Raw genomic sequence first — 106,736 nt, 5'->3', positions numbered from 1 at the left:
TATCACTAGATATTTTAAATTCCTGGGCTGTTGCTCTAACATAACCCTACAATGCTAGTGGCAGCTGCTTTTAGGTCCCTGCTGTTGATTTCATGTATGGGACATTTCATAACCCCATTCATATTAACTGCTTTTCCTCTTTAACATGGGTCTCATTCTCCTGTTCTTCTGATTCTTGCTACTTGCTTTATCTAGGCCACAAAGAACAGCATGGTGCACAGTCCCTTGGTTCTGCGAACATCTGCTGGAGTATTGACTTTTGTTCTACTGGACAATCAGATCGGCAGGAATCAAACTATAATGTTGTGGTGGGCCCCAGCTGAAGGCTGCTCAGCAAGGGCTGTCTTTCCGGTGCTTGCTTTCTAAGGCTGCAGGCCGTCTGCCTTATAGGTTCATCATTCAGGGATCGTCTGTTCACTCTAACACTTAAAGCAGATTGTGACATGTGTCCTCCTGTGCTGGCTCCCTCTGGTCTGGTTTCTCTAGAGGCTCTTATATTCAAGGACTGTGTCTTTCAGTTTGAGTTCCAACCAGCTTCTACATGAATAAACACAGAACACTAGGTTTCCCACTGTAAAGTACACAATGATGCATGGCAGCTGGGTTTCCAGCAAAGCTTTAAGCAACAGAAGACACTGCTGTAAGTGTCAACAGCGACAGGGAAACCATGGGAAAGTAAGGGGCCAACAGCAAGACAGAGATGTCTCCTTGTCTAACAGCATAGCTTCAAGGACCCCTATGGAGGCAAGGAAAATCTCGGATCACAAACAAAATAACAACTTTTGGGAATACAATTAAAGGGAGACAAACCCAGATTCGGTAAGTATCTACAAATAGCAGATGGGATATGTTCCTCGATGTAGACTACAAGGTCCTTGGTGTGTCATACAAGTCCTGAAGTAAAGGTCACTCAAAGAGCCAGGGAACAAACATGGAAGCGGCACATATTCGTCTGTTACCAACGTTAAATACCGTCACAGACCACGTCCTAAGAGCAAACTACCCAACAGCTAGAGTCTCATGTTTTAACTCTGTAAAATTACTCTAAAGTCACATTAACTCTAGGATTCTTGCTTCCAAAGACATGCTTGTATTTTTCACTGTATCCTAGAGACACCGTTGAACCTCAGAAGGGAAAGTCCTCATCTCTAGTCACAGAGCATTTCCCTTCTAAGCATTTTTGCCTCGTGCAGAAAGTCCTGGAAAAAGCAACAAAAGGAGGCTTGGAGGAGAGGCACAAGTAGGGTGAGCTTAACTGCCGAGTTTTCTAAACGAGGTTCCTGATTTAGCAGGCGGATGAAGAACTTGTTTCTCATACTGCTTCACAATCACTTCTGCTGCTCAGTCTGAAGTTTCATTCCAACGAGAGCTGCACACTGTCAGCCTGGCTTTGTGGCGGCTGATACTCGTATTTTCTTGCTATGAAAAATAATGACAAGAAAGATGAAGCATAAAGTAATTACACAATAATGTCTTTAAGTCACATTAAATCACAATGCTTGGTAACAAATTAGAATTAAATATCTGTTTTTCTCTACAGGAAGTTAATAATATTCTAAGATCTTCTATTTTTAACACTATGTATATATAATATACATATATATAATTATTTAAATATTAGAATCATTCTGAAATTTAAAATATAAGAACTGAATAAGCTATCAAAAATTTTAATTTTCTTCTTTCTTCCTACGTTTTAAAACTATATTTATTTATACTTTGAGACTTACATATATACATACGTACATATATACATATGCATGCAATGCATTCTGATCACAGCTTCTGTTTTTCCACAGCATCTTCTCCCAGAATCCTGTCATTGCCCATTTTCCGTTTTCTTTTCTTTTTTTAAACTCACAAGGCCCAACTAGTGCTTTCAGTATGAGCATGGTCGTGGGGCCACCCACTGAACCATAGGTAACCTACCAGGGGCCATTTTCCTGAAAGACACTAACTCTACCTCAGCAACCAGGAACTGTCATCGTCCCCTCTGCCAGAGCTTCGTGCATCCTTTACCCATCCAGCCTGGGGTTCTGACTGGCTTGATCTTGTTCAAGCAGCCACAGTCACTGTGAGCTCATGTGTTTAGCATCCTGTACAGCTGGAAAACACTAGTTTGCAGTTCTTCTTTAACCCCTGGCTCTAATCTTCCTCGATGACCGCTGAGCCTTGTGGGAGGAGGTGGGCAGGGATGACTCCCAAAGGACTGAGTTCTTAATAATAACTAAATTTCGGCACTTTCATATTAACACTTTTTTTTTTTTTTTTTTTTTTTTTTTTTTTTTTTACTGTATTTAACTTAGAAGCCTACAGACTTAAGGAACATAAAAGTCACCACTAGTAACTAGAAGCCAAAACAAATACACAATTCTTCTTACTAAAAACTATTTAGTAAAGAAAACTGTCTTACGGCGACCCTGGAGATGATGAGCTAAAAAGATTTGTGATGTCATTCAACTATTTAGCTTTAAAACTTGCAACGTCTTCCTTTAAGTTTTTTCTAGGCAAGAGAAACATTATTCTTGTTTATGCTACTTAGGTTAAATACAGAGTCTTATGCCCTACATGTTAGGAGTACAAAAAAGAATACCATAGAGTATATTACCATATCTAGTTTCAAATTAAACTAAGGTCATAGTAGTAAAAACAGCATGCTATACTGGCAAAAACAAAAACAAACAAAATAAAACAAAAAAACCCAGATGCATAGACGTAGGGAATAGAACTGAGTCCACACACCTACAACCACTGAATTTTTGGCAATAATGCAAAAAACATACAAAAGCTTTGGTGATTTGAATATGCTTGGCCCAGGGAGTGGCACTATTAGAAGGTGTGGCCTTGTTGGAATGGGTGTGGCCTTGTTGGTTAGCTTTGAGACCCTCCTCCTAGATGCCAGGAAGCCTGTCTTCTGTTTGTCTTTGGAACAAGCTGTAGAGCTCTCAGCTCCTGCAGTACCATGTCTGACAGGACAATGCCATGCTTCCCACCATGATGATAATGAACTAAACCTTGGAACTAGTAAGCCAGCCCCAGGTAAATGTTGTTCCTTACAAGAATTGCTTCGGTTATGGTGTCTCTTCAAAGCAATGGCAACCCTACCTAAGATAGCAGGGTTAAAAAAAAAAAAAAACATTTTAATCAAACAGTGCTGAGAAAACTAGCTTTCAACATGTAGACTAGTAAAACTAGTTCCTTAATTCCCATCCTGCACAAAACTGAACTTCAAGGCCCTTGACATAAAGCATGATGCCCTGAAACTGCTAGAGGAAAGGGGGGTGTGTTTCAGCTCACAGACACAGATGACAGTTCCAAATCAGACTCCTACAGCACAGGAAAGATCAACAGTGGACAAATGTGGCCTCGTAAGACTTTTATACAGCAAAGGAAACTGCCAATCAGGTGCAGAGGCAGCCCACAGATCCTGAGTAAACATTTGCTATTTATTCATCTGACAGGATTAGTGGCTAAAACACGAGAAGAACATAGAAAAGAAAACATGAAGAAAATCAATAATCCAATGTAAAAACAAGGTACGGCACTGAGCAGAATTCATAAAAAGAATTACAGGTAGCTAGTAAAGGCTTTAAAATGTGCACATCTAAATTACTTTAAGATTCTGTGTTGCCCAAGTCAGAGTGGCCACCATCAGGGTTACAAATGACAAGTGGATGTGGTCCAATGACTCTTCCACAGTTGGTGGGAGTGTCAACTGTTGCCAGCACTCCCAAAGAAGCTAGAAATAGAATTGTCATGCGACCCAGCTTCAGCTCTTCTGGGCACGCACCCAAAGGACATCGCAGCCTGCTACAGACACACTAGCCCATGCATGCTCACTGAGAATAGCTATGAAACAGCATCTACCCACATGTCCATCAACATGTGGGACACTTACAAGACTGCGTGTTCATAGTGAGGAGAAATAAAACCATGAAATCTCCAGGGAAACGGACAAATACGGGAAAAAATTATTATATTTAGTGAGGGGACTCAGGCGCAGTAAGAGAAATGTCACATGTTCACTGTCATATGTGGAGTCCAGTTTCAGGTGTTGTCCCTTGTGTGTTTAGCTTTGAACACAGGCAGAGGCAGCAAACCACAAAGTCTCTTCTGGGGACGATGCATTAGGAGCAGCATTAAGAGGGGCTGAGAGGAGGGAGAGACGGGACGGAAGGCCTAACATAAAGGAAGAGAATATGAAAAGCTGCGCGGAAACCTCGTATCTCACAATCTAACCGCAAATATGACTGGAGCAGAACACGGATGGACAGAGGCAGAGAAGTAGGGAGCAGAACAATGGGGGTCAGAAGGGGTAGTGGTGGCTGACCAACACTAGGGATTGTCTTAGTCAGGGTTTACTGCTGTGAACAGACACCATGACCAAGGCAACTCCTATAAGGACAACATTTAGCAGGGCCTGGCTCACAGGTTCAGTCCATTATCTTCATGGTGGGAAGCATGACAGTGTCCAGACAGACATGGTGCAGGAGGAGCTGAGAACTCTACATCTTGTTCCAGAGGCAAACAGGAGAAGACTGGCTTTCATGCAACTAGGATGAGGATCTAAAGCTGATCCACCAGTGACACACTTTTTCAAACAAGGCCACACCTCCTCATAGTGCCACTTCCTGAGCCAAGCATATTCAAACTACCACAGGAAATGTAAAATAGTCTTAGAAAAACACATTAGTTAATAAGATAATTTTAAAATACAATTGTAAAAAAGAAAATGAAAAGTTTGAACAGAGGGACCCTGCACAGGAGGACACTGATGTCCCCAGAACACACGAATTATTAAACAAAACCTGCAGTGTAGGGCATTGGATATCCTGCTCTGGGTAATTGGCCCCAGATGTGTCCAAAGCACAGGCTGTTGCTGATGCCCTTGGCAAGACTCAATTGCTAAAAGACTACTCTCAGGCTGTAAGATACAGAGATAAATCTCAAACTGACTAGAAAAAAATTTCCTGACTAGCTAGCTTTCACAGTGCTTGAAAATACTATTCATGTTGCGGGGGCAGAAAAGACATAAATGGCTTTATCCCGTGTTGAACCCTGCATACTAAAATACTGACATGCCAGGCAAGATGTACTCACTGCTGCAATAGTGGCCTGACTAGTATGAGGTAGCCAACCACTTTCTGGTTGGATTTGAGGTCTACTTGACAGGTGTCTATTTCATGCTTGGCACTGTAAACCTGGTCAAAAGCCCATAGCTGAGGAGACCAAAGGCCCTAAGATAGGACCTGATTTTGGTTTTGCTAACTGGTCAGAGTGTCATGTTGCCTTCTAACAATTTATGTTGATAGTCTGCCTTGGTTACAGAATCTTCACGTGGCAGTAGGCCGCAGTATGTGAAGGAACTCATAACTGCTCAAAGAACTGAGAATAAGTAACTAGTGCTTAAATGGGACATCTTGAGTATTTATTTATTTAATATGCACAGGTATTCTCTCTCTCTCTCTCTCTCTCTCTCTCTCTCTCTCTCTCTCTCTCTCTCTCCCCCCTCCATCCCTCCCTCCCTCCCTCTCTCCCTCTCCCTCTCTCTCTCTCTCTCTCTCTGTGTGTGTGTGTGTGTGTGTGTGTGTGTGTGTGTGTGTGAAAACTATGTGTGCCTGAGTCCAAAAGAAGAAAGTGGATCCCCTGAAACTGGAGGTAAAGATGGCTATGAAACACCACGGTCCTGGGAATCAAGCCTGAGTCTTCCAGAGAGAGAGAGAGCAGACAGTGCTCATAGCCACTGAGCTGTCTCTTTGGCCCCTAAATAAGACATCTTTATCAAACAACACACTTTCCATCGCTTCCAAGGCTCAGAGAACATCACAGAAGAGAAGACAGAAAGAGCCAAAGACACAGAGGGTGGGCAGAAGCGCTACTACACGATACTGACTTCTGGAAATAACACGGCTGTTGAACTCATGAACTCATAGTGGCAGGGCTTATCTGCCCGGAAGGTACACAAGATCAAGTCAACTAAAATTCAAGCACACATGGGGCAGGCGCTCTCAAGGTCTTTCCATTCACCGAAGAGTTGCCGCAGCTAATAGCCGGTTGGCTGAGGAGAAGCATTCTTTGAGAGTCTGGCCACTGGAAGGCTACCTATGTTCTAATGGACAGCCATAACCAAGGGTGCACATACTGTTAGCGGTAACTGAACTCAGCAGGGTTTGTTGGGTTGTGCATTTCAGAGGAGAACTTGAGGCTGTAGGAGGAGGTATTAAGGGAGAGTTATGGGAGTCGGAGAGGAATGGGAGATACATAGTAAGAGAAACTAGTCACGGTACATTTTCAGTCTCAGGGGTGTGCAGATATCACCAGAGAATCAGGATAAGCAGGAGGCACAGACATCTACCTTTCCTAGCTGGTGCCTTGCACCTTGGAGGGTAGCGTTGACAGTTACAAGGAGACTGCTACTTGACTAAGCCCGTATCCAAAAAGAGGAGATATTCATTAGATAAGGCTGTGCCTGGAACCAATCTGGTAGGGAAGTGAGGTAAAGCGTAATACTACGGCACTAGGAACATTGTGCTTCTCTAAAGAGCTCAGCCAATGAGAATTAAAAGGGCAAAGAGCAGCAACAAAGGACACACAAGCCACCGTTTTGTGCCAAATAGGAACCACACGACTTTTGCCTTCTGTACAGGCTGGCTCCCAGTTTCTGCAAACTGAAAACAGGTATGTCTGGCTTTTGCTACTCTGAAGACTCCACTGTTCTTACTCTGAAGTACAGGAGACTGTTTCTCACAGTCTGGGAGATGCTCCATCGCCCAGGATTGCTCTATTTGGAAAGAGAAGCCCTTGGTTTCTGAGAGTAGAAGATTCATCTTGCCCTACCTTTGGGTGGGTTCTGCCATTCCTCAGCCTCTCCTCAACACTTCAAGTAAGACCCAAGAGGACTTTTAAAAGACGTGAAGCTAAGTTAACTCCTATGTTCCCTACAAAAAGTGACAAGGAGGATGTGGTTTAAAAGTCCAGGACACTCTGTCTTTTTGACCAGTGAAGATGTGGGGCAGCAGTGTGCAGGGTTCTGGGATTGTCTTGCTATGCCTTCCTATTGCTGTGACAAGCACTAGGAACAAAATGACTCAGTAAGAAGGGTCTACTTAGTCTACATCTATCACAGAGGGAAGTCGAGGCACGCCGATTAACAAAAAGCTCAGAAGTTGAAGGTCGCTTACAGACTATAGAGACAGAAAGGGTTGATGGCTTCATTTCCAAGTTCCCTTTGTAACTGTAACCATAACCATAATTAGCAATTATAGTTAATATGAATGAAGATATATTAACTATAGTACAGTGATACACTCCATGTGTATGGGTGCTAACAAAAAAAAAAACATTAAAACAAAACAATAACAAACAGATGCCCCGTGCACAGCAACACAATCTAATGGTTCACATGCCAGACCAGACCACCAATACTATGATAAGGTCAAAATGTCAGAGCAATTTAGAAAGTTAAAATAAATCTAAAAATAAAACCAATGATTTATTTTTTAAAAAGGAGGATGAAATTTAAGAAATGAATCATTATGGTCCATTTTCAGCAGAAGGTACATTTATTTAGTCAGAGAACAGATAGGCAAAAGGCACAAGGCCGATCTTTCCTCCCTAGCAGCTGGGGCCTGCTTGTCTAGGAGCTCCATCTGAGAGCTGAAATGTCTGGTGGCCTGCTACACAAAAGAGCCCATGGATCAAAGAGAGGGAACCCTGAGCCTCAGACATTAGATATGGCTCTATGTCCGGAGCCAATAGGATGTAGACTTTGGTGAGGGGTAATATCTCTACCAAGAAGATTGTACCTCTCTAAAGAATTCATCCAATAAAACTAAAGTAAAAACTAAAAGCACAGTTGGAGACATGGAAATCTCTGTTCTGTGACGAGTCAGTGTGCCAGCCATTTTCCCTGTCTGCTCAGCCGACTGCCTTGCCTCTGTAATATCAATTATCCATATAATAGTAAAGCTAAGCCTGTCTCACTTTCAGTACTTACTCTGCCATCCCAATATTCTAATTATGAAGTGAGGATTACTGTGCCTCATGATAGTAACACAGGATGTATTAGTATTGTTTAAATATAACTTCTGGCCATTTCATTGTTATACATAAATAAAATTCTCAAGAAAGAATTTTTAAAAATGAAAAGAAAAAAGAATAAAATATAAACCATAATATACCATGTCAAAGAAAAACAAAAAAGCAACTGTCCAGTCTTTCTACATGAAATTCCAAACGGCAATCAACAGGTATGTGAGCCAGTTCAATAAGTTGGCACACATCTTTGTGCCTATATCATCATTTGGAGCGCTTACATTGTACATATATTATACATATATGTACATATATGTATATACTCAGGTTATATATAGACAATGAAAGAAGTGCTGTTTGCTTGACCTCACAACAATGTATCACTTTGATGCTACAGCAAATACCTGGCAAAAGCCATGTAAGGAAAGCAGAGTTTCTTGTAGCTGGCTGTTCTAGGATACAGTCCACAAGGCAGGGAACATGGCAGCGCTGACGAGCAGCGAGGCACACTGCGTCCTCAGTCAGAAATAGACGGACGCTCCTACCGGGCCAGCTTTCTCCTTTCTCACTCTGTCCTTGACTTCAGCCCATGCCATGATGCCAAGCTACCTTTAGACTAAACCTTCCCAGCTAACCTAATCCAGAAACTCCCTGGGGACCCACCCAGAGCTGTCTCCCTTGTGACTCTAAACTGGCAGGTGGACAGTTGGAATGAATGCAGCATTCTAACAGAAGCACCATCTTACTTCTCCTCCTTAATGTACCACGGAAGCCACGCCTTCCTTCGTCTCTTAAATATCACAAAGGTTTCAATGCACACAGTTGATTCTGGACCTATGTGGCTTTTAAGTTTGTTTCTTCTGGTGTACATGTGACATTAGGGAGATTTTCTGTTTGTCCCAACAGTGATTAGTGACACAGGGTGTATTAGTGTTGTTCAACTAGAACTTCTGGCCGTGCGCCTTGATCTCATGGTTCCTGAAAGCCACCCGTATGCTACTTTGTGTTCCGTTGCGTGATCCTTCCAATGTCATCCCAAGTGAGTACAAAGGAGGAAAGATTAGAAGAGGAAGCAATGGGGGTAACGATTGGTAATTACAGTCTCCATCACTGCAAAGCTTAGAACAGTATGATCATCTCTCGAGTCAACAGAGAGGCCTCGGGCAGCAGGAAGGCAAGGGGTCTAACAGCCATAATGCTGGGATAAATCTATGTCGGAAAAGATCTGAGTTCTTCTAAACAACCACATCTTATAACCTCTTCTTAACCAGGTGCGATAGAAAAGCTGTGTTCAGCGTATTTACAGACGCGGCGTGGCACAGAGCACACTTACAGACGGGATGCGTCTCCACCTGTTGTCTCAAGCGAATCCTGTTCATTGTGTCATAAAAACTGGGCTCTGACAACATTTCATCTGCAGGAGGCACACTGAATATCCTCATAATTTTCCTTTTGTTCCTAAAACACAAAACAAAGTAGGTTTGTTTTAATACATATATGATTATCTCGTAATCCACTAAAAGTATGAACCAAAACTTTCTTGTAAAGTACTCTAATTTTCACTAACATATATAAAGTTCTTTGTGTAAAGCTATAGCGCCATACAGGAAGTGGGGGGGTGCATAAAGGCTGGAGAGATGGCTCAGCGGTTAAGAGCACTGACTGCTTTTCCAGAAGTCCTGAGTTCAAATCCCAGCAACCACACAGTGGCTTACTACCACCTGTATGAGAGCCAATGCCCTCTTCTGGTGTGTCTGAAAACAGCTACAGTGTATTCATATAAATATAATAATAAATAAATCTTAAATAAGAAAGGAAGGGGCCACAAAATGAGATCATTTCCTTGTGATTCCCTTCAGCTCCTAGGGGTAAATGAAAACAGTATACAAAAAAGAGAGCAGAGAGCATGCATTTTTCTTCCTGTCATGATACCCAAATAGAGACAAATCACTGAAGCGGGGAATATCCTGATGTGAGCAGACCTTAGGTTGGAAAATTCATGAATAAAAAATGTTCTTTAATGACACCGTTTCAAGGGATATTGTTTTAGAAACAAGAGCATGCATCTCTGCTTTTAAAAGAGAAGTGGGAAGGAGGCGGTAGCTCTTTTGAGAGAAAAGTTGTCACATGCATGTGGATCCGTGATGACATGTGGCGCCTTCTTCCACCCACGCCACGCCCACAGGCCAGCCACTGAGAGTTACACAGCAACAAGGGCAAGGCACAAGTGAGTGACATCCAAGACCAAACAGAAACTATTTCTGGAATACTAATTATTATAAATTACTTAATGACCTTTTTTAACCTGTAGAGAATGTCCCGAAGTATATACCTACAAACAGAATATTGATTTTCCTCTTTCAAATACACCCTGGCCGTCACCATCATCTTCCTCCCAACCTCCCCCACGTTATCATTACCACCACCATCATCATAATTAATCCTATTACTGTTTTGCTGGACTGGGCAGAAAAGAAGCCAGGAAGAGTTAAAACAGTATTTAAATTAAGGTACACTAGAACTAAGGCACAAAAAATGTGTCTTAAGAATTTGGACCCAGTGGCGCATCAATGATACAAAAATAAAAGACCCATTTCTTATTCCCAAGGGACTGGTATTTTTTATAAACAAAGAACAGAGAAGTAGTGTGCTGGTTTCTTGTCAACTTATATATAGCTGGGGCCATCTGGGAAGACAGACAGTGGAGGAAGGTAAGTCTGTGGGGCATTTCCCCGATCCATGATGGATATGAGATAACCCTGGTCTCAGGTTGCATAAGACAGCAAACTAGACAAATCTTGGAGAACAAGCCGTAAGCAGTGTTCCTCCGTAGTCTCTGCTTCAGTTTCCACCTCGAGGTTCCTGTCTTGCGTTCCTGTCCCAACTGCCTCAGGGTCTGTAGGCTGTAAGCCGAAACACTTCTTTCCATCTTGGTCTTGATCAAAGCAATAGGATGCAAATTAATACAAGGGCCATGCACAAGAAACAAGGGAAAGGTCAAACGGGTGATGAGAGGTTTGCTAACTACATGGGCATCAAAGTCCTTGTGTATTTCAGACACTTGGGTGAAAAATACTTTAAAGTGTGCTCATTCCAAGGGACAGTGTACAAACACTGTTAGAGAGTCAGGTATTTTAGAGCAATGAGTCTGTTACCCAGAACAGAATATGGGATTTCCAAATCAAACCTCAGTCACCAGCACCAACATGGACAGCGCCTCTTAGTCCGGGAACAAGATTCTGAATATTTTTATGCATTTAATTCAGCTAAAACAAAACAACAACAAAACCGCTTCAATGAGCAGTATCTTAGATACCCCTATTTACCTCTTGGCGTACATGAAGAGACCAAAGCTAACAAGGATAACTATCAAGTAAACATTGGTAGCTTCGTTCCAGGCTTCATGGACTGTGTAATCAATAGACCCGTCATCTGCCATCACACCATAACTTCCGGCCATGGGATCTGTAAGAAAGAAGGTGGGGTTGGCTAAGCCATGGTCACTAACTGTTGTATGGCCTAGAGCTAAGAATAATTTTATATTTTAAGATAGATGCATGCCATTCATTCTTTGCATGAATCTATGGGTGCTGGGTGGGGGTTTCAAACTCAGGTCATACATACACGAAGCATGCTGTTTACCCTAGGCTAGCCTACAGTTCCTAAATCACTACACTATGACCCCCAAAACCATGCGCTTCAATTTTCCTTGGTATTTATAGAGTCTAAAAAAATATTGTCAGTTTAGCTCTTTTAGGAAAAGGTATACTGACTCTAGCTTTAGGTCATAAAGGTACAAAACACAATTATTTTCCCCGTTTTTTATTTTAAAATATTATAGTTCTTACACAAATGTTAAAATGTAAGAAAAAAATTTGCTAAAAGAACTGAATTTTCAAAAAGAAGGAAGGCCAAAATGTGGAAGCCTCAGTCCTTCTTAAAAGAAAAAAGAAAAAAAAATGTGTATTCATCATATATTACTATGTAACAAATTTTGTGAGCTATAATAATATTTTATAAAAAATAAACTAATTGATTAAAAGAAAAGAACTGAATTTGAAAGGCTGCTGCAGTTTCCAAACTATAGCTGTCATTCAGATGAAAACAACAGGACCCTTCAAAACATAGACCCAACAACCGCCGGGATCCTGAGAGTGGTCTCCCTCATGACATCAACCGAGAAAATAACATGAGAACACTAGCTGCTCTTCACGTGCCTCCCAACATGCCTGCACATCTGCAGCTGGACCAAGCTGTTTACTGAATTTGGCTTAAAAAAAAAAAAAAGTGATGAGATTAAAAAGTTACTTTGTTATGTATTCATAATCATGCATCCTTTGGTCATTCCCACAGAAAGCAGGGGTGATAATCACAGGTGTTATCAAACAGAACTGAATTTTCCCCGAAGGACAAAGTTCTTCCCTGTGTTGACATAAGGAGGTTGTCTGAGAGCAATTCAGAAGTGTTTTAGGCAGTCTACACGTATTGGTGTCTGGCATTGGTCTTGTAAAAATATTTTGGTCAAGAAACAATAAACAGAATTTAACTATAGAAGACTTAAAACTTTAGGGTAGACCTAACTCCTACCAGAGCCATGGGCGTTTTGTTGAGTGGGAAGAACAGGTGACAGAGTCACACGCTCAAATCTTACTTTTAAAAGTTCAATTCCAGGGATTCTCTGAATATTTTGACTTATACTAGTCAGTCTATTTTAGACAGAAACTTCTGGAAAACCAAACACTAAAATTGCTTTTAATTTGTGGCATTTTAGACCATTATAAATGCCAAGATCCTAAAATGGTAATCATCCCAATCATGTTTGGGAAAACATATGTCTGCCTGGGTATGTTATAGAGGACAGCAACTATGAAGCATTAACAGTCACAGTCCTCAGAACTTCCAGTTAGCCAATTAGGAAAGAATCAGTGATCGATAAGGCAGGGGCCACTAGGATGAGGAGTGAATGTCACTTATTTACCTGAGAAATTAACACAATGTTTCCTAATGCCAAGTGGATCTGCACCCAGTTCATTTCCTGCCACCACTTTTGACAAAACGCTGCCCATGTGTTATGAATAATGTACTTTTACTCAGAGCTGATCGCTTCCTACTGTGTTACTCTTTAATCATATTTACAAAAAGCTTTTTTAACCACTGCTGACCCAGGGTGGCAAAATGTTAACAGGTATACAACAGATATTATAAAGCCATCCACAGTATGCACTAACATTGATACTCCACAGGTCCTGGGATGTGTGAGTTATCTTAGACTCACTGTTGTAAAGGATTTGCACTGAAGCTAGGGCTCTCCTGCTAGTCGATGCCATGCTTTGTAAGTTAAGAGTCACAGTGCAGACATGGTACTTTAACCCCTCCTCCCACGCACTTTGTGTACTCTAACCAAGTATGTGGATACGTGCCCTTCCTGTTCAGTCTAAAGCAAAACGTCCAGGGGTTCATTTCAGGCAAGTTAATGCTCCCAGATAGATGTTTCGAGTGACATTCCAGGCTCTTTTGGGAAAACTGACTCTTTCCCTCAACTGTCCTGTGATGTAATGTTTAAACTATTATTGCATTAGGAAGATGCTAGCTTACAATGAGCTGATTTAAGCTGCAGGTAAACATGAGTATTAAGAGGTAATGCCATCAAAAACGCATCCATCCGGATTTAGTTTAAGGCTGACCTACTTTTAGGTGACAAAAGCCTTTTCAGGTAATCGTGAGACATCATCAAGTTTTAAAGTTGGTCCATCCACTCCGTTCTAGAACTGAGCATTACCTGCCACCTCGCTTGGAATGTTATTTCTGCCTCTCATGTGGAACTTTGTTATTTTCTCACGGAAATTCAGCCTAAATATAATTTGTAACAACAAAACCCCAAACACCGGGAGGAGAAGATTCTTCCTCCTGACTTTCTGAAGCACTGCGAAGTTTGAGGTCCCAAAACAGAAGGGAAGAAGCTCGCAGGCTTTCACCCTTTCCTAGAAGAAAGGAGCACAGCTGAGGCCTGTGGACTGTGCAGTCCACATTCGAGTAATTTTTTTTTTTTTCTTTTTGCACCTATCCTGCCTTGGGGTGCACTGCAACTCTGTAACAGGTGACAATGGTGGCTGTATGATCCCAAGGCCACGAGGGCCCCGGGAACGGAGGGGCAGAGGCGGCACACAGATCCGAAGCCCAAACCTGGCCTCCTCCAGCCGCGTCCCCGAGCCTGTGCAATCTGCTCCAGGTGGCATGCAGGACAGTCCTCCCGCGACGGGCGGTTGCACGTTCCCGCCGGCGATTCCGCGGCCTCCCGCACCCCGGCGACCCTCGGCTCGCTGCAGCCGCCCCGCTCGCTCCGCCCGCGGAGCTCAGGCCGGGATCAGCTCCGCAGCCCGCGGCTGGGCCAGGCCGGGGCGGGGCGGGGCCGGGGGCGGGGCGGTGACGCGGCCGCGCGCGGGCGGGCGCTCGGCGGCTGCTGAGGTGCGGAGGCCGCCGCGCCGCGCCGCTCCGCTCGGGCTGTTCCGGGAGTCGGGCGGGGAGCTCCGGCCGAGACCCAGCGGACCGGACGACCTCTCCTTCGTCACTTCCTGCCGGCCCGCGGTTTCCGGAGGGAACGAGAAGCCAGGTTTTGTTATTGGTTTTTCTTCCTTCCCTCTTTCGGAGTCGGAGCCCCGGCGGGCCGCGGGCCGCGTCTGGCGGGAGCGGAGCGCAGCGCAGCGCGGCGGTGCGTCTCTCCGCGCGCCGCGGCCCGGGTCGGCGCGGGCGGGAAGCGGCGGGCTCAGGCCGGGGGCTCCGAGGCTCCTCTGCGGTTGGGGCGGTCTCGGGGTGTCTGCGCGTGCTCCCGAGACGAAGCCGGCTGGCTGGGTTCTCGGTCTCCTCTTCTTTCCGGCTGCGAGGCCGAGGCGATTGCTCTCGCATCTTTGCTTGAACGGCTAGGGTATTTTTTTTTTTCTTCTAATAGAAAAAGGCAAAAAAAAAAAAAAAGAGAGAGAGAAACTTTGCGTAGTGACTTGAATGGTTACGTTTTTCAGCGTATGTTTTCCAGGTGATGATTGTTAGTGGGAATGCGATTTCGCCTTTAAACCGGTCAGTCCCCAGGTTACTGCGGCCATGCAAATAAAGCGGCCCATTGTCCACGTGCTTAAGTGTTTAGCTATTCCTGCAGGGCAAGTTCTCCCGGGATCATCTGACTTCTTGTTACAATTCTCGCTCGCAGTGTAGCGGTTCTGTTGAATTGGTATGCAGAGATAAGAGCAAATAAGTAGTAATACTGTAACTTTTAGCAAGTTGTCTTGCCTATTACAAAGTCACCTTCCCCTGGGTACAGTAACATACCAGCCTATTTTGTACTCTCAGTATATGTGCATTTACATATAGAATACACACAATCATTTATATAGCTTTTTAACCATTGAGTTTGAGTTTAAACTTAGAAAATCAGAAACTAGTTAAATGTGCCGCTTGCTGGGTGTTTGCTAGGACAATGCCAGATGTTCATACATGTTTTATATCAGTTCATTTTCAAGGGTAACTTCTTGCATAAGCGTAGATTGTTCAGTTTTTTTTTTTTTTTTTTTTTTTTTTTTAGCACACGCGTTTGATTTGCATGCACCACTGTGTAGAATGTTTGCTTTAAATTGTTGTTTCTTTTATGAAAATAAGGGTGTTGGTCACAAAGTTGGTCAGCAAATGAGTGTGGCCTTAAAAGTTCATAGGATTGCAGCTAATCCCTTTGGGTGTTTAATAGTTTAAAAAGCCTAGTGACTCTTACTCATAAGTGCCTGTTATATAACATGATTCAGAAGTTGATCCAGCTAGGATGGGCACTAAGGTACTGGATGCTGTTACTCAAAGGCTCCCTCTCTGTATTTAAGTACCGTTCCTCACTAAAGGCAAACATGTGAAATGATTTTTCCCCCAACACCAAACTAAGAAAATTAAACAAAACAAACAGCAGGCTGTTAAGATTTTGCTAGAGTGTGTCTCCCCCGATCCCTTTTAGATAGGGTCTCACTATGTTTCACTGACTGGATTTATGTAGATCAGGATATCTCTGAACTCTAGAGACCTACCTACTTCTGCTTCCTGAGTGCTGGGATCAAAAGTGTCCCCTCCTACACCCAGCTAGGAGGGTTGGGGTTTCACAGAGCATTTCACAGGAATGGTAGATTTTCTGTACTGTGGCTAGTTGTGCATAACTTTTAAATTAGGGATTAAGTATTCTAAACACATTCACTATTATATCCAGCATAAGATTAGACTATAAAGATACCATTTAATGATTTAGGTAGCCATAACAATTCAAAAACTGATTTTCGAGGGTGATAAGAGTCTTGCTTGTATAGTGAGAGAGTAGAAGGATTTGGCAGATGGAGGGACATTGGAAGCGTGTGCCTGTGGGTAAATTAGCATATGGGAACTTACCGATCAGATAATTCTAATTTTATGTCTTTGGAAGAAAGAAAGGTTGGCTGAGTTTTGTTAGTTGGTATTTACCAAAGGGTCTCTTTCTTTGCCTGAGGACATTGCCGTTGGGGGGGGGGGGAGGCAAATGCAGAAGAGAAAGTTGCAAATTGTTTTCCAGAGTGAATACTTCTGTGCGAATAACTCTTGCTACCACTTATGTTCTTATTCAAGCACTTCAAGGCTTTGAGATTTGTGGGTAGTTGATGGTAGATGAAAGGAAAAAGGAAAGAGAGAATCTCCTTACTGGCCTTTGGGAAGAATTTTGGAACTATGAACAAAATCTATCCCAATAATAGTGACAACAAATTTATAAATCATACCATTTGTATCAAGAAATATAGAAACAATTTCCTTAATATAATCTACACCCAACTGAGTAGATTTTAAATAACCTCCGTCACATGAAAAGTTACTGAGTTATTCGTATGCACCATTATTTCTCTGTTTGACAGCTGCGGTGACCAAGTGGTGAATGGAAGGCAAACCTGTCTCATTCTTCATTTCAGAACTGGGCTCCTGGGCTGGGGCGCTCAGTGTGAGAATTTGCCTACAATGCTTGGAGCCCTGGGTCCCATTCCCATATTGCAAAACCTGAGATGGAAGAACTTGTCTGTGGTGTAAGTGCCCTTTAGCCCACAGACTACAAGTCAGTTTGTGGTACAAGTGAGTTGTTGCTTATCCCCAGGGCCTAACACAGAGCCTGGCCAGGAAAAGTATTTATGGAATGAACAATGTAGCCTGCTTCCCTTCCTGTAGGTCCGGCTTGCCCTTAGGGCTGTTCCAGGCTCATCTCTATCACTAAATGCTACAGTTTCTCATGGAGTTTGTCTTCTCACTTAATGATGGGTAAGGCTGTCGCTATTTATACAGCACTATTGAGGACCTGCTGTGTCTGTACACAGTTGGCTTATATGTACCTGTTGGATAAATACTGGTTATCATAGGAAAACCTCAAATGTATTTTAAACCATAGGTAATATATTAGTTGTATACATTTATAAAACAATGTAAAAACTGAGTGCCAAAAAAAAAGTAGGTAATACTTAAATGTACCACTTAAAATATGCCAGCCTCTGTGCCCTTTACATGGTCATTTGTGTCTCAACAGTTTTTGCTGGAGGTACTTATTATCCTATTTTTTAAAAAGATTTATTTATTTTACGTATGTGAGTACATTGTCACTGTCTTCAGACACACCAGAAGAGGGCATCTGATCCCATTACAGATGATTGTGAGCCACCACGTGGGTGCTGGGAATTGAACTCGGGACCTCTGGAAGAGCAGCCAGTGCTCTTAACCTCTGAGCCATCTCTCCAGCCCTATTATCCTATTTTTCAAGGAGGAGATGGATACACAGCAAATTTTCCAGCCAAAATTATGATGTGCAAACTAAATAGAATCAGCAGCCTGGCTCCCGGGCCAGCCAAGCTTCTCTGCGGATTATTCGTGTGAGGACTGGGGTGGGGGTTGTGGGGATGGAAGGGGTTGGGGTGGGTACAAGGCCCTGTCACTACCTGCCTTATTTCCAGGGGACAGGGTCTTTTCACTGAGCCTGGAGCTGTATTGGTGACTAGCAAGCTCCAGTGATCCCACTGAACGGGCACGTTTATGTTGGTACTGAGGATGAGAACTCACGTTTGTGTAGCAATTGCTTGTGCTTTTGCTTGTATAACACTGAGCCATCTCTCTGGCCTAGGAATATTATTTTATAATTTGAAATAGCTAAAAATTTGTACTACATTATTATTATGAAAGGTGCTCTTGGCTAGGGTAGAGGGGAATATTATTTTATAATTTGAAATAGCTAAAAATTTGTACTACATTATTATTATGAATGGCTAGGGTAGGTAGGAGAGATGACTCAGTGGTTAAAGCACTTGCTGCTCTGGCAGAAAACCTGAGTTTGGTTCTCAGCACCTGCTTAGCAGCTTATAACCATCCACAGACTCTCCAGTTCCAGGAGATCTGACGTTCTCTTCTGTGGCACCAGGCATGCATGGGTGCACATTCACACATGCATCTCAACAACCATGTACATGAAAGAAAAAAAAACCAGATGCTCATTTATTACTCGTGGTGCTAGTGGTGGGAGCCTCATGCATGCTGAATGAGTGGTTTGCCGTGTCTCCATCTGAATCCTGAAGTAGGACTAGCAAGATGGCCTAGCAGGGAAACGGTTCCTGCTATCAAGCCCGTCAACCCATCCGAGTTCCCAAAAGTTATCTACTGACCTATACATGAACACAAAAGTGTATATAGTTTTAAATCCTTAAAACGTTCAGGATAGCAAGAACCAAGTACAGTGGCTATGCTACACTTTCGAGTTTTCCAGGTAGAAGCGGGAGGTACTGAATTGGTCAAAGACCATTGCAGGAGCAGAAGATGAGGGAGAAGAAACAATTTTGACTCATAGCTGAGTAAAGTGTTGATGTTGGCTGTTGGATTCTTGGATAATGATTTACCAGGACAATGACTTGTTAGTTCTTGCTTTGGTGTTAGAACACTTTTGCCAGATGAGACAATGCTGAGTGACATGTGACAGCTCGCTGGCTACTTTTCCTAAGCACTGACTAGAGTCGAATCTCTGTGGGAAGTACCGACATTGCCCTTGGTTATCTGCCCTCTGGTGGAATTCTGATCCCACTTTGTCAGCCTGTGTTGAGCAATAGATAACACTCTGCTAGAAAAGGTCAGGCATCCTCTTCTGACCAGAGACTGTTTTTTTTCCTTTCTTTTTTTAAATGGTGGACCAAGGTGTAAAGTTTTATGTTGACTTTGGTATAAAGCTGAAATAGAGTTAGCCGTGTGGGATTAAAGGAGGACCTAACTTACCCAGCAAGGTAAAGAAGAATCATATTCTTCCAAAACCTAGACTCATCCCCTTTCTGTCAGCACTTGATGGTGTTGTCTTGGGGGCACTGGACATCAGCAGTCGTTGAATGTTGGTGACTACACAGATAGGGGGCTGTACATCACCCGACCACTCCCCGGGAACCACGAAGACGTCCCTTTAAATGAAGCCCGGGCCACCAGCTGGTTAGCCAGACTGCACACGCCCTGCGAAGGTACAGTATACAGTGTTATTAGAGATCATTTCCACGGGACAGTGTCCTTGTCATTTATCTGAGGGTGGCCTTGTGAGGCAGTGAAGACACGCCATGAGCTGCTACTATTTTAACACCATTTACTTTGAGACATCCCATGTAGTGAATCACACATTTGCCTCCCAGCTCACGTTCTATTTAAATATTTAAGAAACTAACTTGGAAAGTTTGAGTTGAAATAGTCTGTGCTTGTCAAGGGGCTGGAGAAATGGCTCGGAAGCTAAGAGAACCGGGGCTGGATTCCCAGCACCCACACGGCAGCTCACAACTGTCTGGTAACTCCACTGCGGGGCACCTAAGGCACACCTGCTCTGACCTCCATGGTGCTGGCACACTCATGGTGCACAGGCACACTCACGGTGCACAGGCAGACACCATACAAGACAAAAATGTTTGTCCAACTGGCCTGTTAGACTTAACTTCAGGCTCTTCCCGAATGGTTTCTAGTGTAAGAAGTTCTGATGCACAGACTATTCAGTGAACCTAGGATGCAAGGAGATTAAAAAGTCCTTGCAAAAGATTTTTATTCATTTCAAGAAATTATTTTTACAGTATTGTTATTATATGCCCTATGATACTTGTTTAAAAACTTGTATCTTAAAGTTAAGGCGAAAACGAAAATTTCTTACTGAGATTACTTAATTTTACTTTTAGCTAAAATATAATTTTGTATGGGAGTTCGCACTATGTTAAGAACTTGAGGTTTTTAACCTGGTTGATTTTAACTTCTGTTTTTAAGGAACCTTACCTTGAAAGCGGCATGGTTGGCTCCATATCATCTCTGAATATGAGTGACATTCCTAGTTTAACATGTCCTCATACAGACCAACAGACCAGGTTTATTATTCAGGAAGTCTCTCAACGCCGGAAGTAGTGTGTTTTCTGCATATGGAATGGATTGCTCGCTGACTCATAAAAACACCGGAAAAATGGTAAAGGACTGAAGAAAGGCGGGTTCCAGGAAGCAACTCCAGCCCACTTACAGCTTTTGAGCAGCTTGAAAGAAGATCATTCTAGAAATGAGTGATGAGTTTCTAGTCATTTCTACATTTGTCTGTAGACTTTCATCGTCTTTATTACCCATCCACTTGGGGAATGATGTTTGAGTTATTGTCCATCACAGTAGCAGCTAGGAACCTACTTGTGATCAGAGTTTTATCTGTGGGTTCAGAAATCCCATCAGTAATAGATGGAATAGAAATCGTTCATTGGGACAATGAGCACCCTACACACAGAAATCAACTCTGATCAACGATCACCGAAGAGCGGTGCATACCAACAGGTGTTAATTGTTTCTAATCCACACGGTTTCAAGGGGAGTTCTGGTTTTCTTTGTTTACTCCAGGCATTCTTGAACAAGTTATAGCGCTGAAGATCTGATGATCATATTTGGGGGTGTTAAAAATTAGAATTGAGCTTGGCTTGGTGGGGGTACACCTTTAATCCCAACATTCAGGAGGCAGAGACAGGTGGCTCTCTGAGTTCAAGGCCTTCCTGGTCTACAGAGTGAGTTCCAGGACAGCCAGGGCTACACAGAGAAACCCTGTCTGGGGTGGAGGGGGGAGGAGTTCCATCTTTGTGAATAGACTTTAATATACTTGCTGTTCTACCTTGTTTTCCAGAATCAGCAACAATTTCTAATGACACTGACACATGCCATTAAGCCTAGTGCTCAGGAGGAGGGGGAGGCAGGAGAATCAAGAATTGAAAGTCAGCTTCAGCTTTGCAGGAGTGATCATCATTGTCATTCACTCTTTAGTGTGTAGTTGTCACTTGCATTCATTGGTGACATCTTTGTTCTCCTTTGGGTGACCTGAGCATCCCAGAAGTAGCGGACAGTAGGTCCCAATCTTTTAAACTTCATGTTACATTTCAGACTAGTTTTTAGTCTGTTGCTATGACATCATCTTCTTACCCTTCCCACATAGTATCTTGGGAAAGGTGTTCAAAAGAAAGAGAAAACACATTTGTGTAGGCACCCTAAGGAAAAATCAGTCTAAGGTCGTTAATGCCCGATGCATTCAGATAGGAATTAGTTTGTTTAGAATTAGGACACTTGGCACTGTAAACTCTATTTTCAGCTCTTTCTATTGTGGCCCTATCCTAACAGAAGATGACTTGATTTCTTCAATACATTTCTGTAACTTGGACAAATACAATAAAAAGAACACGTTTTTCATTTAGTGAAGCAAAATTCTATAAAGCGTTTGGTTAACTTTAATATTTCCCCTGGAGGAGGCCTGTTTTTTTCTCCTTTCTTCCCCTTCTGCCTGTTGTACATCAACCATTTGCTCTCAGTCATACATTCATTTTACCGTTGTCAGGAATTTAATTTCTAAGTATTTTGCCTCTCCCATGGGTCAACTTTCTGTTTTAAATCTTTGTGATTTTTTTTAATTAAAAAAATGATTTTCAATTATGTGTGTAGATGTATCTGTGTGTATGCGCACATGTGTACAGTACTCTTGGAGGCCAGAAGAGGGCAGCAGATCCTCTGGAGCTGGACTCATGGGCAATTGTGGGCTGTTAGGAACCAGGCAGGGTTCTCTGCAAAAGCGTCTATGCAATTAACTGTACAGGATCTCCAGCCCCTGTCTCTCGTTCCTCTTAGTCTGCCACTAACTGACTTGCTTTATTTCTTGTCCATCTTGCCAGTCTTTTGGTCCAGTCTAGTACTTTTAGCTACAAATCAATGCTGTTTCTGTGATACCTACTGTCTGCTCACAGGGCCCTTGCTTCCTTTGTCCTTAGGAGACAGGCATTACTAGATGCATTTGTTACCAGGTTTTGCCCAAAACTCAGCTCCTTTTCATGTGTTTTCTGAGTTTTTTAAGGTAAATTAGTTACTGGGAACGTTGAGGTTTCTATGTTCTCCGAGTCCAAGAATTAAGATTGGTGCTTTAGACAACATTACTTCAAAATTAGTCAAGATAGACATATGGCACTGTGACTCTAGTTGAGGTATTGACATTTATTACTCCTTTGCCTTAAAGATTTTGTCCTAAACACACTATGTCAGAATCACAGCCAGAATGCTTGTGTTGTTCCACGATGACTGAGTTAATTTCCAAGGCACTGCCATTTTTCTGGCAGCAGTTTTCCAGATGATCCCATTTTCCTTGGTAATCTGGCAGAGGTGAACAAGGATTCTTTTTTTTTTTTTTAAAGATTGATTATTTTATAGATAAATAAAAATGAAATTTGTGCATAAAATTCCTTAAACTTTTGTACAGATAAAGGAAACTAGCCAAAATGCCTGAAATTCTTATACAGGCAGGTGTAAGCCTCCAATGTTGGTGCTGGGAACCAAACCCACGCCTCTGCAAATCAGTGTTTCTAAGCTCTGAGCCACCTCTCCCATCTTAATCTAATCTTTACTAATGCGAACTCTCATCATTCCAGATGCTAGAACAAAAAATGCAGGGTTGGGAAAGCTGACATGAAATTCTTCAGGATGGGTTTTTCTAGGAGAGAAGGACACAAAGGAGCAAGTGCTTCACAACCGTGACTGCACATCAGGCCTTGAAGTGAAACAGCAATTAGGATACTCACAATGGGCCCTCGGAGAGGACAAGGGGGGAGGGAAAGCTGAGGGGAAAGAGCATGCCTTCAGGTCTAGAACAGTTCCAGAAGGAGCGACAGCTGCCATATATAGTAAGAAGGAAAGCCTTCACTCCCTCAGTCGTCTCAAAACAAAGTTTGCCAGTTACAGCTTTTCAAGTGGGGAGGGTGTGGGAAGTTCCCCACCATCTTACTCTTTAGCCTCTTGACAGAGAGCCAAGCACGAGAGAGGACCATAATCTTAACCGTGGTGGGGTGGTGGGGAGCTCTAGTCGTAGCAGGAGCTTGTCAGCTTTATTAGCCCTATGTCCGTCGGGCAAGAGGCCTGATGGACTGGAAGACAGGCCAGCCGAGGGGGTCACACAGTGAATCTATCTACAGATGACAACAGATACAAAAGGCTGATGCAGAGGTCCTGGATATCAGAAGGAAGCTGATAGTATAAGGAGGGCCGTACAGATGCTAATGGACCCAAACCAGCTGCAGAGAGGAAGCTGCTGCTGTGGAATACGGCCTCTGCCTATGGATGGGGGGGGGGGGTGCTGCAGAGTTGAGTCCAGTCATAGCAGAGAAAGGAAGAGTAGTCCAAGCACAGGAGAGGTCAGAAGGGTAGAAGCACACAGTTGGTAGGCTGAGTGAACTGGAGGTGCTGAGCTAAATGGAAGCCCCAGAGACAGCCACTCTTGTCAGTCTTGATTTGTACACAAGGTGCCAGGAAATGGATAGAGGTCATGGTCATTGCGTGCTGACCTCCGGGTACAGATGAAGGAGTTAGACCCTTTTCTCAGTCGGATTATGTACAATAAGTTGTTGAGTCAGGGTTTCTCTGTATATAGCCTTGCTGCCCTAGAACTCTGATGTAATAGACCAGGCTGGCCTTGAACTCACAGAGATCCATCTGCCTTCTTTTGTCTCCTGAGTGCTGGGATTAAAGGAGTGCACCGGGCTTCCTGGTAGGGTTTTTAAAGAGTCCATTTGCCCATATAGCCACAATTCACACAGATAGGGTGGCACCCGTTTTCTGTTCAGTAATAAGTCATTTTGTCAGTCTGGGCAACTTGGGTGGTACTGGACTGACTGGTGTTTGTGAAGCCAGCCAGGAGTTGCCAAGGAAACTGGATTTTCCTCCTGGGGCTCTTAGTCTCATTAATAAAACCAATTAGAAATGGAAGGTAGTTTGAGAACAGTTTTACTGAAGTTTAAAAGAGAAGGAAAGCTCCCAGTCACAGTGCATTTTGTAGCCCTCTGTCCACCTCTTGTTGGTGTCTCATGGGTTGTGCCTTGTGTACTCTGTTCAGGGGATCCTCTGAGAGAGAGGGCTTTCCTGGCTTGCTCTTGATGTACCTTTTTCTAGCTGTTATTTCCCTGTCACACAGGTGAAACAGTCTCTCAGGGTCAGGCCCGGTCTAAAGATTTGCCATTCTGCACACCATGAAGTAAGAAGTTAGAGCAAAACACAACATGAGCTCAACAATTTTACAGCAAAAGCATTGAGTGCAGTCAACACGGAGTCAGAACTACTGAAAAGGACTTGCATGGGCAGTCAGTCTCTAGAAATGGAGAGAGTGAACTCAACAGAATTTAATATCTATTAAATAGAAGCCTGGCCCCCAAATAAAAGTATTGGTAATTATAGTAACTAGATTTACTAGTGCATTATGGGTATTTTTTATTTCCTTTTTAAAGCTCTAAAACTCTGATTTTAACTTACTGGTTCTTTGTGAATTTCACATCATGCACCCCAATGCCAGTCATCTCCCCCTCCTCTCATTCCCTCCCAAGAAGAAAAAAATGCCTTGTGGAAGCTATAGTGTGCCCCAGAGTGCACCCTTTTGTCCACACTTCTTTGCTTACAAGTGTTCATTGCAGTGACTCCTTATGTGGTATGAGGGAGGCCTCTGGCTTCTGCTGCTCTGTCAGTACCAGATCCTCAGTAGGAATCCTCTGGGATGTCCTGTTGTTACCTTGTGTCACAGAGATTCTGTAGCTTTGGATCTGTAGGACTGGCCCCTTCATGCACTTCAGTAGTTCATCCATTGATGGGGTAGATGTCGGGGTAAGCCAACTCAAAAGCCCTGGGATCTGGACCTGAGAGGTATCTACAGTTATTTTACTTTGAAAGACTACTTGTCTCCTTAAAATTAATGTATGTTTGTAACTACATTGTAACATTCTACAAATGCTTTGAACAATTGACCCATTATTTTCTTACATAAGAAAGTTTATAAATTGTGTGGTCTGCAACTCTAGTTGCATTATAGCAGAACCATGGCTTATAGCTAGCTAGACTTTTGTCTTAAATGCCAAGCACACCCCTTTAATCCCAGCACTGAGGAGGCAGAGGCAAGCAGCTGTCTGGGACATCCAGACCAGCCTGGTTTACATACTGAATTTCAGGTCAGCCAGGAACAAGACAAGACCCTATTTCGAAAAGAAAGGCGTGAAGAAGGAAGGGAGGGAGGGAGGGAAAGAAAAGAGTTTGTTGATATTAATTACAAAAAAAAATGCGCTTCATTATGATGTTTTTATACAGACATAGAATATGCAGGAATAGCCCATGTATCACATATGGTGGTGTTGAGGAACAACGAACAACCCTATAATGTGGGATTTACCTTCCTGAATATTTTTCTGCCTGAGCACTTCCTAATCACAATGGTGGTTATTGGGTATTTTAGAGCTGAAGAAACTTTAATAGCCACTAGTAAAAAGTGGTCTCAAAACTATAATTGGGCTGCTAACAAGGGCTTTACATAAATATGCTGTCATAATTGAGTAAAGAATATTAGTAAATAATAGATTATAATTATTGTGGCAAAGGGCAAAATATAATAAGCATGAGGCAGAGAGAGCATGGGCTGTTGAAACCTCAAAGCCACACCTAGCAACATACTTGCTTCAACAAGGCCATACCTCCTAATCCTTCTCAAACAGTTCTGTCAACTGAGGATCAAGCATTCAAATATGATAAAAACCTTTGGAGACCATTCTGATTAAAACTACCACATAGTTCTTTACACTAAGGGAGATTTAGAAACATTATAAGGTTAGAACTTTTATATGTGTATGTACGTGTGTTATTTTATATATATATATATATATATATATATATATATATATATACACATATATACATATATAATATACACCTAAAAAAATATATATAATAGATTAATGTATATATTCAGATGCCTTGTATGTAAATTCTAACTATGGTAATTTGTCTCTTTTCTACCTATATGAACTAGGCAAGTTATAAGACATTCAGCAGCCTTCATTTCTGAATCTATAAAATGTTAATATCTAGCGTTTATATAAATTAAATTTATTACTCTATGAGATTCCTGTATGTCCTTGTTTTTTATTGTTTTTTTTGTTTTTGTTTTTTGAGACAGATTGGCCTTGAACTCATTAGAGATCTGCCCCATCTCCCAAGTGCAGGATTAAAGTCACAGACCATCATAACTAGCACAGCTTCTTACTCGGGAGGAGAAATGAGAGTTTATTTGGATTACAGCTTCAGGCTACAGTCAGTCTCTTACTGTGGGACTGACATTTTCCATTTTGAAAGATAACTTTGATAAGTATAATATTCTTGCTTCAGGCTTATTTATCTTCAGGGTTTAAAATATTTTATTCTGTGTTTTTCTGGCTTTGTATGTGCGTTGACATTTTCTCATGCCCCTTCCAGTGCTGGGCAAAAGTCTTTACTGTGTATTTTTAACATCCTGACTGTGATGTGTGGAACGTTTCTGCAGTCATATCTGTTTGGAGTCCTGTATGCCTCTGGTGTTTGGGGTATCCAAATTAAACCTAGATCCTCTGGAAAAGCAGCGGTGATCATTAATTAAAAGAGAGAGAGAGAGACAGAGAGAGAGAGAGAGAGAGAGAGAGAGACCCTGAATTCTTTTCAGACACTTCACTCTCTGATTTTGGATTCCATTGTAGGGGAGTTTGGGTCATAGCTGATAGTTACGTCATATTCTTTGACTTACTTTGTCATGTTTTGCTCTTCTGTTGAAATGAACTTGCTTTCAGCTTTGACTTCCCCTTCCAGATCCACATGGCTGCCTTGCTCTGAGTCTTCCAGGTGGGTTATCTGCATGAAGTTCAACCTCGGGGACTTGTGAAAATTAGAGTTGATCGTAAAGTAAAATCCCTGAGGTGGTTCGTACTAGGCAGGAACAGAACTTAAAGAATGAAAAGACGTTTCATTAGGATGGATGAAAGGCTAGTTCATCAGTGGCTGTCTACCAACAGAAGGTCTAGGAATCCAGTACTGTGCATCAGAATCCTGGTGAAGTGGGCTCTACTGCCAGTGAGAACCAGCCAGCACACCAAGAGCAAGCTTCCTACTTGCATGCCCTTTATGTAGGCCACCAGCAGAAAGTGTGGCCTAGTTTAGAGGTGGCTCTTCCCATTTCAAATGATTAAATTAAGAAAGAAATCTGCTGGGTGGTGGTGTCATACACCTTTAACCCCAGCACTGGGGAGGTAGAGACAAGTAAACCTGAGTGTGAGACCAGTAAAGTAAAATCACTGGGTTCCAGGACAGTGCTACACAGAGAAAATCCTGTCTCACTCTCCCACCACACCCGAGAAAAAAGATAAGAGAGAAATCCGTCACAGGCATATCCACTTGATGGGGTTTTAGTTAACTCCAGATATAGTAAGCTGACAACCAAAAAATACCCATCACATGTCGACTCCTTGTCACCTCGACACACAATCATATCTCCTTAGGGCATCCCTCATTTCCAAATGAAAACAATAACCAGGCCATAATTACACCTAACATAATATAGCTATCCCATGTACAATCACAAGCATTATATATTTAACCAGGTCATAATTATGCCTAGCATGATAGAACCCTCATACAACCACAAATGCATTATAAATTTTAAATTAGGCAGCTATATCCCTTGAGGGACATTCTTTTAGTATCTCAAACTTAAGTATGATAACCACTTATACTCTCTTAGTTGATGTCACATTGCATAAAAAGGAAAGAAAACACAAATATCTGTGCCAGTGTGTCCTTAGCAAAATATGACAGGTACTTATGTCAACTGTAACCCTTGTTTCTGTAACGGTCGTGTAGCTTTAGCTGGTATTTATAACTGTCTTCCTCTACTACCCATTCTGTATTTGATCCACCCTCAGCAAGCACTTACGTAGGTCTAGGGTTCTTTTCCTGGAGAAGTGACTCATACCTTCATTCCTGAAGGGTCTGTACCCTTTGTCATCCTGCCCGGATTAGGATGTGGTAGTTTCCTGTTGACTAATCACAGGAGTGGTAACACCAAAAGACTGCACTAAAGGATCTCCTGCACTCCAGATGTAATCTTTCTTAACCTCCATTGTAAGCAGCAATCTAATCTCCCTGGCAGTCTGGATCAGCCACTCCTCCTAACTCTGTTATTCCTTTCTTAACCTATGATCTTAAGGGCATCAGAAGCCCACAGTGGCCCGGCTGGGATGGGGGGGGGGGGGGGGCGTCTGAGCTTCCAGCTCAGTGGAATGTGTGTTGTGTGACTCCAGGCAGGAACATTCCCCTTTTTGGAACCAAATCTTCTAGGCCAGCAGAATTTAAGGTCATGGAAACAGGAAGCAAACTGTGCTTAATGGATCACTAGAGGTGACAGTCCCTGTATCTATGGACCATGGCTATGGGAGAAACCTTACCATATATTAGAACCATGCTCCCAGCCCTCCAGGCTGCTGCCAACTGGAGCTGTGACTGTGTCCTTAAACAGCCATTACATCTTTCTGTTAGGCCACCTGCTTCTGGATAGGATACAAGCACATGTTAAGACCAGTGGATTCCATGATCATGGGCCCACTGTCACACTTCTCTGGCTGTGAACTGAGTTACTTGGTTGTGGATACAGCATTTTGTAAGTCCACGGTAGTCTTGGAGAAACATATGTTCAGGAAAGGCAAAACCACAACCAGAATAACTGTCTAGTAAGGTCTAAGCCTGCCACTAGGTCACTGGCAGGTCACCCCCCAGGAGTGATGGGGCTCAATGTTGGTCTCTGCTGTTAGCAGATCTGGCACTCACCAACAACTATAGCCAAGTGGCAATCCATGTTGTCCAGCCCTACCATCATGGCCCACTGGGCAATGACAGAAATGGCCAAGAAAGAGACACACGGTCCACAGAACAGTTCATCCTGTCTACTTAATTATTGAACTTTCCTCTGCTGGTCACTCTTCGAAGATCATTTACTTGGGACACAGGTATTCACACCCTTTGCCGTTTGCAGAAATCCACCACACTCTTCTTCCCCAGATGTCTTTCTCATTCCACACCCAACCTCTTCTTCAGAACAAAATGCATGCTCATGTGTACTGCATACCTACTGTGAAGGTTTCCCTTCACTCGTGTTTTTCAGGGTTGTCCCAGAAACAGGTTGTAATGCTGGAGCTGCCCACTTCTGGGTGGTGTCTGTATAACATGCAGAACCATTGGTAAAGCGAGCCCAAGTCTTCTCTTCCAGTCATAAGATACACCCCCACGAGGCTGTAGTTTCATGCTTAGCAGCAGATGACATTGTAAGAGGAATAGAAGCATATACATTTAAACAACTTTTAAAAAAAGATTTTATTTATCAGACATACCACAAAAGGGCATTAGATCCTACTACAGATGGTTGTGAGCCATCATGTGGTTGCTGAGAATTGAACTCAGATCCTCTAGAAGAGCAGTCAGTGAGTGCTCTTAACCTCTGAGCCACCTCTCCAGCCCAGACAACTTCTTCATGTAACTTGATTGTGCCTTCAGGACCTGCTTGGGCCCAACTATGTATATACCATTTCCATTTGATAATGGACTGCTACTGTGTACACAGAACTTGATTTGGTGGGTCAGAGAACACTTAGCTCATAATGGGCAGCTCAGGTCACATGATAACCTGGTGGCCTATTGTCAAACATTTAGTTTCCTCTGAAGCCCAAGAGCAGTCTCTCAAGGAGAATAATTGTCTGCAGACAATGGCAGAGCCTTGCTGCAAAATCCCTTGCTGTGATTTGCCTATGGGGCCTGCCAGAGGCTCCAAACAGTATTGCTCTCTGCTGCTGACACCTCAGGATCATTGAGTTTGCTGGGTCATATGGTCCAAGTGTTAGAGCAGCTTGCACAGCACCTGGAACTTGTTGAAGAGCCATCTCCTGTTCCTGGATCCACTTAAACCTAACAGCTTTCCAAGTCACTTGGTATATAGGCTGGAGTAACACCCAAGTAAAAAATGTGCTGTCTCCACAATCTAGATGGGCCCACTAAACATTGAGCTTCTTTCTTGGTTGTGGGAGGGGTCAACTGCAATAACTTATCTTTCACATTAAAAGGAGTATCTTTGCATAGTTCACACCAACTAAGAATTTTATGAGGATAGCTTGAATTTTGATTGTATTTATTTCCCAACCTCTGGCTTACAAGTTACCTGCTAACATATGTGTTACCAACAAGTCCAGAGGGGATGCTGTCTCCTGCAACTTGGTCCAATCAGTAAAATATCATCAATATGGTGAACCAATGTGTTATTTTGTGGAAGAGACAGATGATCAAGATCCCTTCGAACTAAATTAGGACAGAGTGCTAGAGACCTGATATATCCTTATATGTTTCTCTAGGAGTGCCATTGATATCAAAAAGTATATGAGTCAGGGTTCTCTAGAGGAGTAACCTAGAGAGAGAGAGAGAGAGAGAGAGAGAGAGAGAGAGAGAGAGAGAGAGAATAACTCCCATGTATTTTATGTCTATCTACCTACCTATCTATCTATCTATCTATCTATCTATCTATCTATCAGAATAGCTTGTAGGTTAAAAAGATCTGGATTAAAGGTGTATCTTACCACTTCAAAATATCCAGATTAAACGTTGTTCTCCCCACTTCAAATGATTTAATTACGAAAACCCTCATAGGTGTACCTAGCAGCTTGGATTTTAGTTAATTCTAGGTGTAGTCTAGTTGACCACTAAGAACAGCCATCGTATGGTTCCATCATGACTAGACTCAGTGCCAACAGCACCAAGGGTGAGTGGCACACTGAGTACAAGGGTAACCAGATGGAGCAAAAACCTGCTCACACTTTGAATTGTATGAATCTGCTGGGGACTTAGACTGTCAAGGGCTGTGGTCAGAATTTCTGGTCTCAGTTGACCCATGGGGACACTGGAGTATAACATGTTGGCCCTGCAGGAGCCAGAGTCAGAGCCTGGTACCAAGATACTCTCTGGATCCGCTGGAGACTGCCACTGATTTGTGTGTTGACTGTGTATCCGGGCCTTTGGTGAGGGTATTTCCAGACTTCAGAGCTCTCTGGTCAGTCTTCATGGTCTTTTGTTTGTACAGTCATAACGCCTGCAAATAAGGACATGTGGACTTTTTTTCCTTGTGTCTTACTGCGTCAGCTAAGACTAGACGGAATAGAACTGAAGAAAGTGGCCACCATTTGTGTCTCTCACGTTAGTGGAAATTCTTTGAGTTGTGTCTTCTGTCGTGTGGTATTGATGTGGAGCCTTACTCTGCTGAGATGAGTTCTTCCTATTTCTTGTGTCCTCAAGGGTTTTTGTCAAAAAGTAGCCTTGTCACATCTATTAAGATGACCATGTGATTTCTGTTCTTGAGTCCACTTATCAGATGTATTATTTACTGAGTCGCTTATATTAAACCATCCCTGTACCTCTAGAATAAAGCCAGTTTGATGGTGGTGAAGTTGGCAAGCATTTTATTGATTTGGGGGGGGGGTAATGATGGTGGTAGTGGTTTCTCTCTCTCTCTCTCTCTCTCTCTCTTTCTCTCTCTCTCTCTCTCTCTCTCTCTCTCTCTCTCTGTGTGTGTGTGTGTGTAATGATGGTGGTAGTGGTTTCTCTCTCTCTCTCTCTCTCTCTCTCTCTCTGTGTGTGTGTGTGTGTGTGGTAGGTATGTTCATCAGAAAGATTGTTCTATAATTTTATTATTGGTCTTTTATCTGGCTTTGATATCAGGGTAATAAATATTAGCTTCATAAGAGGAGTTTGGTATCATTCTTCCCTTTCTGTTTTATAGAACTGTTTTAAGTTCTATAGACATTTAGAGATACTCATGTTAATTCATCTCAAAAGGCATCACTTCAGACAAGGGACTAATAACCTAGAATTTACAGTGAATTACAGAAATTGAATACCTTGTGAATAAAACCACTAATCAACAAGTAGACAGTTGTATTGAAATAGGCAGTTTTCAAAAGCCCAAAGTGCAAATGGCTGATAACTGTTTTGAAGGTGTGTGTTATTTCTAGTCACCGGGGAAAGGCAAAATTATAACTACTTCAAGCCTACCTTACCCCACTCTAAGTGGCTGTCATCAAGAAATCTGCCATGGGTGTCAGAGAGGACAGGAAGAGAAAGGATCCTTATTCATGGTTGCAGGGGTGCAGCTTAATACAGCTACTGCGGACTTCAGTTTGGGGATTTCCTCAAAAATTTAAAATAGAACTACTGTGGCCCCAGCTATTTCCCTCCAGGGCATGAGCCCGGAGATCTCCATTTCCTGCCATAGAGATATTTGGACCTCTGTGGTGGTTGCTACAGTCACCGTCGCAAACCACTGGGATCAGCCTACTTGGAAATGAAGTGTTGGTGTGTGTATGTGTGATGCTCAGTTCTAAGGAAGGAGGTTTAAAAGTTTGTAGTAAAATGGATAGACTTACACTTTCTAACACTGAGGCCAAACTCTCTCAGTAGTAGGTTTCTCTGGCTTTTCAAAGGCTTTCAGTGTTAGCTGTCCCTTGCCATATTCCTTCCTTTCCCTTCCCCCATCCCTCCCTATGTTTCTACGTCCACTTTTCTGCTCCATGATATTATATTTTAGTTTCCTTTCTTGATAAATCCTCTGCCCCTCACCCCTGCATGCCTTGACTAGGCACCGCACCTCTGTGGCTGTTTGGATCGCAGCACAACTGGAAACAGAACCGCTAACATCCTCAGAGAAAGAAAAGTGTGTATTGTCCTACTGGGTCTGGATTACCTCTCTCAGGATGATTGTTTCCAATGCCATCTTATTTACTTGCAAACTTAATAATCTCACTTTCTTAGCAGCTGAATAATATTCTGTTGTGTAGATGTGCCACCTTTTCATTATCTGTTTATCTTTTGAACAAACATATCCAGTTTGGGGCAGTTATGATTAGAGTATGAGAGTATGTCTGCCTGAGGATGTTCCTTTGGGCATGCCCCTGACTTAGTCAGGGTTCTGTTGCTTCGGAAAGACACCGTGACATGGCAGCTCATTACAAAAGAAGCATTTAATGGGGTCTGGCTTACTGTTTGAGAGTCTTAGTCCATTGTCATCATGGTGGGAAGCATGCTGGCATGAAGGCAGGTGTTAGAGCAGCATCAGACACCTTTACACCCTGATCCACAGACTGGGAAGAGGGTGGGGGTGGGACAGGGTGAGAGAGACAAGGAGAGGAAGAGAGAGAGCTCAAGCCTAGGCCTGGGCTTTTAAAACCTCAAAGCCAATCCGAAATGACACTTTCCTCCAACAAAGCCCCACCTACCTCAACAAAGCCACACCTTGTAATCTGTAATCTTTTAAACCAGTTCCTCTCCCTGTGGAACTGTTCGAGCCTATGGGGGCTCCTCTTTTCAAACCACTACAAAGCCCAAGAGCTATAGCTGCATCTTGAGGCAGATCAAGTCTCAGTTTTGAATGGAAACTCCACACTGATTTTCCTAATGACCAGACCAGTTTACACTCCCACCAGCAAGTGTTCCCCTTTCAGTGTGTCCTCACCTGCGCCTCCTCTGTCCTTGGTTTTATTAATCTTGACCATTCTGACTGGGGTTAAATAAAATATCAGAGTAGTTTAATTTAATCCCCTGATGGCTTAGGATTTCTACCATTGTGTTTAAACTTTTGAAAACTCAGTTTAGTTCAGTACCCCCATTTTTAATTGGGTGTTTTCTTGATTTTTTTTTCTAGGTACAAATACTCGTATGAGATAGGTAATTGTTAAAGATATTTCCACATTCTGTAGCCTGCTGTGATCGTTGCCTGAATCTTGGTGTCCCTTGCTATTCAGAAGGCTTTGAGCTTTGTGAAGTCACATTATTAACTGGCAGCCTTAGTGTGCCAAATGAGTGCAGGCCTTTCCCCAACGTCTTCAGGGTTGTATGTTAAGGCCTTTGGGCCATTTGGAATTGAGTTTCATGCACAGTGATAGATACTGTGGGGCTCCATACGATGGAGTGGCAGTAAGGGAGAGGTACACAGGCTCACCGTGAGTGCTGCTGTGGCACACGCTTAACCGGATAACAAGCCCGTCCTTTCACGTGTGGCTCTGCAATGCTACACTCGGGGTGCCTGTTAACCCCCCCCCCCCACAACTGTTCCCAGAACACACTGTCTCTGCCTCAGCCTTTACCTGCACTAATAGCTCTTCAGAACAACCTTTTCCTCTATCTGGGCATTTCTCATACCTGCTCCACACTGTGGAGAGAGTTGCATCCCTTCCTTCGGCTCTGTATTAATACTCATTTCCCTGGTGGACATATGAGTGAGAAAATGTCTGAGTGTGTGTGTGAGTAAATGCAGCCCTGAGTTGATTAAGAAATGTAGCAGGCTTGTAGTCTTCTGTTGTTTTCCATACTTCTGCTAAAAGGGAAGACCAGGGCCCATAAGATGACTCAGTGGGCGAGAGTGCTAGCCCCTTGCCAGCCTCATGACCCCAGTTTGATCTCTAGAACCAGCTCTTTATTGTCCTCTGACCACACACACATGCACAGGCATATACATGCAAATTAATAATAATAATAATAATAATAATAATAATAATAATAATAATAAAGTTTCAAGTAGGAAGGATCAAAATATATAAAGTTTAGTATCTGTGACTAAAAGAACAAAGACAATGTCCTGAGGATTGTTTAGAAGCATAGTCACACTTCCTGAGGCTCTCCAGAGGGTTTTAAGTGTGATCAGCACTACCAGCTGTTTCCTTGGCTCAGCAGATTGTTCCAATTTAGTTACTGAGATAGCCAAATATAGAGTCTGTAGATGTGTGTTGGGAATTTTGATCTCATCCCTGGCCTTTGTGTTGTGGCTATTGTCTAACCCTTGGCTATTTCTAATACCTCTTTTCTATGTATTCTAAAGAATAGTAACTTACATGTGATTTTTTTTTCCCTTTCGTTCTTTTTTCAGAACCCATGATCAGTTAAATTTGATTCTGAGAGAAACTGCCTTCTTTTGTAGATCATTTCGGAGAGACTGTTGGATATTGATGTGGGTTGTCTGCAGCTGTTATGTTCCCATCATCTCAATTCTTTGCATTGAACGCTAACCACTACAGAACGCTTATGAGAGGCGATATCAGTTCAGAACTGACACAACAGTGACTTCTACTCTGATATGATCTTCACACCCACACTCTGAGGGGCTCTTCAACAAGTATCTCTACTTGTTGCCTTCTAAGTAGCTGCTTATTCTCTTAATAGTCATGAACAAGAAGAACGGAATTTTTCCTTTAAAAAATGATCTATTATTTTATGCATGAGTGCACTGTGGCTGTCTTCAGACACACCAGAAGAGGGCATCAGATCCCATTACAGATGGCTGTGAGCCACCATGTGGTAGTTGGGAACTGAACTCAGGACCTCTGGAAGAGCAATCAGTCGTGCTCTTAACCACTGAGCCATCTCTCCAGCGCCATGAATTTTTCTTTTCTAAATATCAAAATAATGGTTGGACTTTATGAGTGCTATTCTTATATTTCTGTCTATCTTTTGAACCCAGATGGTTTTTAGCTTTAAAGGAATCTGGCTTTTTAAAGTGCTGCTTTTTCTCAATACAATTTATATGAAAGGTTCTCAACTGAGGAGAGATCAGAAAGGATAATTTTCAGTCATTGTCAAAGAGCTTTTGTATGACAGAATCAAAGAACTGGGAAATATGTCCACTTCTGACAATTTGAAGAATGTGATGTCAAAGAGAAATAGAAACCAACTCTTGCAATGAAAACAGTAAGGTCTAAAATAGATAATTGTCTATTATTTTGTAGTGTACAGCAACCCAGTCTGTCCCTGGACTTTGTCTGCTCTCCTTGAGAGCCAGTGCTTGTTAGAGAACCCATTTCTGTGTTTATGAGAACAACCTTCTGGATTATTATAATCATTGAGTTATTATAGTTCTTAGAGCTAAGTTGCTTATCCTTCTGATTCTGGGTTTTTATTGCTTTGTTTTTTGTCTCTTGTTGCTTTAAGGAGTGAGTAGTCCTCAGGGTACTTTTGAAATGAAGTCCATTATTTCTAAGGAAACCCTCATGTACTTCCCCATGATTTCAAGTTAGTTCTACACTGCCTTCCCTAAACTTCTCAGGTCATCGGGTTGGAAACAGATCATATCTGATCACAATAAAAAGAAAGAGAAAATTAGAAATTAAATGCTTAGCCAGGCGTGGTGGTAACGCCCTTAATCCCAGCATTCAAGAGGCAGAGGAAGGTGGAGCTCTGTGGGTTCCAGGACAGCCAGAGCTACGTAGAGAGGACGGGAAAAAGGATGTTCCCAAAAACAAACAACTAAACCTTGGGAAATCAGGTGTTCGCCGCCTGGTTCTTAGGTTTTCCTGTAATGTGATGAGGTAAACTGAGAAATGGGCACATGATTCGCAATCTAGCACAACTCATTAATTCCATTGTTATCCAGCAGAAAATAGGCCGTGAGGTTTGATTGGTGAGCAGTAAAGTTTATTTTTCAGTGTTTCTGAAAAAGGAGTTTCTAAGCAAGTAAGTGGCACAGACATGATTACAAGAAAATAATATTTATTTGGTCACAGTGGGGCAGGGCGGGTCCAAGGGCTGTTAGCAGATTCTTAGAAAAACTTGGTAACCATATTTAGTTTATTCATCTTCTATACAGAGACTGGATCAAGTAATAAAAGTACATTTAAAATTATTTTCAAGGCAGGAGAATAAAAGTATTTTCAAGGCTGGGGTTGTAGTGCATTGCCAGGTACTTTACTAGCATGCATGATGTCGTGTGTTCAATTTCCTACACACACACACACACACACACACACAGTAATTTTAGTTAGAAGTTATAACTATTTAAAGTAAAATAAGCTTGAAACTATAAGCCTTTGTTAGTCTACTTTTTGAATCACTGTGATTTTTAAATCTAATCTGACTTTGCTTCTGATTCTCAATTTTTTGTTTTACATTTGCTTAAACAACAATAAATTTTAAAAATAAAGATTGCCCGCAACAAGCCTGTGTTGCTTTTCCATTCATTCATGCTCCTTCCTTTGAAGCCGGTGGTCATGCTGTGTGTGTGTAGCAGTGTTGGGCACAGCGACTTGGAATACCAGCTACAGAGCTGTTGCCTGAGAGAAAGGAGCCTTGTCTGAGACTAGAGCAGGCACAGCCTCCCTTCTCGGAACTGAAGGAGCTGGTGGTGAGAAACAGGACCACATGTTTGAGCCTTGAACTCCAGTTTAAGCAGTACCTATGAGTGCAAGGCAGAGGAGAAGAGGGAAATGGTAAAATGCATTCAACACCTTCGACTCTGTGGTCGTATTCTGGTAAAACTGTATCAGGATGAGGCTGGAGAGAAGGCTCAGTGGCTGAGAACACTTGCTTTATCAGGGGACCCAGGTTTCCTCCCCAGCACTGTTACCTGGAGGCTTACAACTGTATCTGATTCCAGTTCCAGGGGATTTAATGCACTACCTGACCTCTGTGGACTCCTGCACAGATGGGAGACACATACCAACAGTCACACATACATGCACACAGGTATACACACACATACACATAAAATAAATACTTAAAAATTTGTATCCATGTTTATCTCTGTCTGTGTATGACTGGGGACATGACTCCGTGGTAAGAACTTTGCCTATCATGTGTAAGAACCTGGATTCACACCCAGATTTTACACACACACACACACACACACACACACACACACTGAGAGAGAGAGAGAGAGAGAGAGAGAGAGAGAGAGAGAGAGAGAGAGAGAGAGAGAGAGAGAGGAGAGTAGAATGTATCCATCTGTCTATAGTCCTGCCTCATCTGTCTCCTCTCCATCTCATGGTGCATGTGCAAGCATGTATTTGAGAAAATGCTTAGACCAGGCACTCTTCTGCACACAGAGAGCTCATTCCACCTTCTTAATCACACTGTAGGCGTCTCTAATTATGACCGTCATTTAGAGATGACGAGACTGAGGCACTCATTGTCGACCCCATCCTCTCATTGGCTACTTCATGGCGTAGATTTGGAGAGCTCAGGTCAGATAATACTAGTCGGCGGAGCCATCATTACTGCCTCTTTGTTACCTCGTTGCTTCTAGCTTCTGTATGTTCCTACTTTGCTGCTGTAACGTTGAATCTGCTTGCAGAAGCCTCAGTTCAAATGCCATGCCCTCCAAAATGCCTTCTCTAGTTACCATACCTGGAAGCTTCTTTTCTTACATCCCTATAAGTGAACTCTTTCCCTTTTGGATGCTTACTTTTTCATAAGGTAAAAGTTTATGTACCTGCCCTGACTCAGACTGCACAGCTCTTAAAGGCAAAGCTGTCATAAGCATCTTGCTGTTCATACCCCTCTTGAATTTGCCTGGAAGTTTCAAAGTAGCAAGAGTCAATGGCTTAAAAATATTAAGTGTGTGACTATTAATAATATAAAGTTCTTAACTGAATCCTAGTATGCTTTCAAAAATTAATCTATATATGAGATATTTTATTGTTTACATATATGAAATTCTCAAGGAATAGGAAAAAATTTAAATATGAAAAATACAGGTACCATAATGAAAATATTTTCACAGCATATAGTTTTTGTAGGGAAAGTGGGGATCAAAATAAAACTTTACATCAATTGCTATGAAAGTTTTAATAACGAGATGAAATGTCTCTTCAGACCGAACGGCTGCCTTCGGTCCCAAAAACCTGGTGCAAGTTACATCCAGGAATGACGATGAAGTAGTTGTTCTTCAGAGGGGTTTTTGTTAAAGCTGGCTGTCTAGAGTTTGCTAGTTATTTACATCTTTGTTTTTAACTGATAGAAAGTGAATACAAAAGAGAGGCTATTATTTAATCTTTTAGAGTTCTGTGTGTGTATAAGTAATACTCTTAACTTATTACTAAAATTTTCTATGGATAACTCCTTTGGAAGTAAGATGGAGGCACATTTGTTGGCTAATGTTTGCTGTATGATGAGACACCTGGCACTGTTGCCGGTGGCACGTACTTGTGATTGCACCACTTGGGAGGCTGAGACGCCAGGATTATGAGTTCGAGGCCAGCCTGGACTACAGAACAAAATTCCATCTCAGCAACAAGGCTCTAGGTACTGTGTGCTACTGTCCTATGGCCAAGCCAGAGCCAGCTTGGGAAGGGACTGCACAGTGGTGGCTAGAGTGAATGGGGACACTATGGCAACAGTCTACAGCTTGGTGTCCCTATGAATTCCTAGCCAGTTCCCCCAAATTCTCATCCCACCCAGCACTAGGCATGTTAGGTGATATGACAGAGGAAATTTAAAAAAGATTATTGCAGTAACACAGCTTTAAGAGCATTTGCACATCCAGGTTTCTTTGGAATGCTTAGCAGTCGTTTGAAATTCCTTTCAACTTTTCACAGTTTGAAGCTGTGAGCTTTGAAAGAGGATCTTTTGAACCTCACTCATTAAATACACAATTGATCCTCAGGTGCTACATCTCCATGACACAGTCCCCACAGCACAGCCATTTATTGAAAGCACTTTGGACTAGGGTAGAAGCCATCTCATCAACTGTCCTTTGATGTCAGCATTAGTGTCTCCATTTAACACAAGGAAGCAGACACACAGAAGCCAGCAAAGCCCCTGATGTCACATAGTCCATAGGCGCTACCTTACATCTAAGCCTACAGCTTCCAGCCAATAAATTTCTTCCCGAATGGGTTGGTACTATTTTTTTCTTAAGCATTCACCTTGTTAGGCTTTGAATGTTTTGTATAATCCTCTAAAAAACTGGAAACCATTGTGAACCCTGAAATTTCCCTGGTTTTACTGCTTCTGATATTTGGATCAACTATAAAGAGCTTAGAATCGAAACCTCGTTGCTGTATCTAGGTGCAGTTTTTAGATATTTTGGACTATTTCATCTCTCTCTTCACTGTCCATGGTTCTTTGAGGATTCTAAGATAAAATATGGAACGTTTGTTTATTCTGGATCCTAAATATTAACGCCATCAGAAAATCATCTTCATATAAAAACCAAGCTTTGTGTGCTTTTGGCTGTCTGTAACATCATAGGATTCTAAGATGAACTCCTTCACTCCCTAGGTTTTGGCTCTCATCCCTGTTCATTTGCCTAGTGCTAGGGCTGGAGCTCACCAGTGCCGCTCACAATATTGTAACCGAGTACATGCCAGAGAGAGGCCTTCCTATGGCTTATTAATCAGGTTTTAATCCTGATGTCTTCCTCTGTCCTCTGACTGTCTAGTTCCTTGGTTTGGCTTAGTTTTCCGTTTCTCTCAGTACTACCAGGCTAGCTCAGTGTTTTTTACTCTTTGGGGTCATGGACCCTTTTTGATGAAATTTTTTTTTTAAAAAAGATAGTATTCCAGAAAAATATGTAGTGAACACAAGCCATTTTGCTTGTTTTAGAGATTGAGGATGCAAAACTCTGGTCTTTGAATCCTTGAGGACAAATGTACCCTAAGGATCTCTACGAATATGTCCCAATACAAAATTGTAAACTTATTAAAAATATGAGATTTTTTTTAATGGAAAAATACAACTCGATTGCACGTTGTCCAGCATGAACTTTGTGGTATCAGGGGTTCGACACACCTATTCTAGACCTAAAAGAAAATTGGCCTTTTCATTTAACAAAGAGGAAGTGGCCAAGTGTTTGAAGTATGTTAGGGGTGCACTATTTTCTCTGTAGGTTTTGGTTTCTCCATTTTCAAGCAGGTGTGGCTGCTGTTGAATTAGACTCACACTTCATGTGTTTGACCTAAGAGGAACTAGAGAATGCTCAGGGTTTCTGGCTTCCAAGTAAACCTTACAGTGCGGTCGGGATCATCTGCGGCGCAAACCTGATACATAGCTTAGTTCAGCTTCTCTTGCTAGCTTAGAACAGAGGAAATGTTTTGCTAGAAGACCTTCCTACTGAACACAAGCATCTTGGGATAATAATAATTCTGTCAAAATTAGCCTCACAGCGTTCTCTTTTGGCATTAAGGATTCCAGAGTAAGCTTGCTGAAAATAATTGTATTAGAGTTTAGCCCTCTGATTAGCGTAACGTCCACTCTTTCATCGCAGGATGACAGTGCCCACCTCCAGGAACTTTGGTTGAGGCGTGGAGCACGAGCCAGCTGCTGTTACAGAGGTGTATGTGTACTCTCTGCAGAACGGAGGCTGGACATAGGGCAGCATGTCGGGTGTGCACCTCGCAGTCTTTATAAACAAGGTCAGCAGTTACCAGTTTCTGCCAGTGAGGGCTCAGCATTGGCATGTTTAGCATGCTTAGCACGGATGGGCTGTGCTTTTTAAGAGTCTGGTTGAGTTTTAATGATGTATATAGTAGAGCAATGGTTCTTAACCTGTGGGTCGGACCCCTGTAAAATGGCCATATATCAGATACCCTGCGTGTCAGATATTACATCACGATTCATAACAGTAGCACAATTATAGTTACCAAGTAGCAACGAAGTCGTTTTATGGTTGGAGGTCACCATGACATGGGGAACTGTATTAAGGACTAGCAGCATTAGGAAGGTTGAGAAACAGTGCTCTAGAGGGAGATGCTGAAGATCCTCAACCCAGACCTGGGCTTGGGGTGTTGACTACAATAAATCCCCTGAGGTCTAAGCTAACGTGACATGTTCTAAGTTAGGAAACAAGTCGTTCTGAAAAGATGTGTGGGATTTCAGGTATGCTGCTAATATGGAGTCATGCCAAAGAGGGCTTTGGAGAAAAATGGTGTAATCCAGTTGCTTTCCAGCCATTGGAAGTGGGGGTGACTGGAGGTTTGATTGATGAAGTATCTGCTCAGGGCAAAGTTTCCATCAGAACTGAAATGCCTGAAGCAAACCAGTCTGAGTCATCCACGTTAGGCGCCACAGTCTGTGCCTTTGTCCAACTGTTATACTAAGTGAGAGCCTTTGTGTTTTCAAACAGTGCATTGTGTTCTAGTCTTTTAAATATTGGCCATGTTCTTGGAGTCTTGAACTGCTTGCTTGGATTTCAATATGCTTTGAGAATGATCATTTGTTCCAGTAGAGGGCTTTCCGGCTGTAGCCAGCCACACAGTGAGATGCACTATAAAGCACATTTGGTAAGTTGGAGATGTTTGTTTTCAGTTGTGGGTTTTGCTTTTTAAGGGAACGTGTGTCCTCGCAGCACCTCCTTGGGAAGTACAGAAGCAGAAGGCTAGTGGGTAATCTCAGCAGATGTGCTGCGAAGAGCAGGCAGCACTGCAACCTTGTTGCCAGAGTTGTCGGATATGAATGTGAACATCAAGTGCTTGCCTGTTCTGGAGAAGTCGGCATACCTCTTCCTCTGTTGGCACTTGCAGGACCGATTTAAAGGGAGTTAGTGCTCTTCGACTGAATTCAGTAATCAGCGTAATGACGATGCTGTGCATTGTTTGGCAGGGCACACCCCTTGGCCGGGTTCCCATTAAAGAGGACACCAATGTTGTCCCAGTGAATAAATCCCAGCCCACATGATGCAAACCAGCGTGTTCCTGCCTGCTGCTCGGCGGTAGTTAATTTTAGCCAGCGTTTGTTCTACGAGTTGTAAAACTGTTCACCCAAGTAGAAGTTAGTAAGCTGAAATGTGACTTCTGGGCCTGTGTGATAGCTATCTATTTCAGACCAGATTATGTTTATGATCCTGAGAGCAGACATCTGAAGAATTGTGGTTCAGATTGCTTTTCCAACTACTTGTGAGTACTCTGGGAATTTTTAAGACTTTTCTTTGTTCTTTGTACCTTAACTCTTCCTAAAGTGACTATCACAGTAATTTTATCTGCCTTGGGAAAGCTGGTGTTGCTGCTACCACCGGGCTGTGTCAGACGGTGGCTCAGTGTTTGCCCCACATGTGCATGTGAGCACTTCAGCGAACTCAGCTCTTCCTGGAGAAAGTACTTGATTCTTAATTCTTATTTAAAACTGTAGAATAGCTCTTACTTTGAATGTTAAAATGTTAGATTAGTAGAAATGGTTACAGTGTGTCTCTAAAGTTTATTTTCGGTGGTAGTAACTGTTGGGGGAAACATGTTACAAGTTAATACCCTGTCATGTGGCTACACTGCAGAAACAAGAGCATATCAAGGGTTACATTGGGAAATGTGTACATGCATGGAAGTCTTTTAAAGGAAAAGCTCAGACTTAGAAAACAGACCTTTATTCTCCTAACGAAGATAACTTTATAAGGAAGGTTTCAGGGGGTGATTTAAAGGGTGCTGGCTGACTTCATTATTCACCGTATCTAAAGCTCTTCACTGCTTTTCAGTTTAGTCAGTCCCAACTTCTGTCCAGACTGAAGCAAATGGAAGACTGCAGTATTTCTTTACATTAAATACAAGTCACCTTGCTTAGTTTGAACTGTCTTTCCACGTGAAGTAGAATGACTTTAAGTCAAGCAACTTGTTTATATCAGAGCAGAAAGAAATTTCTTTATAGGTTAACATAAATTACACCCATTTTAGGAACGTTAATCTTTAATGAGATGCTTGTGCTCCCATGTTTCTGTCTAAGACGCAGGATTAGTATCGTGAATGCCTTGGCACCATTTTGCCAAACTGTGTGTAAAGGCTTCTTTGAGGCTATGTGTTGCCTGATTTTAAATACAAATGACATAAGGTGTCAACAATGAGAGGAAATTTTCAGTGGTGCATTCAGTAGGAAAAATATGTAAGAATTGAAAATAGAACTGAATTCCTAGGCTATTTTTAGAGAGAAACATTTATGAAGCTTAGCTTTCTGAGCAGAAGAGAAATCTGTAAGTATGACAGAGAAGTCGCGCATGCCATGTTGAGAAGGGATTCTGTTACAGCCAATGCTTCGTGATGTACATGTCCTCACAGGAGCTGCAGTTCTCGCCCTTACAGCTGCCCTTCCTCGGAAGCCCCTGGCGCCCCTGGGAAGTGTTTGTAATGGTGTACTGTGGCTGTGCTGGTTTTCAAGCTAAAATTAATTTGGCCATTGTAGTTTTTAATCCTGTCCCAAAGAAAAGCTGATTAGTATTTATCCACTTTTAATGTAACAGAAAGAGGTTTATCTGTTAGTGGGAAGCATGTGTTCTAGGGCAAATTGTTAAAATGCTCACACTTCCAGAGTGTGCACTGGTGATTTCTGTGCCGTGAGAGTGATGTAGGAGAGTGGAAGAGGGGGTCTTTGGCGTGAAAGTCCGTCAGTGCAGTACTGGCTCTCAGGGGATGGCAGGTTCCATGATTCTCTTCAGTACTTCTCTGTGCTTCATGAAGGGACACTTGTCAAAGACCCCTCATTAGTGGAAGCTCTGTTGGCTTGTTGTGCCTTAGAATGTACCAGATCACAGGGAGCTCAGCTGTGTGGTCACAGATGCGAGGTCACATGCTAAGAAACAAGGCCACCTCCAGACTGCAGGAAGAGCCCAGCTTTCACCATGTGCATGACTCCAGTCAGCCCTCTGGTCCTGTAGGAGCTGCTCTCACTGGCTGCCTGTCCTGACTGTTCTCCTTGCTTCTTCAGATCTTGTGCTCCAGAGGCTTTGACCTGACAGCTGCTGAGACAGTAGGTATCCTTTGATGCCTTTAATTACAGAGCATAACCTTCTGCTTTGAGGAGCCTAGCAGGAAGCCTTTTGTCTGGCTCACCTTTATGCATTGCCTGTCTATTTAGCTGGTTGGGTGGTTGGTTGGTTGGTCTGTGTGGGGCTGTGAACAGAATCTAAGACCTCAAATACTCACAAGCACCCAGCCTCTGAGTTACTTCTGCAGAGCCCATATGAAGGTTTGTCAGTGTGGATGCAGGCAGCTGTGTTCTGGAGCAGGTTGTCTTTGTTCAGTGATCACTTCCCTGGAATTTTCTCTTTGGAAAGGCAGTCTGGCAGAAAAAGCCTGTGCTGTACCTCGTTTCAACTGTGTTGCGTGAGGTGCGAGGAAAATGGGCCGAGCGAAGCCTTCTGTTGTGCCTGTGTTGACTACAGTCAATAGCTGACTGCTGGGGAGAATGCTGATGTTTCTGGGAACTACTGGGACTACTGTTGCTATTCAGCATGTGCTAAGCACCTCCACAGCACTCACAACACACAAAGAGAGCATAGTTCCTACTCGCAAAGGGCTCACATGCCAGACAGCAGCAGTGCCAAAAAAGGGGGGACCCTGACATGCAGTAAACAAGTTGGCAAAAAGACAACATGGAGGGGAGATGTGGGAGGTGAGAGCATGGGGCGTGTGGAGGGCACAGTGGAGTTCAGTTTATCTGGGCATTTGTAGCACGGCATTGGGAATGGATTTTGTGTCCTGGCTGCGTTGTCCTAGGCAGCAGCTGTGGATACATGGGGCAGCCCAGAGCCCACTCCCAGGCCTTGTCACCTTCCTCCCACAGAGGAGCCACTGTTGCTGGGTGGTAGCGGCAGGACCTACCTGAGAAGTAGAAAGCAGCCTTCTCTACTAAACTGTGTAGATAGACCTTGAGTTCTAGGTTACATTTTTTTCTTCTGAATGTCATCCTGCTCTGTCTTAAAACGACGGCTCATCTAATTTTTTAAGGCAGCGTCTTGAGTTTCTCAGAAGATAGCATTATGAAGGTCTGTGAAACATTGCCGCAGCTCAGAGTCAGAAGCACCTGACGCAGGAAAGCCACCCGCACAGGCGTGGATACAAACAGCTGATGAGTGTGCACAGGAATTGCTCTGAATCATTTGGTTCTTGATACCAGCTGTGGCAGCTCTCCGACCCAGCTCCTGGGTCTTGTTTATGGCTCTACATCTGAAAGAAACTTGGAGAGATTCAACAAAGAATCTCAAGAAAGGGGGGGTGTCAAATGTTAGGAATTATAGCTACAATAATAGGTTAGGAGACTTCTGTTATTTAGCCTGGAAGCCACCCCTGCATCCATCCCAAGGATAACTGTGGACAGATGGTATGTGCTCCCCTTTGAAATGTAAAGGGACAGCGATGGCCAAGGTGCAGCTGTGACCAATCAGCACTGCCTGGAGCCCACCAAGACCTGCTGATTCCAAATGGGAAGGCTGGAGTGGAAGGCTGTTTTAACAATCCTCTAAGGCATTTCTGGTGTCCACTGCATAGGGTATTAGGAAGAAAATTATCACAAGGGGGGGGGGACACAGATGCTGTAAACTATTAACCTTTCTTCCTAGAGTCATATAAACCTGGGTTTATATTTATTTGCAATGTTTTTAGTATTCTCTCCGAAGTCAGGAGATAAATGACCTCTCAAAGTCCTTCTAACTCTGCCTTGGCTCTGGATTTCTTTTGGTCACTTAATATTTAACCTGGAAAATACTGCATTGATTTATCTGGATTTGGTAATTAAGACAGTGGGGCTTTGGTTTCCGTGTGAGGGGTGGAACCCAGAGTCTCACAGCATATTAAAAGTACATATTCTACCACTGAAGCACATCCCTGCCTTGATAGTACTTTTAAAAAATGATTTTATTTTTATTCTCGTGTGTGTGTGTGTGTGTGTGTGTGTGTGTGTGTGTGTGTGTGTGTGTGTGTGAGGGTACGCCATGTGGGTGCTAGGAACAGAATCCAGGCCCTCTAGGAAAGCAAGTGTAGCTGCTAAGCCAGTTCTCCAGCTCCAGCAGCAGCAGTCTACAGTGAAGCTACACAGACACGAGGCGAGAGTGGTAACACGGGCTACCACACATCAGTGTTGCTAAATAGGTTCCCCCTTCCCAGTTGACGTCACCACAGCCACCTGAATGCTAGCCCATGGCCAGTGTCACAGATTGTTGACTAGATCATTCGCTGAGAGGTTGCTGTAGGCTAACGAGAGTAGTTTCCCAGCTTCTCACCTCCGTGGAACAGAGACATCGGTGGGTAGCGCGCCGTCGTCAGAAGTAGATGGCTGCATAGAAGACCTAAAGAGGATGTGAGCAAAGTGTGATACACCACGCCTCCCTTGGAGACTCGAGATAGGGACTTGTTTCAGCTGACACTCCCGTGTGTAGCACATTTCCCAGTGGTACACATAGGCAGCACTTGGAGTTGGATCATTTGTCCAGCATGTCCAGAGCCATCTAGGCTCTGCCCTCTTGGATTTCATGAGTTCTGCTGACTTGAGCAAGTAACAATTCATGCCTTGCCTGAGCCAGTTATTGTGTCCTAGAAGTCCCCATGCTGACCCCGGCCTTTTTAATAGCTCATGTAAAGGCATCTTAATTTAGTGATTTCTTTGCCCTTTCTTACAACCTCCTTTGCAGTTTTTGCTTGAGAGAACTGTCTCTGATTGAAAGCATAAATACCCTGGGTAGCCTTTAGTACAAAGCTTTTGTGGCTATAATGAGGAAAGAGCTTTGTGAGGGCATGATTTTTCAGTGTTGTTTTAAAAGTATCAGATGAGCAACACCCCTGTAGCCAAAAGAACACCCCCCCCCCCACCAGCCTGGGACTGATGGCCTGAGAATTTTAGCTCTAGAAAAAGGATAGGTAGAATCTTTGGCTTTTATAGATAGAATTAATTACATATTTTCAGACCATTAAAATGTCCTTAAAGTAAAAAGGACAGATACAGACACTTTAACTCAAACTCTCCTTTTCCTTTTCCCCTGTGGTGGGACATGGGGAGGTGGTGTTGATAGAATGGCTCTGGTGTAGGCTCTCATTGTATTTGGGAAAGCCTCAGGCATCAAGCTGCAAACGTTGTTTTGTTTAGTTTCTTTTGCCTCTGTCAGTTTCAAAATATGTGAAACCCTTGGAACACCGTGGTCACACACTAAGTGTCTCACCAATCCAGAAGTCATAAAGAACTGATTTCTAGCATCCTGCGTGAGTCTTACCAGTCTCCTTTAAACACAAAAAGTCTCAACTGCATACCCAGTAGGTTAAAAAAAAATCCAACTATATCATTAACTTCTTAATGATAGAACTCAAAGGGCTGTTATTGGAACGAGGGGCTCAGAGTACAGCATATGATTATGAAGTTTGTCTCCAGGTCCGATCCTGCCTCCCTCAAAACAAGGCTATTTTCATTCTTGCACAAAGAGGAGCTACTGAATAGTCATTCTTCTTTGGCATTGCTTTCTCGGAAAAATGAAGTTGTTTGAAAAACCAGTTCAAATCCAGTTAATGTGCCATTAAAAGTGACAGTGGTTTGGAATAATACACCTTGACTCCATAGAGTGTTTCTAAAGGACTTAGACTTGAACACGGAGGCTTGGGGGAGAAGCTTCTTACTTATTATTAGAAAGTGTAAGAGTCACGTATTAATTCAGTAAAATACTGCAAAAAAATATAAAGGGTATGCTATAATAATGCCCGGGAGTGTAAAACTGTATAGCATTTGAGATGGTGATATTCTATGTATAGTGACTAAAGTAGCAGGTTATAAAATACTGTTTTTATGACCCTATTCTTGTACAAGTGACTCCTAACAGTACCTGCCCAGACCCCCTGACTTTATTTTGCAGGTCATGTAAATTTGTCTTAACTTAGAGATATCTTTGACCTTTCTTTCATCCATCTTTACAGTTTTTTGTTTGAAGAAATTGTCTTGGGTAGAAAACACAAACTTTTGAGATTATCTGTTACACTTGTTTAGCTTTTAGTACAATCAAAGCTTTTCATAATTATAAGGGAAAAGGGCTCTGTGAGGGCAAGCTGTGTGTGTGTGTGTGGGGGGGTCCTGTCTGACTTGAACCTGTGCAGGTGCTGTGCATGCTACCACAGTCTGTGAATTCACATGGGTGTCGGTCCTGTTACACCTAAAGAACATTTCTATGTGCTCTCTACCACTTGTAAACAGCCATCTCTAGTCAACATTTTTAACTGGAAATACTTTTTCATTCAGTATAATCTGATCCACAGTTTCTCTTCCCTATGTCCTCCCAGATCCCACCTCCCATCCATCTTTGTAGAAAGCAAAGATTGTTTTAAAAGAAAGAAAAAGCACAAAAAAGACACTCACACAACAGGAAACAATAACATACAAGCAAAACTAGTAATGTATTTTTTTTTTTAATGTTAAAACAAAGCACTGAGCCGAAGAGGTGGCTCAGTGGTTAAGAGGACTGACTGCTCTTCCAGAGGTCCTGAGTTCAATTCCCAGCAACCACATGGTGGCTCACAACCATCTGTAATGGGATCAGATGCCCTCTTCTGGTGTGTCTGAAGACAGCAACAGCGTACTCATCTACATAAAATAAATAAATCTTTAAAAATAAAAAAAAAATAAACAACAAAGCACTGAGACAAAAATATCTCTTACAGATACCGTTGAGCTCTTCTTTGTAGTGGTGTATCAGCCATTTTCTTTGGGGCGTGGGTTTATATACCCAGTGAGACTCTGGAGAAAACTAATTTTTTCTTTGCTAGTGGTTTTCAGTTGGTTAAGGTTGGAAGGTCATTTCCCTTGGCTTGACCCCTGAGAAGAGGCTTACCCCACACAAATGGGCGTGTGGTCGTGACTGATCAAGTGTAGCCCTGTTACGTGTGCAGCTCTTGAGGTGGTTAGCTGCTGTGGGTCTCATGTCAACTCCAGTCCCCCCTTACACGGTCTGGCATGTCACATTCAGTAGCATTTGGAAAGCAAGAGAAAGAAGGTGGGACCCAGCATATTTTTAAACCAGTCAAAATAGTAGTTTGCTATTAAATTATCCATTTAAATTTGGCAGACACCATAGTTCAGGGCAAGGATTAAAGCAAAGAGTGGTGAGCCGTGTGCCGGGGACCTCAGGAAATACGCCAAGCAGCAGGGCTAAAGGGGCCGAGTAGCCAAGAGCCGTGTAGACACTCTTGTCAAAGTGTCGATCCTCACCAGGGCTTACCAACAGCCTCAGCATCTTCAGTACCACTTCCCCAGTCATCCTGATGCCCCTAGAAGCACTACCCCGAGGGCAGTTCCAGAACCCACCTGCCTCTGTAAACACAGCTATATGCACTACCCTATGGCCAAGGAATGGGTGTTTAAAATGTGGTAAGAGAATAATTTGCAAGTTTAGTAGCCCAAAGCAAAATAAGTAAAAATGGAAAGAAAGGAAGGGGAGAGAGAAGAGAACAAACATTTTGCCTCTTCAAGATGGACGACAGAGCAGCCAAGCATGCTTGGGAGCATTTGGAGGAGTTTTGTTTGTTTTTGCCTCGTTCTGAAGACTGATAAGTATAAGTAAGATCTATGGATGCAGTAAACATATGTATATTTAGGACTTCCAGCTGAGCCGGTCTAGTGCAAAGGTTTTTACAAAGTGTTTACTGTAGACCTGACCTGAAACTGTAGTGGCAAGTGGAACAGGGACAGAGAAGTCATGTTGAGTTCTGCAGGCTGGGCAGAGCTCGGGCTGAGAAGGGAGAGCATCCAGCTAAATGCCTTTCGGCCAGGTCGGGCCTGTCTGAGCCACCTCCTCTGCTGATTGCATTTCTTTGGATTTTCCTTGATCCTTGTGTCATAGCAATCTGCTAGACTTGCAGATAACATATAAACCTAGAGTTTTGCTTAAAGAAAAATGCTCCAGAGCCTGAGCTACAACGAAGCATGAGAGTCCGACTGTACTGTACTCACTGCTAAGCATCAGAATAATCTTTACGTTAGCTGTTGTATTCTGAAGAGGTAGGTACTGGTATAATGAGACAGGGTCTGTCATCTACCTCCCTGGGAATATTAAATACTCTGCTTCTGGGAATTCAGTAATGAACTGAATCTAATTCTTCGGAGCAGCACAGCTTCAAGCCTCTAAATACAGATGCGGACCACTTTTTCATCTTCATACAGAAAAGTCCCCTTTCTGCTATATATCTGTGCACTTTTATACAAGCAGATTTTTAGGAGTATTATCACAGAGTACACAGTAGTTCCATCTCCCCAAAGGACACCATTGTGTGGTCCTTCAGATTTGGGGTTTTTGTTTTTAGATTTATTTATTTCTACTTTATGTGTATCAGTATTTTGCTTGCATGTGTTTTTATGCACCACGTGTATGCGTGGTACCCACAAAGGCCAGACCTGGAGTTACAGACCCTTGTTAGCCACCACAGCTACATGGCACTGGAAGTGAAACGTGGGTCTTTGGAAACAGCAGTGGTGCTGTTGACCACTGAGCCAGCTCCCCAGCCTGTGCCGCCCTTGCTGTCAGGCCTTTCCTGCAGCCTGGATTCCCTAAGCCAAGCTTTGAGAGCCATCTGTAAGTCACATGTGCCTTGGTAAAGGGTAGATTAAAAGGTAAAACCCTTGAAGAGGGTAATGTTGTGTGACAAGAGTTCTGGGGAGACATCACACAGATATCTACTTAGATTCTCCAGATAAGGAGTCCACAACAGACCAAGGTCCAATTCTAAGACAGCTACATCATCAAAGCATGGGTGACAGCTCACAAAGCTGGGAACCTGGAACATACAGTGCAACCCTGCAGACAGCCCAACAGCTTAGAGTTTGTCCTTTCCAAGTGATTCAGATGGGTTAAGCCCCTTCCAGGCAGCTCAGCTGTTTTCTGCTTCTTGCAGCTAGCTGATCTGGTATTAGAGTCTTCTTTACACCTTGGCTTGTCTAAGAGTTGCCCTCAGCTGTCTTTACTGTTTATTCTGGGAGGAAAGGGCCTGATTAATCTGTTCAGTTTCATGAACTTCCTGGAGCTATTTTGAGTTATTTACCTTCCTGATAAAGAAGCTTCCCGTATGGGTGGAATGTTTCAGTCTCAGGAAGCAGCTACACAATAGCGAACAATATATACCTGTATTAGTTGCTTTTCCATTACTGGGATAAAACACCATGACCAAAGCAGCTTATAGAAGAAAATTTCTATTTAGGCTTATAATTCCAGTGCAGTAGGAGTCCATGACGGCAGAGCCAGGCACGATGGCTGGAGCTGGGAACTAAGGGCTCTCATCTTAAGCCATAGTAGAAAGCACTGGTAAAGACTCATACAACCCCACCCCTGGAGGCACACTTTCTCCAACAGAGCTAAACCTTGTAAGCTTAGCCAAAGAGTGCCACCAACAGGGGACCAAATCTTTCTGTTGGAGGATGGGGTTGGGCATTCGCGTTTAATCCACAATTTCAAATATTTAAGTATCCAGTATATATACATGTGTGTGTGTGTGTGTGTGTGTGTGTGTGTGTGTGTGTGTGTGTGTGTAATGGAAATATGAAACTGAAACCACAGGCAACATTATTAGGCTACATAAAAGCTAAAAATTTCTATGCATCAAAGGACACAGTAAAGAGACACCCTATAGAATGGAAGCGAATATTGCCAATCATGTATCTGATAATGAGGTTAGTGTTTAGAATATTTTTTAATACAATTTAACCATTAAAAGTAATAAAACAGCAAGTCACTTGACATCGAAATAGGTAAGACTGCTAGAGAACAGAATAGCAGTTTCTCAGAAATATGAAAACAGAGCTGTTAAGTGACCCAGCATTCACCCCTCGGCATAAGGAAGCCAGGTATCAAACATGCGTTTGTACACCCATTTTATAGCAGTGATGCTCACAATAGCCCAGAGGCGAAGTGGGAAAGTGTCCCTTGGTAGGTGACTAGATCAGTAAAGTAGAAGCAGGCCCACTTATTAAAGCACTTGCCTTGCAAATGTGACTTTCCTAAGTCAGAGCTCACATAAGAAGCCAGGTGTGGTAGCATATGTGTGATATCCCAGTGGAAGCACAGTGGGGGAGGGGCAGGTCCCTGGAGTCCGATGGCTGGCCAGCATAGCCTGCCTGGGAAAGTTCTAGAGCAAACAGAGGGAGATACTGTCTCAAAGTCAAGGTGGGCCATACCTGGGGAACAACACTTGGCATTATCCTCTTACACCCCCCCCCACATAGGTTTCTACACACACACACACACATGTGCTCCCACCCCCCCACACACACACACGTACATGTGCTCCCACACACACAGTAAAGGGGCAGAAAACACTTTAAATTTTTCAAAAATAACTAATGATAACTTAGAATAGTTTATCCTTTCACATTTTATGAAAAATGCTGACCTATACATCCAAGAAGCTTAACAAACTCCAATTTAGGTAACACAAAGAGGTCTACATCCAGACATATGGCTTCAGTCAGAAGACTGAAAAACAAAAGAGAAAATCTTGAAAAGACCAGGAGGAAAGTAGCCATTGCATAGAGCAGAACTTCAGTCAGGACAAGTGGTCCTGTTTACAAAAACATCAAGTCCACAGGCAGGAGGCAAGATGACAGAAAGGATCTGCACCAACAGAACTGTCCTTTAAAGGTGATAACAGCAAAATAATAAAGTGCCCAAACCATACAGACTGCAAGAAGTCATTGCTGGCAGATTGGCCTTACAAGAAATGAGGAAGTATCTCAGGCTAGACAGTGACCTAGACAGTGATCTGAGTCTCCCTGCTCGGGTGTACAGATGGATGCTTGGGTGTACAGATGCTCAGGGGTACAGGTGCTCGGGGGTACAGGTGCTCGGGGTACAGATGTTCTGGTGTATAGATGCTCTGGTGTATAGATGCTTGGGGTACAGATGCTCTGGTGTATAGATGCTCTGGTGTATAGATGCTCGGGGGTACAGATGCTCTGGTGTACAGATGCTCGGGGGTACAGATGCTCAGGGGTACAGATGATGCTCTGGTGTATAGATGCTCTGGTGTATAGATGCTCTGGTGTATAGATGCTCGGGGGTACAGATGCTCTGGTGTATAGATGCTCGGGGGTACAGATGCTCGGGGGTACAGATGCTCAGGGGTACAGATGCTCGGGGGTACAGATGCTCGGGGGTACAGATGCTCAGGGGTACAGGTGCTCAGGGGTACAGATGCTCAGGGGTACAGATGCTCGGGGGTACAGGTGCTCGGGGGTACAGATGCTCAGGGGTACAGGTGCTCGGGGGTACAGATGCTTGGGGTACAGATGCTCTGGTGTATAGATGCTCTGGTGTATAGATGCTCGGGGGTACAGATGCTCGGGGGTGCAGATGCTCGGGGGTACAGATGCTCAGGGGTACAGGTGCTCGGGGGTACAGATGCTTGGGGTACAGATGCTCTGGTGTATAGATGCTCTGGTGTATAGATGCTCGGGGGTACAGATGCTCGGGGGTACAGATGCTCGGGGGTACAGATGCTCGGGGGTACAGATGCTCGGGGGTACAGATGCTCGGGGGTGCAGATGCTCGGGGGTACAGATGCTCTGGCATAAGCCATGATAAGACATACAATGATTATATATTACTTTTTCTTTTTTTTTTTTTTTGAACTTACATAAGATATTATGAAAACATTGCTTATATCTGGCTACTTCCTAGCTATATTTCATCAGAGCATCCTCCCCTGGTCCACATCAGTCAAAGGGAAGATGAAGCCAGGGAGCTGGTTCTTAATCATGTCTCAAGTGCTAGCATCCTCTCAAAGAAATGGTCCTCAAAGGCATCATTTGTGCAGTTCCTTTTGTGTTTTCAGCTGGTATGTCGGGTCTGTGTTTCTTTGAAGGCACTATCAAAAGGCTCTTAGGATCTCTTAATTTAGTAGAAATATTTCAAATTGGATACTCTCTGTGGAAGAAATGAAGAACTACTAAACTTCTACCTGATCCCTCAATCAAATGAGCAATGTCACAAAACTGTTGTGTTATTCGGCAGTTTGTAGCACTAGCTCGGCATGTTGTCGGTTACCTTTGATGAAAAGTCCACGCGCTAATGAAGTACTTCTGAAACCCGCCAGACTTCCCTGTGCTGCCGAGGAAGACCCAGCCTGAGTCCATGTCATCGCTGTTTGTCCTCTTTCTTGTTCTGCTGCCTAGCAACCTATGCTCAAGAATCTCAGGGATGGGCTGGAGACATGGCTCAGTGGAACATTGGCTCCTCTTGTAGAGAACCTGGGTTCAATTAAAGCACCTAAATGACAGCTCACAAGCATCTGTTACTCCAGGTCCATCTCCCTCGTCTGTAGGCATCGGACACACATGGTGCAGAAACATACATGCAGATGAAACACCCGTGCATGTAAAAAAAATTAATAAATCATTTATAAAGAGAAATAATCTCAGGAGTGAGAGCAACAAACAGGGAACTATACACTGAACATGAAATATAAAGAATCACTGTTGACTCTATTTACATTGTGTTGAATTAGTAGAAAAAGTGTACGGTGTCTCAGGACTCCCAAGTGTCAGTGTCTGTGAGGGTACCCACAGTGGCTAGAAGCAAAACTGGAAACTGCAGGCATCTGTGAGTCCCAGCATGGATGCTGGGGTCCAACACCAGTATTCTGAGACAGCAGCAAGAACTGCTAACCACTCATTCTTCTCCCCAGCAGCTCCAGGTCAGAGTTGGATAAGTCCCATCCGTATTTTTATTGAGCCCCTGAACCCATCAGAACAGAACTAGCAAATAAATATGTAAGAGCCAAGATATCTATTTATATACAAGGTTCCATTTTAAACACAGCTGAAGGACGGTACTTCCTTAATATAGTTCTTGGAAGCTGGCCAGTAGTCCACCACTTCAGGCTCAGAATTGGAGCAAGCCATCCCGGCCTACCAGTTGATAAGTTTTGTGTGATAAGTGATTTATTTCCTCACCAATATATTTTTGCATACACACACACACACACACACACACACACACACAAATACGTACACACATACATACAGTCCCCAGGTGCTGGGAGTTCCATCCCAGTACGTACAGAAAGCATGAAAGGAGGAAATGCTCAGACCTTTTTGTCTTAAATTGCACGAACGCATGAAGCTGCTTTAATTGTTCTTGCCCTTCACTTTCCGACAGCACCAGGCCTAAAATGCTCAACCAGAGTGGGAGTGGATTTATAGAGCTCTACCACAGATATTTCTGCATCTTCAGTAGGAGCCGGTCTCAGGGTGCACGCCATCCACTCAAGAGTTCTGACCGTTTCTTCAGATTCTAATTTATGATACATCTTGTAATAACTTTTTATCAGTTCACTGAGATACATTCAAGCTTATTTATAACAACCCACCATACAGTCCTTCCGATTCCATTCAGAGATCTGTAAAGGAGTAACTGCTACCCCTTCTTCTGACTTTTAAAGTCTCCATGAGACTCACATAGAAACTTCTGAATTCTTCAGCCGTCTTGCCTTAACTCTCTGAGTTTTATCCCATTTTAATTGTCTCTGCAATTTGCTTATTTATCCTTTTAAGAATTATTTGGCACATATGATGGCACATGCCAGCACCGAGGAAGAGCAGAGACAGGAGGATCTGAGTTCAGATCTGCCCTGGTGTGTGTGTGTGTGTGTGTGTGTGTGTGTGTGTGTGTGTGTGTGTGTGCGCGCGCGCGCGCGCGCGCGTGTGTCTGTGTGAGTGTCTGTGTGTGCATTCAGACAGATTAAGTTCGATTTATATAATGCTTTCTCGGAGAGAAAAGGTCATGTGGGAAACATCTAAACAGCCACAATGGGAGCCGGGAAGGACTTAAAATGTCAATGAAAATACTGTAAGAGAGATTGAGCGGGATGCAAGAGGGCGAGCCGGAGCCCAGGCCCTGAGGCGAAAACTTTAGGTGGAGCAAAAGTAAGTTGGTTGTGTTCTGTAAGATCCCAAGCCTTGTCCTGCTTGGGAACGGGTCTGAAAACTCCACCCACCTCATCCCACAAAGCACTCTCGTGGTTCTCCGTTCTAGGCAAGACTGCCTCTTTCCAATCCTGTGGTCTCTGGTTGATGCAGAATTACAGAGTTGAACAAGGCTTGAAGGGATCAAATGACCTTGACAACTTCCAAGGACAAAGCTTTGGCTGCATTCCCTGTAGTGGCTGTGCTCCCTTGTCCTCTCCTCACCCCAGCTCTACCCCTTCCACAACCACAGGGACCAAACGTGCCCCAGATACGGCCCCCAAGAAGGCCTGATAAGTGTGGCCCAGCAGCTCCACTCCATAGGTTCTTTGTACTGTCGCATCTGATTGTCTCCTGCTGTAATGCTGTCAACCCTCTCTTGTGCCAATCACATCTTCACAGTGGCCCAGGCTCATGAGGTGGCTTCTAAAGTCCCCTCAGACTCCGGTGTCCTGAGATTCCCTAGCTCTGGAATTCAGTGCAGGAATAAATGAGTAGTTATAAGCTGTTTTGTGTAAACATTCACCTCAAATCCTGTTGCTGTGAAAACATGCAGAGCACTTGGCACTTGGAGGACAGTGTTACTCAATGGATGGGCAAAGGAAGCACACGGAAAACGAAGGGAAGATGTGAGAGGATCCAGGGTGGTGAGTCTACACGGATCCCATAGAGTGACACCTAAGATTAGAGGCACCCCCTCCTAAGTCTCAGCCTCCAGAATGACAGATACCCTCAAAAGTAAACCACAAGCTCATGAAGGAATGTAAGAAGTATATTGTGCTGTAGGTAGTTAGCCTAAGTTAACTGTTTGAGAGTCCCCAGACAATTACTGCCATCGCGGTAAAATCATTTTGTCTGCTACAGAGAAACAACTGTATGCTGGTGATGCATTTAAAAAATTAATTGCCTTGTGATAGTTTGAAGTCTTCCAGTGATAAAAATGATAATTGCTTACAGTAGAAGGTTTCGGTGTCAGGAAGGGTGGGGCAGAGAAGAGCTGGACTTGTAGCTCCGTGACAGCACTTACCTGGTGCCCTATTTGCAGGGGTCTGGAATTGCTGGGCTGGAGGGATAAATGCCAACCAGAGAGCTCACTGTTGACGGCAGGCATGCTTCTCCAGTCTTACGACAGGTTGAATTCAGACGGTATAATAGTCGTGTACACTGGTCCACTTAGCTATGACTGTGCCAGCCAAGAAACTCTGTCATTTTAGTGACTACAGTAGCAGTTCACCTCCAGAAGTCACTGGTATTTTCTCACACAGCCACCTATCTAAGGACATGAAACACTTTCTTCTTTTCCATGTGTGTAATAAATAACCCTATGTCAATATTCTAATAATTAAGACTACTTAAACTCTCAAACATTTGAAGTTAGTGTCATAAATACCTGGGTAGTCCTCTTGCAGAATGAAGTACTGAGATCGCCTTGCTTCTGGTTCAGCCTGGCAAATTCTCGACACCCGTAGCCGACATGAGAAGTGTTGTGGGGTGGGGTCTGCAGGGGCAGACACGTGCATCGGACTGTAAATACGGCCAAGAGCTTATTGCTGGGGTTCCCATAGTTCCCAGCGGTGATGTCCCCATCGTATCTCTATACCGAGGCTAGTGTGGCTCTCACTTTTTATCAGAAAAATTCCTCTGTATGCCGGGTGACGGATAACACGAAAATTCACAACCAGTCAGAATGCGGTGAATTGGTGTCTATGGAATGCTCTGCCATGAGCAGAACACCCATACCACAATACTTCTCACCACCACCTACCCACCCAGGGAGTACGGAGGAAGAGGGGTCAGAAAGACTGTACGAGCCAGAGTCTGGGGTGGGCCAGAGCAAAACAGTATCTTCTGAACATGACAAGATCCTGCCCTCATGAGCTAACAAAGGCAGTGGCTACCAGTCAATCAAACCAGTCAACATTCTGTCACAGAGTGGGGGCAGCTTATGAGCTCCCCCTCCCTCCTGGCCGAAAACAATAGTCAGTGGTAGTTGGCTGCAGGGTACAGGTGTAGAGGAGTCATTTTCTTCCTTGGTGTGACCCTTGTTAGGCTTCGTGTGCTCCACTGGATGGGCACACATCTGTGCAGATATAGTCAGCACAAATATGACAGAGCAGATTCAGAAAACAAAAGGAGCAACTGTGAAGGGGTAGGTGATGGTGGTAAACCAGGGCAGACATAGGGAGGAATGGAGGGCGAATGTGACCAAAATACAGTATATAATGTGCAAGTGTCTCAAGATTAATAAAAATTAAACTCAGAAAGTCTGTTCTGACCAAAAATAAATAAGTGCTATCTCTTGAAACTTTCTGAACCATTTCCGATTGGAATTTGGGTGATCTTATAGAACACTGTGTTACACCACAGATACACACTGGAAATTCACATTTATGGTAAAAGATGTGACTTACCAGTTTGCTTCTGCCTCAGCACTGTCAGCGCCACCCCAGCAGCAAATTAGACTCTTTCCCTTTGGAATCATAAGCCAGAACAAACCCTTCTCTCCTAAATTCCATGTGGTCATGGTGTTCCATTACAGCAAAGCAGCCGACTAGGAGGAAGTTGAGGCCTGCCCCAGCACTGTCTCCACCCCTCCTGGGAAGGACATTTCATACTGAGTTGTTAATATATCCTCCAGGTCATGCTTTCTCTTGGATTCTTGATCCCATTGCTCAAACATGATCCTGTGGTTGAACTATCGACTTAAATTTTTTTCTTTTGTTGGGGTAGTACTGTGTGTGTGAGTGTGTGTGTGTGTGTGTTTACAAGTGCACTTGCACATTTAAATAGGATCCCACTGTGTGGGCCTGGCTACCCTAAAACTTGCTATCTAGACCAGGCTGACCTTGAACTCACAAAGATCCTCTTGCCTCTGCCTACTAAATGCTGGGGTTCAAGGCATATGCCACTACGTCATGTCCACCTTGGTTTTTGAAGCAGGGTCTGTCACTAGAACCTGAGCTCACCAATCAGGTTAGGCTGCGAAGCCTCTGGAAACCTCCTGTCAATGCCACCCCAGTCAACTGGGGTTATAAGCACGAGCCACTGTGCCCAGCTTTTTACACAGGTGTTGGGGATCAAAGTGCAGATCCTCAGGTACTATCTCCCCATCCTTAACTGGTCAGTTTATGGTGTCTCTATGGAAGTATCTCCTTTTAAATAAGAGGAAGAACTACCTTTTCTGTTTCGTGTAACATAGAGGGACTGGGAGTGGATAAATATCCCAAGTATGGGAAAGAAAACTTTCAGAAGTGAGTACCACTTGTATGACCTGGATTCTGTTGGATCAGCTTTAATGTGTATGCACTAATGCTCATCAGTTTTAAGTGTATGCTTTCATGAGTTCTAAAAAATGTTCAGTAATGTAACTGCTACCAGAGGTAAAATTTAAGCCAAATATTCCCTGTGTGCCCTTCAGCTAAATACCCCTTAGGACGAATTGACCGAGTCGTTTGATCAGCGCCTGCGTACCTCTCTCTGTAAGGAACTGCCAAGCTGTCTGTCTGTGTGGATTTCCTTTATTTTGTTTGTTTGTTAGGGTCTCCTTGTGTCTCCCTGACTGGCTGGCCTGGAGCCACAACCCAGCTATGGCTTAACCATTTGAGTCATTTTGTCCCTTAGGCCTTTCAGCTTTTCTGCATTTTTTTAATATCTCCCTTTACTTCTCTTCATCCCATTGCAACCCCAGGAAGTCCCTGTCCCTTACTTATATTGTGTGTCACTGTAACCAAAGAAGAGACATGGTTTGGAACTGCAAGAGGAGGGGCTTTCTGGGATTTGGAATTCTGGTATAACCACAGGACCCGCTAGGGGCAAGGAGTGGGGCAGGGAACAGCACCAAATGAGACGATCTTGCTAGAAGGGTTTGCCTGCATCCTGACACCACACTTCTTCCTTTGCCTTTAGCAAAGCCGAGTCCTTCAAGTTACTTGAAGCACACCACAATTACAAAATACTTTATGTTGTTAGATTTAGCTTCACACAACTTTTGTAAGAAATGAATATCGCCATCATTCAAATTTTGTAGAAGACCAAACTGATTTAGAACATACATGGGAGTCAGCCAAGGTCCACTGCCATTACTAATACAAGTAGGATTAGGCCCAAGTTTCCATGGCCCCAAGTGTGACCTGCTAATGATGCTACAAGTTGACGTATTGTGGCTTCTACATTACTGTAATCAGTGGCCATGTACCAACTTCCCTGCTTCCCAGCTGCCTCTGAGATAACTTACCAGAGGGTGTAACTAGTAGCTAACTGACAGGAACGGGATGGAGCCCTGCCAGCAGGTCATGTGCTCCTTTCCTTCTCCACAGAAGAGACAAATGTTCCCTTTTACAGCCCGGAGGGAAAAAGAAGTAGGGGGATGGCAGCAAACTGTCCCTGCCATCCTTGTCCAGAGTCACCTTCCTGCCAGTGACATCACTCCTCTTCATCTGCAGGCTGTTCTTGCTCTTGGCTGGCACTGGGGACACCTTCCTGCCTCTGTTCCCTGTGCCCAGTCTGCTCCTGCATTTGACTGTTGTCCCGCCCCTTCTCCCTTCTTTCTGTTCTCCCTGCCCCCAACTCACTTCCTTTTCAGTTCTACTGCCAGGATAGTCTATAGGCTCCTTTGTCCCCAGACCGTTTTGCACATTTGTAAATGCACTGTTTAAAGATGGCTAGAGGGGCTGAAGAGTGGAGACACACTCACAAGGAAAGATGGGCAGGGAACCTACATCTGTAACCTGAGCACTGGGTAGGTGTGGAGGCTGGGAAAAGGGGTTCCCAGGGGCTAGCTCACCAGTCAATCACTGAGCTCCAGATTCATACATAATATTATATATATATATATATATATATATATATATATATATATATATATATAATGTATATATTCGCACACACACTACACACACACCAAAACAATCTCAGAGATGTTCTAGCAACATCTCCATTCTTACCATGAACATGAACGTATAAAATTACTTTCACAAATATACCATTGCATTTTAAGGATGTATTGGGCTTTTCTTTAATATATTAGATTTATTTATTGTATGTGTATGAGTGTTTTGCCTGCATGTATGTATATGCATCATGTGTGTGCCTGTTGCCTGTGAAGTCAAAAAGGGCATCAAATCCCCTGACAGTAGAGTTATTATGGGTGGTTGTAAGACACCATGTGGGTCCTGGGGCTTGAACCACCATCCAAGTGCAACAAGTACGCTTAGCTACTAGACCATCTTTTAGTTTTAGCTTTTCAAGACCAGTTGGCTATGCAGCCCACAAAACCCTTGAACTCACCAAGTAGCTCAAGATGGCTCAAATTCATTACCCTCCTACATGAGCCTCCTGAGTGCTGGGTCCCATGTGCCAGTTTTCTCTGTTACTGCCAAGCATTGTAAAGTGTAATGGGAATGCTTAACGTGTCATTTGAGAATGGTATAAGTAGAAACTCCTCATGGCAAGATCTGTGTGTGAAATGTTAAAAGAGACACTTCCTTCTGCTGCGCTGTTCTACAACGAATAAGGAGCAAAACAGGAATGTTTCGTTTGGTTTTATTTATTAGGAAAAGCTAGTGACTTTTGAAGTTAGGATTGGGGTCTAAGTCACCATAATGGCAGTCATTAGACAATACATCACACCTTTGAGAAGGTAGAGCTCTCTTCATCCAAAGTGTCAAATGCAAGACTCACTTTCAGCTTTCAGAAAAAAAATGGGTCTTAACTTAGGGAGAGGATGCAATGCATCTGGGTCCTTACAGATAGAAACTGGAAGCTCAGTTAAGACTCTTCAGTTTATGCTTAAAGGAAAGCATTAACCAAGCATTGAACTTTCAGGTAAAAATAGTTGGGGACCACTGTGGAAAGTGGGTGGTAGTGGGCCAGTCCTTTACAACACAAATACCGCATTGTGGCACAGACATGTGACCTCAAGACTTGACTTGAGAGGTGGAAGCAAGAGAGACAGAAGTCCAAGGTCATCTTTGGAGATATAAGAAAGACCATAACACAAAACAAAACTGTCTAGATCAATATATTTAAAAAAATAAAAGCTGGGTATGGTAACTAAGCCCACAGTTCCTACGTTCAAGGCTATTCTGGTCTACATGGTAAATTCCAGGCCAACCAGGGCTACATAGTGAGATCCCGCCTCAAAGATAAAATTAAATAAATATATATGTGATGTGCGTGTACATATAACCTACAAAATAAATATATGTGAGACATAGGATACATAGAAACTACAAAAATTAAATTAAATATATGTGCGATGCTATGTATTATATGTATATATATGCTATAAATATATGAGGACTCTAGCAGCAGTCCTCAGCAGGGACCTTTTTCCGTAAATATGTTTGGTACCGCAATTCCTTCACATTCCCGGCTTAAAATAGTTATAAGCCTGTCCAAAAATAGTCTGAGAATGCTTGCTTTCACTTACATACATGCAGGCAAAACACGCGTGCATATAAAAACCATTTTCTAAAAAGATAGACGTCTTCATCTATCACTTTTATAAACTCCACTCTCATTATTGCTTCTTGTCATATCTAAGCCTCACCATCCCAGGACTAAATAAATATTTACTTGTGTCTTTGGTTTTTACTTTTAAAACTCATTTGTTTTGGTGTGGGTTAGGGAATCTAGCTTTAAAAAAAAAAGATATATTATTTTCCATGTGCAGGTATTTTGCCAGTGTGCACGTCTGTGCATGGCGTTTATGCAGTGCCCTTGAAGGCCAAAAAAAGGCACCAGATCCCCTGGGAATGGAGTGACAATCGTGGGGGTTGGGGATTGACCCTGAGTCTTCTGGAAGAGCGAGTGCTCGGTTACTGAGCTTCATCCCAGCCCCACGTCTAGCGGTTCTCCTGCATATAGCCGATGTTGAGTGAGCCCGTGTAAGCTCATCTTCAGGGTTCCGCTCCTATCACCACCTCATGTATAGTCTTATCAGAGCTCAGATCTTGGGCGTCTTCCGTTCTTGGAAAGTTAACATTTTGGTTTTCTACATGGCATCGCCCAGCTTGTCAAGGCCTCAGCTAAAGAAGTGTTTCCATCTTTTCCCGTGCTCCAGATTCTGTGGGTTTCTTTTTTTTTTTTTTTAAGGTTTATTTTTAAATATATATGTACCTATCTGTATGTAGGTTTGTGCACGTGAGTGTAGTGCCTGAGGGGGCCAGAAGAGGGAGTCCAGTCCTCCACAAAGGCAGCTGTGCGCCACCTGACAGGAGTGCTTGTAACCAATCTCACGCACTCTGCAAAAGCAATGCAGACTCTTAAGCACTGAGCGGTCTCTCCAGTATGGCGTGTCTTTATGTGTACACTTTGTTTTGTTTGGCCGGTGCTTAATGTAATGACAGATGGATGGGTGGGTGATGGGAAAGGGAGAAGGCCAAAGTGGGTTGTTGGTTTTGTTTTTTAAGTTCTTCTAGATAAAACATGCTTTGGAGCTAGAGAGAGAAATTGTTTAGATAACTAAAGAATAGCTGTTGTTTTTCCTCAGTCCAGTGTCATTGGACATGAGTTGAGTGTTTAGGGCCCCAAAAGGCACCATATCAAATCTCTGGGCTGGAATCGCTGCCAGAGGTAACATAAAAAAAAAAAAAATGACTAATTCTCACCCAAACAAAGCAAAAGACACAATAGTTTTATGTGTCACCAACTGTTCTCTGTGATGTTCTGCTGAATTTTACATGCAGCCTATCCAAGAGAGCTGGTCACCAACCCTCTCGTCACTAAAAGCAAACAACCCAACAACGAGAAGGGAAACCCACTTGGATATTTTTCTGTCCAGTCCCTCTTAACCCAGAGCTGTGAAATGAAGCCTCTCTCCCTCCAGCTGTTAACTGTTGACTGGACCAGGCTCCTCATGGTATGCCTCAGCACACAGTCTGCCTACATTCACACTTGTCTCCTGGGCAGTTTGTTCTCCACACCACAGCCAGAATGGTCTTTTAAATATACTGTATCTTGGCTGGCAAGATGGCTCAGCAAGTAAACTTACTTGTCTCTAAGCCTGGTGACCCGAGTGTGATCTCTGGGATCCACATAGTAGGGACTGTGACTAACTGTCCTCTGACTTCCTACTTCCACCCTGGCATGTGCATTTACACATCACCGGTGAGTAAATATGTAAGCACACACGCACATGTACATACATATGTACATGCATGTGTGCACACACGTGCCAGGTCTGATCATGTCAGCTCCCTGTGATACACATATGGCTTGTCTGTAAAGTGACCCAGTTCAGTTTTTATGTTTCCCCTCGACCTTGCCTTCCCCCAGTGTCCTGTCCTTTCCCCCATGAGAAGTGAGTGGTATAAATGCCTCCCATGGTCGTAGAGGTAATTTTCCCTCCTGAGATCTCCCTAAGCCCTTCCCTGCCCTAAGCTGAGGTCATACTCCATTTTCTGCTCCCATGTGGTACTAGTCGGCAGTGTAGAACATCTATTTATGTTGTTGTTTGATTGTAGTAGGTTTCCGACAGAACACTACTGTAAGCCTCAGTAGTGCCACGGTCAATCTGTTTCTCTCACTATATTGCCAACAAAGGAGATTTCCAATAAATACCCATGTTTTCGTTTCTAGCCTACCCTAGAGGAAAAACAATTTCATTAAAAAAAACAAACAAACAAACTGTAATTTAAGAGAAAGAACAGTGGTCCCAGTTTTTTTTCCTCTTCTGTGTGTGTGGGGGGGGTGTGTGTATGTGTTTGGGGGGGGTCGTGTGTATGACAGTGCGTGGGTGTGTGGGCGTGGGTGTGCATGCATGCACATGAATTGCAGATACCCACAGAGGACAGAGAGGGCATTAGTTACCTGAAGCTCAAGTTACAGGTGCCTCATAGCCACCTAGTGTAGGTGCTAAGAACTGAGGTCCTCTGGAAGAGCACTTCAGACCCCCCAAAATACTTTAGATTTTCATCTACATATTAATAGTAGCCATATTAATTAGTAAACCCTTCTGCAGCTGGGCAGTGGTGGTGCAGACCTTTAGTCCAGCACTCAGGAGGCAGATCTGTGAGTTCAAGGCTGCGTGATCTATAGATTGAGTTACAGGGCAGCCAGAGCTACACAGAGAAACCCTGACTTGAAAAACCAAAATAAAATAAGTAAAACCCTCCTTCAGTGAAATGTATTAGTTACTTTCCAGTTTGCTGTAACAAAACACCACAACCCAGGCAACTTATAAAAGAGAGCATTTAATTGTGCTGATAGTTTAAGAGGTTAGAGTCCATAATAGTGCACAAAGTCATGACAGCGGATACAGCAGAGAATTTACAGTCTGATCCAAAAGGAGAAGGCAGCAAAACAAGCCTGGAGTGGTACAAAGCTTTGGAATCCTTAAAGCCTACCCTAGTGGCATACCTCCTTCAACAAGGCCACACCTCCTTATTCTTCCCAAACAGTTCCACCAACCAGGGCCCAAGCGTTTAAACAGGAGCCCATGGGGGCTGTTCTCACTAAGACTACCACAGAGACCAGATCCCTGTCAGCTTTGCTTTGTGATTTCAGGTAGTATAGAGCTAGAGTGAGGGGTGACCAGGAGCCAAGGTGATGGGGTGGGTAGTAATCTTGCTATGCTCATGAGACCTCTGACTTTTCCTGGGAAGCATGAGAGACAGTAAAGAGGTAGCAGATAGTGACCAGCCTTCCCTGCCTGCCGGGTCCTCTGTCCTCTCTGCCCCTCCCCTGAAGCCCAATAGTTCTTCGTCACCCCCCAGGAGGTGTAACCTTTCTTGTTCCAGAGACTGAAGACACATCATTCCCACACATAATGTAAGCGGGCTTCACCCTGCAGTGTCACAGTCAGGTTCTGTAACAGAGCCAGGCACATTGCAAGCATTTGAGAAACATTCGGCTTTGATGTTTTATTTCCTTACCTGCTGCTCATTTGAGGAAATGGCTCTGAAAACAATGACCAAACACATTTTTGGAGCTGTGTGTGAAACTTCACCTAGTATGGCCCCCTGTCGCTCCATGGCTACTAAACAGTCTAGAGGCCAGCTTTCTGTTTATTTTTGGATGGTTTGGAGGGGGAGGGCTGATTATAATGTTCTTCGAATCTCTCTGTGGTCAGACCTGTCACATGCCAGAGAGAGATCCTATTACCGGGCTTTAAACAGTTCAGTTGGTGGGAGAATTAGCTGTTACAGGTATCATACTGATTGATTTCTTTTGTTTTTCTTTTTGTTACAGAAAGAAAGATCACAGCTTTCCCAGACTGGGAGAAAAAATATGGAATGTGGTGTACCACTGACTGACCATAACCAAATGAACTGTACTGACAACAGTTTAAAAGCCAGCGGTTAACAGTTTCTTCAGACTTCAACATTGTCCATCGCTTTCTAGAGCAGACTCACTGTTTACAAGAACTCTTGGCCTCCCGAAGTTAGCAGCCTCAAGTTTTGTTTATTTAAAATATTTCTGCAAAGGAAGAGTACCCCAGAGCCATTTTCCAAAATGGCCATGGATGGGTACCTGTGGATGGTCATTTTGGGTTTTATTATCGCCTTCATCCTGGCGTTTTCAGTTGGTGCAAATGACGTTGCAAACTCCTTTGGAACCGCGGTGGGCTCTGGCGTGGTGACCCTGAAACAGGCATGCATTCTGGCTTCGATATTTGAAACCACAGGCTCTGTGCTATTGGGAGCAAAAGTGGGAGAGACCATCCGGAAAGGCATCATTGACGTGAACCTGTACAACGAGACCATGGAAATACTCATGGCTGGGGAAGTGAGTGCAATGGTCGGTGAGTAGCCTCAGTCTGCAGCAGTGGGATGTCTGTGTACTCCCCTCCCTTGCTCCCATGGCCGTTTCCACGAACGCGCCCTTTACTGTTCAGGGGCTGGCTTCATTCTTTGTGATTGCCTATACTTTGTGACTTTTACAACCAACAACTGGTCTCTCACATTTTTAGCTGTTTTAAAGTATACTTGGGCCTCAGGTTACCACTCATAGAGTATTGTTGTTTTAGGGATATGTTAAAGTTACTAAAGAATACATATATTCTTTAATATATCACTGTTTTAAATTTTTACCTATAACCGACCTTGGAAATTGACTTATATTTTCTAATGATTTTTTTTATCACATATGGTTGAATATTTTTAAGATGTCAATGTTATAAGACAGTATTTAGGGGTTGGATGAGCTTCTGGACTAGACTGCTTGCCTAGCATGCATGAGGCCCTGAGGGCAACCTCTAGTACTTCAAGAAATATTGGGAGTATATTTGGGGAACTGGGCACATGGCCCACTGGCAGGATCTGCTCCTATCGTGCACAAGACCTAGTACATTCTCTAGTACCAGGGACAAAAGATTGATTCATTTAACTTTTATGGCTTTACAATTTAATCTATAATTTCATTACAGTCCATTAAAATTGAAATTTTCTCATTAACGCAGTAGTTTTTAACTTGTGGGTCTTGACCCCTTTGGGGATCAAAAAATCCTTTCATGAAGGTCACCTAAGACCACTGAAAATCTCAGGCACTTACATTATGATTCCTAACAGCCACAAAATTACAGTTTTGGAGTAGCCACGAAATAGTTCTATGGTTGAGGTCACCACAACATGAGGAACTGTATGTATTAAAGGGCTGAAGCCGAGACTCGCTGCTTTAAGGTATTGTGAGGAGGAGGTGTTGGAACTATGGGAAAAATTAAGAGAAACCCTGACAAACTGAGTCCTCAGTTGGGTTCTTCCTCCTGTTGAGCCTTCAGGGGGTGAGGCTCTGCTTCTCTAAGAGGCCCTCTATATCACCCCCACTTCCCACCTCCCCACCCCACCCCACCCCATCCGAGGACACTCTGGCAGAGTGTGGGGTCCTGCTGCTGACTCCAGTGAGTGTAGATGTTCAGTCTCCTCTTTTTCCATCCTCGGCCTTTGGCTCCTTAGTCAAAGAGTAAAAGTTTTTTGTTTTGTTTTGTTTTGAAACCTCAACTAGAATTTGGGTTTACCAAGGCAATTGAGGGTTTGTCTGAATACCACGAGCGCTTGGGTCTCTCTCCTCTCTGGTTTTGTTTGGGGGTGGTGGTTGCAGCTCTTGTTTCCTTTTTGGTTTGTGGTTAGATGAATTTCAAAGTTCATTTGGTTGGGAATGTGTGTGACTTGTCTAGAGTTCAAAAACTGAATTCCTTACGAGTGGGATCCTTGTGGATTTACGATGTCAGTGTCACTGTTGCTGATCCTCTTGAGAGCCCTGAGCCTCACTGTCTCATGTTGGTCTGAGTCCGCCTCCACGGTCTCCCTCCTCTCTCGCTGTCTCTCCTCTTCCTGCACTCTATTCATTCCGTTTCCCTCTGTTCTGCTCTAACTTGACCTTGGGCCTCCGTGCTGCCTAAAGACCTGCTGTCAAGGCCGAGGACAATCCAGCTTCGGCCACCTAAGCTTCTCGAACAGGTTATCTCAAGACCCTTGCCGAGCCTGATAGAAAATCAACCCACTGCATATGAGGCTCCTGAAGCTTCCAGACCTGAGAACTGCAGTCTGGGCATCACTTCCTGTAAACACCCACACTAGCAGACAAACCTTGCTTTATGCCACCATAGGAAGCTCACTAGGAGCTGGCGAGCCTCCTGCCCTTCACTTCGGGTCCTCACTCAGACTCCTCCCCCTCACTGTGACCCTTATTTAATCATCCAGACACTGCCTCACACCTCAAAGAAGCCTGCTCCCCATCTCCTCCAGCTCACGTGTTATCTTTGTCCTGTAGTCCATCCTTTCTGCTTTGTAGGGTGTCTTTATCTCATGTTAGAATCTTTCTTCCATTTTCTTTGCATGCCTATGACCCTATACCCTTCTGCAGGCCCCAAGAGGGAGGTGGCTCCTGCCCACTGCCTGACCCCCATGCAGACACCCCATGCTGCTCCTTCCCTCTGATGCTCTGTCACTCCTTCTTCCCATGACCCCCTATCACTGTAATTTATAAAGCCAGCAAGAAAAATGATAGCGGCTCTCAGGAAGGAAAAGGGAGTCCAAGCGTGGCAGGATGAGTTCAGAGCATCCGCCGAAATCACCAGGCTAACTTTATAGGACCATTATAAAACCATAACTTTAACACTCTTACATTACAGTTCTGGGCTAGGAAAGATGATCCTAACAGTGGCTTTCTGTGGAAGACAGCCAGTTGCTGCTGGCCCAGGTCACAGAGGGCTTAGGGAACTGTCCAATATACTGAAGACTTGCCAACTTATGGTAGCACACAGCTGATTCTTTCTTCACTCAACACACACCTCAGAGATGTATAAAGCACCAAACCCAACCTTGGCTCAAAGGCCAGTATGCCTGGCCATCGCTGAAGCAGCTGTCCACCTTGCCTCATATGCTAGGACCTATGTGGCCTTAGGTGACTCTCCTGCCACTCAGATATCTTATGAAGAAAAGGCCAGGGGGGTGCTTAAGGACACGGGTGCTGCCAGAAACCTGATTGTCAGTTAACATTTGGGATTAACAGTCTACTTTTATCAGCCCAGCCCTTTTGTCCTATGTTCTGTTTGCCCTTTTAAGCAACTGCTGAAAGAGATATCTTTCAGCTGACAGTCAGTGCTCCCTGCCCAGTTGATACTCTCAGTGCTCCCAGCTGATATTCTTCAGTGCTCTCTGCCCAGCTGATACTCTCGGTGCTCCCTGCCCAGCTGATACTCTTCAGTGCTCTCTGCCCAGCTGATACTCTCGGTGCTCCCTGCCCAACTGATACTCTCAGTGCTCCCAGCTGATACTCTCGGTGCTCCCTGCCCAGCTGATACTCTCAGTGCTCCCAGCTGATACTCTTCAGTGCTCTCTGCCCAGCTGATACTCTCAGTGCTCCCAGCTGATTCCCTCAGTGCTCTCTGCCCAGCTGATACTCTTCAGTGCTCTCTGCCCAGCTGATACTCTCAGTGCTCCCAGCTGATTCCCTCAGTGCTCTCTGCCCAGCTGATACTCTTCAGTGCTCTCTGCCCAGCTGATACTCTCAGTGCTCCCAGCTGATTCCCTCAGTGCTCTCTGCCCAGATGATTCCCTCAGTGCTCCCAGCTGATACTCTTCAGTGCTCCCAGCTGATACTCTTCAGTGCTCCCTGCCCAGCTGATACTGTCAGTGCTCCCAGCTGATACTCTTCAGTGCTCTCTGCCCAGCTGATTCCCTCAGTGCTCTCTGCCCAGCTGATTCCCTCAGTGCTCTCTGCCTAGCTGATTCTCTCAGTGCTCCCAGCTGATACTCTTCAGTGCTCTCTGCCCAGCTGATTCTCTCAGTGCTCCCAGCTGATACTCTTCAGTGCTCTCTGCCCAGCTGATACTCTCAGTGCTCCCAGCTGATACTCTTCAGTGCTCTCTGCCCAGCTGATACTCTCTCAGTGCTCCCAGCTGATACTCTTCAGTGCTCTCTGCCCAGCTGATTCCCTCAGTGCTCTCTGCCCAGCTGATTCTCTCAGTGCTCCCAGCTGATACTCTTCAGTGCTCTCTGCCCAGCTGATACTCTCAGTGCTCCCTACCATATATGACCTGCTTATGAAAATGTCTGCAGTGACTATAGCCTAGAAAAACATCAATCCTAGAGCACAAGGCCAGACTCAGAGCTCCCCATATTGCAAGCAAGATCTGAGAACAGACGCCCAGCTTTAGGTTAATTCTCTCAGTTATCTGTCTTACATGGACCAGTATCACACAGTCAATCACTAGCTTGTCTCATTATGGACTACAAGACAGAACAAAACTCCCTCCCATGTTCTCTTTTAAAAGTGTTGTTGTGTGTGGTGTCGTTTAACTCCCTGCTGGTGTGGTCAGGCTTCACAGTTCATCCTCAGCTGTCAGTCACTGTGAGTGACTACAATATGATTAGCACTTTGTAAGAAAACAGTTCATAGACAGTTAAACTCGGGACCATGGTGTGGATGCTGTCTCCCTGCCAGGGAGTAAGATCCTGGGTTTCGTAGCTGGTGTTTTCATCGATCTCTCTGTCCACAGGTTCAGCAGTCTGGCAGTTGATTGCATCCTTCCTGAGACTTCCAATCTCAGGGACTCATTGCATCGTTGGCTCTACCATTGGCTTCTCGCTTGTGGCCATTGGCCCGAAAGGAGTGCAGTGGATGGAGCTTGTCAAGATTGGTAATGGCCGTCTTCTTTTACCTTTGTCCAACATGCTTTACCTCTGCTAGAGGAAGTTTTATTAAGAGTTACTTTTATAATATTTTCTGCCCAGATGTTACAGTTTAGACCTGGGTTGTATAGGCAATGGGGCAAGTTCACTGCTACGTGGCAGCTTTAATGCTACCCCCTCAGAATATTACAGCATCATGTAGCTGTGAAGATCTATATCACATCCATATTGAAATCAGCATAGTGGTCTGAGAAAGGCTAGGCCTAGGCCCACGTAAGGAAAAGCCTTACCTCCAAGTGTCTGTGTTCACAGTCATGGGCAACTCACAGTAATGCCAGTGTTTATCGCTGGGTCACAAGCTGCCGAGCTCTGCCCTCTGGAGGAAGCACTGCCGAGTTCCTTTGCTTGTAGGCCTGCCAACACCCCCAGGGGTCCAACCACACTTAGCAAGTGATGAGTCCTCTTGGGGCCTTGTGTACCAGCCCACTCAGAATAAAAGACCATCTCTGTCCTGCGTGCTGTTGAGTATTTCCTAGAAACATCATAGCTTTAGGAGCTATGGGTCATAATGGTTCCCCCGCCTGCCAGTTCAGGGCGCAGGCCACCATGGAGATCACCTATGTCTCAAACTTCTGGAGAAACAGCTCTCAACTCTAGCCCATTAGAACTACCGGAAGGAGCAATTAAAGTACCCACACCCCAATCTTATTCTGCATGTCCAGAATTCCGGGGCTGGGGCCAGAGCATCACTACTGTTCCAAACATCAGGTAGTTTCTGAGTGTAACATAAACTTGGAGTAACATAAACTGAGTGTAACATAACCCGGTAGAGGCTAACGCTAGAGATTTGTAGTCATTAGGTACCAGGAATGAAAGCAGCAAACTGGGTGTGGTTAAAGGAACATAACCCACCCTATATGGAACCTTGGGATACCAGACTCCACATGTACAAGTGAGAGGCTTAGATGCTGCGACCCTTTAATACAGTTCTCATGTTGTGGTGACCCCCAGCCATAAAATTATTTTTGTTGCTACTTTATGACTGTGATTATGCTACTGTTATGAATCATAATGTAAATATCTGATATTCAGAAGAGCTGATTTGCGACTCCAAAGTAGTCCTGACCCACAGGTTAAGAACCACTTGCCTAGCGGGACCTGATCTGTAAACTCTGGGTAAATGGGAACCTTGGTGACCTAGGAACATAACCAACGTGTATGGTGTGTTTGTTCCCAAGGAGAGCGAGGATTCCTGTGCTCTGGTGCACAACAAGCAGTTCTGGTGACAGGTGTTAGTGTAGGTGTATTGCCTCTTGGTGTGTTGCTCAAATATGCTTGAGTGGGAATCTTAACAGTCACTGAATATCTTTGTCACTGTTCAGTTGCCTCCTGGTTTATATCCCCACTCCTTTCCGGCTTCATGTCTGGTGTGCTGTTCATACTGATCAGAATGTTCATCCTAACAAAGGTAAGTGTGGCTGCTGCTTTTGTTTCTGTTTCTTTACTAAGTTTTAAAACTGATTTTGGTTCTACTCAGTGGAAACTATTAACAGTGGGTTGGTGGGAGAATTGTATTTTCATTGCCGAGACACACCTGGAGCTTGAGTCACAGGTTGTCAGGAGTGGTCAAAAGCCTCAGGGAGTGGCCAAGACTCTCCAGGGCCTTGAAGACAAATGGTGCTTCCAGTTGGCCTCTATAATTTATTTCTTTAGCCCGCACTCCCAGAAATTGGGCTTAGACCTCAAAAATGAGAGGTGATTACTTCCTGGTTGTCAAACAGCATATAATAAAGTAAATGGTAAGATTTTGAAATTGAATTAATAACTAAAGTCAACTGCATAATCTCCTTACTCAGTGTAAAGGTGCTGTGACTACAGCTGTGATGGTCATTGATGGACCTGTGACCATAGCAACTGGGAGGAAGGGTTTATCAGACTTAAGCTTCCCAGTCACAATCCATCACTGAAAAGTCAGGATAGGAATCAAGCAGGGCAGGAACCTGAAGGCAGGAGCTAACACAGAGGCCATGGAGGGGTGCTGCTTACTGGCTTGCTCATCCTGCTTTGTTATAGAACCCAGGACCACCAGCCCAGGGATGGCACCACCCACAATGGCCTGGACCCTCCCATCAATCAATAATTAAGAAAATGCCCTACAGACTTGCCTACAGCCTGATCTAACAGGTTCTCTTCTCTTAGGCAACTGTAGCTTGTGTCAAGTTGATGTAAAACTAGCCAACACAGGTGCTTTTACATTTTTAAATGGGGAAATGCAGGGTAAATTTAAGAAGATTTTTAAAAAGGAAACAGAGATTCGTTTTGTCTGAAAAAATGAAACCCTAAACATTGAAATCAAATTTGCTAGGCATGATGGCACGTGCCTTTAATCCCAGCACCTTGAAGATAGAGGTGGGCAGATATATGTGGGGTCAAGGCTACCCTGATCTATGTAGTGAGTTCCATCAAGTGTTTATGACTTCCCCATCATGGTGAAGAAAATCCTAAAATAAACAACTTGCAAGGAAGAACATTTCGGGCCAGGATTTCCAAGGTTTCGACCCATGGTTATTGTCCCTTGCCTCAAGCCAGTGGTGGCCCAGTCCATCCTGCAGAGGAGAGGTCCATTCACCTGGGGCCCTTGCTGTATATCTCTGTCTGGTTTCAGGGCCCTCCCCTCACAGCCTAATGTCCTCCCACTGTGCCCCATCCTTCTCTGAGAAGCTCTCTCATCTCCTGTTAATGCCTTTAGGGGACATACAGGATCCAAGTTAGAGCAGACCACTTCCCTGATAACTAGTGTAGCCATTACCCCTGCTCTCTTCTTCCTCCTTTGTCCCTTCCTGTCTGCAGGGACCCTCATTCTACTCTGTACTTGTATGCAGTCAACTTTCATTCTGCAGGTGAATCCACAGCAGCGCTCTCCTTTCTGTGCCCTGCCTATTTCACGTTACACAGTGTCCTGGTTCTAGTTATTGGGATCCTTTCATGGATGAATGATACATCTGTACTGTTGATACATTATAATGATACAGATATAGAATAAAGATTTATCTATATACCTATAATATTCTATATTATACATATATATATATATATATATATGCATCATATCACATTTATAGCCCTTTGATTCATCCTTGGACACTTAGTTGACTGTTGAAATAGTTGATAAGCTATAAAGCCTACCATTTTAACTTTATTTCATTTAGTGTGTGTGTGTGTGTGTGTGTGTGTGTGTGTGTGTGTGTGTGGTTGGAGGGCACATGTATACAGCCTGTGTGTGGAAGTCAGAGAACAACTTTGTGAAGCTGGTTCTCTCTACTTCTGTGTGGTTTCCAGGAGTTGAACTTGGGTTGTCAGAGCACATACAAAACACACCCACTGAGCCATCTCACCAGCCCTTAGGCCCACATTTAATGGTTGTGTTACACACTTGTCTTCCCTGGTCACGGTTCCACTTTTTGCTGTTTTCAGTTGCAGACATGGCCAGATATGGCCTGAAAATGCTAAATGGAAAATTCCACAAAGGAGAGATGTGCAAGCTTCATGTTGCCCTCACACGAGTAACATGATAAACGTCATCCCTCCAACAGCAACCAGCATGGGCTGTGACCTCTCCACCCAGCGCATCCACGTTGTTGGTCTCTTAGCCGTCTCTGTTGCCGTAATATTTGTGCTGAAGAACATCTTCTGTGGAAGCTTCACTGCCTTTTCCTCATCACATGGGGACTGTGGCTCATCCTCATTAGAGAAAGAAGGGGGAGTGTGATTAATAAGATAACTTGAGAGAAAAGGCAATCACATAACTACGCATGAATATTGTCACGATAGCTGATATTGTGTTATTACTAATCTCTTCCTGTACCTCATTGTAAATCTGTCGTGTGTGTATGTGTGTGTGTATGTGTGTGTGTGTGTGTGTGTGTGTGTGTGTGTGTGTGTGTGTGTGTGTACCAAAGAGCTGCTTGTGCTAACTCAGTACACTAAGGACATACCTTCTTTCCTCTGTGTGCACAAACTGTCATCAGTGTATCTCAGCATCCTTTCTCTGGGCTAGGATTGGCCACATTAAGTTAGTTTACATCTTAGCTATTGGCCTTTACTGTTTCCTCTATATAGACTTTATCCTCAACCAGAATACTCCTATCCAGCTTCCTGATGTCATTTTTTCAGAACACCTCTCCTATCCCAGAGTTGGCAGTTTCCTCCTTTCTGCTCTGAAATATTCTGCCATCTCTTTGCACTTAGTAGTGTGTTGTGTGTTATCTCTTCCCTTCTGCCTGCTTGCCCTGTGACTGTGATCTGTGAGGGTGGAGACCATGAGTGTCTTAGTCACTTTGAATTCCACTGCCTTCTCGTGTGCTTATCACTGTGAAAGATACTTGCTAACAATGTGTCAAGAGAATATAATGCCACTGAGCGTCTCTAGCCAAACCAGACTCTGATTCAACTGGAGACCACCAGTGTCTCCAGAACTGTGGAGTTAACACTTTCCTGGCACACGAAACACCACACACCACCCCAGACCACTACCCCAGCCACCACTACCCTATCCACTCATAGCCTGCCACCCCAGCCCAAACAACGTCACCTCAGCTCAGCTCACCCCAACCCAGCCCACTGCATTCTACCCAAGCCAACCCCACCTCCTCTCACCCAAGCTCCAGTCCTCCCGAAGTGGACTCAATGCCCAGTTCCAGTGCAGGGAGCTCAGTTTTTCTGCAGACACCATCCCCAAGCTGAGGCAGCTCTTGTCACTAAGTCCCTGCGTTGCCGACTGTGTTTAAAACATCCCATTCCTCTTCAGCTTTCCCGCTGCACGGATGCTCTGTGTTGTTCTCAGCAAAACCAAAACGTCAGAGGGGGAGAGAAAATGTTGGATTTTTGGGTGGGTGACAAATGACAACTGGATAGATAAGGAAGAAGAGAAAAGTAGGAACAGTCTCAAGGAGACCTTTGTCTCGTGGCTGCCCACCTTCAGAAATTCTTGGGTAGGAGTCCTTAGACAGCCATGGCTCCCAAGAAAACAATGCATTTTTCTAAAGTCAGTGGCAAGAGGCACCTGTGTGGCCTCTGGTTTCAGTTCAGCCAGGGCTCTTCGTGTGGCATGTCTCAGGCACATGCTAGCTTTGTGTACCACACCCTCCTCCAGCTCAGACATGTATTTGCTTTCCTGGTTGCCCTCACATCTCCCTGCCTGGGCTGGGCAGAGCTCACACACAGCGGGGACCTTCTCAGTCCCTCTTTTACATTCTTTGTGCTTAGCTACCTTCAACAAAGCCTTTGGACCAGTGCCTGGGCAGACTTGAGGCATTCCAGAAGATCTTGTGGAGCTGAGCTTCTCCTCAAGCATCCTCCCTGCGGTTACAGCTCTGAAGTGGTCTTCACTTTCTCTGACTACACAATTCACCTCAGGGTTTACAGCTCTTTCTCCTTTCATCTTGACAGGTGGCCTATTCACCCAAGTGCATCAGGGTATATTTTAGAGATGAGTCACTTAGGTAGCAAGTGTGTACTGGTACCTCTTTGATGTGTTTCTAGCCTACATTATTCCTTCAAAAAGTTTTTATAGATCTGCGTAAAATTACATCTTTAGAGGCTAGAGAGATGGCTCAGCAGGTAGGAGTGCTTGCTGTTCTTGCAGAAGTTCCAAGTTCAGTTCCCAGCATCTACATGACAGCTCTAGAGTCTAAAAATACTTGTCAAAGGTAGACTCTTAGTTGCAAAGACAATCTTAGCCAGAGAAGAAAGCACTGTATAGGTTTAGGAACTCCAGTCTCAGGGTTCCAATGCCCTCTTCTGGCCTATATGGGCACTGCACCCCTGTAATGCACATAACACATGCAGGCAAAACACCCATAAAGTAAAAATATTTTAAAAATAGCATCTTAATAACTTTATCAATTGTTGTGAATATACTAAGAGAACTTCATAGCCAAAGCCCAGAATTACAGATAAACATTCCGTTATACAAAGATCCCTCAACTCTTACTAACATTTAGTAGCTGAAGGCTGAGTACTGTACCTTATAAAAACATTTTGATTTGGTATTATTGTGGAGGGGACACGCGTGCTAGAGCGTGTAGAGGTCGGTGGACAGCTTCCATGAGTCAGTTCTTATACATTCTGCATTCACATGAGCTTGAACGCAGAGTGTCATCACTGAACAGCCCACATTTTACCTTCTGAGACATCTTGTTGTCCCTGAAATAAATATATTTTTCTTCCTAAATTTAATGTTTATGGGTGTTTTGCCTACAAGTATGTCTGTGTAGCTCATGTGTGCCTGCTGTCCACACAGGGCATTAGATCTCCTAGAACTGAAGTTACAGATGGTTGTGAGCCACCGTGTAGGGACAGGGAATCAAACGCAGGACCTCTGGAAGAGCAGTCAGTGCTCTTAACCACTGAGCTATCTCTCCAGCCCTGCTTTATATATTCTAATGTAGCTATAAACACGTCTGCTATAGTTTCATATAAAGTCATCAATGCAAGTGGTGACTGTCACTTGGCTCCCTAGAATCCTCACAGGGTAGAGACTCTAAAAATAGTTGTCAAAGGTAGACTCTTAGGTGCAAAGCAGTCTTAGCCGGAGAAGAAAGCACTGTATAGGTTTAGAAGTCATGTCCAAACGCTGGGCTTGGGACCTCAGACATGGGCCTCCCAAACAAGTTTCTGTCCCTGTGTCTAATGTCAGCTCATGTGGCACTCTTACTGTGCCGGCCGCACATGGGGGCTTGCTGAACCTGCATCTGTGTAGAAGGTGCCCGAGCAGAAGCAGCTCATTGCGGCAGCACGCCATACTGCCTCCCTGTGCCCGGGACTCCTGTCGTGCAGATTGTGTTGCTACCAGATGTTCACCTGCTGCTCCCACTTTCCTCTTTGTCACACAGGAGGACCCTGTTCCAAACGGTCTCCAGGCACTTCCTCTGTTCTACGCTGCTACTATAACAATAAATGTCTTTTCCATCATGTACACGGGAGCACCAGGTAAGACCCCCCCTCTGTGGAATCTAACTCTACAGGAAGGTATTATAATTTAACAGCATTGACTTGCTGTGGAGCTAGTCCTGGTATTGGCTAATAGTAAAAGGCGTTGTTCATAGTTGTTATGGATAATAGTAATAATAAATGTATTAAATACCAAGAAGATACATGAAATACAAATCAACAGGCTACCCAGCTATGTTGCCCCAGCAGCTGGCTGACAGCCTTGGCATGTTAGAGCATGTTCTCAGGGCATGGGGGGAGGTATGTGCATCACACGTACGACCCAGTTGTTAACGATGGGAGAGGTGGGTCAGAAGTGGTCTGAGGCTGCAAGCTGTACACTCCCAGGCTCTTCCAGAATTTCTGTGATGAATTGTTCCTCCCGACTAGCTGTTTTCACAGATGTGAAGCACCCGTGAGTCATCACTGCTCTGACACAGCTTTTCTTCTTCACCATGGCTTTCACATGGACTAGGGTTCTTCACCCCATTTGTGGAAAGTGTGTGTGTGTGCTCTCGAGTGTGAGTGTGCGTGTTCAGGGACACACGTGGCACAGCACATACATGAAAGTCAGAGGTCAGCTTGCAGGAGTCACCTTCCGAGGCCTCCCTTGGTTCTGCTGTTGCACAGCTCCTCCAGGCTCACTGGCCTGGGAGCTTCAGGTAATTGTCCTGTCCCTGCCCGCCACCTTCCTGCTATAGGACTGTGGGGTTACACGCGCTAGTCACTACAGCTGGATTTTGTTTTGCTTTGTTTTTTTTAATGTGGGTCCCAGCATGGGATGCAAGTTACACAGTGAGTACTTTGACACCCACCCCTCCCTGAGCCCTAACCATCGCCCTGCTCAAGGATTTTCCATCAGAAAAGGAATCCTCAGACACAACCCAACCTGGTTTCTAGCTTTCTTAAGACAAAACCAGTTCTTGAGGCATAGCTACCACAGCAGCACCATTCCTCCTTTCCCTCCTCCTCTTGCTCCTCCTCAGCATCCTTTTCCTCCTCCCCTACTTCCTCCTCCTCCATCTCCTCATCCTTCTCCAGCTTCTCCAGTTCCTCCTTCTCCAGCTTCTCCTCCATCTCCTCTTCCTTCTCTTCCTCCATCCCCTCATCTTCCTCCATCTTTGTTTTGTCCTCCTCCCCATCCTCTGTCTTCTCCATCTCTCTGTTCTATTCCTTCTCTGCTTTCTCTCTCTTCTCTCCTCTTTTCCTTCATCTCTTCCACTTCTAGCTGCTTCTTAACTGATCCTGAGAACATCACCTCACTAGAACCTGTCAGGCTCCACAGCCTTTGTAAGGGGCGGTGTCCTCTTCCAGGCTCTGGCTTCCAGGGATAACTGTAGCATCCTAGCTGGGGAGAAAGAGAAACTGCAGTGAGGGCCGCCCTGGGGGTGACACTATCTCCAGTTGCCATCAAGGGCTAGATTCAAAACAAAATTCTTTAAGTTTACTCCTTTCCCTAAATATTTACAAATGCAGCCTGGTTTGAGAAAGCTGCTGCTGTATTCTTAAAACTCCAACTATAGAGCAAATTAAAACTAAATGTATATTATTTATCTCAAAAGCACGACTCACTTCCTTAAATCCAGCATTCTTTTTATATACATGACTCTTCTAATGCTTTGAAAATGTTGATTTAAAATAAAACAAAACATAATAGCTTCATTTGCCATTTGAAGAGGTATAGTGAAGATCAGGTAACCTGCATATGCATACGTATGTGCAAGTATGTACATGCATGTGCATTGCTGTGGGATGGCGTACACAGTGTATTGTTATATGATAAGAGACAGAGGACAGCATGTCGGATAATCACGGTTCTGTTAAGGTGGACAAACATTTGTAGCTCCGACTGGCCTGGACTCACTCTGTAGACCAGACTGGCATCTAACACACAGAGGTTCACCACCTCTGCTTCCTCAATGCTAGAGTTAAAGGTGTGGTGTCCATTCCCAATAAAAATGAACTCTTTTTTTTTTTTTTTCTAGATTGAAATTTTTTGCAGACAATATATTCCTATCATGGTTTCCTCTCCCTTGTCTCCCAAATTCTCCCCACTTTCTGACCCATCCAATGCCAAGCCCTCCCCCCTCTCTTCCCATCTCCCTCTTTCTCTCCCTCTCTCTCTCTCTCTTTAGAAAACAAACAGTCAAACAAACCAGAGTTGGAAAAAGAAGCACAAGAAACAAATACACAAACACAAAATAGGAAACCATAATATATAAGCAAAAGACCAGTAAAACAACAAAAGCCGGGAGACAGAGATTACGGAAATACGACTGAGTTCACTTTGAGTTGCACATCTACTGCTGGGCATGGAGCTGCCCTTAAGTGCAATTTGTATGCCCAGTGAGACTCCACTGGAGACTCATCTTTTCCTTTGCTAGTGGTTGTGTGTTGGATGGGAGCTTGTGTTCACTTCTCCCTCTCAGTCTGTCTGGAGAGAGCACGGCAGTGCATGCTGCCACTGTCTGAGTCCCTAGGTGTGTCAGTCGTGCTGAGTGAAGGCACTGTTTGCTTGGAATCATCCAACCCCTCTGGCTCTTACAGTCTTTGCATCTCCTCTTCCACATGGCTGCCTGAGCCACGAGGGAGGGGTTGATGGAGACGTCCCATTTGGGACCGAGTGTCCCAAGGTCTCGCTTTGTTCACGTTGTCCTGTGTGGGTCTCTGTATTCCCATCTTGTGTAGAAGGAAGCTTCTCCGAAAATGGCCGAAGAAGGCATTGATCTATAGGGTTAGCAGAACATCATTAAGTCACTTTGTTGTTATGTTCCTTTAGCAAAACAATAGTGTTTGGTTTTCTCCTAGGCCTGTCAGGTCTCAGGTCCTTGACCTCCGAAGCAGTGTCAGACATGGGTTCTAGCTCACAGCCAGGCAGACAGTGGTCGGTTACTCTACAACCTTTGTGCCACTATCACACCAGCATAGTGTACAGGCAGGTCAGCAACAGAGCTCGAAGGCGTTGAATCCAGGTTAGTGTTTCCCTCCTCCTCTGGGGGTATGCAGAGTACCTTCTTGTACCCTGAACAGTTGGCGGTGAAGGCTCTAGTTACACACTGGCCTGACTTTTTCCTGTTTGGTGATATATGTAGGAATTATCTTCAGGAAAAGCCTTGGCAATCTCCTGAATTTACACCTATTTTCATGGGGTCCCTTTGGCCAACAGCACAATTAGATAGAACCCATTCCTGGTGCTGATGAAAAGTGTTCATTGGGGTTTTCTCTCCCTCGTTATTTGGTGACTCCATTTGGATTTCTTTCACATAGGTATATATGTTCAGATGCTTCGACTGAAGTAGGTTTTCATATGACCTCAAATAGCCCCGTCTTCCAACTCTCAGTAACTCTCGCTCTCCACATACCTAGAAAAGGTCTGGAAAGATACACAGCCAATAATCTAGCCCTTGCCTTGGAGAGTGGGAAGTAGGGAGGGTAAGCAAGGGTGAGGAAGCCCAGGCTAAAACCTTACTAGTTTTAATACATGTATTTTGTAGATTCTGTTGATGATCATCATTTGTAAAAAAAAAAAAAAAAAAAAAAAAAAAGAGATGCGAAACCAAATAATGTCAATGAAATTATTAAAGATGCTGTCATTCTTCCCTAAATGATTTGAATATGCTTTGTTCCTTGGGGGGTTTGGAAAAGAACTAAGATGTGTGAGGTTAGCACAGAATCACTATTTATCATGCCTTTGTTGTTTGAAATGAGAGGAGCAGGAGATGAAAAAAGAGTTAAGTGGTGTGAGCTGAAAACAAGTCCCTGGCCTGCATTGCTGGGCCCTGGCAGCCGCTTCTGGCCTAGGAACACAGCCTTTCAAGCTGCACCCTCCTTTGTCTACCCACAGTGGGAAACAGCTACAGTGCCTCAGTGCCCCCCTGAACTTGTGATTATTCGAAACCCTTTGAGAGCCTGACCAGGAGGACAACCCAGTGCAAAGTATTTTGCCACACATTTGTTGTCAAAGAAGCACCCTGAAGTATTGTACTTAGAAGAAATTTTTGCTCTGTGTGTACATTGGTTCAGGTGTTTTCCTTTTTGTTTTCTTGAGACACATAGCCTCATGATAGTTACTTTGTATGCTTTATTGAACTGCTCTAGGATCAAGTTCTGGGTCAGAGCATAGCCTGAGGAGGTTCTGAATCCACAGCTCCGTGCTGTGCCTGGGGTTTCCATGTAAATACCTAACCCCAGCAGCCACCCGCTAACCATAAGCAAGCCAGGGAGATAAGGGGTGTGTTTTCATGTCTGTGAGAGTTCACTCTGACCTCCTGTGTATGTTACTCCTCTTTCAGCCTCTTAAAGATGTATAATGATGCTTTGAGCTGGCTTGTTTGTACAGAATAGTTAAGGCAACATTAGTAAAACTATCTCTCAAAACCAAAAGTGCTTCGAATTTATGCAAATGGCATTCTTAACTATGTATTTTTCAAATTACTAGCTCTGTGTGTGTTGTGGTGTGTGTGTGTGTATGTGTGTGCGTGTGTGAAGTGAAGCCCTGCTGGAGCACGTGCCCAGGCCTCTAGCTTCCTACTACTGGTTCTGGTTCACACAGTTCCTTGGAAACCTACCACCAGCTCAACATTGCTACAATTTGTTTCTAAGCATAAGCAGGCGAACAATGCAACCAGCCTGGAGGAAAACATTGGGTCTCGTATCTCCAGAACTCCTTCTACCCACATATGGCTTGGGTGTGTGCAGAACTGGATGCTGCAGCTATTTAAATCTCTGTAACAATGCATGTTATCAGCCGGTTTAAGAATTGTTACTATTAGAAACAGTGCTGGGGAAAGACGTGGAGAGCCGAGTTTAGTTCCTAGCACCCATCTCAGGTGAATCACAAACTCCTGTCTTGGTCTGGGTTTCTGGCCGACAGCAAATAAGCTGAGGAGAAAAGGGTTTATTTGGTTTATACTCTTCTACAGCATGTTCATCATTGAAGGAAGTCAGGACAGGAGTCGAGCGCAGCAGGAACCTGGAGGCAGGAGCTGATGCAGAGGCCGGGGAGGTGCTGCGTAACAGCTTATTCCTCCTGGCTTGCTTTCTTATTGAACCCTGAGCCCTGAGATGACACCACCCACCATGGGCTGGGCCCACCCTCCTCAATCTCTAATTAAAAAGATGCCTTACAGCTGGATCTCGCGGAGGCATTTTCTCAATTGAGCTTCCCTCCCTTCAGCTAACACCGTGTCCTAAGTTCATAGTAACGTTTGTGTCACGTTTACATATAACTAGCCGGCACACTCCTGTAATTCCAGCTCCAGGGGTGCCCAGTACCTCTGACTTTTACACACACCCACACTCACACGAGTGAGAGCACATGAGTTTTTGCAGGCGTGTATACAAACTCGAGCACACACACACAAATCTTTTTAAAAAATAGAACATTCATGTCTGTATATGTATAGATGTTCGTGTGTGCATGCATGTTTAAGTTCTATATCTGTAGATATTTCTGAGAGGTACCTATTGTCCCCTGGGACAGGAACTAGATACAGCTCAGGGCTGAGCTACAAAGAGTAACGTACTGTTACTGAGCCACCTGTGTCCCTGCCCTAATTGCTATTCATTGCATTACTGGCTCTTGTTGGGGGCTGTGATTCCTTAAATTGACATTTTGATGAAGTGTTACATTTGAGGCTGATATCCTTTAAACATTCCTGTATGTAAGGTCTTTGTTTGGTTTGGGGGTTTTTGCTTGTTGGTTTTGTTTTGGGGTGTTTTGTTTCATGAGAATTGATGCAGTGGTCCTCCAGCCTTTGCTACCCTGTTTCTGGGATTATAGGGTTTTATTTATTTCAAAGCCGACCAGAGTATAACAGCATCTGTGTGTGGATGGATGTTCTTACGTCCATCTGATGGAACGGCAGAGCTGCTGGAGAGACCCAGAAAGGCAGCACAAGCCCGCAGGCTCTGCAGAGCCACTGTTTTCATAGCAGGAGGGGCAGTCTGCGAGGAGAGAAGCCTGGGAACACATTTGTTCAGTCAGCTTAGACACTGACACAGTAGATGAAGTGTTATGTCGAACTTCCTAAGTGCCCGAATGGTAGCATTCTAATAATTCCCAACAAGCAGAAAGTCACAGACTTAATAAACGTGTCTGAAACACGACCCTGCTGTCTGCCCCCAGGTGTGGGCCATGTGTGGTTTGGTTTCATTTGCTTGAGATTTTTGTTACACACAAAACCGAGGTGGCTTGTTTTAGCTGGAGGAGTGGAAGATAAGCTGCTCTGTACCAACCCTGCCGCTCGCTCTGTCCTCAGTGCTGGGCCTGTCGCTCCCCATCTGGGCAATAGCGCTCATCTCCTTCGGCGTCGCTCTGCTGTTCGCCTTCTTCGTGTGGCTGTTCGTCTGTCCGTGGATGAAGAGGAAAATAGCAGGTGAGCGTTTCATTCTTCCCCATGACAAAGCTGCCCTTGGTTCCTGAGACCTCCCGTGTAAACAAACAAGTATCTTTAAGAAGGGAGGAACCGGGGGTGGCAGTGGTCACCAGAATGGCACTGGGACAAGCTCTGCCTCTGGCTCAACGCTGTGTTTCTGGCTCCTATAGCTCCTTGGTCATGTGTGACCCGCGTGGAGATGGTCATTTGTTCTCAAGTATAGCCCTAAGTTAACAATACAGCTAGGTTCTGTCATAGAAAACATTCATCTTTGGGAAAATGCAAACAATTACCATAAAAGATAGTGCATTATGGCAAGAATGGTGGAAATCAAAAGACCAGGTCGTGCAAGTGAAGTAGATTCGTGGTATACTGGACGCAGAGTGGGCTGGGGACACACCAGTGTGGAAATCTGTACAGAGCGCGAAGATACATGGAGGATAAGCTGAAGACCCAGGGTAGCCAAGGGGCTGATTGTCCCAACTTGATCTGTAGATGGAACATAAATTTAATTAAAACCCCAAAATGGGGCCCTCTGGAAGAGCTGTGCTGGCTCTGAACAGGCTCTTTAGAGAGAGTGAGATATCCAAAGGCACAGTTTACCTGAGTAAAGATGCCAGTCAGGTATGGACAGGGTTCAGTGTCACAGGCCATGGAGGAGTACAAAATGAAGCAACAACCATCTGAGGTATCATTTCACACTTATTTGAATGGCTTTTTAACACACTAGCATCACGCTAACTGGGAGAAGAAGAGAAACAAAACAACCAGCCAGAACCTTCAGGCACTGCTGAGGTAAAACGAGGCACAGGGGACAGCTTGGCAGCTCTCAGATTACACGTGCACTGGCCATAAACATTCTCTGAACCATCCCCAGAGAAAGAAAACCTCGGGTCACACAAAAATATGTCTAAAACATCTTCATTGACATCACCAGGATAGAAACACACACACTCACACATACACCCTCACACAAACACACACCCTCACACTCTCTCTCTCTCTCTCTCTCTCTCTCTCTCTCTCTCTCTCTCTCTCTCTCTCACACACACACACACACACACACACACACACACATTCCTCCCCTAACAGATTATCCACTGGAGAATTTAGTGGTGACCCCACGCTATAGTGCTCAGCAGTAACTAGAACCCACTGCCAATCCCATGGCACAGGCAAGCAGCAAAGGTGGCTGTTCTGAGAGCCACACTTCACCTACAAGACTTTCTGGAAAATGCGAATCCGGAAGGTTGAAGATACGACAAACAGTTGACTCAAGTGGGGCTGGGCTAAGGGTCTGACTGCCAGGAGTGCATGTGGGACTTAGGGACTCCTTACATCCCCATTGTCCCTGTTGTCCCCATTGCCGTGATCCTTGCACACACAGATCCAGCACCCATATTGAGCAGCTCACAAATGCCTGAAACTTCCATGAGAATACAGTGCCTCTGGCCTCTGCAAACACTGCATGCGTGTGCACACGCACACACATAAATAGAAATAATAGAAGATCTGAAAGAGATGGCTCTGAACTTAGGGGCGGTTGTTGCTCTTACAGAGGGTGCAGGTTTGGTTCCCACACCATCATGGAAGCTAACAGACATCTGTAGCTACAGTTCCAGAGGATGTGGCCCCAGCTTCCTTGTTTCTTTTGGAGTAAATGGAATATCTTTGTTTCTTTTGAGCAAAATAAGGTTTACTTGTTTCATAGAATCTGATATGATAAAAGAAATCTGAGACCAACAATTATTTAGGAAAAAAGAACAAATATACTAGATAAATACCTTTGAAGACAAGCGTGACAGACATTTCAGTAACTTCAAGGTTGTCTTCCAGAAGAGTTGTAGGTTTGTAGACTGTCAGCCCTGGGAGAGACCGGGTGATCACATTTAATGGTCTTTTATTAGTTTTGGATGTAGTCATAATTCAGGCATAAGTACCAACCATTTACTCAGTAACTGTCTTCAAGATCATTGTTTGGAGTTTCCTGTTTTATTTCCTCAATACATCTGTAGCGTTGTTTCCAGGGCAAATATTAAAGTATACAGAGATATGTTCACATTCTTAATATGTATTTTAAAAAGAAAAAGAATGCATTTCCCAAACCTGTACTTCCTTCTTTCTCTGCAGGCAGATTAGAGAAGGAGAATGCTCTGTCCCGCACTTCTGACGAAAGCCTCAGGAAAGCACAGGAAGCTGAGTCCCCTGTCTTTAAGGAGCTCCCTGGTGCCAAAGCCAGTGATGACAGCGCTGTCCCCCTTACTAGCCTGGCTGGGGAGGCTGTGGGGGCCTCAGAAGGCACGTCAACAGGGAATCACCCCCGGGCTTCCTATGGTAAGGCCAACCTAGAGAGCTTGGGTGTAACACAGAAGACCTCCTCAGGAGTAACCAGCCAGGCTGAGCATGGGGACACAAATGTCCCCAGATTTCATGTATTGCTTGGATGGACAGGGGTCCATCCCAGAGCCTTGTGTATGCTAAACATGTGATCTTCCACTGAGTGGCACACTTCCACCCCAAATAAGCATCTTCTAAATTCTTTCAGGACGAGCACTTTCCATGACTCACGGCTCTGCAAAGTCGCCCATCTCCAACGGTACATTTGGCTTTGAAGGCCACATGAGGAATGACGGTCACGTTTATCATACTGTTCACAAAGACTCGGGGCTCTACAAAGACTTGCTGCACAAGATCCATGTAGACAAGGGCTCTGAGGAGAAACCAGCTCAGGAAAACAACTACAGGCTGCTTCGGAGGAACAACAGTTACACGTGCTACACAGCAGCCATCTGTGGGATGCCAGTGCACACCACCTTCAGAGCCTCAGACACCTCCTCTGCCCCCGAGGACAGTGAGAAGCTGGTGGGTGACACTGTGTCCTATTCCAAGAAGAGGCTTCGCTACGACAGCTACTCCAGCTACTGCAATGCAGTAGCTGAGGCAGAGATCGAGGCCGAAGAGGGTGGTGTAGAAATGAGGCTGGCTTCTGAGCTGGCCGATCCTGACCAGCCTCACGAGGACCCCACGGAGGAAGAGAAAGAGGAGAAGGACTCTGCAGAGGTCCACCTGCTGTTCCACTTCCTCCAAGTCCTCACTGCCTGCTTTGGGTCCTTTGCTCACGGTGGCAATGATGTGAGGTGAGTCTCTTTATTCACTCAACAGGAAGGGCCTACTGTGTGCTGGGACACACGTCCCTCCACTGGGCAGAGGGGAGCACAGACAAGTTAGCAAGCATGTAAGTACGCACAGAGTGCCTAGAGAGCAAGAAGGGAGCACCCAGCCACATGGGGAAGCTCAGTGAGCAGGGGCTAAAAGAGGCGAGGGAGCCAGCCACGTGACCATTGCTGAAGAGCACAAAGGGAGAAGTGGGGCAGGCCTGGACTACTGGGCAAAGAGCAGGAGCCCTTGGAAAGGAGAAAGTGGGGAACTGAATCAAGTCGTGGTATGGCCATGTGGCGACGTAAGGGAATTGTGTTCTGCTAGGCCAGAACTGTGCAGCAGGAGTCGGGGGCTCTGAAGGCTGGGTCAGTGTGTCTGCTTCATCCTCAGGAACTCACTTCTAGTCCAGACCATGCAGCTAAACCCTGTCTTAAGAATAAGCTGTTCAGGGGCTGGAGAGGTAACTCAGCAGTTAAGAGCACTAGCTGCTCTTGTAGAGACCCTGTGTTCAATTTCCAGCACCCACAGGGTGGCTCACAGCCATTCTTAACCCCAGTTGCCAGAGATCCAGTGCCCTCTTCTGGCCTCCATGGGCACCAGGCATGCATTCGGTACACAGGCACACAGATCAAGAAGAATATACACTTAAAATATATAAGTACTTTTAAATTCTTAAGCAAGTAGTTATCGGAAGGACTTTCTCACTGTGAGAGAAGAGGGAACCACCATAAGGGCTGACGGATCCTTCCAACTTATTCTGTGACTGTCACGGGTGGGTGAACAGTTAGGACATTACTAACAATGACCCAAGGAAAGGGCAGAGACATGGTACAGTAGCCAGGGTCTTAATATTTAATTTCAGTATGGGACCAATAGAATTGATAAGCAGTTTAGACCAGCAGTTCTCAGCCTTCCTAATACTACTACCCCTTAATATAGCTCCTCTTTTGGGGTACCCACAACCATAACATTACTTTGTTGCTACTTCATAACTGTAATTTCCCTATTCTTAAGAACTGTAAATGTCTGATATGTAGGTGGTCTTAGGTGACCCTGTGAAAGATCCACAGGTTGAGAACCACTGAATCAGGCAGATATGAAAGGAGAAAGCCTGCTCCGTCAGTTTTAGCTCTGGCAAATCTGAGGATGAGTTACCATGCTAGCAAGTACAGCCCAGAGAGGGCTGGTTTGGGGCTAAGCAGTTAGAGCTCACATTAGACACAAACCTGTAATGTCCAAGTGACAGCCAAGGTAGCAGCCAGCTGGGTATGTCTGCGGTCGGTACCGATCAGGCTGGGTATAGATGAGGACCTATGCCCATAAAGCAGTGGTGCAGGGTAGAAATCTTGGCAGTGAGGGAGGGAAAGGAAAGAAGCAGAACGGGGAGAGATGAGAAACATCAGGAAGATATGTCAAGCTGGGTAGTCAGAAGAACTTTCCAGCCAGCTCTTTGTGGATATTTCGCAGTACCTGGCAGCACTCCTGCCTCTTAAGTCTTTGCTCGGTTTTAAATAGTTGGTTTCAAAGATGTTTCCAAACATCAAACAAAAGACTGAGTACCTGTGTTTTGTCGGTGTGTAAGTTTCCAGGCCTAGAGACATGAATAACAGCGGTGTGCTGAGCTCAGACGCAGGGACCGGCGTATGACTGACAGGAGGACATGCTGTAGATTTAACTTCGTCGGAACGGGGCTTGAGTTCTGTGAGCCTCGCTTGCCTAGAATGTGGGAAGTCATGTCAGGACAGCACTGCAGTTACAACAAAAACAGCCGTGTTGTTCTGGCTTTAGCCCCTGAATGACAGGCAAGACAGTGCATGTGGTCCCCATCCATCACCTGTCACCGTCCCCAGAAACGTGGTGATGCCACCTCAGTACAGCAGCAGCGTGGCGGTCCGTGGATCTGTGCAAGGGTGCTGTGGGAACTGCAGCCTTTGGGGAAGCTGCCTCAGTAAGCCTTGGAGGGCCTCCACAGGAATAGCCAGAGGGCTGCATGGCAGAGGACAGAATGACAGACTTAAGTCCAGCTGGCAGCCATTTTGTGGACCCAGCTGTGCAGCTTTCTGTGTGGTGACGCAGCGGCTCTCCCTCTATGAACAAAGCTTTGGGGGTTCAAGCTCCAGCTTAGAGAGATCAGAAAAACATTCATGAAAATTACTATTCCCAACACACAGTAACTACTTAAGGTGACAGAGCAATTGCTTACAACTCAGCAACTGTCGATGAGGCTTTGAAACAGTGTCATCTGATTTAAAACAACAACAAAAAAAAAAAAAAAAAATTCAGAAATAGTCTGACAACATAGTCATCCGGGAAAAGGATTATCAAGTTCCTGTCAGGACTCAGCACAGAACCATTTGCAATTCACCATGATCCTCTTTGGGACAACTGTGTCCTTCAAACCCAAAGCTAAGAAATGTGACGTTTCCCACCCAGCATCACATAGAGCAGAGCTGACTTGGAAGCCAGTCCACGCCGACCCTCAACACTGTCTACACAGCTGTGCCAGGCAGGGCAGGGACTGGATCTGGAGAGGTCACTGAAAGCCACATGACTTTGAGAGGTCTGGGGAAACACGGGATGCTTCAAGCAGTGTCCGTAGGAGCGCCATGGACGTGGGATTCTCGGGTGAAGCCAAGGATAGTGCCAGGCTTCCAGGACAGTTGTAAGAATCCATATTATCAATGATGGCCGTGAGTCCACAGTGTGAGGACTGACTGGTCTGTCCACACTAGCAGCTAGCATCAAATGGCAGCGGAAGATGGGAAGGGATTTGAAGGAAAGAAAGAACTTGGCTGTGGGATTTACTCCCGAGTGCTTTTTTTAGTACTTTTTCACAACCATGTACATGTCCTGAACACTGCTTAACTCTGCCTAAGATGGTTTTAGAAGTTTATTTCAGTAGAAGTCATTTATCACCCCAGGTTACATAAGCTACAAATACAGTATGACTAGATGATTTCAAAAACTAAGAAGTCACTATATACTGTCTAGTGCTGTGCCTATGTATAGACAGTGAACCTTTCTTTTATTTTATGTTTTGCCAGCAATGCTATTGGTCCGCTCGTGGCTTTGTGGCTGATATATCAACAAGATACGCAAGAAGCTGCCACTCCAGTCTGGCTGCTGTTTTATGGAGGAGTTGGCATTTGCACAGGTCTCTGGGTTTGGGGCAGGAGAGTGATCCAGACCATGGGGAAGGATCTCACACCCATCACACCATCCAGGTGAGGCACAGATTAGGCCTGAGGAGGCGGTGCTTAGTAGGTGGGCCCCACTGCAGAAATCAACCTTTCAGATTATTTTTTAAAAAGATTTATTCATTTATTAAATACAAGTCCACTGTAGCTGTCTTCAGACACACCAGAAGGGGGCTTCAGATTCCATTACAGATGGTTGTGAGCCACCATGTGGTTGCTGGGTTTGAACTCAGGACCTCTGGAAGAGCAGTTAGTGCTCTTAGCCACTGCTCCAGCCCAACCTATTAGATCCTTCTGGTGCTGTTCTCCCTCACTGATAGTCATGGTGAGAAAGAGCAGAAGGATCTCTCCTGACCTCATTCCCCACCAGTAAGCCTCTTCCTCTTCCTCCTTCCCAAGGCCATCTATACTGGCACCAGGATGAAGGCAGGAAGAAAAAAAGGGAGATGCTGAAGCCAAGAGGGAGGACAAACTAGGAGGCTGCCTTAGTTCCCATCTATCTACAGCGTTCTAATGCAGTCTGACAGTGGGGCAAACTGGAACCAGACCAGCCTAGTCCAGAACTCCCTAGCCATGCCCACTCTCCTATTCTAGGACCCATCTGGGGTCTTTCCTGGGCTAGTTGGCTTCTGTGGCCAATTCAGAATCCCCGAGGTAAGCAGTTTTAAACGAGGAATAGTTGGTTGCTTGTGGCTCATACTTTTACAGGTCAGTTCAGTTTGTCCTCATTCTTCAGGAAGATACAGAAGCACACAGTATGGTGGGAACCTGTGTCACAGGAAAAAAAACAAAATTCCCTTCACAGCCAACAAGCAAAAGCAAACTACAGAAAGACCAGAGTCCTACACCCCTCAAGGATATGCTCCAGTGACCCAGACACCCCCACTTAGAGATTGTACCACCTCCCAAAGAATCTAGCACCATTCTAGGGACCCAGCTTTGACATGCAGGCCTTTGTGGAGCACAAACTCCAAACTGTGGCACCTGCCTATCCCCAAATATTCCAAGCCCTGAGATCTGTTGGCCTCCAGGACCTTTAGGCTGTGCATATCTGAAGCACATCCCTAGTCATTCTCGGGGTGGTCGGCCTGTGGGTGTGTTGTTCAAGGCTAAGTAGCAGATCTCAGCTTACAGACTACAATTTTCAGTTCCCTGTCCTTAAAATCCATCCTAACAAAAGGTTGTTTTAGAAGACTAGATCGAAGAAAAATTGATCATCTGAAGATTGCTTTTTTGTGGTACGTTCACAGGTTGTTTAAGATGTGAGCCTGGTTTCTCCTTTGCCCCTTTAGAAATGAGCAGTTTAGCATCTTACCTCACAGCAGGAATTTCTGACCCAGTTCCACACTTCAGGTTGGAAAACATGTTAGGAAAACAAGGTCATTGGGCGTCAGCTGCACAGCCCGATGCCCTGCTGCGAGCAACAGTGTCTTGTTCTCCTAATGGTCATCTGGCTCAGGCAGCAGTCCATAACCAGCTTACAGAATGTTCTGGCAAGACTTCTGCAGCCACGGGGTGTCGGCAAGGCCACACAAAGAGCTCCTGTGATTGTCTTCCTGTTCTCCCCCACAGTGGCTTCACTATTGAGCTGGCCTCTGCCTTCACTGTGGTGATCGCCTCCAACATTGGGCTTCCTGTCAGCACCACGCACTGCAAGGTAGGCCTCTGCCAGCCAGAGACTGCCATTCTGAGGGGAAGGGAGCAGCTACGCTGTGTGGTTGCTGGGGACTGACTGCCAGGGCTGTTTGCTTCCCTAGTGTCTCCCTCCTAAGCCTTCCTGATCCTCCTCATGGCACCTGCTGTTGAAGCTGTGCTTTCTCAGCACCAGGGGGAGAGCTTCCACTTGCCCTGTGCCCCTCACTGTTCCCACCTGCAAGTTTCTTTTGAAGCCGAGTGTGCAGGCTCACACGGGATGCCACTGCGCAGAACTGACCTCAGAGTAGGACAGAAACAGAAGTGAGCAAAATTTATTTCAGAGCAGTTTTAAGATGTGGCTATGTCTGGTTTTCCCCCTCGCAGGATGCTCAGACTGACTCTGTTGCCCTAGAGTGGATTCCAAATGAGGGGCAGGAGGTAGCTCCTGATGCTGGCATGATGTTTTAATGTCCAGTTATTCACAGGGTTCAAGTCTTCACCTAGTGTTCTATCCCTCTTAATTGAAATCAATCTGTAGACATCACCATAACAACCAACTCGACTCTATTGTATGAGACAGATCCCCACTGGGCCCTGATGGAAGTGCAGTGTGATTTAACCTCTCACTAGCATTTCCCCAGTCCCACAGATGAGGGGTGGACGCAGAGAGAGGTTAAGGAGCGGTCCCACCCAGGGCTGGCATACTGCTCCACTGTTCCCTCCTTAGTACAAGGGAGGAAGGCGAGGAGAGACTGCACACCCACTGCTTACCCACAGGGACTGCTCCAATTCCGGTTGTTTTTAAAATAACGAAAGGTTCTTTCGAGGCTCAGAATGATCGTGTGTGTGCCTGGCACAAGAGATCCCGAGGTCAGTCCATAGTGCCGTGAAAAATAAAGTACAAATTATCCAAGAAGCACGGGTTCACGGAAGTACCTCAACAAAAAACAAGGTGGCCATGAAAATAACCATCTCCCTGCTCATCACTTTACTCTGTGCTGGGGGCTCCCACTGAGGAAGTGCTCTAAACACACACTTTCCCCAGGGAAAGGCCACCAGTGTCGCACCTTCTATTACATTTATTTACTTACTTATTCAGTGTGTATGTGGGGGAGAGGGAGGGGGAAGGGAGAGAGGGAGAGAGTTGGGGGACAGATAGAGAGGGAGCGCAACATTAATGTGGCTGTCAGAGGACAACTTGCAGGACTCTGTTCATCAGCCTTAGATGACAGCTGTGTGGGTGAGCACCTTTACCCACTGAGCCATCTCAGCTTCCCACTTCCTTGCCTTTTGACGGCATAAACAGTCTCACCTGCCTGGCTTCCCTGACTGTTGTTGCCTATTCTCCGGCTTCTCCACAGTAATGGAAAGTGCTAAAATATAAGTCCCAGCCATAGAGGGAAACTACTGCTTAACGATTCTAACCTGCCTAGAAGGGAGCTTGATTAGGAGTGTGGAGGCCGGTGAGAGTAACAGAGAGCGTGAATACCCGGTGTGTGTGGGAATGCCACAGTGAATCCGTTATGTTCACACACTGATTTCAAACGAAACTCTCAAGTCAGGCATGCTCATGCATGCCTTTAGTCCAAGGACTCAGGAACCAGACCCTCTTGACAGAATCTCTTGAGTGTAAGGCTAGCCTGGTCTATATAGCAAGTTCCAGGCCAGCCTGGGCTACATAGCGAGACCCTATCTCAAAAAAAAAAAAAAAAAAAAGCTATTAACTAAAGTAAAATAGAATTAAACTTTAATTTTCACCTTGAATTATAACTTGCCCAATATTTATACCATAATAAGGACACTTTATTAAGAGATTTATATCTAAATTGTAAAGACCTTAACAAACAAATATGTGTGTTATTTCCACCAAGGTAACTGCACTAACCACATGATCAGTTTTGTCTCCTTGGAACAATGAGTAGTCCAAGGATAAGCTGTTGACATGAGCAGATACCACATGGCACCACAGAGGGATGGTGTGCATGCAGAAAGGCCAAACAAAGCTAACGGGAAAACTGCCCACATCCGAGATAAAAATACAGAATCTCGAGCTTAATTATCAACAGTAGCCAGTTAGAAAGTGTCTCAGCCGGGGGCAACGGTCACAGAACTTGGAGGGTTGCAGGGGAACACAGTGCTTCCACAATAATTCTAGTAGGGAACAAGGCTGTTGAGATGGCTTAGTGGGGAGTGTGCTGTGGTCGAGCTGGACATGCTGAATGCTAACCCTGGGACCCGCAAGGTGGAAGAGAAGTGAGTCCCTGAAGTTGTCCTCTGGTCTCCACGCATGTGCCGTGGCATGCATGCCCACATGCATTAAATAAATATGAACTAATTATTTAAAAACTTAAGGAAATGTAAGGAATGTACATGGTGAAGACTCAGCATATGCTGACATATGAAAGGAAGATGGGGGCTGGGCACTCGTCAAACACAGCTCGGTAGAAATGTTCTTTACAGAGGGAAACTATGTTGGGAGCATGAATTATGAAGTCTATAAAATGATCTCCATAGAAAACTAATGTGGGGCTCAGGTCACGTGATGCGGGCTGTTGCTGTCATAGACAACTGAAAGTCGATGTTTGTGAAGGTCTTCTGTCCTTTGGGTCCTGTAAAGTAGACCTCATTCCTACTGAGACGTCTCTGCCCTACAGGTGGGCTCAGTGGTAGCCGTGGGCTGGATCCGCTCCCGGAAGGCTGTGGACTGGCGCCTCTTCCGGAACATATTTATCGCCTGGTTCGTGACGGTGCCGGTGGCCGGGCTCTTCAGTGCTGCTGTCATGGCTCTCCTCATGTATATATGTGGTTTTATGTCTTCCAGTCGGTAAACGGCCGTGGGGATGCTATGACATGGAATGACCCGCACCTCCCACCCCTGCTTTCTCTGACACATGCACACCCCTTCCACACACCTTCCAGATGACTTCATGCCACCCCTGCTCACCCAGGCCACAGATCACTTCCAGAATTAACCTACCTACTGTACATAGTAGTATATACATCAAGCCGCTGTTGTGATGACATAATGCGGTGCGGTTACTTATATTAAATATATGTTGTATACCTAGAATAGGTAGCATTCATTTCAGACAAACTCAGAATGAAAGTGGAGGTTATTGCCAAAATGCAATATTTGGTTAATTGTATATAATGATTTCAGTGGTGGCAACTGTAGAGCATTAAAGCCTGTTTTAAATACACTGTAATATAAGTGAGACACAGTATACTTAGTACAAACCTGGGCAAGTTCCCAGCCCTTGTGTGATTGCATAATGCTGGGGCAGGTGTTCACAAGTGCTTTCTCCGAAGAGTGTGTTCATGAGTCGTGTAATGTATCCCGATAGCTTTTGTAAATACTTAAACTGTAATTTTAATGGTATGCTTCCCTTAGACTTTTATGATTGGAGAATTTTGGAAAGTACCAAAGAAATAGGGGATAACTTGCCAGTGTTACATCTTCCCGTTGTTTGTCTCCCTTCCCACTGGCCATGACAGTGAACCTGGTTGCACCAGCCAGGCGAGCTCGGAACTCGGCCACCCACCAGCAGCAGCCACGCGGCTGCCACACCAGATACCGGAAAGTTTGTTCAGTGGCCTTTCACTGTCACCAGCGTGGATGACATGCAGCAGCGGGGGTGTAGGATTAAACACTACATACATATCAAGTCCAGCTCCAGTGTCCCTCCCAGCCGCGCCCTGTGGCCTGAAAAGCAGGGTTCTTGTTGCAAACGTTAGAGCCTGTGAGGCTTGGAAGCCGTAAACTCAGGGCTTGGCGGGAAGATTTGGCGAGGACACTGGGCACAGGGATCTTTGAGGCCTTTTCTATGTCGAACATCCGAGGTTCTCCTGTGGAGCCATTATTCTCTTCTGACGGTGGGAGAGAGTCGGTGTGACTAAAATGTTAAGAGCCTGAAACCATGGAAACGCTGCTAATATTTTTATATTGACATACATTTTCACGGTACTTCATTGTAATTTTTCATTAATCAAGCATATTAAATTTATAATAAAAAGTACCCCTCAAAAGCTTACTTCTGAAGTCCTTCCTTTCAGAGTTCCCACAAAAATAAAAACTTTTGTAGAGATTTCAGATGCTTTCTGTTGGCCTTTCCCTACATCTGACTACTGTTCCCTGTCTGTGCAGAACCAGTACACTAGACAAGAAAGGGAAGGTGACCCACACTCTGCAGGCAAGGGTGTAGTCACCCATCCACTGTGATGAGAATGTCTGCTCCGGGCCTGGTAAAGGGAGGACCACACTCTAGTGGAGCTCACCTTGGCTCTTTGTTTCTGCAGGCTCTCACTGGCCTGGTCTTTTCTCTAGCTGGGACACTCACAGGGAAACCTTTCACGTTCCACACTGTGGCAGCAGTGTCACCAAAGAGCATGGGTAATGGATGAGAACCACCATCCAGGTGTGTGGGTGTCACCGCCACTGCCGAATCTGAAACCCTCTCCTAAAATGGCACCTTGCTGTCTGCATTTGATAAACCTCAGGAAACTCAGTCTCCTCTCAGATTTATCGGTGAGAAAGCAGTCTCCGGTGTGAGAAAACACTCTGAAGGCCACAAGTCCCACTGTTCTCGGGCAGTAGCCTGTGCCCTAGAAGGGTCACCTGAGCCCTAGCAGGCAAACTGCAGAAGCTGAGGCCCAGTCGGCGAAGGGATCTGGAGAGGTCACGGAGAGGTCATGCATCCCCAGCAATGTGAAGGACACCTGGCCCAGGACATGTTCTGTCATCTGACAAGGACAGGGTTACTTTATGTGTCATTTCAAGGGAGAAGGGGAAAGCCCACTCCAACAGATAATAATCTTAATGCCAGTGTCCAGACAAGGGTTCCTGTGTGTGATACCCAAAGGGAATTCATGAGTCCCTGACATCTTTGTGTGTGGCCAGACAAACTTCCCATGCAAAGGAACGCTGCCTGAGGAGCGAGACGAGAAAGCCATGCTCGGAGGAAGACCCTCATGCTTCATTGCCCTTTCCTCAGAGCCCGAACTGGTAACTACCCCAGTGAGTCTCAAACACAGTTTACAGCCCCTTGCAGAGAGAGTAAACAACCCTTTTCACAGGGATCACATAAGACCATTGGAAGTCACAAATATTATTTACATTAAAATTACAGTTAAGTAGCAACAAAAATAGTGTTATAGCTGGGAGCCACCACAACATGAGGACCTGTATTAGGGCCGTGGCCTTAGGAAGGGTGAGAACCACCACTTTAAACACACATTAATCTTCAACAGGCAATTCTTAAGTCCTCTCCTCTCAAGCAACACAAGAATCCATCCCAGACGCTGGGTGTGGTCACACAGTTTTGCTTCCAGCTCTTAGGAGGCTAAGGTAGGTAGATCTAAGTTCCAGCACAGTCTACATAGCAAGAAGCCAGGTGAGGGGACTATCGCAGTCGCACTTGCTTAGTAGTTAAAACTATGAAATATGGATCCGTTGGTACTTTGTCGAGGCCTGTTAAGGAAAAGCTACTGCCTCTAGATCAAAAGAACGCAACTGAGTTCCACTTCTGCTCTGCCCCAACAGTTATATCACAGGCTGTTGCCTCCCGTAGGAGTTAATCACGCTGGGCCTATCAATCACCTGGCCAAGAGTGATTAACTCTCAGGAAAGATGACTGTCCAGATTGCTGTGGGGCTTTGAATGAAAATGGCCCCAGATAGGCTCTTAGGGAGTGGCACTATTGGGAGATGTGTCCTTGTTGGAGGAAGCACTTCTCTGAGGGTGGCTTGGAGGTTTCAAGTACCCAGCACATCTGCCTGCCATGCTTCCTGCCATAACTGACTGAACCTCTGAACCTGTCAGCCAGCCCCAATTAAATGTTCTTCGTAAGAGTTGCTGTGGTCATGGCGTCTGTTCACAGCAGTAAAACCCTACTAAGAAAACTTCCTAAGAAGCTGGGAAGAATAATTGTCACCTTAATGAGACGATGTTTCTCTCAGAAGTGTCCTAATGCAGTCAGTCACCTTCAAGCCTTCACTAGTAAGCCTGCACACTTCTCAGAGTTCTAACCGAAAACACCATGTTTTTTTCAGATGCCAGCTAAAGGCCTTACTAAAAGATTTGAAAGCTTCCTTCCCACTCTATTTTAAAATTAATTTATTGGGAGTCTAAGAAACCACAAAAAAGAAACCCAATTTCCCTGGTAACATTACTATAACAGGGCACCTGGTTATAATAGACTTGAGGCAAGGAAACCGAGACAACAAGAATAAGGAACTACTTTTTGCTCAATGTTCTTGTAAACCTAAAACTACAGATAGATAGATAGATAGATAGATAGATAGATAGATAGATAGATAGATAGATAGATAGATAGATAAAACTCGGGAACTATAGAGATGGCTCTGCTGCTAGTCATCCTTACAGCTCTGTCAGAGGACTGAGTTTGGATCCTGATATCTGCATTAGGCAGATCACAAATGCCTACAATTCAAGCTCCAAGGGAAGCCCTTCTGACTTCCATAGCTACCTGTGCATACATCTTTTAAAAATCAAGTCAATTTGGGGGTTTTTGTTTGTTTGATTTTGGGCTTTTTTGTTTCTTAATTATTATTTTATTTACAATTAAGTCATTGTCCACCTCCCCTTTCTGGTCCTCATCTCATTCCTCCTCCCCCTTGCCTCTGAGAGGGTGCTTCCTTTCCCCCACCCCCACCCCCACAAGACATCCCCTTCCCTGGGGCCTCAAGTCTCTAGGATTAAGCCCTTCATCTCCCACTGAGGCCTGACCAGGCAGACTTCTGCTATATTTGTGCTAGGAGCTTCGGACTGGTCTGTGTATGCTCCTGGTTGGTGGTTCAGTCTCTGGAAGCTTCCTGGGGTCTGGTTTAGTTGAAACTGTTGGTCTTCCTACGGGGTCATCCTCCCCTTCAGCTTCTTCAATCCTTCCCCTAATTTAACCACAGGAGTCCCCAAGTTCAGTCCAATGATTGGTTGTAAGTATCTCAGTCAGCTGCTGCTTGGGACCCTCAGAGGACAGTCATGCCAGGCACCTGTCAGTAAGCACACATAGCATCAGTAATAGTGACAGGTCCCACCATGAGATGGATCCCAAGTTGTGCCAGTCATTGGACCCTTTCCTTCAGTCTCTTCTCCATTTTTGTCCTGCAGTTCTTTTAGACAGGAGCACAGAAATTTAGACTGTAGCTTAGTAACCATGTCCCTCCGCTTGTGGCCCTGTCTATCTACTGGAGGTGGACTCTGAGTTCCTTCTCCGTGATGTTGGGCATTTTGGCTAAGGGTCACCTCCGTTGAGTCCTTAAAGTCTCTCATCTCCCAGGTCTCTGGTAGTTTCTAGAGCCCCCCCCCCCACCTCCCACTGTTTTAAGATCTTTACAACAAAATAAAGACAAGCATTTAGCTAGAGCCAGGCTAGGTAGCTGCTAGCCTGGTCTACAGGAGAGAATTCCAGGACAGTCAGGCCCTGTTTGTTTTGTTGTTTAAAGGCCTGCTGTGGTGGTGGCCTACACCTTTAATCCTAGCACTTGGGAGGCAGAGCCGGGCCACTCCGGTCTACACAGAAGCTCCAGTCCAGCCAAAGGTGCATAGTGAGACTCTTTGTTTTAAAAAGAAAAATAATTTAAACTCAGAAAGGTAAAGGACTTCACAGGAGACCTAGGTGTTAAAGAAATGGAAGTCCTGAAACCTGCTTAAACAGCAAAAGGAATTTAGCTTAGAATGGGATGGAGAGTTTGTCTTTCCCAATTTGCCATGTGTTAACCAACCCCTGAATTCAGAAATTTCAAAGTTCACGAAGTAGGGGAGGGGAGTAAGGGCGCGTGCGGGGGGGGGGGGGTGTCCAAGAAAATGGAGTGGAGGATCTCAAGAGCAAAAAGGGCAAGGACAGCCCGTGTTTATCTTGGTTGGTACCACAGCGGCACCTAGTGGGCTCAAGTTTCATTGTAATTACAACATTTTTTTTAGGCCCTTAAACCTTCATCATAGAAATCACTTTGCAAATGTTCATTCTCCCATAGTTCAGAGTTGCACGTGACAACAGGAATTATGCTTCTTTGATGATCACGGGGATTTTGGTTGAGTTTAGAAGTCCTCTTTACTGAGAAGCCAAGCCAAATAAAAGCTTGTCTTAGTTTACCTTTAAGCTAACAGTGCCAACCAAGTCTTCAATGACGACCACTTGAAGGCACAAAGGCTTCTACCGACCAAGAGGCTTTAGAAAGAAAATGTAAGGCTATTTTCATCTGAGCAGGAGCTCTGGGGGAAAGCCGACGAGTGGACAGTGAGGTCAGAGAAGTTTGCAAAGGGTAGAAATTTGGCCCAAGTTCCGTGCACTACATGGATGCGGAAGGACTCAGTTTGGGGAATGGTAACTCGGTACCTGCACAAGACCCAAGGAGAGAGTTCTGTCAGGCACTTTGAAACAAAGGTCTGGAGAGTTCCCATAGTGGAACTCTCCCCTAATTAACTGATTGGATAATAAAGACAAGAAGCTGGGCAAAATGGGGGACGCTGGTCTTCCTGGTTCAAGAGAGGAAGCAGGGACACAGGAAGTTTTTTGTATAGTGAGGCCGAGCGAGAGGAGCAAGAAGTTGACCGGGAACTGTTCTATCTAGTGGCGGATTAGGCCACCGGATGATTTCCAACATAGAATAGTTGATGAGTTTAGGACGATAGATTCTTCGCCCAGCGGTTGTGTTACCGGTCAACTCTAAACTAAGGCTATCTGGTGTTTTCCATTTGCTGCAACTCAGGTGGGCCAGAGGGAAAGAATTTAGCCAGGGTGGAGTTGGGCCAGGCTTTGGAACCCGAAGATCGGGAAAGGACTGAGCTCCAGGAAAGGTGAAATGCAGCGGAGCGTGGGTGAGAGCACGCCCCACAGCTAGAGAGGAAACCTGGGGTGTGGAAGCGGCTGGCCGTGGGGACAGGGCTGTGGGGACCGAGGGAGCGATCTCTTAGCTCTGGAGAGGCAGGGCCGGTGTTTGGTGTTTGTGGGAAAGGAGTTGGCTAGGAGACACATTCGGTCTTGGGTTAGCTATGTACTGGGCTGGGAACAGACCAAGACCGCCAGTGCCGGCAATTTGCCCGATTAGCATGGATTGATTTTTTTATAATTACATGCAACACCTTCCTGGAAGACAAGCACCCACATGGTGCCTCAAAATCTTCCGCAACTCCAGTTCCAGGCGATCCAATCCCTCTTCCAACTTCTGTTGGCATCAGGCACATGGAGAGTACAGATATGTGTAGGCAAAACATCCATACACAAAAAAATACTAACACCAGTGAGAAACCTGCTCTGTGAACCCCTGATGATTCCTCAAAGTAAACACCTAAGCGGAGGTAAAGAATCAGTGAGCCACTGCAGAGAAACACACACTAGAGGGCTGGCTTTCCGCTCCCGGGTGCCAGACTCAGGCCGCGGTGAGATCTAGAAGACACAAAAATTAACACAAAGCCAAATAGTGGCCAAGGGGCTTGCTTGCACGGTTGCACTGTGAAGGGGCGCATAGAGTAGGCCGCAGGTGGCACAGGAAGCGCCTTAGCCTCAGCTGCATCAGGGCAGGAGAATCGGTGGAACCCGTACCAACCACTCTACCTGGGATGGCTCTTGGTTCTTCTTTCTGGACTACAGGACTCCAAGATGGCTTCTGTGAGGGATAAATGGGTCACCCCATATGGAGTGACCAACAATGTATCAGAATAGGAAACCATGTGCTTCTTGTTTACACAACTTTGAGATGATGGTATTTGGCACGTGATCCAGCCCGGATTAAATGTTTTCCTTTATAAGAGTTGCCGTGGTCATAGTGTCTCTTCACAGCAATGGAAACCCTAAGAAAAGTTGGTATCAGGGGCTGGAATAAGCCTAACCATGCTTTAGTTGGGAGGAATGTGGACTTTGAACTTTTGAATTAGTAGGGGAGTGCTTCGAGTGGAGTTTAATGTGCCATACTAGTAGAAGCATGAAAGACAGTGGTGCTGAGGGTCATTTGAACTGTGAGACCCTGAGAATTTTAGTATGTTGCCAAGAGATCATTCTTGTGATGCTTTGGTGAAGAATGTGGTTGGGTTTTGCCCTTGTCTGAAGACTCTACCTCAGGCTAAAATAAAGAGAGATTCAGATAAATTGCATTTACAAATGAAGTCTCAGAGAGAGAGAGAGAGAGAGAGAGAGAGAGAGAGAGAGAGAGAGAGAGAGAGAAGAGAGAGAGAGAGAGAAAGGAAGGAAAGGCTTGCATGGTCCTGTAGTTCACTCTTATAAAGAGCATTTTGATCAAACATAGCAAACTGAGAAAGACAAAATATAAAATGTGTGGTTCAAGTGTTAAAGGGCCACCGGGAAGTAGAATGGAGCCAAACCCTGTGTTCAAAGATGGAATGAAGGGAGTGGTGATCTTGGGGCAGGATCCCACCCAACTAAGCTTACTGTTTATGCCTCTGTAGTTGAGTAAGGGATCACTATATCATGTTAGACACTATAATGACCTGGTTATTGTTTTCACTTGGACATAAAGAGATATGATTGTGTGTCAGATTGTGATAGCTGTTCTCAGTTGTAACTTGGCAATAGCTGAAATGAACTACAATCTAGAACTTACAAATATCTTGGTAAAAGCAATTAAAGAAAATCTTAGGTTCAGGCACAGTGGTACAAACCTAAACACTCAGGAGACAGAGGCATGCAGATCTGAGTTCAAGGTCAGGCTACAGAGCAGGTTCCACGACAGCCAAAGCTTAGTTAGTAAAGGAAATCACTGAACACAGAAAGCCAGTGAGAATGTAATTGAACAAGGTGGCCATGTTCCAGACCTACCAAGCAGCAGAACTTGGCAGCTTTGGCCATGTGATCCTGGCTTTAGAATCAAGGATGGAATTTCCCTCTTCGACTAAGAAAAAGCTGATGAGGCCAGGTGTGTAGCAGGGTATTCCTGCATGAAGGCCATTGTGTGAGGCTGCCACAATCATGCTGGCTGCTAGACTTGGTAGTGTGTAAGTCACCCAGGTTGTCCTTGTTATGAAGGGATCATGGAGAGCAGCTGAGGCTTAAAACTGAAAAGTCAGGAGAGGCTATTAGTGATAATGCATATCTTGTAATGTTGGAAGGATGTGATACTTTTTGATTTTATAGAGGATCACAATTAAGAGACTGCATAAATCCCAGAAGAGACTTTTAACTTTTAAACATTGTTGAGACTGCAATAGGCTATGGGGGACTTTTGAATTGGAATAACTGCATTTTGAGCTAAGTTTCAGCTACAGGCCCTATGGGGGCCGGGGAGTGGAATGTGGTGATTTGAATAGGTTTGGCCCCCATAGTCTCATGTGTTTGAATGCTTGGCAAGTGGCATTAGGGGGTGTGGTATTGAAGGAAGTGTCACTGTGGGGGCAGGCTTTGAGGTCTTTTTTTTTTTTAAAGATCTATTTATTATATATAAGTACACTGTAGCTGTCAGACACACCAGATGTGGGCATCAGATCTCATTACAGATGGTTGCGAACCACCCTGTGGTTGCTGGGAATTGAACTCAGGACTTCTAGAAGAGCAGTCAGTGCTCTTAACCACTGAGCCATCTCTCCAGCCCCTGAGGTCTTCTTCTGTGTTCATGTTCTGCCCAGTGTGGATATCAGTATCCTCCTGGCTGGGTTCAGATCAAGATGTAGAACTCTCGGCCCCTTCTCAGGCACCATGTCCGCCTGCAGGCCGCCATGCTTCTCACCACGAGGATAATGAACCTCTGAAATGGTGAGCCAGCTCCAATCAAATGTTTCCTTCATAAGAGTTGTCACGGTGTCTCTTCACAGCAATAGAAACCCTAACTAAGACAGGACTTTTACTCATCATATGGCCCAACCAGCTACAAGTTGATAAAATCCCTGAAAAGATTAAATTTAAACTTTCCAAGTCCATATTGGGATTACCTGGGATTACCTTATCAATACCTAAAATTTGGCTCTCTAGCTCTGCACATCACTAACTTAAACAACATTGAGGACATAAACATACAAAACAGGAAATAACTAAGAAATAACCAAGGGCACAGCCTATTAGCTCTTCCTTCAATGCTGACTACTCCAGCTCTGTCCTTTCCCCCCGCTTACACTCTTACCCACGCTAGACCGAAGAATTACCTTGCAACACAATCCTCAGACACACTGTGATAGCTTCCTCTTCCGCCCACACCAGGATGCAGCCAGCCCACACATCTGTGCACACATGTTATAAATGGGCTCTTATGATACAGGATTAGAATCACAGCACCAACTGTTTATAGTTTGCCTTCTTTACTGTTTTACCTTCTCTTGTAATGGTAGGTCAATCCACAAAGATAATATTCAAGAAAATAAAATGCTATGAATGCTATTGCAGATATTGTCTAAACTTAGTGGTGTGTTACTACCTAATCAGCCATAACATGGGCAGAGACTGTTGTCTGGCAGATTTAAGACAGGCTTTGTCGGTCGGTGTTAAGTACATTGGAGTTTTTCAAAGAACAAATGTTGTCTAGTTATTTAAACTTGGAAACAGCAAGGAATCCTAATGGGTATTTCGTATATAAATGTCCAGTAACTATGTGAAAACAGCCCTTCACACTTGCCACTGCGGAAGTATAAATCAAGAGATACAACCTTTCACCTACTAAATGAATATTTGAAAGTGTGACAAGTGCTGGTGTGCACATAAGGCCATGGACAGGCACCAGTGATAAACAGAACTGTTAACATCTGAAGGGCAAACTTGTGCTACCTCTTAAATGCCTACACCCTGCAACTCCTGTCATTTCTAGAAATCTTACAGAATATACTGTCTGACTAACAGCCACTACTACATGTAATCATTTAAATTTAAGCAAAGTAATTAAAATTAAATCTCAAATTCAGGCTCAGGTATAAGTTTAATAGCCATACCTAGTTAGTATACACACAAACCACACATACACACGTACACAGAGAAGGAAATGTGGTAGTCTGAGTGAGAATGGTCCCCACAGGCTCACATTTGAGTACTTGCTGCCCAGCTTCTAGAACTGTTTGGGAAGGATTAGAAGGGGTAGGCTTTGAGATTACAAATTCCCAAGATGTCTGTCTGCCTCCTTGGGAGATGTGCTCCAGGCTGCCGCCATGACTTTCTCCATCCGGATCCTAATCTCTGAAACATAAGCTTGCTTTTATGAGTTGCCTTGGTCAGTGTTCTGTCGCAGCAATAGAAAAGAGAGGACAGTATGTAAATTCTAAAGTAATCTTTAAAAAGAAAAAAAAAATTAAATGAAGTGTATGTACTCTAAAAGGAGGTAAATATTTTAACCTTCTATAAATAAATACCTATGAGATCTCTTAATGTTAACATCTACAAGAATGTAAATCAAACTGCTTGCAGTAATGAAGGAGGAAGGTTGTGAGGACAGGAGTGTAAGCTGTCTCCAACTGTTCTAACAGCCATGTACTACTTCTGTATTAACAGAAAGAG

General features: G+C 44.5%; 2 protein-coding genes across 5 annotated transcripts; one reads left to right on the top strand and one right to left on the bottom strand.

Annotated features, from left to right (window-relative positions):
• Window positions 1–600: 600 nt before the first annotated feature.
• Window positions 601–14,421, bottom strand: SMIM19 (small integral membrane protein 19). Its single transcript, XM_080929022.1, has 4 exons — window positions 14,218–14,421; window positions 11,361–11,499; window positions 9,368–9,492; window positions 601–1,419 (listed from the first exon to the last, which is right to left on the bottom strand). The coding sequence occupies exons 2-4, from the start codon at window positions 11,492–11,494 to the stop codon at window positions 1,355–1,357; spliced, it is 324 nt and encodes a 107-aa protein (XP_080785148.1). The 5' UTR covers window positions 11,495–11,499; window positions 14,218–14,421; the 3' UTR covers window positions 601–1,354.
• A 72-nt stretch (window positions 14,422–14,493) lies between these two features.
• On the top strand, window positions 14,494–97,325 carry SLC20A2 (solute carrier family 20 member 2). 4 transcript variants are annotated; one of them, XM_080929019.1, is made up of 11 exons: window positions 14,494–14,644; window positions 67,054–67,606; window positions 71,804–71,944; window positions 73,319–73,404; window positions 78,830–78,926; window positions 85,187–85,303; window positions 87,434–87,637; window positions 87,849–88,440; window positions 91,507–91,686; window positions 93,232–93,316; window positions 95,949–97,325. In XM_080929019.1, exons 2-11 carry the CDS (start codon window positions 67,318–67,320, stop codon window positions 96,120–96,122), a joined length of 1,965 nt encoding a protein of 654 aa, XP_080785145.1. In that variant the 5' UTR covers window positions 14,494–14,644; window positions 67,054–67,317; the 3' UTR covers window positions 96,123–97,325. The 4 variants fall into 4 exon arrangements, with proteins under 4 accessions (XP_080785145.1, XP_080785146.1, XP_080785144.1 ...); XM_080929020.1 differs by having other exon boundaries at window positions 14,608–14,743; XM_080929018.1 differs by lacking the exon at window positions 14,494–14,644 and adding an exon at window positions 42,880–43,079.
• Window positions 97,326–106,736: the final 9,411 nt, after the last annotated feature.

This window comes from Micromys minutus (genome assembly GCF_963924665.1).
Source record: "Micromys minutus genome assembly, chromosome: 14".
NCBI lineage: Eukaryota > Metazoa > Chordata > Mammalia > Rodentia > Muridae > Micromys > Micromys minutus.
The sequence above is the reverse complement of the archived record's forward strand: the minus strand, read 5'-3'. Positions and strand labels throughout refer to the sequence as shown.

Excerpts from the sequence above, each read along its gene's own strand:
- SMIM19 (XM_080929022.1), bottom strand. The coding sequence starts at position 11,494 with ATGGCCGGAAGTTATGGTGTGATGGCAGATGACGGGTCTATTGATTAC. Across the intron at positions 9,493-11,360 it reads CTCTTCATGTACGCCAAGAG|GAACAAAAGGAAAATTATGA; the intron begins GTAAATAGGGGT and ends TTTGTGTTTTAG. Across the intron at positions 1,420-9,367 it reads GGTGGAGACGCATCCCGTCT|CAAGAAAATACGAGTATCAG; the intron begins GTAAGTGTGCTC and ends TATTTTTCATAG.
- SLC20A2 (XM_080929019.1), top strand. The coding sequence starts at position 67,318 with ATGGCCATGGATGGGTACCTGTGGATGGTCATTTTGGGTTTTATTATC. Across the intron at positions 67,607-71,803 it reads GGAAGTGAGTGCAATGGTCG|GTTCAGCAGTCTGGCAGTTG; the intron begins GTGAGTAGCCTC and ends CTCTGTCCACAG. Across the intron at positions 85,304-87,433 it reads GATGAAGAGGAAAATAGCAG|GCAGATTAGAGAAGGAGAAT; the intron begins GTGAGCGTTTCA and ends CTTTCTCTGCAG.